The sequence below is a fragment of the Coturnix japonica genome, chromosome 4 (assembly GCF_001577835.2).
Source record: "Coturnix japonica isolate 7356 chromosome 4, Coturnix japonica 2.1, whole genome shotgun sequence".
NCBI lineage: Eukaryota > Metazoa > Chordata > Aves > Galliformes > Phasianidae > Coturnix > Coturnix japonica.
The window spans coordinates 18,741,129-18,867,132 of record NC_029519.1 but is presented as its reverse complement, the minus strand read 5'-3'; the positions used below and the strand labels follow the sequence as shown (position 1 = coordinate 18,867,132).

Below are 126,004 nucleotides of genomic sequence, written 5' to 3'. Positions count from 1 at the left end.
ACATTATGAACAAAAGACCTTGCAAATGAGTAAACAAGCTTGGTAGCTACTTGCACCAGACATAAACACACACGAGGTGCCTGGCTCCTACATGTGACCAAGGGGTTGTTGTGTGGGTATAAAAGGTTGTGAGCACCTACAATAAACGTCTTTGTTCTGCACCAGCAAGGGAGCCCATGTCTATCTCACCACACAGTGCCTTAAAACAAAAGCTTTTCACACAGTCATGTACTCATTGAAAGACCAGCAAAGTCTCTCTTTAGAGCTATTAAGGCTCATTTTCTACATTCAAGATAGTCTTTTGGAAAATCCAGAAAGACTGTCACACCCAGTCTTGGGCAAAAGTTTTAATAAGTAATAAATAAAAATACCTGTTTGTATGCAACCACACTCACGTTTTTCAGTGAAACTGTTTAACTGTGTAATTAATTGGCTGAACACGCTTTATGCCAAGTTCTTTCATGGATTATACGGTCATTTAATAATTGAGATGCAAGTCAGTGGGAAGAAGGATTAGTCTGTCAGCTTTAAAGTGCTTAGAATGAGTGTTTGTTCATGCACAAATGGTAGACGTAAATGACTTGTGAGGAGTTAATGCATGAATAATAATTGTTATCAACATGCTACAGGCATGAACTGTGTGCCTCGTGAATAACTACTGCACCTATGTGTGCACAAATCAGTGGAAGAATTGAAAAGAATCTTGAACAGGAAGACAGGTATTATTGAAATGTCATTCAACACTGCTGTGTATTTTCTGCAACACAAACACTTTCTACGGACACTTACTGCATACAGTGTGCTACACAGGATTAAGTATCCGTCTTTATTTTCTCTGCATATAATATCAAAAGAAAGAAGAAGCATATACCTGAGAATGCAAGCCCAGGCAATTACAGCTAGTAGGAGTTTTAAGTGTGACTTAGGATTCCTCCTGGCTGACTATGCTGGGAAGATGTTTGTGAGGAAGAAACTGAGCATCCCACAGTATAACATGTAAATTTGCTTTTCACCAAGCACAGTGCGTGCACACTGCCTAAATCACACTCCTGATGTGCTTTACCATATTACTCTAAACTTAAATTCTTCTTGATTTGCACTCAGTCTGAACAGCTGTCAGCTACCTGCTAAACATATGGTGCTAATGACCCTCAGGGTAAATTTCTTACAATCCACAAGATGCTGACTTGCAGTCTCTGTAACAGTTCTAGCACACTGTCACTGTCTTACAAGGAACTATGTCTAGCTGAGGCTTCAGTTCCAAACAGGACTCGAGCCCCAAAATTCATCATGTATATACTACCTAAAGCAAATGGATAGTTTTTGTTTCCATTCTGTTTCAGCAGAATCTCAGTATAAAGAACATAGTTTGATTCTTTGTCTAAAAAACTTGTATTCTCTATGTCTGTGCTATAGTCAGTCGTAACTTAGGATATGTTTCCTCATCCAGATTCAGGAATTCGTGGAAGGTACACATGATAATAAACACAGTTTATAAGTGAATGTCTGTGCTTTCACACTTAACACCAGTGTGAAGTATTCATATTGATTAAAGAACCTCCCTTAGTAGATCTTCAAAGATGCAGTTAAATGTACTCTGAAATTAAATATCTGCTTTTTTTTTTTTTTCCCCCTTTATTTTTTTCCAGAAAACTTAGAGAGCTGATGATACCAGATTGCCAGGTTGCTGGACAAGTAGCAAAGCTAAGACTATAATGTTAGAGGCTCTGCTATTCATCCATCAGGAGAAGTCCTGAGTACATTCTGCAAGAACAGTTCGCTGAGGCACCAGTGCAGGTATATGACACAATATTTAAAGAGATATCTTTCAAGAAGATAGAAAGTTGGAGAAAATTAGGGGTTGGAGAAATCACCATTGCATTAAACCTCTATACTGATCGTGCTTCTGAGAGATCTGAATACAATTAAATACACAAGAAAGGTCATGTCATCTTAGTTTGAAAAACAAATTTCAGAGCATTGATTATGAATATTGGTACCAAGCTATTACACTGCATTTTATTACTCTACATTGTTCTACCAATGATTAGTAATTTCCAAAATGGATACTTCTAAAGATATCTTACCCAGAAATCTCTGGAGAAATCCACTCATCCTCCAATGACACCTTTTTATAGAAGCAAGTATTTTATACATTACATCCCAAATATGCACTGTAAATGCTGTAAATGATACACCTCACAGCAAAATTAATTCCCATTAAAAATAAAGTTCAAGGAGCTGTGGCGAAAGCTCTTGTACTTCTATTTGTATGGCTAACAATACAAGTTGTGAAAGTCTGTATTTCTGCTCTGTAACAGATTTCATCCTTTCCAGTCTGTACAGAAACTGTTACTACCCCAACACCAAACTCATTTTTCTTAATGGGCTCAATCCACTGTCAGTGAAATCAATGAAGTGCATTTTTCATCAGTCTTAATGGGATCTGGACAGGGGCCTATGTTTCTAAATAAAGCTGAATACTGCTCAGATTCTGTATTCAGTTATACTCATGTGAACTGGAAATCAGCCAGTTGTCAATTTCTTTTTTCTTTCTTTCATTTTCTTTTGTGTTTTGCAGTAGAAAAAAAATCTTACTTCATTAGGGTGAAAAGGGTAGAATAGCAAGATTACAGGGATGAAAGTTGCAGTCCTCTTTTCAAGTGATGTTACACTTGATCTATATGCCATAGCTCAAAAGGAACTTTATAAATTATCCCAAGTTCGGCATCTTGAATAATTTACAGCAGCCTTAGGCTTGGTGTGACTTAAATTCAGCTGCCCAGATATTAGAAGAGACTTCTCTGTTACTGACTATTGACTAAGTATAACAACATTCAAACTATACATCTTACGTGGCACCTATGTCGGCAGCAGGGAATGTGAAGTAAAGCTATCACATCTGTTCTATTCACCCCTTACCCTCAGGGATTTCCCTTCATTTATTTGCTTTGGCAAAGTAAAGACATTTTCGCAGTCTCTGGCATCTTTATATATCTGAAGATATAACACAATCCCTGATTTTGACATACAGGTGGATTATGACAATGTCTTCTACAGCAGACAGCTTTAAAAGCAAGAATGACAATATGTTTAATTTTCAAATAATGGCAGTTTTCTATGCAACTCTTTACACATACAAATGACAGGAAAAAATATCTATATATGAAAAAAATGTGATTGAGAACACATTGCCAGTCACCTCACTCCAGCTACCTCCAAAAATTGCAAAAAGGCCTGGTGAAATTTCTTTTCTTCTTTATTCTCTGCCAAAATTGCTTCTCATCTTTTGCAAACGTTTAGTCCTCCCATATTGCATCTAGAAAGTCTGACAGTAGGTTTCCTTGCTTTATGAAATTTACTCAATAAGATTAAATTGTTAGCAATAGAGTGATAAAGTGTAGTTTCATTAACTCTCCTCCATCCTTTGCGTTCTTCATTGAAAAATGATGGCTGTCATAAAAAATTTTAGTGTCTCACAGGAAAATTACGGCATTTATGCACTCCATATTGTTAACTCTTTCCAATATATGCAGATACAATGATCACTTTTGACTGTCTCCTGCATAATGTGCAGCTTACAAAATAGGAAAAGATTTTAAAGAAATGACTAGCTTACATGAAAGAGGATATAACAGAAATTGCATTTAAGGTGAAAACTGGTGTAGGAGATGGGAAAAAGAGAGGAGGAAGCCTCCCAGGCTGGCAGGGACTGATTAATCCTGTAATCCTTCCACTCAGCAGAGAGAAATACGTTTTACTACCCTTAAGACCCCTATTTCCCATAGCAGATTCTCTCTGTATTGTTCTGCATTTATCCATTAAAGTGTTCACAAAGCACAATATGCTAAGGACCTTTTTATTTTTTCTTTTTTTATTTTTTTTCCAAACAGGGCTAAACAAAGTAAGATAACAATTAGCCCCTGAAGTATTCCCTTGCTGCACTGTTCCCTGCTCCTGAGCTCACGGGGAACTGCTGTTGGTTTCCATGGAAGTTGTAATCATTGGTGGAGCAGTCAGAAATAGCAGACACAGAGGAAATGACCTTTTCTTCACCACTTTCCGCAGCTTTAGTCCTTTCTACGTGCACAGGCACCCATCTGGTTACAGGCTCATAGCCATGCCCGCCCTAAACTCCATTTGGCCCCACTCACTGCCAGTACCCAGCACTGCTACGTGCCCCTGGCACTGCCCAGAGAGGGGCTTCATTCTAATCTGCCTGGTTCCAGAAGATCAGGTTCCGAAATTTTGGCAGCAAACACAACCTCATTTTAATTATTTGAAGAGGGAGCTGCACTAGGGACTCTGCTGCAACGCTTACTGCTGAATTAGAGAGGTGAGAGCATGTTTGACAAAGCTCCTGGTTTTCAGTTGAGTTTCAAAGGATTGTAATAATAAAAATAAGTGCCAGAAACATCAGTATGAAAAAAATCAGTCTCTTTTCCCCCTCGGGTATTAATCACTATTTAGATAAACCCTGAGCAATAAAGAATTCATACCTTTCCCAGTAAAAGAATGAGAAAAAGTTTGGACAAAAGTATGTTCTAGAAACACTTCCTGAAATATCTGACTACAGGGCTGCAGGCTGAGAAAGATCTTTTCCGGCAGTTGTCACAATGGTGATAAGTTATGTCACTGACATACAGAATGGGAGTTTACCAGTTCAAGTTACTGAACTGTCTAACTTCTGTCTTGCATAGAATATAAGGAGAAACTAGGTTCCATTGAGAAATAAGTCATATTCAGGCAAAAAGCATTACTGCTTGGACTGTCATCCAGGCTGCTAGATTTTCCCACTTGCAAGATCTGTTTTTCATCAGCTAACTGAATTCTGTGTATTCTATGTATTAATCTATGTATTTGAGGCATTAAGCTTACCCCTTCTTCCTATTCAAAACAACAATTTTTACTTCTTTTTGTTTTCCACAGGAAAAAAAAGTGATGAATGATCCAAGACCCCACAAGTAACAAAGCTTTACCATACGGAAATTGTATCTCATGCTAGTGATTTCTAGTCTGTAACATTTTCACTGCCACGTGATTTAGCTACACACTTTCCCTGTTTTGTAAGGTAAAAATGGCCTTGAAAAAATGACAGCGATGGGCATATCCATTATGAAACCTAATTTCATGTATCATTACTTATTCTCTTTATTCAAAAGCTCATACAATCAAGAGAACAGCTTCAGGTGATAGGAAAATTTGAAGTATCTGTTTTCCCTATATTTTACTGACTATCTTTAACTGAGATCACATCACTAGTACTTTTTTTAAAGAAATCAGTGCTTAAATTCTACTGGGATGTGTTCTTTTTTAGCAAAAAATAGTAACAAAATCACTCCAGTTATGCATGCGTTTTAGAAATCTTCATTGGCATAAACCTTAGGTTTTAATTTATAGTGGAGAGAAGTATAATCTGTGATTTCTGTTACTCTGGAGGCTGGCTGACTTTGTGCTAAATAGTAGTTGTGTACAAAGCAGTCCACTCTAGTATTATTATTGGTGTTGGAGCTGGTGCCAAGCATGATCTTCAGTCTGAACTGAAGTGTTGTGAGGGACTTCAAGGAAATTCTGCCAGGAGCCTTTTATAAGCAAGTTGCAAAGGTACATCATGAAAGGAAAAAGGCGTGAGAAAAACAAAAACACTGGCAAAATTCACATTACTATCGACTAAAATCACATGTACTCTTGATAACCGTGCACATACTCTACATTTCCCTGCTTTTACTACTGAATTCCTGCAGCACTATGTTTATAAAAGTCTTTATTATTTACTTTCAGGTTGTAAAAGAAGAAAGGATTAAAAAAAAAACATCAAAAAGCAAAAGAAATCACCCAGCCATGTTTTCCCCTGCAGAAGAAACACCAACCACGTAAAGCCTCATGAAAGTTCATCATAAAAGCTAAGAAAAAAACCCAAAATCAACAAGGATTACTCGAAAATGTAATTGCTTAGCCTGTCCAGAACTGCCAGCAGCAGTTTCCTCTTCAGGCAATTGACTTACCCAACCCTTCAGAAATTTCCTGGTCCACAAGATTTTTCGGAAGCTTTGTGGAAAAAGAAAGAACAACAAAAAAGCATTGGGTTTAGTCAGTTTCCTTAAGACTGAATCACTTCACAAGAACTCAGACTAAACAACTGTAAACGTTACTAAAAGTGAATTGGTTTATCCCTGAAGAGTAATAAAAACAGACAACCAGACAGGAAAACTTGTTGGAAACAACCTCTTAGATTTTCAACCCAAGGGAAGATTCAGATATCAGCTGAATATGTTTCTATTAGTAGAAATGGCACTGCAGAACTTTTATTTTTTTCCTACTTATAGATTTCTTGTAAGTTTTCAGAGATCCTCAGTGGTATAAAATCTTTCAAGGATTCCTTTTCTAAATTGAATACTATATTTACAATTGTGATAATTTAGATTTTTAAGTGTTTTTGTGACTAGAAGTATAAATTGTGTTTTTTAAAAGGGTTTTTAAATTAACACACAAAAGAGAGGGAAGGTATTCTGTGAGACTACACTGACTCTACATTTACTGCTCTGAGTATGTGCCCATCCTCAGGGCTGACCCTGCTGTTGCTATTTACATTAACGAGCTCAGATAGACTTTAGCACTGAAGGACTATGTGTCTCCAGGGCTGGATCGCATACCTATTTATAGGAAGTAATTAATATTTGAAGGGAAGATGAAACTTAACAAGTAACTATCCAAAGAGTTGCATAGGATTAGATGAGAAAGGTGGGCTCCCATCACAGCAACGTTTATAACTGGTCAGCCTGTAATCTATTTTGGAACTTTAGAGCACACAGTACAAATCACATCCATAGTATCAGACCTAAGTCATATGAGACTAATTTTATGAGGTTCAATAGAGAGGTCTATAGGGAATAAGACACATGAATTACCTTCCATTTAAAATGTTAGATTAGTTTCAGACATTCTCCAATAAGTGATTGTAAACTAGTAGTTTATATTTCAAGAACTCTGAGATTCTTCTTAGTTTTCAAGCCTGTAAACACAAAAACAACTGAAATGTCCCTTTGTAGCCCAGAATGTCTAAAAGAGCATTATTTTCACCTAGCAGAGACTTAAAGACCTTCAAGCATGGAAGACACCTCCACAGTGCTGCGTAACAGGAAAATAACAGAAAGTAACAGAAAAGGCCCTGTCCTACAGCACTCAAAGCCCAATAAACACCAAGGATCATTTTCAGTTTTATTATTTTAGCAAGTTTTTAGGAATATTGCAGATGAGCAAATAGCTTTCCTTCATAAAGAGCCGAGGGAGATGATACACACATTTCTTCTCTGGAGGGTTAGCCATGTGGCAGCTGACAGAAAGCACTATTAGGTGTGGCCTTAGCTTTGTGCTTAGACATAATAGACATAAACACATGCAGAAACATTTGCTTTCAACTGTGTGCTCCCAAGTGGTTTTTGTTGTTTTCTTCATTACTGCCATTTGCTACCTCCTATATTATTGAAAAGATGTTAGGTTGTATTTATGCAAATAAAATTATAATAAATGAGGTAATATCCTGCCAGCAGCTTGTGAACATAACTAAAGCTAAACTTGTATATTTAAATTAAAAGTGCCTTATTCTGATTCAAGTCTGTCAAGTTCAACCTGTTAAATGTGTCTGTAGGACTTTAAAATATATCAGTTTGGAGAGACAAGTCTGGTGCTATATTATATGTAGGATTTTCATTTTAACAAATATTTGACATTGTGGTTTGAAAAACACAAATTTCATGCTGGCATTTTGCATGACAGACTTAGCTAATCTCTCCTTCTGACTTCTCATTCTTCTCCCCAGAGCTGCAGAGCCATCAGCAGATGATGGTTGGTTGAGCTGTAGTAGGTGCTGCTCCTTAAAAAGCATTTTGAATAAATTTTGTTTTTCTTTAAACTTCAAGGTCTTTTCTTGCTTCTCGTGCTTTAAAAGCCTATTGCAGACTTCCTGTCTACCTGCCACAGGCATTTGATTATAGCTTTTCCACCCATCTGAAGTATAATGAAATTCCTGCTCTGAGAGTAGCCGGTTGTGAAACGAAGGAAGAAAACAAGCTATTGTTCAGCCTGGAAGTGGCTGGGGCCAAGAACAACAAAGATTCCTCTGCTGCCATTTCTGTCACCTACATTCACGCTCTTTCCTATTCCACTTTGCAATCATATTTGGAATGCAGGTCTCCAAAACACATAAATAGAGATAAAATTGGAGGGCCAGCACTGACAGACGGAGGTCAGGGAAAGCTCTCTTGGCAGACAAGGCAGAATGGGAACAAATAAGAGTAAACAGATTACATAACAACAGTTTTTCCTAAAGTCATTATAGCAACACAAGGAAGAACCGAGACATTTAGTCAGTCAGCCTTTCTATAAACAAATAGGTAGTTTAATTTTAGATGCTATTTCTTCCCGTGGTTCAGTTTTAGGTGGCTCTCACACAGACCACCTGAGAAAGACGGTTTCTCTCAGTCCCTCTTTTATTTTTTCCTGGCTCAAAGTTCACTTTGCGAGGCCTTTTTGGTGATAAGACTCTAACTGACAACTATCTAACTGACAGTTACCTATGGGGGTGAGTGATGGGTGTCACCGTGCCACAGTACCTCTGCTTATGATTGTAAAGATAAGCAGAAGCAGGACAAGCAGTCCTTTTCAGGGGTGCGGCTTGGAGGAGCTGACCACTGCAAAAGGCGATAATGTTTGAGCATGGCAAGCAAGGTGCCACTCCCTGCTGGTTTATCTGTTGGGTCAGGTATGTCACATTGAGAGAAAAGAAGAACTGAGAAATGGGGGATAAAGGGCCCTCACTAAACTAAGGACTTTGGAGAAGAACTCCCAAAGAAAAGAAACCTTTGGTGGAGGAATTTTCTGAGGGGAAAAAACCTCTTAGGAAGAATGCTCCCCCCACCCCCCTGGCCCTACTTGATGTGAAGCTTCCTGGCCTCTTCCCATCCCCTGCAGTGTTTGGATAAGTTCCTGAGATCAGTGCACATAATACGAACCTTGCTGGATCCACAGTGGTGACTCTCTCTGTTGTTTTCTTCAAAGACTCCTTGCTTTTATTTCCTATCTTTTCTGACACCTGTCTTCCTATCCCCATTCCCCTAATCGACTAGGATTTGTAATAAACTGGTCAGGCTAACATTTGACCTGTTGTGTCTTAATCTTGCTGTTGGGTATACATATATTAAAAGAACCTCCTCTCCCTCCTATAAATTAGAGAAAGACACCTTCTCCTCAGGAAGAAGAGTTCAAGGAACATTTCTGAATGCAAGAAGAGTGAAAGAGTAAAAAAAAAAGTTCACTTAATCCTGTAAAGTAGTCTGGTTTGAAATAGTGAGCTATGAGCAAGAGGAGGACCAGGACTTTCTTTTTAATAGTGATGTACTGAACAAGGCTAGTACCAGAGCCAGATAAGCTATGTCCCATATAACTCTTAATTCACCAGGAAATGTATATTTTGTAGTCTTATATTTTTCTATTACAGACTCAAAAATCTGAGGATTTGAATTACATAAGCTGGAAGCGTGCAGTAAAACACTACAACTTGTATAAAATATCTTCACATACAGTAGAACAAATTCAGGAGTAGAAGCTGAGGAGCCACTATCCTTCTCCCTGTATGCAGAACAAGCCTATTTCTACTGAGGCATTTTCATCTCACAGGCCTAGCATTAGAAATAAAAGACTTTGTACTGATAACATCCTTCTCCTTTTTCCTACTGTTTAGCGGCATCACAAAGGCAGAAAAAAATAAATGTATTTGAGAGAAAAATAGTTTGGTTTCTTCAAATAACAAAGTAAGATTATCTGTTGCATCACAAGCATATGCATTATTCCTTTACTTGATTTCTGGAATAGCCCCCTTGGGGCAACTAAAATCAAGACACTAAAACTTACATCTGAACCCAACACTTAAGGGTCAGTAGGCAGCTTGTCTCCATGTATGGCACCCAGATGAAATCGTCCCCAGAAGCATTCCCCATACATAGGTTAAGTTATCCCCTAATACAATACAACTTTTTACCAGACACGGCTAGAAAATAATAGACAGATTGCAAATCCAGCTACACAAAAACATTAGGAAAGGCATCTGGGAACTCACTTATAAACTTATGCTCAAGTTCACTAAATTACGTAAAGACTGCCACTGTGTCTCAGTACAATTGGTTTTCAGGCACAATTCCATCATGTCCAAAAGAGAAGTAAATGCATTTTCTGGGCATTTTACCATCTTGAGGCAAGAAGGTAAAAAAAAAATATATATATCTGCCTATCACATCTATTAGTACTTTCTTTTTACATGTTGATACCATTAGCATGTTTCATATGACCTCATGCTTTATCCAAGGGGTCAACACATAGCTGCAATTATATTTTATGGCTCCTCTGGATACACAGTGATTTCCTTATTGATTCTTTTGGTGAAATTAACACACATACAGACAGAATTTAAGAACACTGTAGTTGGGTACGTAACCATGGATGGAAAGGAAGGAAGTCAGGAGATATTTTTAACACATGCTGAATTGTTGCAAGTGCAGTACTCCAACTGTAGTCACGCTTGACTTGGAGCATAGCAGATTAGAAGTCACACTGCTGGATATTGGTCCAAGCAATTAATACCTTCAAACAAAGGATCATGTTGTATTAGTTTCCAGGATAAGTTTTTCTAGGCAACTCTAAGGAGGCTTACATTTAAGTTTACATTTAAGTTGAATAACTGAGTGTATTTGAAGTTTACCCACATAAGTAAAAAACTATGCAAATTGATGCAGGCTGGAAACCGGGAGGAGTAACCTTTATTCCTCTCCAGCATTTATACCACATTTATCCGCCACGATTACAGTATCTCTTCCTTTAGATTTTTTCCAGGTTAACAAATTATGTTTTCATCCAAAGTGCAGAAGTAGAATAAGGTACAAAGAATATGCTAACAACAGATTTGTAATCCCAGTTTTGTCTGAAAGAGTGATAAAATTGGACCCATTGAGTTTGAAGATGTATTCTCATGTATAATAAGAGTAAAAAAAAAACAAAACCCAACACATCTAGTTTTCTATGTTAATCTGGCTGGCACTACATGCAAATCTGAGAAAAAATAACTACATTATCCTTTGATCTGTATCTTCCAGCTAATTTAGCTGCATCACCACACTTACCAACAGTCTAAACTTGGAGATGTTATTGTGTTATGCTCTACTGGTGTTGCCTTATCCAGGAATACCACCTGACCCAAGTTTTTATGGGATCCATTGGTAGAATTAATGGGAAAATTCCCATATTAGTATTGCATGCAAAGCTACTGACAGAGCACTTCACTGCCAGATTTTGATTCAGGTGTCCAGTTTTGCAGGATCCTCAGCATGTCAGAGCCATTCTTGCTGAGAGTGTCGCCCTTTAGTTCATTTACTAGAATCTTCCTGAGCTAGAAATATGAGCTCAACCATAAACAGTGCTTTGTTCTCAATGTAGGACAAATATATTTTACTGTAAATTGGTCATATAAGCAAGTCATTTATATTTTACACATAGAAAACGTTGACTATATATGCAATTCAAACTTTCCAGGTGTTTCCAATTTCAAAATGCTAAAGAAACATGCATCTAAGTCAAGATTTTTCTTGTAATATAGATGCGTTGTCTTAGTGCTTCTGTCCAAAATGAATTCATGATTCTTAGGAAACCTATGATGGATAAAGGCAGATTTTGCTACTTTGAATCAGCCATGGGTTTTTTAAAGTGTGAAGTACCAGAGCTACAGACTGAGTATGGTTTCAGAAAAGACCTAACTTAGAAAGATGTTGCATTAGTAACAACCAAATAAAATTAGGCATTTTTAAAAGCCTTTAATACTTATTTTATTCTCAGTCTTTCTCCTCCTTCTGTTTAGTATTTAATTCTGAACAGGCCTGCAGGTAATTGTTGTAGATCAAGATACAATTAATGGTAATACTTCTCTTAATATATCTCTAAAGACAGAGTATCAGATTCCTTTTAAATGTGAGAGGGCCTTTTTCCCGAAGGGGAGCAGAAAGTTGGGCCAGTTTGTATTAGTTACAATTCCATTCTGGCAAGTTCAACCATTTCACTCTGGATGTCTCTTTCTAGCCCAAGTAATAAAGACATGTCTGGAAATCCAATTACCATCTCTTGTCTGAAATTTTTAAAGGACTATACTAAGAGAGAGAGAGAGAGAGAGAGAGAGAGAGAGAGAGAGACTCGGAAAGCATATTTAAGAGGTCTTGTTTTTAGAAGTTATTCTTGTATCATTACCATTTAGAGTTCATATTTTAAGTGATGTAATTACCAGTGTAAATACACTACATTCTAGAACTGCTAAGCCAGTTACTGACTTAGCTTTTCTTCTGGCTGAAGCACCAGAGAAAAAATTTACAGGTTTTCTGCACCTCTTCCTGCATTTCTTTGCATCTCAGACTGAATGAGAGTAGAAGCATTCTGTGTCTACCTAGAGGGAAGCAAAAGGCTGCTCTATATTAGCATATTAGTTTTGGCCATACATCTTAGGGAGAATAAAATCAAAAGGGATATATGAGAGTGAAGGTGTGTGACAAGAACAGGTGTGGAAATCCAGGTTTTTGAAAATAGATCTGGAAGGTCAGTTTCAAATCACAGGAGGAAAAAATAAGTTCTTGCTCAGTCAAAACAAAGAGGCACATTTTAAACACAGTATTTACAGTAACAGCTTCATGTGTGACCTCAACAAAAGATCACTGGATAAATAAATTTAAAGAAATGCACTGTGCACAGAAAGTATGGGAAAAAACAAATGAAGGAAAAATCATTCCACAGATAGTAAATTTTACTACATTGAACATTTTTAAGAGCAAAAGTACACAAAAATGGTAGTAGGACTGATATTACATGACTACAAAACCAGAGAATAAGAGAGCTAGGACTCTAATCCCCCCTGTGGCACAAGTGGTAGAAGTGCCGCTCTGCTACACAGGAGGCTCGAATCCAGGGGGGTTGGACTCGATGATCTCTAAGGTCCCTTCCAACCCGCATGATACTATGATGATACTAAGAAGTAGTAGGTGGTCTAACAGTAACATGGTATATGCCCATGAGCTAATAGTATTTCCAGAGTTAGCCTAGTCAGAAGTGTCAAATGGATCTTCCCATGAAGCCTGAAACATCGTTTATTTTCCACCTCTAAGTCTACACGTTGCATTTCTATGGGGATTTTTTTTTTTAAGAGTCATCTTTTATTAGAAAACAGTGAAAAAAAATCAGTCCCTCTCTAATTGCAAGTTACTTTTGAGATCTTCTTTTGACTCAGTGTGAGTAAGACTAGGAATTTCCAGTGCTTTTTTGTCTTTGATTTCCTTACAGTGATCTACAACCAGAAATTCCAGGAAGGTTCCCTATTGGAAACTATGCTTGCGGTGTTTGAAACGCCCTGTGTGGTGAGCCAGCTGGACTCCCTTCGCTTTTGGTTCCTGGACTTGAAGGGCACGTGCAGGTTCAGACTTTCAGAATGGCTGCTCATGGAGGGAGTTTGTGGCATCATCACATTTCTCCTCCTAGAGAGTCTACCTATTGCTGAGAAACTGGACCATATGCAGAACTACTACAGCTGAAAACAAAGGTATACCTACCTACTTGATTTACCAGAGAGGTAAATACAGTTTTACTAAGAAGTTAGGTAAATTACTTCATTTTTGTGAGAAAACACCAATAACAAAACTTAAGTACCCTACTCACATTTGCATCTCTCCTCTAAATACAGGATAAAATAAGATTTGGTCACTCAAATTTGCCCAGTTTCCTTCAACTCCCCCTAAAACACCTTTTCAGTGGAGCACAAGCAGCGAGTTGATGCTTAGGAAGATGAGTTCATTATTGGCTTGGCCTGTTAAGAATGACTGTATCAAGCAGTAGTTATGACACTCCTTTTTCAGACTTCTGGAAAATCCAGCTTTGCTCCCTATTAAATTGTGAGAACATTAGGAGCAACAATTTTTTCTCCTTCTGTATTTGTTCAACTATGCATGATTTTAACATAAAACTGTTAATGTAGAGATGTTAATTATCTATAGCTCATTTAACAATTCTAAGATATAGCTGTAACCAATCTGATCACATCCAGCCCATAACTACAACATAATCAGGTAAGCGACGAATAGTGGGAAAGATAATTATTTGCCCTACGCTGTCTCATGGGTATGTGCTTCAATCACGTTGTTTTCTGAGATTGCTTAAGGAAAATGTTTATTTTCCTAATGCCTTCAGCTACATGTTAGCAAAACTTGCTGATGAAGTTGGGGGAAATTACTAGGAAAGGACAGAATAACTTATTATGTCTGAAGAATAACTGTGAGGCTTAGAAAAATAATTATGAAAGGAAAAAAATAAGAAACTCAGAAAAAGGCATTAATAGGAATTTCTGCTATGAGTCTTTTAGGATGAGGTGCATTAGGGGATCTAAATAGTGGCACAGAGGACTAGCTTCTTACAAGGTTAAAAACCAAAATTAACATTTTAAGCAGTGACAGAAAAGCATTAATAAAAGAAGCAAAAGATTTATCTGGAATACTGTAGTTAACATTCCAGAAAATTAATACTAAAATATATCAGGGAGGTCTTGATAATGCAGGAAGCCTCTTCCAGGTATACATTTCTATGGCTCTTGGCAAACTTTACTGAATAACTTAATTATTTAATAAAAGCCTGTCCAGAAAAACAAGGCCAAATGGATTTAGCCTTCAGACTGAAGTTAGAGAGCAGGCAACACTGATGTTAAAATAACTCTATTTTTCTTACACACCTATTAAGAAAAAAAAAGTTGTTTTCTGAGTTTTGTAAACGTAGTTAAGCTAATTAAATACTAGCCTATCTGGATGATGAATCAAGCATGCTTTGCTCTGTCTCCATCTGATATCACGACTCATGATTGAGGGACATTACAACTGAAGTAAACAATAACAGCTAGCTTTAAACTAGGTACTAGCAGTACTTAAACTTACAATTGTTTCCTTTAATGAGTTCTAAAGGTACTCAAGGTGCCCAGGTCACAGCTTCTGTCTGTTACCATTCTGGACTAAGCATATTGCTGTCTCACAAAAGAACAAGCAAAAGACTAAATGCTTCTCCTGAAAACCCCTCACAAGGAGCCCAGTTTGAAAAATAGTGTCAGTCATTAGAAGCAGTGAAATTGCTTTTAGTAAGTTTTTTGTGATGCCAAGCAAAACTTCATTAAGAACATCAAAAATCATACATAGGAAAAAGTTGAATCACCTGATTGGTCCTGGTATTCCTAGTTATAGAATGCTCCTCCTCAGGAAGTAACCTTCATCCAGGAGAGATTCTCTTGTTGGAGGTTAGCCCCTAAATGAGCCCAGTGAGGGAGTAGACCCACAGACAGTGAGAGAAGCACAGGTGAAATGCTTGCACCTGTGTTTCCTGGGCCAATCAACAGTTCAGGCCCTGACATAACAGTTCATTCACAGATGGTTTTAGGGGATTCTTGGTCTACATCTACACCTGCGATATGGGGGGTGGAGGGGAGAGAGAAGAAAGATGAAATGAAATGGAATATTATTTACTTGTTAGGGCAGTGAAGAGAGGAAATGGAGTTGGGAAATTCTAGTTTGATATTCATTCTCCTCTAATTTGTAGCAGGAAATATGCAGTCCTAGTAAGAATGTGGGTTTAGTATTCCCTTGTCCATACTAAGAAATGAGAACTAGACTGATGGAGCCGGAGCTTCCTTCTTCTCATCCGGTGAGACTGGGATTTGTTACTTAATGTTGTTGTCACTTTAGAAGGCAGTGTAGAGAATGTTCTCATCCTCATAGCCTGTCCAATGGGGAGACGTGATCAGGACACCATCACCTTGAGAAGACATTTAAACTCAGTTTTTCTGTTTACTTAGTACTCAGGCCACAATGTTGGCAGCAGCAGGAGCTTCCTATGGTGCCGGCAAGTCAGAAGTAATCCCTTGTGCTCATCCTGTGTGTGATTCATATCACAGAAGGACATTTGAAGTACAAGGGATGGGCCTAATATACTGAGACAAAGAGCCTGAAAGTTGAGTATTATGGTGTCTGCTTCCTTGAGCCCTTAGATAAAAAACATAGTAGGATAATCTCCTGAATGATTGGTAGATTCATGAATCTTTTGACCTTTCTGCAATTTTCCAGACATCCTTTTGGAAACTTTCCAGTCATTGGAATGTCTTTGTACCCCAAAATACCACAAAGGATTAAGGTGACTGAGAAATCCCCTCTGCAAAGTGAGAGTTTATTTTTAGAAAAACCTTCAGATGTCAGCTTTAATAAGTACATGATGTCTGATCTCCACAGTCACATCAGGATGAAATTTGCAAAGATCTGCTCATCAAGCCAAGTATTTTTAGGAGATTCATAATGAGTTGAGTACTGCAGCAGTTAGGAGCAAAGGCTCCCCTGAATGATGTGTGAGAGGAACTACTACCTAAAATTTGGATTCCTAATAGTACATATTCTCTGAAGAAAATTGCTGTAGGTAAATCCACAAAGACAGGTAGGATTTTCTTTCTGGGAATATCAGATATGCTTGTTTAGAGTTGAAAGTATTTCCACAAAAATAAAGTCTTCCTAGGGGCTAAACTCTCTTTGTTTATCCACATATACATACAAATGCTCAGTGGAAGAGCATTTACCTATACTTTCTACTTAGTGCATCAGTAATTGTGGCCTTCACATACCACACATAAGCCCAGCTCTACCATGTTTCTCAGCCTAAGTTTTGATCTATGCTTCCTACTATGTAGCTTGAATTACCAGGTAAGGCTTTTTGGGGGATTGTATCTGATCATAAAGATATTCTTGAGAGGTACATTCAAATCCTAGTCTAAAGGGCTTTGTAAGTATTGTGAGAAAGGGAGACACTGATTTTTTTGAACTGTCAACTCATTCTTGGAGTCCAAACCTGGAAGATTCACAGCCCCACAGCTTGTCATGCTGCAAAAGTTGGGATTCCACTGAGTTTGTAGGACACAGAGGTGATTCATTATAATAAGCCTGTTTATAGGTGTTGCAGTTGTCCCTCCAGTCACTCTCTTGCTTTATAATTCTTAGTTAAGAAGCCTCGGTCTTCCAATTCACAGATAATCAATGTAGTTTAATATTATCCTAATTTGAAGGCCAATGTGATTCCAAGTAATTAAAATTTCCTAGTTTGTGGGACATGACATCTCTTCACTGAATATTATATTGCTTGTGAATGTGCATGGGGATACACTGTCCTCATTTCAAAGCTGTAAATAAAATAGTTCTAGCTTTAGTAACGTTAGTGAAAGCAAAGTTCTCTACCTTCAGCGGTAAAATTTAAAATGGCATCATTTACTGTCATTCCTCTGAGTTCTGAACAAATGTGCTGAATCACAAAGCTGAGCATTTACTGTAAGATGCTGTTCTTTCCTGCAGCTCCAAGGTTCTGAACAGACCTGCCTTCCGTTCTTTGTTGATGTTACATTTCAGGCTTTTAATCAAAATGCTATTTGTACTACATCATACACTCAAATTTCTGTGAGGCATTTTAAATCAACACTGTTACTTTTAGCAGCTAAGTGTGTAATCTCCTTAAAAAAAGAAAAAAAAAAAAAAAAGCCCAATTAGCTTGTCAGGCTCTATCTGCCATAAACAGTGCTGAACAGTTTCAATTAACAGACAGAAATATAATCAACTCCATTCTCTATTTATTCTCTGGAGCCAAACTGACACATCTCTTCTTAGTTGGATCACTCCAGTCACTCTTTAAAAAGTAAGCAGGGATTTACTGATAAGAACTTCAATTTGCCATAGGACACAATGTGACAACGAATATGCTATATCCCCTATATCCTACTCCCATTAAAATGGAGCTATAATCACTTGCTTTCCCCAGTTTTCCAAAACTCTTCTATTAGTCCGAGCTCTACCAAAAATTAACACAAGTATTCATACACCCTTGAGACAAGTTTCTTGGGTTGGGTGCAGCTCATTGAGACGTGCTTCTTTAGGTGGTTATTTTTAGCAGCTTCTGCTAAATAGCTTCCTCTGTTGCTGTTGGAATAGAAAGTATTTTTCATCATAAGATGGGATGGGTATTAGCATTTTCCATAACAGCAGAAGCATTTATTTTTCTGCTGGTGTGAATATCAGGAGATTTCAGTAAGCTAGAATATAAGCATTTGGAAGCATGATTTAGACAACAGTAAACTAAACTCACATTGAATGGACAGAATGTATGATCTTAATATTCTTTTAACAGAGTGCTATATAGGAAAGCCCAAACAAATACAACCACTAGAGCAGAAACTCTTCCCTGTTCAATTGTGTCAGTGGAAAATGGTTGCTCGCTCATGCAAAGTGCTGTGTTGATTTAATTCTGTCATTCACAGAATTTTAGATAACATCTTAGCATGGCACTTCAAATTTACATGTTGAAGAAGTCTGTTAACTCCCAATAAAATGGTGCCATGTACCATGTGGGATTGCAGGCTGCTCAACAGTTGCTTTATCTCTGTAATCTTCAATCTGAGGATCCATGGGAATGCAATGTAGAGAGGCACACAATTGGATGTCAGTTGAGTTGGATATGAACTGAACTGGACCCAATGGCATTCAAGCTATGTGATAGAACTGATACATCCATGAGGCAGAATGCAGTACTGCAAATATCAACAAGCTCACATCCTAAAAGTAGCATGGTTATGGTAGCACAACTTTGCATACAAATTGGTAGCCTTTGGTTGATCTCTGTAGTGATATTCTGGGCTGAAATTTTTCAGTTCTGCTTCCATTTTTGTAGCTATTCCAGCAGCTCTTAGTGAATGTATGTCAGATGTAATTCAGCAGTTATTACATTTCACTCACTTCACTTTCTGTCCCTGATATCAAAGATGAGTGACTATGGAAAAGAAAATGTGTTGCTGGGTGGTTAGTTTCCTTCTGAGTGTTGCAACCTCCTGTGCATTGATATAAACAAGTTCACATCTGCAAAATGAGCTGGGAATGTTTATTGCATTTGCCCTTACCTGACAGATCTTGAAGCTTATTAACTTTCAAAATATTATATAATTTATTATACTGCTTACTGTCTGTATATGGTGTCATTGCAAGTTAGAACCTGAGTTAATAACCTTGAAAATCAAAATGATATTATTTAACAGCAGAAAACATCATTCTTTGAGTAGATTTACATAAAATAAGTTATAATATTGCCCTGAGTTATTAGCACACTTTGTCCTAAAAGAGGAAGAAGAAATAACAGCTAGGCATTAGATAAAAAACTACAAATCAGAGCTAACATCTTTAGAAAAAGAAATAGAAGAGATTGCTAAAATGTGTTCAGAACTTTCCATTGTTTCAATGTGAAGTAGCCATTCTCAGTGCCATAACATGCACATAAGAATATACAGCAGCTCTGGCTTCAGTCTGACTACTGTATTAGCAGATTTGAATGTCTATGCAACGAATAACATTTTTTTTTTTTTTTCATCTATTCAATTAACATTAAGCTCTCTAAATTACCCAAAGTAATATATTAATCTCAACTAAGATTCCAGATGTTAAAAGTACATTTACAATTACCAGGTTCTTGTTGTATATGGATGTTTGACTGACCACAGTTTGCAGGAAGAAAGAGAATGATGACTGAATTGTCTTCTTTCACACAGTGGCTAGAGAAGGCCTAATTTGAATGAATTGTTTTCACAATCAAATCTCCCTTAAGGTGAGAATCTATCCCTGCTGGAAGCATGAATATTGTCAGTGACGCTAAAAATAGTAGAAGAGACTGAGCATGACCTTAAAATAGATATTACTTGTCTACAAAGTCAACAATGAATTCTCTGTTCATCAACTAAATTCTGTAGAACATTGGGACAAAAGGGACAGATAGGCTACTGCTGTCATCTGCTATATTTACCATGGTAAAATTTCTATTGCTTTCATAAGATTTAAGACACTGGTGGAAAATACAGTACTGTGATCACTTTTGAAAAATACGTGAAACGTGGCAAATAGGTTTACATGACAAAATATATGTTTTATAGGGAGCAGTAAGCATATAACTATGCAGTTAATAAGAAGACTGAAAAAAAATAGGAATGCAAGTATCCTGAAGACTGAGGAAGATGTTAATTTGACAAGAAAATAAGGCAGTAACTTAGCTCCTGTAGCTTTACCCAGCTCTCAGAATGGTCATCCTGTTTTACTAGGCTTTACTTGGTCACCACCAGGTGTGACTCTGAAACAAGAGCTTTCATTATTTTCTTCATCAGAAAGGATCAAAATCTATTCATTATGCTATAAACAAAACAGTTGGAGAGAATGCAGGGATCCCACTGTTGAACTGTCTTTTCCATTGATTTCTAATTAGATGAGAGACTGTGCACTCTTTCTTAGCTTTGTTTTTGATTTTTAATGAATATAATGGAATTAACATTACTCAGTTCAGTGGTTCTCAGGATTGAGCAGATATGTGCTGAGCAACAGAGGATTGATTCTTATTTGCTTTATTTAGGCATGAACAGGCTTATTGATCCTATGCGTGTAATAGGACTCCTTGTGTAAAAGTATGTTTAGGCTCTAATCCAATAGTGTGGTACAGAAACACAGAATCCCAGCATGGCTGAGGCTGGTAAGGCCTACCAGGTCCATCAGGCCCAGCACTGTCTGCAGCAGGGCCACCCAGATAAGCTGCCCAGGCCCATGTCTGGGTGGCTTTGGGAGATCTCAAAGGAGTGGACTCAACAGCCTCTTTGGGCAGCCTACGCTAGGGCTTTGTCACTTTAATGGCACAGAAGTGCTGCCTGGTGTTCAGAGGAAGTCACGTTCCAGTTTGTTCTGACTGCCATCTGTCCTGGCACTGGGTATCACTGAAAGGAGCCCAGCTCTGGCCTCTTTGCTCCCTCCCTTCAGGTATATGTATGCATGGGTGAGATCTCCCTGAGCTGTCCTATTTCCAGGCTGAACAGCTTTCTCAGCCTATCAAGTAAAGAGTATATGCAAGTGTTAACAAGACTTTGCAAAAGAATGAATAACTTATTTTTTCTTCTACCAAATAAACAACATGCATGATATTGCTTTTCTTGAATACTTCCATGGTGCATTAAAGTGTCTTGGCTTCTTGTGTAAATCATCTTTTCTTCCCTATCCACCTGCTCTCTTGGTTGTAAATTATCTAATCTTCCTCTTTTGAGCACATTAACTTCAAAGTGTGGCAAAGGAAACCAGGCTCACTACACTTATGATAACCATCTCTCTTAGGCAGGGCATATACTGAATTTCGGCTTTCTCTGATCATTTCATGCAGAAGATGTTGCAGTCCTCCATCTTACATCTGCTGATGAGTTTATCAAGAGCTGTAATTCAAGCTCTAACTGAAGAAGTTCCAAATTGCTAACTCCTGGAATTTGGAAAGAGTACTTTACTTATAGTTTTTCATAAACATAAAACAACACCACAAACAGAGACAAGAATGCTGAAGTAGATGAACACGTGCCCCACAGCAACACAAATCTTTTGCTTGATTTCTTTTTCTCAGACTCCTAATTGTCCACAACCCAGAACCTTTTCTTCTTTTTTAAATAGAAGCCAGCCTGTGACCAATGACCATACACTGATTGTATCCCTCAGCAGCACGTATAAACTGTTCCCGAAGGAGTCTGATGTCATAGGAGGAAAAACTTTTTCTCTCATAGAGTGGTCAGGCACTGGAATGGCTGCTCAGGAAGGTGGTGGAGTCGCCGTCCCTGTCAGTGTTCAAGAGGAGTCTGGATGAGGAGCTACGAGAGATGGTTTAGTGGCTTGTGGTAGCAATGGTAATGGGAGGACAGTTGGACTAGATGATCTTGTAGGTCCTTTCCAACCTTGTGATTCTATGATGATGATTCTGTGATGATGCCATAAAACAGTTGAGAAAAGATCCCCTCTCACCCACAAGATCCCCTTCCCTCACAAGATGTGATTTTGTTGTACAATTAAGAGAGCTTGCAGGTTCCCTTTGCCTCCAATGCATGTTGCTTCTGCCTATGTCAGATATTTGTGCTTAAGCTCTGAGATTTAACTACACAACATAATATTGTGTGAGACTTGTTACAGCTTACTGAATGAATCAGAGCTATAGTTGCTTAAGTCTCTGGATGAAAAAGCTCTTTCAGCTCAGATATACTTTGCCTTTCAACACTTATCTTCGGCATCAGACATGAGAAGTGACTGAGTGGGTTACTGGAGAACAGACTTGTTTTTAAGGCCTTCCACATATCTCTTCTAAAGAACAGCAGTGGAATTTTGTACATTTGGATTCTGTATGCCCTTCAGCAATGTACAGTCTGCTATGACTTCACAACTATGTGAAGCCCCTGGACCACCCAATTTCTGCTTAGCACCCCCTCAGCATAGCTATATCAAAAATCTGTTTAACATCTTTAAGGAACCACACAAGCACAAAGATGATATATGTAGGTAGATCATCAACTTTTCTCCACTGAATAGTATAATCCCAACATATACGTAGTCTGCCTGAAGACAGGAATAATTTGTAACTTATAACACCTGAGATACACGTTTATTTCACTATTTTTGAGAGAAATTCTCAACTTATGACACAAAGGTATGAAATAAAAAAGATTGTTGAGGAGGAAAAGCCCTCTCTCCTCATCTGAAGTTGTGGAAAAACTTGAATTAAATCAAAGCTTGAACACTATTTTTTTCTGGTTACTTTCTAAATGAAGCCTTTAAAACTAAGCAGTGTGGTTAACTGTACATTCAATTGACAGTTCACTAAATGCTAATCTGATCACTGTGATGCTGTTCTTCAAAAAGATATTCCCTAAACATCATGGCCTTCACTGGCCACTCATAAACCAGTTTAATGTAGGTGCTGTCTTGTTCCAAAGCCCAAAGGTCCCATACCAGGACAATGTGAAATGGATAAACATAACGTATTACTAACCTTGTTATATTGCTAGGATAATACACAGCAAAAGAAATGCAGAGTTTAATATAAAAGATGCCGTTCTCAAACTCTGAATAGGAGAAATGCAATAATCCAGCTGGGTGGAACCTGTCATCAGAGCTGCAGAAGAAGGCAGTGTAGCCTTCTTGAGTTGAACTGTTAATTCTGTCTTTAGTTCACTAATAATATAAAAGCTTGCCAGATCAGTAAGGAGGAAAAGCACTGTAGGATGCAAAACTACTTGGGACCCTTCTTTGAGAAAGAGGAGTTTTTGTTTGGTTGGTATGTTTGCAGAAAACGCCTGTAAATCTGGTAATTGCATTACTTGACTTCATGCACCAGAGGTGCCTCGAGTGAGAGGGACAGACTCTGACTCTAGTTAATGAAGACAGACGAGCTCAATAAAGACTGACACAGAGCATGATTCAGATAAGCTTATGTGCTCTGAATCACACTTGCAAAGAAGCTGTCATCTTTCTCATGGGACTTAGTTGCAGACTTATTTTTTCTTTTAACAGTCTAGGTGAGTTTCAGTGAAGCAATAGGCAAACTATGTCTTCTCTGAACAGCTTTGTCCAATTTATGCTGAAACAGTAGTCATGTTTTCGTCTGATTTTGGCGGACAAGCCAACAAACAAAAATACTGCCACTGCGTTTGAAAGGTGCATTAAAGGAGTCTGAAAGACAAGATGCCTGATGAAGCATCCCATGCAAAAAAAATGAAGAGCAAACTTAATCAAACTAATTTGGATATCATATTGACCCCAAGCAGCACCAGAAAAGTAAGTTGGACTACTTAGCATCAGAGCATGGTTTGAATGTGACTTTTGCAATTGTCACTCTTAAGGCATGGGATTTTCTGAGGGAGCCATAGCATTACTACAGCATCTTCAGAAGTAAAACAAAAGGTAAACGTTTCCAATTTTAATTTCTGCAATCAAAATGAGACCATCTGAGCAGTAAGCATCTGAATTGCAAACTTAAGTGCTTTAACTGAGTTCTCTATTAGGAAGGAAATAAAGGCCTACAGAATGGAATTACATTTCTCAATTCTTTGGATGAACCAGAAGCTATGATTCCTGCTTTTATCTCCACTTTTAGAGGCTACTGACATCACAAAGAAATCACATTACTAGTAAAAAAATAAAATAAAATAAACCTTCAGAGGACTCAAAATTCAAGTGAACCAAGTTACTTGTGTGTTCACTGTTCTGCATCTGGAAATGGGTTAATATTCAGACTACATAATTGTATTCTGCCTTTACACTAAATATTGTCTTGCTCTATAAGCGACTGAGGGTTGGGCAAAACAGATCAGCTGAGAGAAACAAATTGCACCTGAAAATTTACTGGAACTCATAGCAGAAAATTATACTGATGTGAAAAATGCCCACATTCTCACTAGAATTTATTTTCATGACAGAAAAAGAAGCAGATGTTATTTAAATTTGATGGTTTAAAATCCACTCATTTTTTAACGTTTTGAATGTTTATATGAATACAATCAAATTTCTTTCTCCTTTTTCTTTTTTTCCCCTCTTTGTCTCAGAGTTACAGCTAAGCAGAAACAACTAAGCAAACAGAAATCTCAGTAACAAGAGACTTTCATTTTTTGATGACCATCAAAATAAGTAGAGTATAATCCTTTCTGCTTTCTTCTGTTTTGATGTATTGACCAGATACAAATATGCAGTCATACAAACATTTCTCTCAAAATTAGCATTATTACTTTATTTGGTGATTCATTACAATCTGCAAATCCAATAGTAAAAAATAAAAAATAAAAATAAACTAGGCATAATGTTAAAGCATTTTACAAGCAAAATATTTTACTGTTTTCTTTTCAATTTGAATAGGGTGGGATAAGTGTATTGGTTAGAGATATAAAGTACAGAAGAAACATAACCATAGTTGATCTAACTGTACTGAAGAATGTTACAATCCTGTGAGTGAACAGGATTTAAATGGCGATAAATGTCAATGGAAAACCATACACTTCAACATTGACAAGGCTGCCTTCCCATGACAATGATGCATCATGAAGGCTTTAAGCCACTGAACTTACATTGTAGATCATCCTACTTTAAAGAAACTAAAGACTTAAGCCACAATGCAACTATCTATGCTCATCTCTTTTCTACTGGAACAAAGGCTAGAATGGAGAGAGGGAATTTTTAACATCAGCTTCTGAAACCACTGTAGTACTGTCCTTTTTTTGTATATTCAGTATCATGGAGCTAGCAAAGCTTTGAGCTTTTTATTATTACTGTGCTTGCAGGTCTAAAAAAAAACAACAACAAAAAGCAAACAAAAAACAAACAAAAAACTTTTTCACTGTGTAGCAACAAAGTAAAAATATAGTGCTCCTATCCCATTGTAATCTCTTCTATGTTCCTCCAGCTGTACAAATCCGTCTTTAAAGTTTCATAAAACTAAAAAATAGTTGATCTAGATTGTAATAAAAAAGAATATTAAATACCTTTGGTAAAAATAGATATATTTAACAAGTTTAGAAAAGCAAATAGTTATATTGTCAAAGGGAGAGTATAAAAATGTACACAATAAAAATAACAAACAAACAAGAAATCACCGGCCATAGTAGTAAGAATAAAGGCATTGTTCTTTTCAACATTTTCTTCCTTAGCTCATGTTATTGTCCAGTCTTCTTTCTAAAAGGCAGGAGCTTTACTAGAGCATATGGAAAAATCCAGTCTTTCCTACCAGCATTAGACAAATTAAGTTTAATTCAGAACAAGACAGTCTGTTATAAACCAAATTTATAAAACCGAGAATGCTTTGAGTACATAGGAGTAGTTGAACACAGAAAGAAAGGTTTCGGATGTTTTCAGCCAGAGGCCAGGTGTTCTGGAACTGTAGAAATGAAACAGCCAGCAGGATCAAGTCTCCGTGATGTGAGCCTCCTAACTTTACTTTAACTCCTAAATTACAAATCCATGTATTGTCAAGAAAATTGTGGGGGACAAAAAAATACATGTATTTTAAATCCCTCATTGATGCCTTTCTCCCATCCTTTCACTGGGCCTCCAAACAGAGCTGTCATACATCACATAATCCCAGTTTTGCTTCTCTTTTTAGAGCTCACTGTAAATCTTGAAGATGGAAGTTCCCCAAAGCAAACAACTGAGATTACAGAAGGAGATAATGCACAAGCCCCATAATAGAATCAGCAAGGATTGAACGTGCTTCAAAGAAAACAGCACAATTAAATCATGTTTATCCTTCAGTATTCCCTTTGCATACACAGTCACACTCCTCGTGGTGTTCCAAGGGTACATCTGTCAGTGATTTATGCAGTCCCCGGACACCAGTCCTTGGCTTCAGCTGAAGAACCTGAAGGAGAAGTCAAGAATCAACACAACAGCAAGTACTTTATCACACACCTAGACTATGAGCTAGACTGCACTGGAAACACACTGGATAGCAGGAAGCCTATTAAAAGAAATAGGATTTTCCCAACTGAATTTCTTCATTTATTCCACCCACTAATTTTTACTTTGGCTTTTACATCAAGCCCTTCTCAAAAGTTATTAAAACATATATAGTTAAATCAATTTAATTACTGGGTAATTCTACAATAAATAGTTATTGTTACAAGTTCATAACAATAGAAATGGGACAGATATTTATCTCTTCCTTCGCGGAGCATGTATCTACAACTGGAGAAAGCTGAACAAGGAGGTATGGTTGTCATGTGCCCAAACTGCTCTAGTAAAATAAATGCTTCAGAAATGAATCAGCAGTTCCAAAGAAAAGTATTTTAACAAGGAAGATAATTAGTTTTGCTGTTTTTTTTTTTTTAATGTGATATCTCATTAAAAATGGTTTATATATATATATATATATATATATATATAAGTACTTACTTATATATATACTTTTATATATATATAAGTTACTGTAAGTGCATGATGTGCAATATTAATATGTATATTGGTAGATTCCTATAGTAAAAAGAAACTCTTACATTGGCTTTCAGTACTTCCAAACATGAAAATGTAGAAAAGAGCTTACCTCATGGTACTTTTTGGTGACTTTTGTTGGTATACATTGACATTCGTTGCAGTTCTGATGACAACAGGCACAATTCCCACCACAACGCTTAACCAGAAGACACAGTGGCCAGAAAATGGTGTCAGTTCGCTTCAGCTCCTCCCTCAGTGACACGGAAAAGTTGCGAGGAGTACAGCTATACAGCCGCACTTCCTCCTTTAGCAAGTTGAGATCAACCACTGCAAAGAGACAAACAGACTGGTGCTTTTCTGATTTATAATCCAACTGTGATGATGGTAATCCAGCTTGAACAATGCAGAACCCTTGAAAAAAGCTCGGTTTTGTGCAAGTGGTACAGGTTCAGCCCACAGGGCAGCCTGTTCCATTGTTCTTCTTTACTGTGAAGAAGTTTTTTCTCTTATTTATGTGGAACCTCCTGTGTTCCAGCTTGTACCCACTGCCCCTTGTCCTATCATTGGATGTCACTGAGAAGACCTGGCTCCATCCCCCTTTGGTGAAAAGCAATTTAATTTCATTTCTTTCAGAAAAGCCAGACTATTGTTCTGGGATATTTTGTCTACACTGCTTCTCTCCAAATCTACCAGCATTAAGGAATATCAGCATCATCCAGTTCACAAACATATTCCAACTGGTTAGTATTATTTTATCTTTCTGAATGAAAAGAGTAACTGAAACCCTGTGGTAATATGGCTTTTGGGATTGTTGAAATAGAAGTCTCAAAGTAGCACAGAACTTCAAGCTAACTATTTTTGAGATAACTCAAGAATAAACCAGGAGTAAAAATCAGATTATTAACATTACCTCATAAATCTTTTATATTTACTTTATATTTACTTCTAGTAGTTTGTAAATAAAAAACTATAAAATAAAGCTGAAATATGTTCCTGATCTGAATTGTTCACTAGAGAAATACCTTTCCCCCACCCCCCACCCCCTACATATTATGTAAGGAGTCTCCAGAGATCACCAAGGAGATCTTGGTCTACCAAGGCAAGATATTGCCTCTCAACTCTACTGAAATGTGTAGGAAATTAAGAGAATTTAGAAGATTCACTTGCCAAGCAGAAATGCTCAGAAAAAGATTTGGGGCAGCAACTTCATTCTGCTCTTCTTAAAATATTTCCTTCGCAGGCCATATCCATACACTGGCATCCCTAAGTCAGGCCTTACTGTTGTGAAGGGGCAGTTAAACACACTGAAGCATTTCTTTGCTTACACTAACAGTGAATGCCAAGTTGGGGCACTTCATTCTTTTACTATCAGGTTAACATAGGGTCCAAATAAACAATCTGATTTTAAAAGTCAGGAGTGTGTAATAACTCCAATAAAGTTACTGACAGGATGCCAGCCTGCCTCCCACACTGTATGCACATTCCTTGGAGACTGTTGAGAAGGGAGCAGAGGAATAGAGACAAATGTTACTGGGAAGAGATTCACTGTGAGAAATTAAAAGTTATTTAAGATCTTCTGATCAGCTAATAGCTCTAGGCTGCGTCTTTAAGAGGGTGGATGTGTCTACCTGCATTAATCGAAGACTGGAAAGGAATCTAATACTTCTTTCTCATGCTACATTTTCAAACATACAAGAACTGAATTGTCAAAATGAAAATAAAATGCCTAAAATGCAAGAGAAATAGCAGTTCTGCTCATGTTTTCTACTGGAAGATTTCCAGAGAGACTGAAATTTGGTACAGTTTGGCTTGTTACAGTGAACTTGAAGACACTAATGTGTCATAGAATCATAGAATCACAAGGTTGGAAAGGACCTACAAGATCATCTAGTCCAACCGTCATCCCTTTACCCTACCTACAGAAAACCACTAAATCATAATGTGTCCTAACACAGCAGGATGGCCCTTAACCACGAGAAACTGAAAGCAGAAATTTGGCACATTTTTTAAATTTTATTTATTTATTTTTTTCTCCCCAGCAAAACCACTGACCCTCAGGAGAGAGATGCCTGTGTGGCATTCAGCTTCCCTGATAACTTCTGCCTACTTGCAACAGCAAAGGAATGCAGCCATTTCCTGGTACTACCTGAAGTTAAAGGATAGAGAAAAGAGTTATGTGCTAACAAGAGCAGTAAGCATATTGAACATTTTACCAGAGAATCTGAATGAATGAGCTGAATCTTTCAGACGTGCTGGCTCAAATTTTAAAAAGATTCTATGCAAGAACTCATTCAGCCCTTGGCCAAAAAATTTTAGTATGCTTTGCTATAATAACAGGGTCCTGGAGAGATGAAAAAGCTATGTTTGGTTTCCATGCTTTACAATGTATAAAGGTATACTGCTATTATACCTTGCAGTGAACCCTTGCCCTACCTTATGTAATTCAATTTCATTAAAAGGTCTGTGGCAAATTTATCTAGTGCTTATACAATCACTTCTTTGAAGTGTGTGAATGAAGCTGTTATTTTTTCAAAGAGTATCTGTCTGTCCAAAATTTATTTTAACGCACTGTGGGCATGAAGCTAGATGAGAGAATGTATATATTCCCTTAAAAGTGTTTACTTAACCACAATAAAAGGTTATGTGGATTTCCCAAGTGCACTTTGTTACAGTACCTGTTATAATGTGAACATTTAAACACTCTTTCAACTTGGCTGCCACTCATATATCATGTTTGACACAACAGTAAAAGTTCTTTTGTTTAGCCCTAGATCAGGAGGAATGGAAGGTTCTGTAGTAGCACATGAATGCAAAACACTAAAATAAAAATAAGGGAAAAGGGGGAAAAAAGGAGAAAAAACACAAATACAGGTATCTCTACAGTAAAACCTATTTCTAAAGTGCACCTTTGTTAGTACATACATCTGAAGTATTCTGTGTTCACATCTATCTGAAAATATACTCTACAGTTGACACTGCAACAGTCTTGCATCTTCTGGGGCTGGTATTGAGAACTACAGAGAATGTCTTTCCCTCAGCTTTTTTTCCAGTTGGATCTCAATCTCAAAATCAATGAAATAAATTAGATTCTTGTTGAGACAATTGTGTTCAGGCACAATTAGGATCAGAATGGTTTCAGTTTCTAAGTCAGGGCTTTTACAAAACTGGTTCCCATGCAATTTTAGAGCTGTAAACAAGGAGTACAGGAAAAAAAAAAAAAACCAACAAAAAACCCACCAAAAATCAAGGAAAAAAAAATTCACACCTTTTACACTTGAAAACTATCTACTAAATAGTATGGCTGGATTATGAGTGTTCTTAAGCAGCCTTCTGAATATGACCTGATGATTATACAAAAATTTATGTGGGAAGTGATGAGATCTTTTTTTTTTTTTTTTTTTTTTGCACAGCAATATCTATTTTATTTATATTATAAAAGAATTTAGGACTGTATTTAGACATCAAAGCCTCTGAACTTGGTCTTTCCTTTTTTCCTGGTTAGTTTTTGGAAGCATTTTATCCAGAAAAAAAAAAGAAAATCAGAGACAGAAGTTCTGTGGAATTTAGGTTGTTTAAATGTGGTTTTTTTTCATACAAATTATTAAGTAAAAGTAGAGGACAGTACTCTTCACAAACTAACATACACTTTTAATTAGATTTATAATTTATCTAGATGTAAACAGATGTTTCCTTACGAAAGTAGAACAGCAATTTAGTTTTTACACTGGAATACTGCAAAACCAAGATTTACCTAATTATGGAATCTGAGAGTTTGAGGGGGAAAAAGAAACAATAGAATAAAACAAACAAACAAACTAAACATTTTGGGGTCTGCATATTCCCAAACATTTCTTAAGTAGATTTTTAAGTACATCAAACCTTTCATTAAATGGAGTGACATCAAGGGAAAAAAAAACATTTGCTTTCCATATCTATTGAATAGACTTAGCAGTTAATGTTGTGTCATCTCATCTGGACACATTTTCTTGTCCAAGCTATTACATTACACACCCAGTAATGCAGTCTCAGGGTGGTCTCTTTAAGATGAATGTGGCAATACTGTTATATGTTTATTCAATGGAAAAAAATCTATTTCAGCATCTAATTAGAAGTCTTTAAAAGATTTACTGTCATCGTTTCTTTCAAAGATATATCTTGCAGATAGTAACTTTTTTCTACATAGATGTTATCTAGCACATGCATTTTAGTTTATGTAAGGTTTCACAAATTACATTTTGTTTTTCTCCCACTTACTCTATGCTTATGGCATATATTTGGCAAATACTGAGACTCTTTAATTAGGCAGGTCATTAGACAAGTGCTAAATGACTATCCAAAAGGCATGGTTTCCTGCTGGAAGCTTTTAAGGAGAATTCTTTCTCTTTGACTCTTGATTTAATTGCTGTGTGCCAATCTATAGTAACAGAAGTAAGGTTGAAGGGTTGGTTTTTAGGCTCTGATCCAAAAATCAGCCATCAAAAACTTAAATATGAGTTATGAAAAATTCCATCTCCTCCCTTTTCTTACTGATCAGATGATAATCTAGCTTAAATTCACGGACTATTCAGTTACTCTTGTAGGTCACATTTTCATGCTGTGTGATGGGCAAGGAAGGAAATATTTGCTATCCCTCCACATGAAATCTGTAGACATGAAATAGTGGGCAGCATCTAGACAATATGTTGAGAAAAAACTCATGAATGCCAAATTTAGATGGAAGAAAATGCTTCTCACTGCTGAATGAAAAGCAGCTCCACAAATCTTAAAATGCATAGCCTATCTTACATCTAATTAATGACACTGAGAACTCCATCTTTAAATCAGATGTGGACTTAGGAATTTCATGAAGTATTATGGGAGAGATATTTAGCTAACTGCACTCAGTTCACACAGTGTAGATACTGGAACAATTCTAAAGAAGTAAACCTGTGATACAGTAACTGTATCTATAAAAAATAGAAAGTTTTTGCCTTTCTTAGGGAAAAAAAAAAAAAAAAAAAAGGAATTCAGAGAGGTAGGTTATGCAACTCAGCCAGGACACCCTGCCACTCTGAAAAGGCAGAGCTCTCAACTCCCTAGAGTAAGGTACCTTACCTGCTGCAAGTACTTTTCCCTTTGTTAGTTTATACTGCTAAATTCCTTTCATTTCTGAGTTCAGTTATTGTTCTTTTCTAGAAAATATAACTGTGAAGCCAGATAATAACAATTATCTCGAACTCCTGTCACGGTGAAGAATGCTCTTAGTCACTTTTTATTGTCAAGAAAACACACCTGCAGAAAGCTGCAAGGCCAAACAAAAGAGAAATTTACCTCTTGATTTTCTCCCATGAATATATGCCTTTCCAAGAAGTTGCCATGTTGGCCTGTACAAGTCTTCCAAATCCAGCTGCCACCGATCTGGTTCAAGGTACCGGATAAGTTCTTCCACAGTACTAAATCCAGCAACAGCATTGTTTAATACATCTAATGGCAAAGCTGATGGGGGTAGCGATGATGGGCTAGGTGCTTCTGTGTGGTGCTGCAATCAAAGCCAAGAGAAGAGTGCTAGTCAGAGGTTTAATGGATCTGCTTTGATGAAGTGTTGTACTTTATAAGTTACATAGCTGGGGAAAGTTTATATATAGCTAGTTTGTTTCCAGTGCACAATAAGACAAATGACAAGAGTCAAAAAGTATCTAATTATTCTCCAGCCATAAGTGTAAACAATTTTCCAGGAGACAGCTTTCCCATTTCTTACATTCATTGCCTCAAAGACAGCAGTTAATATACCTGTTCTTTGAAGAAATTCACTAAGTGATGGACAAGATTTTAGAAACAGAAAGAATAACTTGCAAATACAGCCCCATTATGGGCAATTACTGTAACCTTACAGACATCTGAAGAAACACACATTTTACACGTTGTCTTTCCTGTGAAACAGCCACAGTCCTTTTGTTCCCAGTTTCCAATGTAAAATTTGAACATACCGTACTACAAATATAGTAAATATTCATGTTCACATCTATAAACAAACAAACAAACAAAAAAAAAGCACCAGCATTGTTTTATACTGTGCTAAAAATTAATTATATTTCTAGCTACATAGTAATAACATCTGGCATGAAACTCAGCACTGAAAAAAATCACTATACTTTCCTGCAGCACAAAACTTACTCCAAAACTTGCATTTACTGGTTCAGGGCTATCAGTAGAAGGCAGTTCAGACAAATTGAGACTTCTCATTTTGTTCTCACTAAAATCTGTTTAAAAATTCTGCACTGATTTGTAATTTCAAAAGACTAAAAAAATGGGAAGAAGGGAAATCTAGGCAGGAAGCTCTGCAATACCATCATAGGTTTCTTTAGGTTTTTATATACACACACATCACTTGAAATACTAAGTTCACAGCACTACACTAAGGAAATTTTCTAGGCCATATAAGAATAAAGACTGGAACCTGAGTAGAGGACAGGAAGGACAAGAAAACAGGAAGCTAAGTGCATAATGTCACTTATATCATTGCATTCAAGTGTCGTGCATGTAAGATTTAAGGAACATATATTCAATATAAGCACGCTCCAACTTTAGAGAAGACTGTCCAGAGAGGCCAGTACATCAACTAACATGTTTGTAGTCAGTATTGTGCAGCAGAGAAATGGGGTAAGATCTATATTAGTTTATGTCATTATTATATTGTTGCTATATGCATACATACACATACATACAGCAGACTTAGTGTCAAAATGGCACTCTCAGTACTGCAGTGTGAAAGGTAAACATAATTTCATTTTTTCCAAACGTAATGTCAGATCAATTGTATTTCTTTATCTTTACAAAATGAATACAGAAATAGACCAATCAGAAATGTCCAGCTAGGCAGAAAAAATAAAATAAAATAAAATAAAATAAAATAAAATAAAATAAAATAAAATAATACTTGCAACACTACACACTACATAAAAATTTTCTAAGAGGCATATATGCATAGCTGTATTTCATACAAATACTTGTTTTCCCTTCTATGCTCTCAATTCTATTAAACACATATTTTTGCCTTCAACTATATCTGTGGTTGGAAGGGCAGAAAAAATGGAAGCATGCACCGTGCTCTTCCTATTTTTTATTTGCTTCAAGAGTTTGTCTCTTTCCATCTTCTAGAACTGCAGTCACTAGAGTGACTTGGGCTGCTCTTTAATGGGGAACCTTGTAAAGACAACACAAAACATAAATCTAATGTACTAGTATTACTAACTTTACTGTATTTTCACTTTGCTTTTCTTGCTCCATTTCCAATAGAGTGAGTGAAGTAGCTACTTCTCATTCTGGATGAATGTGGATTTCAGAAAGTTAAAGCATTTCTTTCCCTCCTCTCTCCAATGCCCATAATAAAAATAATAACATGCTGACCCATCTATTAGGTTAAGATAATAAAGCAACAGATTCTGGTCTGTAATTTAAATATTTGCTCTTAGCAAAACATACTACTCAGCAAGTTTCAAAATAGTGATGTGACACTGTAATTCAGATGGTTAAAAAAAATTACTAAAATTTTCTTCCTGTTTTTAATCATAATGATGTATTTGTTAACTTTCCTGGTTTGAAGGTGGAGGAGTTTGCTAAGGGAAAAAATAAACTAAGCCTCAAATGGTGGAAGTAATGCCAGATTCTGCTTGTTTCTAACAGAAGAAAGTACTTCAGTTTTCCGCTTCTATTGAGATCTTTAGTTTCCAGGTAAAATAGATGGACTCCAGATAAAAATCTGTTTGTCTAGAAACTACTTTCACATTTCACAACCTTGAACATGCACACTTAGCAATACATACATTGGAATTCATTGATTAGTGCTGTTTTGGATTCAGTAGGTATTTGCCTACTGAATCCAAATATAATGTTATGAAGAAACAGTGAATCATTGTGCTCAACAGTAGCACAATTAAAGTTGTCATCACTTTCTCATCACTCTCATAGCAAACCAAACCTGAAGAAAAGTAACCAAAACAGCTAAATTACACAACTTTTTGAATAAAGTAGTTAAAATCAAGATTAAATATGTATTTTCCAATAATCTCTTAGTCAATTTAAATTGCATAGTTAACTTACATCAAAGATTATAGATAATCAATATCATAAAGCTACATGTTGTAATTCATATTTATAATAATTTCTATGAAATCTCAAATCAATAAACGTAAACAAAAATGTCAATTAAAATTATACTCTACATTACTCTTCCTCGTTAATAAGTGTTACTTAATTTGTAAGTTATACCTTTTGGATGGAGAAGAGCAGGAAACTGGTACCCCTTCCTCTGACTAAAATAATCTGTTGGAATTTTATCAATATAAATATAATAAAATATAAATTTTATTCAGATTTCCCAAACTTTTCCTCTGTTCCATGCATCCTCGGTTAATACCGATGTTTTAGGCTTGAGCCTTTTTATGCACAAGGATGTATAATTTCCATTAAGACAGATATTAAAATTACCTCAACAAATTCCATATGTCAGTGTGACTCTTCTACTCTACACTCTATCTATGGCTTTTAATCTTGTGTCCAGGGAACAACTTCAATTTAATAAGAATAAAGATGCTTAAAAACAAGATAGAACTAAATAGTTCTACCTTTAGTGTTACTAAAACTGATTCAGGATGAAAACCAGAGCAGAAAAAAGAATTTCTGCTGCCCTGAAGAACAGCCAAGAATGACAAGTGTTGGATCAAACAGAAGTTTCAGGAGGTCTTTTTATACCATATTTCTGTGTTTGTACTTGACTCTGTCAAAACAAATACCTTCTAGAAATTCTCAGAGGTGTTTACGAGCATTAAAGACAGGCAAATAGATCAAATTTAGGCTACAGTTTTACTTATGAGCTTGGAAAAAAAGAAGAAAATAATACAAAAGCTTCACAGACTTATCCAGCCCTGAAGGTTACACATAACAATAGTACTCAAGAAGAAATCTAGGAAGTAAAATACATGTTAGTGTTCTCAGAACAGTAGTGGTGCCCAGCTGGAATAATCAAAGCTGCCCCACCTAGCCTCTTTCTCAAAGGGAAAAGGGTATGACACATACATGGGACAATGAAAGTGCCCATTGGTGAAGCAGTAAATCTGAATAAAAACTACAACACATGAATATGAAATTACCTATTTTAAGATAACACCTAAGGACAATGTAGTGCGTAGTCTAACTTGAAGATGTCATTTCTTGCTCTGACACACACTTCCGCTATGATCCTGAGAATTTAACTTAGGCCACAGCTTCCTGGTGTAAAACTTCTGGCAGAAGCATCTCCTTGTTTTGTCAGTGTGACTGTTTATGCAGCTGCATCATAAACAAGAGCTAACCTTTCTAAAAGAGAAATTGCTCCTCTCCATTCTTCTTTAAACCCATGTTTGTTCACAGCATAGACCTCCAACAGCCAAACCATCCCAACCAAAAGTAGAGTGGCCAATAAGAAAAACATTCTCAGATTCACTCTGGCACCAGGAACTTCATACCAGGAAATGTCAAATGTGTAAAATAAGCATAATGTCAACTCCTTGATGTCATAAGCTCTAGGAGAGAATGAATACAATAAACAATAGATTAATGTTTATTAATGAAGAATACATAAGTATGAAGAGTAAAACTTTGAATATGAGACAGTATTTTGTCTTCTGATGCTTTCCATCTGTTGTTCTCTTGCACAGAACCTAAACCAAAGATCAACTACTCAGAACAAAACAGCATTTCCCTACCAACTACACAAGATAAACTCCTAAGCACATCTGTAATCTAAGCAAAGCTTTTCTTTTGCTCCTGCCTCTTAGGTACCAACTATCAAGGTACTGACACTACCCCCTCCCAGTTAAAGGAGAAGAAAGATGTAATATTCCTAGTGTGCTGCTGCCAACAGTGATGAATTCCACAATTAATAATACAATCGCTGAGTTAAGACTGGAACAACAAAAACCAGTGAGTCAAATACCTGGCGTGACAGCACATTTACAAATGTCTTGAAGAAACCATTGCCAAGATGTTTTTGAGTGAAAACTCATTCATCAGCTGGCACAGTTTGGAGAAACTATTAAATATCAGTGTGGTTTCATTGGGCAAGAGGACACTTATGCAACCACAAATCAATCAATCAATCAAAGGGGACTCCCCTCCTCCACGAATCAATAAAGATCAGAAATTGAAAGCAATTTGAAAGATTTTTTCTAATTAGATATTCATATAGCTTTACTACTATTATTATTAAATAGCAGATTTAGAAGTATGCTGTTGAAATTAAAAGCACATGTACATTATTGTAACACAATGAAGAAAGCTTATTTTGTACCTTCAGGTAGCCCTCCTATTAGCCTCATTAGAAACTAGGAGGAAGAGTAGATATGCAGCTCAGAGTTTACCCTGAGGACATAGAAGCTTCTTGGCATAACAATAGCTTTTTCTTTTATCCCACAAACAGATGCAATAATGACTCTTAAAAGCCTCAACAAATCATTAGCTACCTACAAGCACCAATTTACTTATGCACATGTATGTAGTATAAAATGCTAATCCATCTGTGAAAGCCTGTAACCTCCAATGACTCACACTCTCTGTGCTGTATATGGGAACAAGCCTGTGCCACTGCTACATAAAATGGTAGTCCTCTTCAAGAGAGAGATATGTTAGAAGGAAGCAAAGTTCCTCTATGGGCAACCACCAAGGCAGATAAACTAGATTTTAGGATCTGTTTCTCCTGCCTCTGGCAATGAAATGGAAAAGAAGGAGCAAAGACAGATAACACATTTAGGCTGCCAAAGCCATAAGGCTTTGGAATAAGGCAAGCACATTTCCTTGCAAGTGACAGAGATGTAAGCCAGGAAGGCCAGCACTGTTCCCATCTACTGCAGAAACTTGCTTCTGTTGCTGAAGTTCCTATCACAGCAGCAAGGATGATATAATAGGCTTCAGTGGCACTGAAGTAAAATCATGCACGTTTTCCAGCTATCCTTGCTGCTGGGATGCAACTTCTGCCAGTCAAGTGACTATTTTTCATGGAGCCTCCAGCTCTCTGCTTTTTGCCTACTCCCTGATTTTTCTTATCTAAGTCTCCCTTCATACGCATCCAGGGCTTTCCTTTTGTCTCACCAGTGACCTTATTGCTTAGTATCCATGTCCTTGCAGTAACATATCTTGAAGCCAAGAGACAGTTTTCTAAACTCTAAATCTTTTAATTTTTAGAGACCCTTCCCATAATTGTGCATAATTTCCCCAACGGGAGAAAGGTCACAAGGGAATGTGAATGCATTGCTTCCTTTCTGTCTTTGCCTGTCACAGATATTAATAAGGGATTAATGACACGTAAGAGTAGTGTTGGGAGCAGCCTAACATTTCCTCAGGCTATCTTACAGTGTTGAGACAAATATATCCAGAAATATTCTAAATATTCCCCCAACTAGAGTTTCCGTGCAGTTCACAGAATTCTAATTGTACTGGAAACAACTGGGAGATGCTCTCAAGGAAATTGGCAGCAAGAAAATTGCACAGGATGTCACTAATCATCAGATTTCTTCCTGCAAATCACAGTCTTTTGCCTGAAGCCTGTGCACCGTCACACCTGTTGAAATATACTGGTGAGAATTACTCATCTGAAGCCAGAACTGACACCCACCTAGAACAGCTTGATGAATTCTCAGATGATGACATTTAAAGCAATAATTTCTGGAGCCATTTTCAAATAAACTCCAAAAAGTTAGTGACCTATAATGACATATATACATTTGCATGTTTATATATGTATGAAAATACATTTTGCTTTTTCTCGTGATCCTATTTGTCAGCAATAATCCATAGTATTCATTTAGAAAATTAGAAGGTGGTGAAAAGAAAACTAATGCTCACAGTACTGTACTGACAATAAGGTCTTCCATACACTACGCTTCATTTGAAAGCAAACATTTAGAACTGCCATGAACTGGGCCTGACAGTATAGACAAGTTATGAAAAATACTTCTGTGGCAAAGGAAGTTCCAAAGTAAAATCAATAAGACAGTTTTCAATTGCAGTCCATCCATTAAAAACATTCTTTTTGTTGCTGTTTTCAAATTATTTTAGGTACTGAGACTAATTTTATGAAAACAATCTTTGGTTTAGATTCCTATGAAGTATGTTTGTGGAATATCTAATAATACCTAAACCATAACTTCATCCAAAACCATAATCTTTAATGAGCACTACCTTCTTGTTTCTAAATCTCTCTTCTAAATAAGACTTTAAATGAAATGCGTAGTAAGCTCTCCACACTCCATGTAAGTGCCAAAAGAAAACATAAATCTACCTTCTGTACCCTAGTAACTACTAGGTAATATTTTCATTTCTGAACTTCCAAGAGGCTTGTGTTTTAACACTCTCAAACCAAACGTGCAGCACATTTAAAATGAACTAGATACACGCTTACCTCTGTAAGTGCAAATAGGACTAAAACTTAAGAGCTAAAATTTAGTTGATCATTTTTGTTCTTTTATTATTTGAAAACACAATAATAAATAAAAACAAACAAACCTGAGTCTAATTCAGACAATGGGCAATACAGATATATCTATCCACATTATAAAGAGTAATAATGCTGGATGTGGGAGAAGCCACAGAGTCTGGCATCACAGGACTGGATAGTCATTCCTGTATCTCTGTGATAGGCTGTGCCCTGAAGTATTGGTATACTGAAGTCATGCATAGCTCCTTCCAGATCCTGATCAAGTGTGATTTATGTTTCTGTCATATTAAAAATGAATGGACTCCATAGAATCACAGAATCACCAAGGTTGGAAAAGATCTCTAAGAGTATCAAATTCAGCTGTCCACCTGCCAGCAATGTCCTTTAGTACAACAAGATTCTGAGATACACACTGTATGCATTCATTTTTTAAGCTGTAAATACATGGTCATAACCTGATTATAATATCCTCTAGGGAACATGAAGAGGTGAATAGGCTATAAGTACAAAATACCTGCAGAAAACAACTGAAAATAGATTGTGTATAAGCAAAACAAAGTCCCACAGGAATTTATTGAAGTATTCTAACGACAGCCCCACAAAATCTTTGTTTGGAGAAAGACCTGCAACACACCTGCTGCTTGCAGGATGGGGATAAGTCTCTAAATCTAATAACAATTTCTTTATATTCATAGAACATTTTAAAATTTGTCGTTTCATATCTGTCATCTTTCACTGTTTCAAAATTCATCAGTAGTAGTCCCATATGCAAGTCCAGTGTAGAATTCTACTGATTGCTTGTTGTGTTTTCCAACAAATTCACTGTCTTCTCATTTTGTTTCACTGAGGATCTCAAGTAGAACTCTCCAGAGACCTTTCCAAAACTACTTTGTTGCTTTGTGGCTTTAATCTACTATCACCTTTTATATTTCAAATAGAAGCTTGAGTGATAACTGGCTTTTCTTTTGTGTTCAAGTAGTGATTAAGACAGCTGGATATTTTATGACTCTTTATAGGAGTAATAACACTTCACAGAAGAGTATTATTTCATAGCCATACAAAGATACTTGAGTACACGCAAGAGTAGAGAGCCAGATAAGAAGAGTTTTTCAACTCTTGAATAAATAAACCCTTTGTAAACCACTGGTACCCTTATAATAAATCCTTATAATAACCGTAACAATAAACACTCGGTATATTTTTGTTCATTACATATTATTTTCTGGAATGTTCTATTTTGATGAATGCCATCTTAGACTTGCAATTCCTTCCTACAAGAGAAGTCTTGTAAATGATATTACATATCAAATACTGAGAGATTCTTATGAGTACTAGGATCTCACTATGAGTAAATTCTTTTTTCATAGTTCAGACCGAAAGTCAAATGCAGTGCACAGAGAGCCTTGGCTTCAATACTTAGCTGAATTTTATTGTATCTGCTGTAGACCAAAATGTGGAAAAGCTAACACTTCAGTTAAGAGAAGATTTGCAAGAGAACAATCCAAATTATGCTTAAAATGTGAATTTATCCTCTAAATGGAGGAGCATAATTGCTGGACAAGCAGTAATATAAGAGCCTCAGTCTATAAACGAGTCAGTGCAAAAGAACAATTACAAGACTTCAGTGTACATTTAGACATAGCATAAGGAATATTAGCTGAAATCATACTGTAAATTGGGTTACCATAATTATTAGTGACCTTATTTACATACACACACAAAATTCATTCAGGAAACATGCTTGCATCAGTAACATTTAAATACTTTAAAAAATAATAGAAAAACAGACAATGTTTGGAGTCAGGTAATGAAGTGCTCTAAGTTCCCTCTAGATATTGGAAATGGATAGCTGTTACAAAAATGTTTACTTTTCCCACTAATAAGTTCATAGGTAAGTTCATCAAACATTAAACACTAGGAATGACTGTTTATCACAACTGGAAAGTATATTTGTCAAGGGCAATGAAAATGTCTTCTACAGCATATGCCATTTTAAGGTGCTCCCTTGGAATACATGCTGAATTGCAATCCACAACAGGTTTCTGTTCATTTCATATCACAACAAAAGGAGCACACCCCACGTTCCTGTGCAGCAGATATTGCAAATTATAGCTTGTCCTGCCTCAAGGGTAAAAAGTCTTTGAATAAAACATCACTCTGAGAGAAAAAACCTCAGCTCTGTCCTCGTGTACCCATTCCTTAGCATCATCAAACATGCTAGAGCTTTTCTACATTAAGATTTGTGAAGAAGTTATTTCTATACATTTGCTTTGAATATAATATACACATCATAAGCTAGTAACCACTTATCCACAGGCAAAAGTTATGACTGCATTGCCCACAAAGAGATTCTCACCCTGACTGAAAAAGCCAGACTTCTGTTATGTGTGCTAGCTTCTGCTGTCCTGTAGTGTTAGCCATGATGTTCTAATATGCTCTTAATGTCCAGCTGGATTTCTCTCACCTTTGCATTTTCTGTTGTCTTTATCTCTTAATTCCCATCTCATGTGACCTCAATATACTTTCAAAGATATATATATATGATAAATGATATATATATATGATAAATAATGCACAATAGGATAGTATATGAGATTATACAAGAATTAAAAGGCAAAATGAGTGGGAAAATTATGCGTACTGTAAGAAATTTAGGAAACACATATTCCAAATCTACTTGCATGTAAAATTAAAGAGTTAAAAATAGTTCAAAATCATAAGCACTCCAGTAGAGATACAGGAGACGAAAAACTGAATGGGAAGCAATGTCATCCTGTTCTGAAAAAAGGCAAATCTCAGGTGGATGTACTCAGACCATAGTGCTAGGCTACTGAGCTGCTAGAAAGATATCAGGTGAAGTGCTTAGTTCTTATCTCCAGAACTTTTAAGATATAGGCAGAGAACGCTCCAAGAAAAAAGCAAGAAGAGAAAGAAAATGCAAACTATGATAAGACTGAGCAATAGGTTTTTTTAGCCTAGACTGACAGGAGATGCAATAGCATGTAATAGAGCATCAGATGATCAGCTGTTCCTCAGTCCATCAATCACAAGGAAAAAAAATGCATACTATGTTAAGCAGTGCAACAGATGATTAAGGTCTGTGAAATCTTTGTCCCTGAACTTCAGGAACAGCACAATTATCTGGCAAGAATAAACCCTATTTAATCCTGCCTTGCAGTGGGACAATGGCTCAGAAATATCCTAGCAAATTCCTTTTTAACTCTGTACTTTTGCATTTGAATTACACAGAAGTTATCTGGCTACCTCACAGCTTCTAGAAAACATGTAAGATTATGCTGAATTCTGGAAATGAATATTAAATCATTTTGCCGTGTTGACTTGGTATAACACAAACTCTTCACCAACTAAGCTCTAATAGACTTTTTCCCCTCAGCGACTATTTCTCCATTTGTATGTTAACCCTATCTAACCCTTAAGATTTATTATATTATTATTGTAATAAGACATAATAACGGAATGACTGTATACATAAATGTAGAATATCCTGAAAATATATAGTTTCCTTTGCAGGTTAGTCCAGAAGCCCTTATTCATACGAGAATATGGAAATTAACAAAACTACTTCCTATTTTGGAGTTTAGTTTAGTTACTTTCTCTTGAAAAAAACTAGGCAGTCAGATGTTACAACCAGGACTTCAGAGGAACAGGTTTTTGACAAAGGCTGCTCATTCAGGAGCAGCAGAAGTTCCTTTGGCAGTATCATTTACAATTATGTTGAAGCACTGAAATAGCATGCAATACAATCCACTTAACAAGATGTTTTTACCATCAGCCATAAAATAGAAGTGGACACATTTCTACCATACCCCACTTTTTCAATCTCTATGGCTGCTACTGAAAACGCAGCCTTCAAAGACGGTTTGAAAGCAGAGCATTCATTCTATTTCAAGTAGTCTCCCATAAAATTCTGTGTTGCTTACAGCATGAACAAATCTATCAAATAAGAATAGGTAGCATTTTAAGACACTACATGCAACTGCCTCAGTTTGCATCTCGATATTATTTAGAAAATAATAATCATGACAGCAAATAGTCTAACTATTTTTAGTACAATGCATTAATATACTCCTCCTTTGCACACACAATTCTTTCTCATCCCTTTCCTTTATAAGTATAAACAAAGAAGGAAAAGAAAACTGCCAAATAATAAGTCCACAGTATGAACAAATCCACAGTGTTTTATGGCAAGGTCTGATTCTTCTGAAGACTGCTAGTAAATCAAGTAACTTTCATAGAAGCCTGTCAGGGTTGGTTATAGCACTGTCACTGTCCACAGCTGTGGTCAAATGATCTCTAGAAAGAAAGTGAGCTCCAAAGACTGCAAAGGAGACCAAACTTCCAATCTACATATGTCATTCAAATACTTGACAAAACAGTTTCATGAATAAGACAAAGAAGATAAATAAAGTGATAGTAAAATAATATTATTTAAGAAATAAGCACTTATCACTCAGTATACATCTCAGTGCATATCACAATTGCTCTGGGCACTTACCACAGTTGCTACAATATGCTGCAGAAGAGGAGAAACGAGACATTTTGCAAGGAAATTAGGAAGACTCACTGAAGATATTTGTGAGGCTACTGCAGGTGGGATTTCTTCCCCATGACCTGCACAGTGAACTCCATTAGACAACTTGTTTGTATAGATAACAGAAACCAGTTCTGAAAGCTTGCAATAGCAATTGGTATTGATTCAATTGTTCCAAAAGTAATGCCTCTATTTATTTACATGTCAACTAGAACAGATACAAAGAACACAACACTACTACTTCACAGCACAAATTCTCAGCTATTTTCTTACACTGTTTTTCAACACAGGCACCACCATGGGCTATGTATTTTCATCAGCCATGAACAATAGCTCGCATACTGCACTTGTAAAAATGTACTTGTAAAAAACAGCCAACTGTTGCTGTCGCCTCAACTGAAAGGAACCGCCACTTCCTCACTATGCTCAGATTCACTTCTTGGTCTCCATAAATGTTCAGAAAGCATTGATGAATGTCAGTGAGTGCCATTTTTTCCTCATGGATGAATTCAGTGATACACCCACTGCCTCATGTACATTTCCACGTCAGGCACCATTGTCAGACTGCCCCTCTGCTGCCATCACACAGCACCAGCATGTAATGGAATACTGGCAGGAAGGTTCAGCCTCTATGGACATACCACCAACATCTGTCTCTGACACTGTGGGCCAACATAATAAAATAGGAGGCATTACTTTCTTGTAAGAGGTACTGCAGAAACCATCCTTAAAAAGCAATGCCAATAAGTCAACTAAATTGACTACAATGACAGCTGAAGAAAGAGTCAATTAGCTATTTTTTATTAAATCCCATCTCTTTTTATAAGGAGTTATAAAGGTAAGGAACCTAATTGCCAAGGTGACATTATTAGAATGCTCTTTGCTTTCTTCAATTATATACTACTTAATTTGAAACTGCTTTGCATTTTTATATGCAGAGTCCCACTAAACAAAAGTGAGGATTAGCATGAATTATAATTAATAAATGAACATGTCAGCATAAGCCATTTGGGGAATGGGCTGGAAGAATTATCATTTAAAATACATCAGCATAAACAACATAGTTTGACTGAATTCATATAGATAAAAAATTCCCTCTGTAAAATTAAGTTCTATTTTAAGAGCACATTTTGCTGTTGAAAGTTGTATCGTCTGCTCAAACAATATCAATGTGAACTATCTTAGCAGCTATTTTGTATTGTAAAAGATTTCTGAGGAAAACAAAAATACATACTGACTCTTTTATTATTATTATTCCCTACTATAAAGTACTCTCCTATAGAAAATTGATCCAATAGGATTTTTAGAGATAAATACTGATTGTGATCTTAGTACAGCAGTTTCAGTGCTAACTTTAACACAATTCCCAACAAATTTACATTTGTGCTGGTAATCTATACTTCATTGTCACCCCTCAGGTAAATTGACTACAGTTTTCACTTCCCACATCAGCAGCAAGCTGATATCCTTTCCTGCAGCAGAAAATATCAGTGAAAGCTACAAAATATCAGTACAAGCTACATTCCTACTGCAAGGAAGGAATGGCCCATTATGTACCATGTTCTATCTTGACTAAAGTCTGCAAGAAACTCAAAGGAGGATATAGAATACCCATGATGAAAAGTTCACTTGTTGTGCATGTACTTGATAGACTTGTTCTTGAACTTTGTGAGTTCTCTAGTTGATCGACTAGGGCAGTGCTTTTTGTAAGTGTTTGATCAAAGGAGCAACAGTGTGGAGTCCTTCAAAAGAAAACATACTTTCGTATCACTAGGAAATTGGATTTAAAGAAAACTGAAGAATAGAAAGTCATTGTTTTTCTTAGAACCATGTTGTTAAAGTGAGTTGCCTCTGGTTTCAGATTTCTGTGGTATCACTTTACCATTTTGCCACTCCTCCAAGCATTAACCATGAAATTTAGACCAGCTTCTAACTATAAATTATCCACTGGCCTTTTTGTATGGTCAACAACCGCAATCTCAGAAAATAATCACAAAAGACTCTTCAAGTGCACTGATCACCTAAATGAAAATATGAAAAAAAAGTCACTATTTACTAACAATGTTACACACAACCACTATGGTTTACTTCCTCCTCTTCTGTTTGACCTAAATTCTAAACAAACATATAAATAAATCCTTACCTACACAGTGATATGGATAAGTAGCTTACAAAAGTAACTGCTGAATTTACTTTGCTATTCCCTCGTGACATTGCTTCAAAGGTATTCTTATGATTTTAAATTAAGTGGGATTAGAATGCTGCTTTGCAGTACACACTCAGTTTGATTTACTGCAGCAGAGCAGAGGATTGACTAAAGATTGCTCTGACTCCATACAGTGGGCTGTGAGCTCAAGTTCACCCATATCCCACATCTGTAACCTATCAGGCATACCTGGTCCTCTCTATCACATCATAGATGTGTTGCTTTGCCCCTTAAGCTCTCCTACTTTTTGATGTGCTTTGTTAGCAAAGCAATAAGTTACTTCCAAACAATGTGCCATCTTTCATTTATCTAAAAATTTAGCTTTAGAAGTAATTCAACTTTTTGTTCTTAATGAAACATAATTGAAAAGCCATCTGACACTTTTTCATTTGTCTTTGTATGATAGATTTTGCCATATGTCTAGTTCTCTGTGAAATGTTTCATACCAGCTGAGTGTTGGTGTAAAAGTATTTTTATGAATCCTAATTCTACCCCTATGTTGCATCAAGAGATGTACTGCTATTTTGAATTGCTATAGGGTGTTGGGTTTTTCCGCACATGAAAGCTGCCCGTAACTATTTTAATCAGAAAAGCAAATTTTAAAAGTAAATACAGTATTTAAAGGGACATATATTGACAGAGTGCAAACAGGAAGAGAACAACAACAGAATTTTCTTTGACTAAAATACATGAATTCCAAGCCAAAAAGGCATTATGCAGATGACTCATGAACGGTAATTATTTTATTATTAACTTTTGATTGCCTGGTATACCTCACACTGAAAAGCCGAAATACAAATACGCACATGCAAATCAGAAGAGTGCAGAAGATTAGAATGATTTTTAAAAGCTAAGCAAGAGCAACCCTATTAACAGCTTGTATATTAAAAGCCTACATTTATGAGGCTAATTGCCCTTACAGTTAGCATGTTAAAAATGCTGTGGCATTTGTTCCTTTGTTCCTGTCTTCCAAAGATGTAAAGACGATGTCTGAATGAAACTCTCAGATGTCTTACTCTCCTCACCTACCTAATCATCTTGGTTTTGACAGCTAGCAGAAAGTTCAAGAATTTCAGGTCGCACAGAATTAGCATGAAACAACTTCAGAGGTTTTGAAATTTCAAAAATAGAGTTGGTTTTTTTTTCTTCTTTTTTTTTTTTTTTACATTCACATAGCATAAACAATCTTTTCAGTAGAGAACCACGCTGAAATGTAATGGTAACATCCCATTGCCAGATTTAGACAATTACTTTTGACACAAAAATATTTGAAATAAACCTACTGAAACAATACATTTTCAAATTCAATTCTAGGGAACTGTTTTTACTATGTCAACTATTCACCAAATCATGAGTATAACAACTTCTGCAAGAACCTCTTTAGGGTAGGATCTGTCTGTCTTGTTAGAAGATGATCACATTGTTAAAAGGGTATTTGTCACGCTATTTGAAGAACGGTTTGAACAGATCTCCCAAGAAACTTTTAAGCTAAGAGCTACCAAAAGATATCAGGGCTACACACTAGACAGTAAAGCTTAAAGGTGATTTAAGTGTGTACAGCAGTACACAGAAATTCCCCTCACCATCTATCAGATAATTTGAGAACCATTGTACATGATGTCAGGGAGGAGTATAATGGAGGGATACTTAGGCAGAAGAAAGAGAAGGGTTATTAGAAAGTAACAATTTCACAATGTCTTTAGGGTTACGTGCAACACTTCTCCTAAAGGCTGCACCACCTGCTTTCACACATTCACTTTTCATGTGCCTTTAAGCCAGGTCTTTCATGCACTAAATTGTTCCCTTCAATTTGAAACCCAGTAGTTTAGTTCTCCTCATAAAAAGAGATTTTTAGCAATTTTTTTCCTACAATTTATTGCCCAGTTCAAAAACAGAATGAAATGAATACTCAAGCAGCCTGAGCTTCTGGAGCTGTCTTGCCAAGCAGAAACTGTTCCCTTTCTCATGCACAAGGTTTTTATTTGTCTTCATTTTTTTAAGCAATTAATGTGTACTGGCTACCAGTAGTCAGCACAGAAGGAACTCTGTTAATTCTTTCTCCACCATCCTAATCAGAGATAATTGAAAGGCCAGATTTATCTGCTTTGTCTTTTTGTAGATTTTCCCATGAAAACAAAACCAGAACCATTTCAACAAAAATCCTGGCTTATTCAGCCAAACCTTTCATCATCATCATTAAAACAGTTTTGAGCTCTTATGAGAAGCTAACAAATGACAGCTCATAATCCCCATCTGTAACACCAGAGGCCAGGTACTGTAAAGACAAGACAGGTGCAAATTTTGGTATTCCCATAGTGCTTATTATCTATCCCTCTTTAGAAACAAAAGGATTTCTCTTAACACTACCACCAATACCCTACATTAATCTTTCCTCAAGCAAACTCTTACCCTGAAGCTACTACAGTGTTATTACTCTGCCAAGACTTTTTTTTCCTAAATTTAAAAAGCTGCTTCCACTGGTCTATGGTGTTAGGCTGTGTTGTCAGTCATCTACAGAAGCTGCTCCAGTATTTCATTCTTTTTCTTGTGATTCTGCTGCTCCTAAGGGCCCTTTCAGGTCTGGAACATACGTAAAAAAAAGTGGACAGAGAGACTGCACCAAGTAACTCTTCATTATTCTGTCCTCAAATTTTTCCTTTCATTCCTGTTTTCATCTTTCCATAACTCGAACTGTGTTAACAAAACTTAGCAGAGTACACACCACTAGCAAGCATGTCAGCCAAAACATCTCAGTATTTGAGCCAGCACTCATAGTAAAGAACTTCCCCCGATATCTAACCTAAATACTCCCTCCTTCAACCTATAACCATTACTCCTTGTCCTGCTGTTACCTACCCTTGTAAAGAGTTGACTCCTCTCCTGTTTATAGGCTTTCTTTAGGTACTGAAAGGCTGCAATTAGGCCATCTCGCAGCCTTCTCGTCTCCAGGCTGAAAACAAGCTCAGGCTCCTCAGCCTGACTCCATAGGGGAGGTGCTCCAGCCCTCACATCTGCTTGCCTTCTTCTTAGTGCTCCCTAATCATCCATTTTATGACCACCACTGGTAACAGATTTCTGGGATAGAGAACCTTTGGTTTAAGACATCCCAACAGTTAAGAAATGGTGAAAGGTGTAGGAACTTATCCTTACACCTAACTCTGTCAAATAGCACATTTTCAAATTCACATCGCTGCATACATAATGCATTAAATGCTTGTTTCTATTACTGTTGACTGATAAAAAATCATTTTCCTTTCATCATAGTTCCATGGATAACAGTCATTCTCTTTTTTGTACACTCTGTAGTTTTTTTGATTTTTAAGAATTAACCCTGAAGCATGTCCCACCTATCTATGGATTTGTGGGTAATCTTTCATATTCTATGTAAAAAAAATTAACAGGAATTTCTCTTCAGTCCTCAGCTTAGATCTAATGCAAAATGAAATCCCCATGGGAAAACTTAGTCTAAAAACCTCTCTGACTTGCCACACATCATTCTTTGCCACAGACAAAAACTGAATCATGGGATTTACATGCTTGAGTATCTTTAGGAGTCTGTTTATTTATTTGAGCTTAGGATTCACTATACATAGCAGAAACTCTGAACACAGAGTTTATGCTTAAGAGTCTTTCTGAATATATAAAGGATTTTCACAGTCCTCTTTCTTTTCATGTAGCCATTTAAAGCACTACCTAACACCTATATACTTTCCTGCTATTTCATACAACCTTTGCTCTGGCTCAAAAAACCTTAAAATCATACTGTTTCTTTTCCAAATACTTTTGATTACTTCTTGAGATACCATCTTTCTTCACCTTTGTTCAGGAGATCAACAATATCATTTGTTATGATTCTGCATGGGTTTTCAGTTATTGCTGCCAAAATTAGGCCTCTTGGTCTTTGGTCCTGATGTAACACATACACAGCTGACATCTTTAAAATGGATGAAAGGGAAAGCCAGGTAAGACCTTTCCTTTCTCTCGTTAGTATACATTTTTCTACAACTATTTACATTTTATCAGCATTTTCTCATTAAACATTCTCAATTTTAAAAGAGTCCACAAACAAAACTAACATACTCAGCCCTAAAAAATAAAAAAATTAGCCAATTCAGAAGAAATAAAGTAACAATTATGGTGTGCCTCCGGTGGCGCAGTGGTTAAAGACGCCACTTTGCAACACCAGAGGCCCTGGGTTCGAATCCCCTGTGGTGCAAGTGGTAGAAGTGCCGCTCTGCTACACAGAGGCTTGAATCCTGGGGGGTTGGACTCGATGATCTCTAAGGTCCCTTCCAACCCGCACAAAACTATGAAACTATGAAACTATGAAATTATTAGATGGCCTGAAACAGATTACTTGAGAAATATCAGTCCTTGTTCCCGAAGTTAACAGCAAATTAACAGTTCCTTACAGTTACCAGCAAGAGTATTACTGGCATCATCTCTCCATCCAAAGATCATAATCTCTTTTGGATTGAAACCCAGGTAACCACACAGGTACTGCACCAAAATCACAAAATACCTCCCAAGTTACTTTTAAACCAGATCTGTCTTTTAAGACTCCTTTTAGATTTTGCTATTCATCTTCATTTGCAGAAAACAGGGTTAAGTCTGCTCTTAGCAAAGATTTCTGGCATGATATTCCATGACAAATGACATGCTGCCATATGCCAAAAAAGAAGGGGAATATAGTCACCCCCAGCTTCGACTTAACTGGAGCTGCTTTGTTTTGAGTGCCCTGAATAATTAATAACTACTTTGGCAATCAGTCATGCATTCCTTAATGGCACCTCAGGCATCAAGTATCCCATTCACCCGCTCCCCCAAGTAACAATAGGCTTTATTACATCAAGTGTTCTATGCCAAACTTGTAACTGACATAATTTAAACTAAACAAGTCGCTAGAAAGACTGAAGCCCAAAAACATATCGTAGGAGTTCATGAGGTTTTCCCCAGTTGCATATGGCTATTATATGGATTAGACCAGTAACTGGGGGCAAGTGAGAAGGAGGGGAAAAGAAATGAAATATGGGTTGTTTTCCACAGTATATTTCTAGGTGCTTTTGGATTATAAAATGATTCTAAATACATGACTTTTAATAAACACATAGCTGAACAGTCAAAATGCAGAACAACCACTAAACAGCCCTTAGTGAATAAAACAACCCATCAGTAAGCACTGACTAAGTGACAGGGTATAGCATTAAAAGAGGGCCTATGAATAACAATTTTGCTGAAAGTAGCAGGAGAATTCCGAAATAACACAAGCTAAACTTTCTTAGCAAAAATAAACTTTTTCAACACTTCTTGGCACTTTACAGCATTCCAAATAACTTGCAACAAAAGAATATAGTTTTAAAAAAAAAAAGTTAAACTAAAATTAGAGAACTTTTAAAGATACACAATTTAAAATGGAAGAAAATCAAATAATTAAAATGCAGTTATCTGGATCCTCAAGAAAAACTGTGTGTTTCAGCAAACTTTCTGCTTGTATACAGCACACCCACAGCTTTCAAGCAGTGCCTTGTAATCCTGTGTTAAATGTTTCTGTAAAGCTATGTGAGACTGAATGCCATTGGAACTGCTGGTAGTACTTTTGAGTGGCAAAATCCTAGATGTAAGGTAATGAGATCAATAGCCATTCTCCCTCTACCTATTAATCACAGGAAAAGTTAGCCTGAAATATAACATACAAAGTTAAAAATTATATATATAATAAATTACAGGAGGTTTAAACAAAGCTATTTCTCTTGCTCTTTAAAAGACCTGAAAATGTGTCCAGTGCCTCTCTCTGTGTGTGGCCTCCAAATACAGAAACAAGCTTGCACTGTTTTATTTCAGTTTTGCTTCATTTCTCCCGAAACAATCTCTCATTGCTAGTCTACCAGCCATCTCCCCATCCCCCTTTTCTTAGAAAATGAAAAAAAAAAAACCACAAAAAAACCACAAAAAATAACTGTTTAGAACCAATTCATAAAAGTGAATCACTAAGCAAAACAGTGATGTTTGTTTTTGCAAGAATCATTTAAAAATTACTCTCATTCCTGTAGCTGACATCTTTCACGTGAATGGGGGAAGCTGTACATTTTAAATTATCTTGCAGTGTAGGATCCTATAGCACTATGTTATGCACAAATGAATAAAGAGAGAAAGAAAGAGAGAGACATCAGTTTTTTATTGCTTGAAAACCAGAAGCAGGTCTAATCCTGCAGCTTATCGATAAGGATTGCATTTACAGTATATACAGTTTATTATGCAATCTGAAATGTGAAATTGCATTTTCCATGGTTTATAAAAATATGTTTGTTTTTCTTAAAAAAAAAAAGTCTCTCCATTAGAAATTTGGAAAGTAATTCTCACAAACCTTTGAACAGTTGTTATACCATGCTAGCTCTGCATTCCTGTGACATGATGGGGACTGCTCTTTCCTCTTACATACGTGATAGATAAAGTAGCTTGTTTTCTGTAACAGTTTGTATGCATACTTCTTAGGAGTATAAACTTCATTAATGGAGGAAAAGAAGGACTAAAATAAGGCATAATACAAGGTAGGGAGTTTCTGTTTTTGTCTACTTAATAAATGTGCATGGATAGTGATAAAAAATATTCTGAAAATTAACAATTACTTTTGCAATTGTTAATAATTTAAAGGTTTTCCCGGTCCAGCATCACATGAATATAATTATATGTATATTCTGGCAGTTTTATGTGCATTTGTTTAAACCATTCCAGAAAAAAATTTGATCAAACATAAGTAAAATAAACGTGTAGCAGGTAGGAGGTAATACTGGAGCAACTGCAATGAAATCTCGCATCAGCTCACACAACATCTATTTAGGGATTTTCTTTTACTATTTTCTGAAAGTAAACATTACCTTCTGCCCTATATATATATATTTATATATATAAAGTGTATAAAAAGTATAAACCTGGACAGATTCTGAGATGGTTTGGAGACTGACTGACATGTTATTTGATGTCAAAATTCATTCATCTAACTTACAAAAGAGTCAAACAGACTTGCCCTTAATCATTTTAGAAATATTACTTAGTCCCAAATATTTACAAATACTGAGAGGCATACAACAGGAAACAGCATGTGTATATACAGTACTGTACTTAAATGACTTCACTACCAGTGTACTAAACATATGAGACAGGAGATGAGGTGTTATCAAAAGTTGCACAGAATTATTCTTCAGTTCTCAATAAATGAAGTTTTATGAAGGCGTACAACAGGCAAAAATGGAAAAAGAAGTAAGCCAGACGCATCGAGTGAAGTGCATGACAGTGGGCTTACAACATGGATTCTTTTGATCAGTTTTTTATTGAGCTTGCAGATGTTTTACAATAACCAAATACCACAAACCACAAGATGACTGAGGAGATTCACGAACTGAATTATAAAGGTTGCAACAAAAATATTCCTTACTCTCTTTAAATATGGAATATCTCTTCTAGAACAAGTCAACTCCTGTTCCACTCAATCCTGAATTTCAGAACATTATCTCATCCCTAAAAACTTATAAACGTTGTTTTGCTAGCACAAATCTTTCACTTGTTGAAGAAAAGTAATAGAAATCTGTTGGTGGTGAAAGCAGCCATACTTCAGACAACAATTAGTGTTCAGTACCTGTGAGTTACAAGTATTAAACAACATTAAGAGAAGTCTAAAGTACATTTTCCAGGAAAAATGCAGTGAAAATGGGGAATCACACATAATTTGCTTTGTCACTATAATAAAACAGTTCAGAATATTAAGAACTTCTTCTTTTATTTTTTTTTTTGAACTAGATACAATCATCCAGCTCTGTATGGAGTAGCTGACTAAGAAGAGTATAAATTTCTTCAGTTTCACTTGTGACTACACAATGCTCTTGTCACACAGCTGATTCTTATGCTGAATTTGTCCATCTCAAAGGATGAAAAAGTGGCTTTTTCAGCACAGTAATAGGAATGCAAACATTTTGTTTGAGTTTCCATATAAACAACTGAGCCATCGACTTCCCAGTCCAAAGCAATCCAAGGTCAACCACAAAAACACTCAGCTAAAGAGCAAAACGTACAATTCTGGCAGACAAATTATTCACTATTATTATTACTAAGAAATAAACAGTAATTAACCCTAAACTATGCAAAGATTCTTTTGAGCTACCACTTCAAAGATGTTATTTTTCTGAAATGTTCCTGAAACATGTTACTTACTGGCACAAGAAGTGTATAATGGATGCAGAATCCAGGTTGAGAAGGAAAATATTCATCAGACACAAATCTTATTCTGATCTGGTTTCCTTTGGAGATTTGTCTGCTTGGCACACTACTGGAACCACACCAGCGCCCCAAAACAGTGCCATCACTAGGTTCTTCAACTTCTACAAAGTCATACCTGAAAAAGAAAGAAAATTACATGTTTATTTACTGATAAATTTCTACAAACATCCTATCTTAATCCATGAACTGAATTTTAATTATATTTTTATTATTTTTAAATGCTAAAAGTATACTACCAATGTTAGCTCTTTTTAAAAAAGTCTCCAACATGCTACTGGCTTAAAAACATAATAAAATCATACAGTGAGGTTAAAGAAATAAGAGCAGAGTTAACGTTTCGAATAGGCCACGAGTATGGTTTAGTCTGTTCCTTTTATGGGGAACAATTACAATATGCAGGATGGGGCAAAAAGAAGTCAGACAAAAAAACTGAAATTACTTATGTGTGGCACAGTAATATTATTGGAAACATACTGCATGTTGCCAGTGAAAGTTCAGAGGCTTTTGGTAATGAAATCTTGCCCCCTTGTAATACCAACGATGAGTAAGCTCTGGAAGGTTAAGGTGGTTTAGGGAAACTTGGAAGCACATTTGAAGCTTATGCGTATCCCAGTGAGACACTTGTTAAGCAAAAACATAAATGCACCATGTGTCAGAAAGAATCTGATATGTCGGTAATACTGACAGGAGATATATGAGTTGGGAGCTTTGAAAGAACAGAACATAAAAGGTTTGATTTAGTTTCATTGGTTTTTAACGTGTGGTCTGGGTATCCATAGGGATCTGTGAACAACTTCAAATAGGTCCATGAAAGGTAACTAAGAAAACGCCCGTCAGTTGTCACCCATAAGCTTTAATATACTACACAAAGGTCCTTGCTTCCACTGGAGAATGTTTAGGGGGTTCTCAAGTCATAAAAACATTGAAAACCACTGCTCTAGAAGGCATGTCTGGTTTTAATATTTTAACCTGTTTCATGTCAGTTCCCCGGCTGCCTACTGACAGAATAAACAGTAGGAATTTCTGTCGCTTTTCCCCTGCTGCAGAGCTTGAAAATCTGTGAGCAGTAATGCTCCTGGGCTCAGAAAGGTAGGAGTACAACCCTTGGGCCCCAGCTGGCCAGCCGCTGCTCTGCTACATGACCACAGCACCTCTGTTCTCGTAAGCCCAGCCTGAACACACCTCTAGGAAAGTTGCAACATTTTGGACAGTGTTCTGCTCTCTTACATCTCTAAGTTGTAAACTAAATGTATTTCTCATAGAAACCTAAGTTGGTAAATATTACTGAATCCTTTTCAAGGGTACAGACAGTCCCACTAGCTCTGATGGCAGCAAATAACCATATTTTAAAAAGGAAAACTCAATCTCACTCTGCCAAGAAAAATTTAACGCGAAAATTATTACCTCAAACATTTTCTACAGGAGTTTTTTCTCAATTTTTTTTTTCAGTAAATCTAATCTTTATAATGACTCCCAGTTCCCTAGTTAGACAGCAGGTAATAAATTCTGGTGTTACATGTTTGTGCAAGACTGACTTGCACATTTATTATCTCCATTTAAAGGACCAGTATTTTTTCCACTTAATTAGGAATGAACGCAATGAATATGCTCATTAACTGTGTTCAAAATGCATTACTGCCACATCCCACAGCTTTAAATCTTTGCTGAACTTATGATACTAATTACTTCATCACCATATTTTTTCCAGCGAAACACTAATTCCTTTAACTGATTCAAAACAGTTTTAACTTTGTGATCAGGTTTAAAACATATTACAAAGATAATATGTACATTAATTGCAGCAAGACTTTGAAACTGACCATATTTACTAAATTGATTTTGAGAACTGAATTTTATCATAGGAGTGCTGCTCAGAAAGTAATGCTCTTATTTTATTCTGCTGGCTCGCAACATCAGAGTCGGGTGTTGGTGGTACAGCAGGAGGGGCTGAATGTTCCCACCAATATTCCATTATATGTTGTTGCCATGTGACAGATGGCAGCAGAGGGGCAGTCTGACATGGAAGTGTGTATGAAGCAAAGGTGTGGCACTAAATTCCTCCATGTGAATAAAATGGCACCCACTGATATTTACAACACTTGCTGAATGTGGATGTGGAAACAGTGAGGTGGGGTGTGTAGTGTGTTTCGACAGTGATTGGATTACAGAATTTCCAATTTCTATTTTTTACATCTCCAGTTAGATAATTATCTGTTTTTCTGATTTGTAAAGAGTCAATAATTTAATCATTATTTTAAAGAATTCATATGTTCGTAGGGGGTCAAATATAGTACAGGCATTAGTGCTTCTAGCATAACTTACATGGCACTTTCTATTGCATCTTTGTTCTCACTGTACCACTGATGTAAAAGTGAAACAAATTTCACATCAACCAAAGAAAGCCCCTCACACATTTCCTGGGCATGATGACTGAAGACAGAACTTGCTGCAAAACACAACAAAGCAAACTGGTTCAGATGCTTTAGCCCTCCACTGCACACTTCTGAGGCTTCTTGTCATAGGGCTGAAAACTGGCTGGGATAGTATCACAGCCACCTAGTTTCCCAGCAAGAGAAGCTTTTACTTGAAAAGCAAGAAAACTTGGATAAATAAACAAGAATTGAGAAACAGAAAGTTTTTTTCTATTCGCAATGGATTTAAAAAAGAAAAAGGTTAAAATGCTCATTTAACCAAATAATCCTTTTTGTGCAATGTACAAACAGAAAAAAAAAATCCTCTGTGGCACAGTGACTAAATAAATGCTCATACATATCTGCATTCAGTACTTCATGCAAATGCTACCAGACATTCTGACTAATAGGTAGTCTCCTTTCTTATCGAGAGACAAAATTTGTATTTGCCTTTAGTCAACGATTCCCATTGCACCTTGCCATATATAACCTGCAGAATATGTATTCCACTTCCCTATGGCTAGGTGCCCAGGACTCTGAATTGAAATAACAACCTGACCAAAGGCAATTTATTTGAAAAGGACAAAGAGGTAATGTAAGGGACTCAGAACTTCAATACTTTTCAAACCAGGAATCGTATTCTCTAAGGGAATGTGTTTTCCTCTCCTTTTTTTTTTTTTTTTTTTTTTTTTCCTGTGGTTTGCGCCATTTGCTAAATATTTTCTGACAGGGTGTTTACCTTGGCTTACAGTTTTGAGAAGCCTTGTGGCTTCCCTCTCCCTTCAGAATCCCACAAATGTATCAATGAATGTAAGGAGTAGAAATCCACATGGTAAAATATTTTGACATATTGGTGACGCTGGATCTTTCCATTTGATATTGATGCATGCTGGACAAAAAGCTAGCACACTCACCATGAGAAAAGTGAAATACACTCTTCCTTCCCTCCTTTGATGAGCACTGACTGCATTTTTTTAAAACCATTAAGTGATGTGAAGTTGACAGCAACACCTGACATTTTTTCCCTGTGGGATGCTGCAGTATTTCTATTCCATTATCTTGAAAAGCATTAGGAATCTCAAGGTTTTCCCTATGGTGGGACAGCACACAAAAATACCTACCTCAGACTCGGACCTAAAGCATCAAAGGTCTTCTGCCAGTTCACTAGACAAAATGTTACTGAATAGAATGTTGATGTTTTATATTTGGGCAGCTTCATTTTGGAAACAACAGAAGTTACTAAGAACTGTCATAGAATCATCATAGAATCACCAAGGTTGGAAAAGACCCACATGATCATCCAGTCCAACCATTCACCGATTACCAATAGTTCTCACTAAACCACGTCTCTCAACACAATGTCCAAACAACGTCATCCTGAAAGTATCATGGTCTTTTCACTAAACAGAATTCCAAAAGGAAAGTTTTCTCTCCATCTTCAGCCAATATTTAAAATCATTATCATTTTTACTTCTGAAATATTTGAAGTTCCCATGGAATAAAACTTTAGTTTCCATCATTCAAGATAAACTATATTGTTCTACATACAGAAGTGTTAAGTCACGGGCAATACCTCAAGTACTCTTCATCTCTTTGATCACTTAAATCTCAGCTGCAATTAATCACACTGTTCTTTGTGAAATAAATACCATATTTAGAAAGGAAAGAGAGGCCAAACATTTAGCTTGAAGACGTTTTCTTTCAAAGTTTGTGTTCCTCACTTGTAACAAATTTTGGAAGCTTTCCTCTATCAACAGAAATCTCCAGCAACAGTTCAATGAGGAAATTCACATTTATTTGGGTGGATAAGGAAATACTGGAGCACAAAAGAGACACTCAAATCCATGGCATCTGATGGCAGAAACAGTCTTTTTAAGTATCCTTGTTATTGCCCATAGGCCAAAGCATTGTGCAGCCTCCAGCAAAAATCACAGGATGAGACATGGAGAATGCAAAGTTCACAATGGAGAGAAAATAGAAGGATCTCAAGTAGAAAAACAGCATAGAAGGTCAGTGACAGTCTGAGCCAGAGAAATAAAAGTGGATTTCAGGCAAAGTACAAACCTCCTACTGCAGCAATACTGCTGTAGAAAGAAGAGCACACACTGCACCACTGATTCAACAGGAGGAGAAATTTTTTTTTTTTGTCACCTGTACTGCCACTGCCATGAATACTAAAGGAAATCTTCCTCTGATGCAGAGGAGTTTCGTGTGAAATTAAAATCAAAATGCTAAAAGAAATCAAATAGTAGGTAATTATGAAATTGCAGGTACATGCACACTATTTTTCAAGTTGTGTAAGATGAAATCTTAGTTTTGGTAACTTTTCTCATCTAGAGTTGCCAAGCAGTACAACTGTAACAGAAGTTTGCAAGCTTCAGAATAGCTATTTAATTCCTTCACCTGTCAAATGCATTCATCTATCTCATAATATTTAGTATTTGTTGCCAGTAAACTATATTCACCCGCACCTCAGACTGGGAAAACGCGGCCCATCAGTAAAGTCCAGCACTAACAAGTAGATAAAATGTTCCTGAAATCACAGAACTTGAACACTGCGCATCCATACAACTTTGCTGTTAGTAACTCAACCTGCCACCAAAGGTAAGGAAAAAAAGCCCTCCGATGAGATAGAAAGTAAAGTTTGCTGGAAAAAAAGGAAGGGAAAGGGGACCTTGGCTGAAGTCTTAACCCTGAGGACAGCACCAACAAATAATCAGCAGTGGGATTTTTTTAAACTAAAAGAGGAAAGATTTCAATTAGATGTTAGGAAGAAATTCTTTACTCAGACTGTGGTGAGGAACTGAACAGGTTGTCCAGAGAAACCATGGAGATGGAGATGCCTGGATATGTTCAAGACCAGACTGGATGGGTCCCAGCCAACCTGATCTAGTGGGAGGTGTCCTTGCCCACCTCAAGGTCTTTCCAGTCCAAGCCATTCTATGATACATTATGTGATTCTATAAATCTTCAATAAAACTAAATTAATTTGACATGAACAGAAACTTATAACTGGGGGCTACTTCGAATGTCAGTAAAGATGAATTATTAGAAGAAACATCCTTTCAAAGACTACCAGATAGAAAATTAAAAATATTTTATATATTCCCTTTTGATAGTGCCTTTAAAAAGGGAAGTCTGCAAAAAAATCAAAGGCACCTGGAGTCAATTGTTTCCAGTTGCTGAGGTGCGTGGCACTGGCAGTTTCCCTGAGCATCTTTGGGAAAACTTATCAGAGCCATCAAAGAAGAGAGCAGATGAGCCAACAGTTAAGGAATGAGTAGTTCCACTTAGCAGCTTATGATTTCTGTTATGCTTGATGTTTTAATGTAAAAAGAGAAAGTGTTGAAACAGGAACAATTTGAGGCAAAATGAATTTCCATAGCTGTAACTGTATCTGCTGATCCTACACATACTGTGTTTTAACAGTCACTGTTACAGAATAGCATACCCAGAAATAACTGATATAAATAAAGTGATGAGGTCAGTTTTTCATACTCAGAAATTGATGTTTAATTATACACAGACATCACGTCCAGCAATAAACTTCACTTTTGGCCAATACAGCAAATGAGTATATTATATAAAACAACAAGTATCTTTCCATGTCTACATTTTTCATGAAATAAAGATACTCAGAGTATAAACAGAGAACATTTCTAACTTCCATTCCCCAAATATGGATTGTAGTTTCTGTGCCAACCTACACTGAATACATCTATTTTAGAATATGCAGTGCTGTGCATTAGGAGCTGCCTTATGGAAACACATATTCATTCACAAATGTTATATGGTTGCCATGGCTCTCTCTATTTCATCTTTCCTCATACTGGTTAATAACACCCTGAGGCTTCTAACAGAACTGCACAATTCCTTCTGTACTTCTATCTTGCTATTTAGGATACATTTAAAAAAAAAAAAAAAGTAAAAAAAAAAGTTTAATCCTTAGACTGTAGTTTCCTTCCCCTTCACTCACTGTAAGCCACTTTGATAATGACTATGCAACACTGCACATGAAAGGAGAAAATGAGGCATTTTAAACCCCTAAATGCTACTCATCAAACAGCCAACCACTTTTCAGGTAAAGGAAAAGATTCAGTATGGTTATCTGATTTGGAGGAAATACCTGTTGTATAACTGTTCTGGTGTCTAGCAGAAAACACGTTTCCATTTTCTATGGACCTCCTGAAAACCTGAGGGATCAGCTGAGGCAGCTACATCTCATGTAGTAGCTTAGCTTTTGTCTCTTGAAAACAAAGCAGTATATTAAAGAAAAAAAGATAATTCATATGTATTAATATTAAAGAAATATTATTAATATTAAAGAAAAAAAGATCATTCATCCCTCATTTCAGTGATAATTCATAAGTGAAGTACTGCTGAACACACTTCCTTTCCCTCACGAGCAGTACATTGGCACACAAACACAATGTGAAAATATATAATGGTTACTGGCATTTATGTGCACTGGTGAACAAGTATCTCCAGCTTAAGCATGTGGATACTGCAGACCATGAAGATAACTTCTGCCTCATGGGGGAGAAGGAGCACTAACTTTTCCACAAGAATGGGAATTTTCAAACTAGATGCAGTGGCAGATCCTCTACAAGCTCTAAACCAAAATAATTCTATATTCCGACAGCAACCTGATAATTATTTAAGTATATGTTAAATTTGTCACACAGATAAAATGTGTAAATAAGTGTTTTCATGAATAAAGCAACCACAGAACACAGATCTAGATAGCCTGTGCCATTAACCTAATTTACACAAGTATCATTTCTAATGAGACCTTTTTCTTAATCACTTGAATAACAATCTTAGGATACAGAAAGATATATGATGATCATGCAGATAAAAAAAGTAGAGTTATGTAGGGAAAAAGACCCCTTTGTTAAGATTAATTGTTAGCTTTCTGAAGCATTTCTGATGCTACCTATACTCATGCTGTTGACCATAGTCAGTGCACCTCCTTCAGCTTCTCTGAATCCATAACTAAGTTTTTATTGCTGTTTTTAAAGTTGCATTTTAAATATTTAAATATTTAGCCTAGTATCCCAAATGGTAGTTTTTCCTGTAGGCACAATCTCTTATATTCTGAAAAGTGGCTATGGATTGAGTCAATGATGTGAAAACTACCGGTTAAGCAACTTCTCAGTGATTTCCTCAAGTAAATTTTAGAACACAGCAACAACATTCCCAAAGGGTATTTTAAGCACATGAAAACCCTCCCTTGATGCATCATCATGCACCTGGTCAAGTCTCTCCTCTTCATTCTTCCTCCTTACTGAAGAGAGGGACTCTACCCAGGCTTATTTAAATGAAAACACTTCTTTCTTTTGTTTAGTGATACAACTACATATGGTTTCTTTCTTCAGTAGCACACAGAATTTACCAAGCCAGCACAGCCCATTTATCACCAAATCCAATATCCTGCTGCAGGACAGGCTAATAACTGCTACTTGATCAGAAAGTGAAAAATCCCTGTAATGTTACTGAGGAATTGGAAAACAGTGCATGAGGCAGAAAAATGTGTTCCCAACCCTAGCAGGAGATCAGTTTACACCTAAGGCATGCAAGGAGTTTCCTCTCACTTCAGTTTACCTAGTTATAAATTAATGGACGTAAAATTATGCAGACCTATTTTTAATCCAGACACAGCATACCAATCGGAGGCCAGTATGAAACAGAACTTCCTAATAATTGCTGCTTGCTTGTTTTATTGTCAGAAAGAGAAAAATATCTATTTATTTTACATTATTATCACCCTGGAATACTCATACATTACCATCTATCTTTTTACAGGATAAGTAATCCTGCTTTTTCCAGTCTTTCTTCTAATTGCACCTTTCCAGATATCCCGATAACCCAAAAATCAGACCACAAGATTGAAAGCATTGTTCAGATGCTTCCTGAACTCTGGCAGCCTGGGAATATGGCCACTGCCTGTCAGCAGCCATGAGGTCTCCTGTCAGCCTGCCTCTCCTCTGAACAAACCAAGTGACTCATGAATCTCACCCTCAAGATCCTTCACCATCTTCATGGCTCTAAGCAGGGGAAAGCTACTTGTAAAATTGACAGCAAGCCTCCTGACATAACTGTACTTAGCCCTTCAGTATCCAGAAAAAACAACAGGGAGGGAGTGCCTGCTGTGTGTAAATGAACACTAAGAGAGCATACACAGAAACTACAGGTTCCACTGATGGGTCTGCCTTTAGTGCTGGCATTTCTCTGGACATCAGGTACATGAGAGATGCATGCTGACAAGTGCAGTGGCTGCACGGTGAGCCTACACACCTCAGCTCAGGTGGCCATAGCTCACAGCATGCACTGGTGCCCCCTACCCCAGTCCTCATTTACTCCTACATTTTAACAAGCACTTGGGAAGAAGCAGAGAACTCCATTAGCAGTAGCTGTTCCCAAATTATCCCAGAGACAAGAAAGACCTAGCCGTGCCACACTCATTTTCAGAATGAAAACTAGGGTAACATGAAACGATTTTAGAAGCAACAAGCTAGTATTAGGATTATTTACAAAAATATTTTGATACTACAGACACAGTTTACTTCATTCAAACAGCTTGCTTGAGATTGAGAGGACCAAGAAGGAATATTAAGGAGTCTAAAATGTTTTCTAAATCAATTGGTGATAGTCTCTGGTGTGAATAAAGAGTAAGGGATTATGACAACTACCCACTCAGCAGCAATCACTCTCCTACCATTCATCAGAGCTGTGAAAATTGATTTTAAATTACCCTTGAAATAGGATCTATTATCGCATCCACTGGTAATAGCAGATATTAAAAATGAATGCTGGATTTACTTTAAAGGAGGAAAAATGTTGGTAGGCAAGATTTCCACAACAGTCCCTAAGTTTGAGTAGCATGTGCTCCTCATCACTCTGCAGGCTTTGCTATCCTCTATTCAGACCATGGAAGCACCTTGCTCCATTTTCCTGTCTTGTGTTGAACTTTGATTTGTTTACAGAGTACAATTTCGCAGCTATAAACCATTTAAACAGAATGGAGTTTAGTCTTTTTAGAAGCTTAAGAAAAGTGTTAAAGAGTAGTCTTGGCAACAACTCTACTACTGAAGTTTTATCTTCTTTTACTGCAATATCTGCTTTGTCACATTTACAAACTTATTATCAAATAAGTGGTATTAAACAACTTTTAATACACAGTAGAGAACCTAAACTGAATGCTTATATTTAGAAGCCAAATTCAGAATACAAATTGGGTAATATTTTTGTCTTCTGCCATGAAGTTAATTATGATCCTCTCCTTTTCACAAAACCATCTACTTTGAGCATACACTGGTAATTGCACCGCAGAGTTTAATCACAGCAGGAGCTTAGAAGAGGTTTAACTCTAGACTATGAAAGGCTGAGCTTCCACTGACTGCAGCCTCTCCTGGACACAGGACATGCCTCTGCCAGAACCAACTGCTGACAGCAGTTAAAGAGCAGGATAGGACCAGCTCAAGGATGAGTTACAGTACAAATCAACATTTGGGAATCAAAGAGATGAATTTTCTGAAATCATGGAATATTCAAAAGAAACATCTTTCTAAAGTAAATAAATAAATAGAAGGAACACCATAGTTGTACAATTAGGAATGGAGATAAATTTTCCTAGTATTTAATTTCAGAAGTGAGCCTAAACCAGACTGATGGAAAAAGATACAGTTACTGATGGAGAAAAATGCTCTGTTTTTCTTCAAAACATAAAGTCATAGAATCATAGAATAGTTTGTGTTGGAAGGACCCTTTAAGATCACCTAGTTTCAACCCTCTGCTGTAGGTAGGGACGCCTCCATCTAGACCACGTTGCTCACAGCCCTATCCAGCCTGGCCTTTAATGCCTCCATCAGAAGTGTTCAAGACTGCCAGGCAGCAAGGAAAGCTCATCAAATGTCAAGAAATTATGTTTCTTTCTGAATTTTTGATAGCATGTTCTTAGTACATGCAATAATATTGTCTCTATAACACACAGGAGGCAAAAGAAAAACAACTATATGAATGGGTTTTTTCCTCTGCAGGCTGCAGTACAGAAAGATCCTAAATCTGCTCTTTCCTGCACATGCTCTGTTGATGCAGTAAGGTGCTACTGTGACACAGGCCAAACAGAAGTGAAATATCTATCATCTTTTTACTTAAACACCATGCAGCTGCAGCTGTGCATCTGTATTTAACTCCACATGTTAGATGGAGAGTTTTGTAGTAATTAAAAGAAAGGAAGGTCCATATGCTCCATTAGGTCTTATATTACATGAAAAGCTCCCTTTAGAAAATCATGTAACAAAATGTTTGGCCTTTGTATTCTGCTTGCCATAACTCACTACCAGATAGCACGCATTTGACATAATTTATGTCAAAGAAACAGCTATGCAAATATTTTCCTTCTTCAAAGATACTGAATACAGACAGTGTCTCTACGTTTCTCCTTAATATACTTGTTTCAGCCTTGTCAAACTGAGCTGAAACTTCAAGATTTTTAATTCTTGTCAACACTTTGCTAATGATACTTTCATTAGGAACATAGGACTGTTTAAGCAGTTTGGATATGGTTTCCTGGAGCCAAAGAACTTTGATGTTCCCTGAATGGAAGGGAACAGCTTGGGCACAGTTCAATCAAAAGATCTGAAGTGAAGAAGAATAGCACACAGAAACATTAGGGAAAAGAGAGCTGCCTGTGCCTCTGTATCTTAAAGCATCATTCTAAGTACCCCTGGAGGAAGAACATTCCTAGAATTAAAACTTAAATATTTAGTTTAATGTGAGGACGGTCAAAAACAGTCACTGTACTACTCACAGGTTTTATCCAAATGCTTCACTTACATAACTGCAACAACAGATTCACATATGCAGCTGCTAAAAGCTTCACATAAAAACAAAGAAAAGCCTATACAACAGACTACAGTTCATACTTCACATCACCAGAGGACTGAAGAGACTTGTAAATGAATGTAGCCTTCCTAAAATGAAGATGAGTGTCAAGTGCCACAGAGTATTCAACATTCATTCAGTTCCACATTCCACTTGTGTATTTTAATCCATATAATTTTATCTACAGTAATTGCACTTTGGATTCATAGCACATTTCTGTGATTTAGTATATATAATAAAATTCAAACAAATTGAAATCATCTGATAATTAGAACAAACAGCTGCCACCACCACCAAAATGAACAACTATAGCAATTCAGTGCACAGCAAGAGAGTGAGTTTGGCACACTTTACTATTATAGGAAAGACTTATTATTTATTGCTGCAGTGTATGACCAGCTCAAAACATCAGACTGCTTATCATTGGCAACTGTAACACCTGTTCTTCAATGAAGAAAGCTAAGTCTGTATCTTCATGATTGGAGGAGTTTATCATAAAACTTTGTTACTGAATATTTTCAAAGACTGTGTGGGGAAAAATATCAGATGTCTCTTTTAAAAACAAGCAAAAACAAACAAAAAAACTTCCTCATAGTTAAATTTTTTCAAAGGGAAAAAAGCCAACAACTGTTCTTTACCCTGGATGAGTATTTTAAATTAATTAATTAAAATTAATTAAAATTATGGAAGTTATTATGCTTCCAGTTAAGACTGGGTTCTGATGGCATGAGCATAGAATTTGCTGTAATGTAAGTAATTTGTTAGTACATTTTCTGAGTTGAACTGCAGGTAAAAATGGAATGGAAAAGAGCTGTGCAGGATAATGAGATTCAGATTCAGGAAACTATTTAAAAGGGAGGCTAAACTGGTACCTTCAGTACCAGTTAAAATCCTTCTGGACAAGAAGTGAAGTGTCAGAACTGACTCTGGAGAAATCCAAATATGGCCAAGCCAGCCAGATGTTGGCTTCTAGTAACAGATGCAGACAAATTGATCCTTGGAATAGAACATCTCTCCTATGAGGACTGGCTGAGAGAGCTGGGGCTGTTCAGCCTGGGAAAGAGAAGGCTGCGAGGTCACCTGATTGCAGCCTGTCAGTATCCAAAGGGGAGCTACAGGAAAGAAGGGAATACACTCCTTTGCAGGGTCTGTGGTGAGAAAAAAAGGGTTGAGTTTCAAGCTCAAAGTGGGGAGATTTAGGTCAGATATAAGGAAAAAAAAGTTATTTACAGTGAGGATGGGGAGGTACTGGAACAGGTTTCTAAGTGATATGGTTGATGCCCTGTCTCTGGAGACTTTCAAGGCCAGGTTGGATCAGGGCAGCCTGATGGAGCTGTGGTATCCCTGTTCCTCACAGGAGTGTTGGACTAGATGGCCTTCAGAGGTTCCTTCCAACTCTAAGTTTTCTATGATTCTATATTTTATTCTGTTCTTTGTCATATAAATTTGGTCTTGAGAAACTATCGATTACTTTTCCAACAACAATATGGATTTGTGACCTTCAAGATGGCAGAAACAGAACAGAGTCATAAATAGAATGGAGGCAACAAAAGCCCTCAGCTTTTTTACAGAAAGGAGAAAGAAGATGAAATCATTTTAGTAAGAACAAGACCTAAGAAACACGACATTACTTGTACAGAGATTATTATGATAATAATTTAACTGGCCTGTGTAGAATTGCTTTACGCAGCTAAACTCTGCAAAAGTTAAATGCTTTCATTTCCTTAACTTGTCAACTGTTTGTACTCACTTCACATAAAAAAGATACATATTCCCTTCCTTTACTTACATTGTTACTGAAGTTAAACCATATAGGAACATTTTCTTTGTCAAAAACAACAACATTTCTTTTTCAGAGGGTTGTATCTTCAAAGTTAAAAAGACTAATGTGTCCTCAAAAGTGCACATACCAGGATTTGCAAACATCCAGCTGCCTGGTATACATGCACAAATATGAGCATGATAAGATTATGAGTGGGTGAAGATTATGAGTGGCTTAATACTGCTTTTTAATTTGACTAGCGCTTTTGTATTCATCTCCTTGTTTACTTAAAATAAATGTACTCCCACTAAAATACTATTCGAGTCACAAGATTAAAAATATTTTAACTTATCTTACTTTTTGCTTTGCAAGTGGATGAATGAGTCACCCTACCTGGATTTTCTTTCACTTCACTTCACTCTGCCACATGCAAAGAAAAGAAAAAGCAAGCTAAGTTTTCATTTAAAAAGGGAGTGCACTCATCTGAGCAAACATATGCTTTATTATATTTGACATGGCCTTGACAATTACTCTCCTCAGAATTACAAAGAAGATATCTGCCCATCTGTTACGATCCATGACTCCCAAAATAAGAATAAGCTCAAAAGTAACCTCTAAGAAACCCAAACTTGAAAAAAAATAATAAATTAATAATAATAAAATAGATATGAAATATACAAACAAATGAAGATTAATTAATTAGAAAAACTGAAAGCAAGTAGCAAACATACAGAGTAGTAAAAAAAAAATAAAATCTAAAACAGAGGGAAAAAATAAAGCAAAAAAAAAACCTACTTGGAAAGGAAAAACTGGTGTGAAATACCTCCCCAGGAACACATCAAAGCAGGATATGACATTCAAATGATATTTCAAGCATGAAATGCTTTCCTAGCACTGCAAAAGAAAATCAGTAGCTAATACATTAGAGATGTGCTTTTATAAATATATTGATATGCAGGTGAAACATTTTTGCAAAACCTGAGCAATACTCTTGTTCCATCCCCCAAATCTTCTTTATGATATTTTGTAAGTTAAAGCAAAAGTAACTTACTTGCAAATGTCATCTTCTGGGTCCTCAAGCCCAAATCTTTCATCAAAGGTAAGCTGTATCCACACATTTTCATCTACTGCTACTAATCTCCACACTAGCACAGTATTGCGTGGGTATGTGTGTGGGAACTTGGGGCTGTGAATACTTCCATTAGAAGTCACAGTTATTATCTTCTCATGCTGAGGATCCTGCACTCCTGTAGTAAAGAGAGAAAACAAACACATCAATACTGTATTTCTTCCCCTCTTCCTAAAGTGTATAACATACATAGAAAAAGTCCCTTTGTTCTGTTTGCTTTTTAATTCATTTTGTCAGGAAAATCTATTCAGTAAAAGCAGATTAAGAGATAAAGTTTGGTTTGCAAAAACAACAAAATTAATCAAACCCAAGCTCCAACTGTTGGTCAGAAAACAACACATGTTCAAGTGGAGGTAAGAGAAATGTGACTGTATGGTTCCTTCAACTCCGACACATAAATGCAAGACTGGAGCCCTCACAGAAGTCCAGCAGCCAAATCATGCAGGCTGCTGATGGCTCCAGTTCATTGTTACTGGGAAGTGCAGAGAAATCACTTGAAGGTACAAGGGCAGGGCTGCTCACACCACACACCTACCACACAAAAGGGCTGGTATAAATTTGCCTCTCATTAGAAGAGACTTCTACATTTACTGGGTCCAGTGACAAGGATTATGATGGCTGCAACCATGCTGAGGGATGTACTGGCACAACATTAGCCTGACACAGGAGTGTGTCAGGGATAAGCTATTTGGAAGTATACAAGTATATGAAATAAGACATTTACTGACAATTTCCTACAGAGGGCATCCCTCAGAATTCTTCAGCTTTTTTAGACTACAAGATACATGTAAAAATAAATGTTTTATGTGGCAGTAAATGAACTCAGAAGAAATACACTGACTACATTTGACTTTAAAGCACACAGAAGCACTAAAACAGTTTCTTTGGTGATGAATTCACAAGTGTGAGGAATTGCCAAAAGGAAAGGACTCCTTTGGTGATTGGCCACCGTGACTGTCAGGGACACAACTCTCTTCACAATAACTCAAACAACCTCATTGCCAAGTGCCCAGCATTCCCAGGAATTCATATTCAGCAGCTGGAATCAGTCTGTATGGAAGACTGAGCTGCAAACAGGAGGCACGGATCTAAGTTGAATATTTTTCAACATCATGACAGAAAATGATGAGATCTCTAAATGACAAAATTTAATTCCATAAGCACATCAAAGGAAAAAAAAAATAAAAATCTTCATGCTATAGCACAAGACTTCTACTATCTTTGACCTTTTCTAAAAATCTGTATATAGTCAAGTTTGACGCTGCACTCAGTAAACCGTAGCAATCCTCAGTTACCTAATTAATAACCCTAGTAACTAAATACATGTATAGTTTTGTACTGGGGAGTAATTCACTTTATTTTCTTTTTGGCAATTAGTTTTGTCAGTTAGTTACTTCATTTTTGTTTGTTATATAAGCAGCATGGTGATGAAAATACATTTGAAACTATGTAAAAAGTCTGTGCTTCAGTCTACAATGAAAACATGCACTGTAATCGTACCTTATTATAGTAACATATAAAGGCTGACAGCTAAATGAATGTAGTGCAAGAAAAGAAAGCTATACAAACAGCATTGCAATTTCAAAGGAATTAATCTATACTTAACTGTAATTTAAAGCCTGACAGATTTTTGCCTTCTATTCTGATGGACCCATGCCTTCTACTTGTGGTATGAAAATGGAAACTTTTCCTTTACATGAATTGCTGCTTACATAAACCTGAAGGAGCATGGTTTTGCCAGTATTCACACACAGTTACAGAGGACTGACAGCCTTGCAGATGCACAAGGGAGAACAGCAAGCAGTAATAAGAAGAAAAGCACAAAAGATGTACAAGAGATTCTTAATTTAGATGCTTCCCTAGGTGCTGATTTTTTTGTTAGCTAAGTCACAAGCATTTTTTTTTTTTATTTTATTTTTTTTATAGTGCATAGCATGCCAGGAGAGAGCTCCGTATTAAATGCAGCAGCCAACAATAATAGAAGTGACTTTCCCAGAGATTAGTATGCCAGAGTGCTATTTCTTTAGTATGCAAAGGAACATTGTTTAATTGATGACACTATATTCAGTGATACTTTTTGTCTTGAAAAAGCACATATAGGATTACAAATCATGTTATATTTCACCACGTATTTCTTTTTTTTATATCATCAGGACAATGACAACCACTTCAGCGCAATTAAGGTCTGTAAGTAGTCCAGACATATCAAATGAGAAGCCACTAAAGAGAGGCAAAGGAACAAAAAGGCATACTGTAAATTAGTGAACAGGACTTGAAGCATCCCCAGTATCTCCAGCTCCTCTGTTTGCAAAGGAAAAATGTCTCTTACACAGCATTGTTCCAAGAACATATCAAATTCTCATACATATCACTTGCTCCATTTCAAATATTTGCTCTCACACAGTGGAATTTCTTTTGCAAAAGAATTATTTTGTATGACCACAAAGGAAAGTAATTGCTGTCACTGGAGAATGAGGCTTGTTATTTGTCTTCAGATAAGCTGCAATATACGTTTTCACTCATTCTACATAAATAAATGGTACCACCACACTGCAAAAAACAAGTGTTCTCCTATTGAGCTCATGCATGTTCTGAGTATTTTGAGTAACCTGTGTGAAGAGCACAGACACCTGAATGTAACTAAGTTGAGACTACAGTTTCTGGTTCTTTTCTGGAATTACTTTACAATTTCTGGCTTTATTTTAGGATTAAGTCAATTCTGGTTACACTTAAGAAGGAGTAACAAGTTCATCCAGACTTACAGTGGTCAGCTGTGTAAAGCTGACCAAAGCTATACATATCAGTCCTCACTGCTCTGACCTGTTTGCCTTGATATTAACATCTCATTGATCATAATTTTTCATACAGCACAGATCAACTCAGAAGCATCATTCCAGAAGAGGGCTGAGGCAGGTGAGGCACTAGCTTAGCCTGAGCGCAGCACCACTGCATGAGCGAAGTGGGACAGACAGGGGCTTCTGAAAATAGCTTCTTCAAAAAGAGAGCAGAGATCACCTGAAGGAGAAGGTTCTAGAAATGAGGCACACTAGATGGAGAAAACACCTAAGCTGACCCAGAGATGTGGCATGGTTACACTTATTGGGGAAAGACTGTATGAGCATCACAGGGCCCGACACTGAAGAATGAGTTGCCATAGTAGTCTTTGATGCGGTGCAAGATGCTATCACCAGATTTACATACCAGTGTAGACAGCCTGCACATGAAAATTACAAGATTCCAGACATTCTGAATGCATGGCAGTGCCTAACCCCTTCATTGCAATGGTAACACAGATGAAAAACCACGGTATCACCAAGAGATCAGCAGATGCCACTGTAAACTGAAATTAAACCCACCAACAAGACAAGCTCATTCCTGTCTACTTCAAAGTAGGCCTCTTCCCCCATGGGCACAATACATTTCACAAAGATCAGTGCTGACACTTCTAAAATATAGCAAATACCTCTTCCAAGTACATTGTAATCACTACATTTTGGTGGGGGTCACGGGTAAAACTTGGACAAATCGGATACAGTTCTGGAGCACCAAGGAGTGGAGAAACAGCCTTGGCCCCTGGGTGCTACTCTGAAGGCAAGTTTCCTTCAGAGGTGTAGCACTGGTAATACCAATTTTTAAAGTGCTTTTGTTAATCTTACACTGATTTCACATAATAATTTCTTCTGTAAATAGGGCAAGATCAGAGTTCTACCACTCATGGATTGCTCATAGATAATCTTGTTTATTTCATTCTGAAGCCTTCAATTATGAGAAACAACTTCTAGGCTTTCAGTAAGAGCTATATAAGGCTATCAATGCTTCAAAAACAATGCCAGGTTCAAATAAAGAAAATTCAACTCTAAATATTTACAGATTAAGATTAGAGCTCTTTCTGATATACAGTAATGCAGTATGTGCAAGTCCTCTGCCTTAAAACTCAGCAACAAAAGATGATTATTTGTTCATTACCATAGAACTTCAAAGGGATGCATTCTTTTATTATCATTATTTGCAAGGATTTCCTGCAACAATCCCATGCAATTTCTACAACCCTCCGCACTATGTACAGAAACAGACTTTGTAAAAGAAGCCCTTTGAAATGTAACATAATATGGTATTTTTTCCAAACTTCTGAAAAGCAGCAAACCTACTTTCAGAAGTAATAACTAAAGGAATATGAGAATACTTCTTTCTATCCTCTGTCTCTGGTTCACTTGCCTCCAGGCACTTCATAGCTATTATCTGAATGTAGCAGCAAAATTTAACTCTTTTTCCAGGTACAAAGGAAAAACTGGAAAATAGTCTGTTACTGGCAAAAAACAGAAGGCAAATAACCCAGCTTGATATTGTTCACATGTAAAGTGGGTATTGGTGCAAAAACATCCAAAATCATACAAATGCTGCTCTGAAAAGATCTGTGGGACCTCCAGTCCAAGCTCTTGGTTGTGTTATTATTCCTGTTTGCACCACAGCAGGTCACACATATGAGGACTGGCATTTTCTTGTCAACTCCCAAACTTGCACGGATGGAAACTCCATGGTGTCTTTGGCTAACTTGCTCCAGTGGCATATTAAACTCCAATGTAAGATGTTTTTCCTCATGTTCAACCTGAACCTCTCTAGCTGAAATCCTAAGCAGGCTGTTTGGTTGGCTGGTTTTTCGGAGGACAGGGTTGATTTGTCTTTTTTTTCCCCCTCACATGTAGGTTGGCCACCAGGTCATGCTTGTAGCTGCTCTTAAGCATCTGTAGCCTGCTGCCAGACTGCCCCTTATGGCGCTTTCAACTGCCCATAAACAAAGCCATCTTCGCTGCCGTCCACTCATGTACCACTAGATACCAAGTCTTAGAGCCTGGTAGTCAAGCTGACTTCAACCTATCCAGCAAGCAGTCTGTTGTTCCAAACTGTCATGCTTCAAGTACCACAAGAAATGCTTTTGAAGCATGAGGGCTTGTTTTCATTGTACCTTTTCAAGTAGTGAGCAAAGAAAAACTTCACACAGGCTTGATGTATCTACTAAGATAGCTTTGAGTAGTACGGCTTGTGGTTTTCTGGGTTAAATTTCTAAAACCCATCATGCCTTTAGTGGAGGTTTGATTCTGAATTGCTTCTATGCTTTGATATCTTTGAAATCTTAGTGTGATTCTTCAGATATTACTAAGAAATAACCTGAAAGAAAAGTTTACAAACCCATAACATGCAATATACATAAATAAGCTGTCAACTGTCACATGATAAATTCACCTTCTAACAAGAAATCTGCTGATTTAAACAAGTACAGGAATGTGTACAGGACTGTATTTGTTTCACTATTGCCCCTACTATTATTACATCTTAAAATCCTACAGTTTCTCCCATTTCATTGCCTTAAGCACTGAATATCATATATGATTTAACTGCTGGTTAAAGGTCTTTCTCCTGTAGCTATGTAAGGAGTTCACAGAGACAAGATGAGCAGAGAAGAGCAAGGTTTCAAATAGATCTTCAGGAACCTAGAGTTTTGGCAGCTGGCCATGAGGGAAGGACAAAAGAGAAGGGGAGGGAAAGAAAGATATCATTGGAGAACAGAACATAGAACTGTAGTAACAGACTCAGTAAGGTTTCTGTCATGGTTTTGTGGAAACAGTAAACCAGAAAACAGTTGTCCAACCAGACATGCTTACACCTACTCGGAGATTACAGTTTTTTATTTACTTCAAAGGGACAAAAATTACATCTTAAAGTGTTTGGGAATTTGAGTGGATAAGACAATATTTTCAAAATAAGTAATCTTTTAAATTGTTCTGCTACTCAAAAATGTGACATGGGTTTGTTGATGTTACTTTTACAGGAAACTGACGTAAAGTTTGAAATAGGTATCTAAATTCATAATTAGAACCAAGCAAACACCAACAGAAATTATTACTAAAATAGTACCTCTGTGATAACAACATAGAATGTTTTTGCAAGTGTGAAAAACATTGCACGTAAGTGCTTGAACACAGCACTCAGTATTGTCTCCAATTTTATTAAGACAGGACTTAAAAACTACATCCAAAATTAGATTTGTCAGTATTGGAAACTGCACACGTGAACAAAAATTATCAGTTCATCCTGAATAACTGTACAGCCTAAGCAAGGTAGGAAAAAACACAAAAGCAGTAGTATTATCCCAATTTCCTAAACTGTGCATGGCATAGAGTGGCTACAAGTTCAATAAGATAACTTCAGCAAAACTGTGAAATTAATCTGGATTTCTTTTTATGTCAGTTAAAAGCATTAGTTTCAAAACCAGATCTTAAAACTTCCTTGCATATCTCATTTTTTAGTCCTAGATATCGTTCCCACCCCTGCCCTCCACCTCCCCTTTAAGATCCACGTGATTCATGTCCTTTACAAAAAATTCCTTAATCTGACCCATTCAAAAATTTCACTTCTTGATCTCAATTTAGACATTGTTGAAAAGCGAGGCTTAATTTTATTATGCCCCTTTTCTTTATGGTTCCTTCAGTTTATACTGCATGGCACTTGTTAAAAGCAGACACTAGTAAACATTTGGGAAAAAGATTATCCATGGCCCATGTGGAATTCAGCCTGAATAAATAGACTCTATGGATACGGTATGTGTTAAGTAGCTACATCTCATTTTCAGTTTTATTCAGAATGAAAAAATATAGTCCTGTCTTCATCATGCTATTGGAGGTAAAAAAAAAAAAGATACTACCCTGATCTTTATAAATATCAGTCCTGAAATATTTTGCTTTGTTTTTTCCATTGTTTTGGTATTTGTGTGGATTTTCCTTTTAATTCTTTATTATAGTAATAGTGATTCAAATATTTAAAAAGGTCACCAGTATATTTCAAGCTCTGAAAATAAGCTGTTTTTCTAATTGATTTAGAAAATTATTACTGCTTAGCTATATGAAAATGCAACTCTCAAGGATGGTTAAGATTTTTATTAAATAATTACCATGATCAGCGCACATAAAGGAAACAAAACAAACCCAAAGATTTAAGGGATTTGCTCACTGCAATTGAAGGTGTGACTATTATCACATCTACAGCTAGTTTTAACTACAGAACAAGACTAACTATAACAGTGAATCCAACGTGCATTCAATTCACTGTCAAAAAATGCAAAGGGTCCTATGCAAACTTAAAAAGCTTGTGCCAAACTTTTGATATAGAAATAACATTGCTACTGGAAAGTCTACAAGCCAGATTAAAGCTACTTCAGGCTTGCACTGTATATACAAAAAACATAGCTCTGGCATATCCTTATGTCAGAAAGGCAAGAGAAACAAAGAAAGTACTATAACAAAATTATTTTTGATTTTGATATTTTCAGAACCGGATTACACTATAGTCCCAAATTCAAGGACACAAACCGTTACATCTTTAATATATGTTAAAGTAAAAAAGATGTTAGCTGGTACTTACCTGCTAAAACAAATTTTCTGGACGAATATAACATCTTCATTTGAATTCAATTTACTTTCCACAAGATGATTGGGCAGAAAGTGGTTATGCGGTATCAATACTGATCTATAGGTATGTATATAAAACAGCTGTCACTGAATTTGAAGAATTTTAAGCAGACAGAACTCAGCATAACAACCAAATCTGAAACACTTGTTTCTAGTATCTTCTAATGAGAAATTAAATCCTGTCACAACCAGAAGAATACTTGTCCAGAAAAGGATATGAAAGTCTAGAAGCAATTCAGAAACAAAGCACTAGCACAGCTACAAAATCCACTGCAGGGTGAAAAATAAAAGGTTTTGTAGAGTATAAAATGGCCACATAGAGCAGTAACACTTCTTTACAACTCCTTCATTACCACGTGTTTCTGATTCTGCTGGTTATTGAAATGATGTGCATGAATGTCAATTTATAGACAGCCCATAATGACAAGCAATGAATATTTAAAATAACTGATAAGAATTCTGGTAAAACAGGACAAAATTTCTAGGAAAAAGTGTCATAGATAGCCATGAAAGAACTATGTCCCATGGCATGGGCAATACAACAGCCTGCTTTGAGCAAAATCACTGCCAAAAGACCCTGTTGTTAATCTAGAAGAGCAGGTGCTTTTGAAGAAGACTGACAGCAGGGTCACAACTCACTTCATTAAGAAGATTATGTACACCATGATATAGAAATCCATTGGTATCCCTAGCACATCCATAGTTCCACTTATTCCATGTAAGCCTTATTTATTCCCATATAATTTATTATTCCAGAAATGAAGCTTAAGCTTGTATTTCTGGGTCACCTGACATCTCTTTCTGCCTACCATTAATACCAGAATTCTTCCAGAATGCCTATGTGGGATACTCTGAAAAAGCTGCACACTGTAAAATGAAAAGTGAAATCTAAATATAATATACATAGAGAATGCTTAAAATCAATTTGAAATCTGTTAAATCAATGTTTATCGAAATTTTCAGTCAAACTGATCTTTCTTCCTTATTTTAAAGTGTCTTATCTGTAGTCTATTCTTTGAAGATATCACACAACTAAAAAAGCAGCTTCTTGAAACTGAAGGCTTTATGCTAAGATTTTTATATGCCACAGGTAAAGCATAATCTGCATATCAAAGCTTCGCTGCTGTCAAGAAATACAAAGTACTGGATACCAAATGTTGACTGTCTCTGCTCCAAAGCTGAATATGAGAGCAAGGATTTCTGAGTGAAAAAATCAGCTAGGTATGATTTTTCTTCTTATTATTTAAATACAGAAAATTAATATTTTGAAAATATAAGTACAATGAAGGGTCTTTATCTTCTGCAAAGCAGTCAGCTGAAATAATGTCCTTGGTAATCTGCCTTGATTACTGGAGAATTTACTGTTTGAAGACTCCTACCTCACTGAGCTGGCTTTAGGAAAGTGACTTGATTTTGTTTCTTGCTGTTTGGAACTTAATTTAGCACAATTTGTTTACATGGTGACTAACTGACATCTTGGGTACTACAGGCCTGTCAGCCTGACCTCGTTGGCAGGAAAGATTATAGAGCAGATAGTTTTGAGTAAGATCACACGGTGTGTAAGCAACAACTTTGGGATCAGGTCCAGACCCCGTGGGTTCATGAAAGGCAGGTCCTGATTGACAAATCTCATCTCCTTCAATGATTGAGTGACCCACCTGCTAGATAAGAGAAAGGCTGTTGACGTAGTCTACCTAGACTTCAGCAAAGCCTTTGACACTGTGTCCCACAGTACTCTCCTGGTGAAGATGGCAGCCCGTGTCTTGGACAGATACACTTCTCACTGGGTAAGACATGGCTGGAGGGCTGGACCCAGAGAGTGGTAGTAAATGAAGTCACATCCAGCTGATTGGACCAGCTGTGAGTGGTGCTCCCCAGGTCAGTACTGGGTCCTGTCCTGCTTTGTATCTTTATCAGTGACCTGGATGAGGGGATTGAGAGAACCCTCGGTAAGTTTGCAGATGATAGTAAGATAGGAGGAAGTGTTAATCTGTCTGGGCATAAGAATATCTGATAGAGGGATGTGGGCAGGCTAGATTGCTAGGCTGAAGCTTATGGGATGAAGTCCAACAAGACCAAGTGCTGGGTCCTGCACTTTGACCACGACCCCAGCAATAATACAGGCTTGGAGCAGATTGGCTGAAAGACTGTGTGGAAGAAATGAATCTGGCGTTGTTGGTCAATACTCAGCTAAGCATGAGCTTAAAGTGTACGCAGATGGCCAAAAAGGCCAATGGTATCCTATCAGAAATAGCATTATGAGCAAGAGCAGGAATGTGATCATCCTGTATCCAGAACTGGTGAAGCTGCACCTCAAGTACTGTGTTCAGTTTTGGGCTCATCAATTGGATGTTAAGAAAAATCTTTTCTCTGAAAGAGTGGTCAAGCACTGGACCCAGCTGCCCAGTGGGGTGGTTGAGTCATCATCCCTGGAATCGTTCAAGAAAAGTTTAGATGTTGTATTAAGGGACAAATAAGCCTTTCAGGTGATGCATCACATGAAATAAGAAAGGCTGAAGTACTAGGGATGATGAAGGTGATTTCACTTTAAAATAGGACTCTTCTTTCAAACTTATGAAACATAGACTTGCTAACAGAAATACTTTCACTTGGCGATAACTTTAAGACTGATTTCAGCTCCCATTTCCACCAAGGCATTATTTAAGGAGGTAAATATCTGCTTATAAAGGATAATTAGACTAAGTCTTTATGGACTGCATCCTGCACTAAGATACACATGTTAGCACATAAACAAATAACCCATTTTTAATATATTATTATTCAAATCTACAAAAGTGGAAGAAATCCATACATACAGAACTTTTACCTAAACTATTTAACATTCTTGAAAGAAGAATATAAAGGAATCTGAGTTGACTGTTGCACAGACAGACCACATGCATTCATATACAGGAATTTACTGGAGAACTGATGAACAACTCTAAGTTCTTACATCAATTAATATTTGTTACTGCAGAGTTCAGCAGAGGTAACTCTAATCTGCAAAGTTTTCATGGATTTTACAAGGTTTATAGCATTTACAAACTTACAAGTATTTTTCATTCTGTGATAGACAAAAAAAAAAAAAAAAAAAGACTTCTAGCACAGGACCTCATCCTAGTCTTTTCAGGTCTTGTGGCCTAACTATTGCTAGGTGCTCTTCCAAGAGTAATTTCATATCTACTTGTAAGATACAAGGAATTCATAGCACAAGTGACAAAGTAATTAAGAAGGACAACAACAACACATTATTACCTCATTTTGAAATTGGCCAAATCTGATGTAGTCTAAAAAGATCGTATGTTCTCAGCTCATGCAAAAGCAGATTGTCTCTGGAAGAATTCTCTCACAATGGAACATGGAACACGAGGAAAGAAACTGCTTCTGTTACCTTTGGAGACGAGCTAAAGATCTAAAGCTAATAAAAATGAAAATCTTCCTGCTTATTTTGTGATACTGATGTTAACCATATCAAATAGAAAAGGCATAAATGAAATAAAAAATGCTAAGTCATGCTTAAAGGAATCATCATCAGCTTCTGTGTGAACCAAAAAGCCACTGACCTCTGTCTGCAACCATCCAATCATTTATCCACTGAATAGTTCAGCCTTCTTCCTTTGTCTACAGATGCTTTCATGCCATCACAGGAGGCCACCAGATCGGTGAGATACAATATGCTCTTGATGAAGCTGTGCTATCTCAGATCACCTCCTTATATCATCTGTACCTTAATATAGCTTCCAGGAGGATCTGCTCTGCTTCTCAGGTAGAGAGGTGGATGTTCAGGCAGATGAGCTTCATAACATTTCCTTTCTCCCTTTCTTAATGTGAGTGATGTTTCCCTTTTTCCAGTCACTGGGGATTTTGCCTGACAGCCATGACTTATCAAATACAATAGCTTGGCAATCACGACAGTCAGTTCGTTCAGGACCTGGAATGTGTGTCCTCTGGCCCCATAGACTTGCACATATTCAGTCTCAAACTCAGAGGTGGTCTCAGACTTTCTCTTCTTGCTGAGTACCTCAGCCTTCTGCTTCTATCTGTTGAAGCCAGTTCTCCCTTCTCGTTTATTGCCTCTGACAGAGCCTTTCGCCTGTCTCTCCTGACCAACATACCTGTAGAATCCCTTCTTGCTATTTCTCATATCCCCTGCCAAGCCTAGTTCCATAAATGAAGGTATCCTAGGATATTTCAGACATTTACTGTATTGTTGGGAGATTTTCCACAAGGACTGAAAGTTTCCACAAGGTTCTGTGTTTGCACTTTGTCCAGAGTTGCTTATTATCCTTTCTACTTCTAGAGACTAGTCTAGGAAAATGTTAAGCAAAAGCTGAATTGAGACAAAGTAACCTTTGTAAAGTAAAAATAGTATAAATTAATAAAGGGTCTGAAAGCACAGTTTTTCTCTCTTTATTTTGGCAGCTTTTCATATACAACTCCCTCCAACCCCCAACAGTTGGAAAACTGGGTTCCATTCCATTTGCAAGTACATCCTGCAGACGGCAGTAAGGCTGCTTTATCCATTTACAGAATCACTTGCTTTCCTTGCAATTGCTGTTAAAATTCACACTGATAACAAAAACACTCACCCACTCTCAGACACATGCACTAGTCCCCCAGCCACTAATCCTTGGTACAGGACCAGATCCCTAGTCATCACTAGGAGCAAGAAGCCAGCAAATCTGGCAAATTCTTGCAGCTCAGCCCCAAGTCATTCTGCAAAATATTCCCAGATTGAGTCATTTCATCTTAATCATTAGGATTTCCTGTTCTTATAATTCCTTTCCCAGTAGTTCTATTGGAAAATAAAGCCTCAGAAATATCAAGTAATCCCAATACTTATCAGCACTTCACAATTAAATAGCCCAGGGACTTGTTAAATTCATCTTTTATAGCCTTCTTACAGTTACTGTAAGAAGAGGAGAGAAAAACCCACTTCCTTCTGTGATAAACTTCATTTTAATAGTATTTATTCATATTGCGGTTTCAAGTCAAAACAGTTCTATCTCCATGTTACAAATCAGGAGTCAGAATAAAAGGTTTACAGTCATTGTGTAAATGAATGAAAAAAACCTAGTGATGAATACTTGCTGAGCCTATCTACTCACAGAGATAAATCCTGAAAGCTGATGAGAGGCACTGTCTTTTCCTAACAAAGCATCTAATTATCTCTTCGGTGGGCTCAAATTACCAACTGCTCTGGGCTAAAAGACCAGTCTTAGATTGTTCACATAAATTCAGATCTATAAAAGGTGTAAGATACTGTGGTTAAGTCAAATCAAAATATTAAACTTAAAAATTTAGTGATGTGCAAAACTAAACACCACCCATAAAACTGTTCTTCCATGTATACTAAAAAATAGTTCAGCACAAAATTTGCATCTTATAATCAGAATACCTTTTTTTTTTTTTTTTTCCAGTTTAGGGAAAGGGAAAGGAAAAAAGGGGGACTGAGGCAAGAGGGAAGCAAAGTTGTTGCAATCTTTTATTACTATCATTAGAAAAACAAAATCCAAGACCTATCTCACTATTAATACCTGAAAGTCTAAATTAGCTATAGTCATTTGATGATGCAATCTACAAGAACCTTTCTCATCTGCTCTTGCACTTTTTTATTCCATTTACATTACAGCTGATAAAGTGGAAACAACCCAAACATAAAACAGCTGCAAACGTGCTTCCAGGCATCCAGTGCTTCTATTAACAGAGAATATGCTTATACTGTCAATGTATGTAAGTTCAGTTCACTAAGAAATAAAAAGTCAGCTGCTACTCCTTATTAACAAGTCAAAAAGAATCCCCAGCCAAACACTGTTCTTAACTGAAATTTGAGTACCAGTTGGTATCCAGTTGTTCATTTAATGACAAAAATGTACTATTTAGTGCATCATTTCGATGGCTTTTCCTATGAGTTTCATGTTTCACTGCATTTTTTCCATTTTTATCCCTGCATAACAGCACTACCTAAGAGCTGATCAACTCTAAGCCTCTTCACTTACCTAAGCCTGTAATACCATTTAGCAGTTTATAGAAAAAAAAAAATACCATGCAAATATCAGACTCAAGAATCAGAAGTATTAAACATCAAAGTTCGTACACATGTTAAATAAGAACATGTAATATTTGACAATTTACATCTAGATAGTAAAAAAATTATTCAGATTCTTCCATCCACCCACAGACACCAAGTGTTAAGTGACACTTTAACAGTCATACTTTTACTGCTATGAAAGAGAAAAAAAGGAACAAAATACATTTATGATTAAATAATTTCATCTTGAAAGCCACTATGGAGTCCTCTTAGCTTCCTACAAATTTGCTAGATTATTAGCCATCACATTTGTTCCCGAGATTAGAGTCCTTGGGATGAAGGCAGAGGAAGCCATCAGCAGAAACATTTCTACTATTTATGTGGAAAACCCCAGATTCACTCATTTTAGAGTAGAAGTCAAAGACCATTTACCTTCAACAAAGGTACAAGGTTTGTACAACTCTCTTCATTTGCATATCTTATCCCCTCTATTTTCCAAAATAATAACAACCAAAACAAAGAAAAAACAATCCTGTGTTGCTTTCCCTTCTTTTAGCGGAACCATTTAGCTACTTTCACCTCTATAGCAAGATAAAAATCTGGACAACAGCAGAATATAGATCAAAAAAACTTCACCTATCATTGACAACTCCAAATTACGGCTCATAATAACACTCCAAAGTTTATTCATTATGTCTTCATTTCAGAAAGTTTTTTTTTTTTTTTTTACATTTCCCCAACAAATTCACTTTTCCTTTACCTGTGTAACAACTGTTACATCCAATGAGTCTGAAAACACAGAAACAAAAAAGTTTGAGAGTTGTAGTAATAACAGCACAACTGTCTCATGCTATCAGGATAGATATTTATCACTCATGAATACGAGTGTTTAATAAGTCCAGATACTTCTTTTTCTTTTAATTTCTGGGCTTTTCTGCACCAAGTAAGGAGCTGTGGATGAAAGAAGAAAGATTTTGGTACCAAGTGAAGCCTACAGAAGGGACAGGGTAGTGTGTGCATGTAGCTAAGAAGCTGACAACTAAACTGAAAAACTTACTCTTGCAGCTGTCTCCATTCTCTTACTAGAGCTGCACAAGCTATGAAAAGTTCACATCATAATTAACTACGTTTTCACTTTTCCTCTATAAAAGACACAATCACTTTTACGCTGATGCTTGTATTATACATAATTACTGCTCTGATGATCAAATAAAATAAGTGATAATCATAACAGCGTTTATAGTGTTAACTAATGCATCACTAGTGGCAAATTATTCACTGTAGATGTTTCTTACAACAAATATCATTTCTCTTTTGTTTGCTTTATTATCTGATAAAGAGATCTTTTTAAAATACTTCCTAGCAGGCAAGCTCTCAAACTTCAGAGATTAATTATTGGATACTTTTCCCCTATTATGCATTGCTGCTGTTTCTCCTCCCTGACAGTGGTAACTTAGCAGGACTAACATCCTGCTGTTAGCTTTTTTTTTTTTCCTGACAGATTACATGTAAATACCCATAATTTTTGATAGCTGTATATGTAAACACACTTTAAATAAATGTGTATAAAATATCTGAGAGCTTACCCAATCTAAATACTATCCCAGTATTTATTCTCACTATTTGTGAGGTCTCCAATTTCTGTAATCACTCTTGCAAATTACAACTCCCAAAATAATCTAGATGTCACACAAGGAGAGAGCTTCTGCCACTTCTCTCGGGTCTGCTCTCAGAATAATGTGTTATTCATGAGCAAGACTACCAGGCTGTGCTCTTCAGAAGTATCAGAGCAGCTGAATTAGCATTTTTGAAGTAAATAAAAACAATAAAATCTTCATAGAAAAACATTCTTGAGACTACATCTGTCCTAATTCCAGCATAAGCCTAACATAAATAAATAAAAACCTGTGTTTGTGTGGCTCACAAATGGAAAGAGTCATTTTTTGTTTCATAGAATCCAACTTATAGTCAGGGAAGTTATGAGCACACTTGCCATCTGTACTCGAACCCTAATGGCACAACTGAATTGACTGTATATGGACAGAGATGGTCTCAAAAAGATTTGGATTACAAAAGAGATAAAAAGTAACAGATGTGCTCATCAGCAGGCAGACTGGCATTCACTCCACAGCAGGTGAAGCTTCCAAGATTAAGCAGACTGGAGCAACTCATCTGAGCTTGCAAGTCACAAAAAAACAGATTCATAAGAACCCTAAATATGAACAGGGGAAAAAAAAAAAAAAAAAAAGTAAATTAAGAAAATAAGATGTCTGTCTCTAATAATGAATGATAAAGCTACCACTCTGAATAGAGTCTCAGCCGACCCCCAGTTCCCATAGATGCCCCTGCTGTAGGTAACAGAGCTCCTACAGGAACTCCAAGCCTGTCTGAATGAAGAGGGATACACAACTATGCCAACCTGGGACTGGGACTCTTGCTTTACCTATGCTGCTCACAGAGTTTTAAGCATTGCAGCACCCACAGAAACCCAATGTGACTAAAGGAAGAAAATCAGACCACTTTGATTGTGGTCCTCCTCACAGGAGAGCAGTGCCCAAAGGTGGCAAAAGAAACACTAGCCCAGATAAGCAGCCAGACCACAGCTCCTGCTCTCAGGGAAGCTGCTCAAATAGAGCTAAGCATCAGGCACTTCTACTAGAAAAGCTTTCTTCCTGGAAACACAGTTATGTGGAAAAATCCTGGGAAAGCCTCCTTAGGCTCAGAACTGATCTGTTTACAAATGCCACACAAGTCCGTTAAGCAGGGGGAGGGGAATTACGAGCATCTCATCTTCCTAAGTAAAAATTACTAAAGTCAATAAAAGATTTTTACTACTCTTATTTTTTAAAACATATGCTCCAATGATTTGTAAAACCATAACTTACTATGCATAAGACCGAGGTCAAGGAAGAAGAAAAAAAATTCATCTTTATGTATTTGTGTAGCCTCCATCAGAGTGGTAAGCACATCTGAGCTTTATCCTATTTTACTAGTTCTGAAAGGATTTACTTTATTATTATTTAAGATAGAAATAATGAAATAGTGTTTCCAATAGAAAGACAGAATCTTGGAAGAAGCCCAGTTTTCTTCCACTCTGCTTCATTAGGTCACGTCATTCTCAGATCAGCAAAACTGCCAAATACTTCTAAAGCATGCTTCAGGAGTGCCAGGTGGCATTATTCAGAAAGTCTTACAGGTCTATAGGATAGGCAGCATAAAAAGATGTTATTTTCCATATGAAGTCCTACTTCTGACTAATGGAATGTTTCCTTCACAAAAAGTCTATGTGTGCAGTGGTCACAAGGCAGACTCGTTTTTGTTTAATAGGCCTCCAGTCTTCAAATGAAATCAACATGTAAGTTAGGTGGCAGAACAGTTAAAAATCAATGTATTCTCCTACTTAATATTTCTCAAGGATTTAATACATCCTTACATATTCTTACCAATTCCAGCTCTGCAAAATTCAAGTTTTAGGCTCACTGAATTTAGTGTCAATTAAGATTCTAGTCCTGGATGTGAACACTTTATTCTACCTGCAATATACAAGAATAATTTTGAGAACAAGCAGCAAAAATTTTACAAAAGATTCTCCACAGATACTGTCTAGAGAAGAACAGAGTATCAGAGTTTAACGACAGAATTCAAACACCATAGGAATGTGCATGTTGCAGGCGTCAGGGCAAAACAGAATGGATGCTAACACCCTACATAACAGAAGTACATTTATAATTGCTCTCTTCCCAGTACAAAAGGGATTAACATAAAACCCACCTTGATGTAACTGGGAGTGAGCTGGCAGAATGAATGCCAGATGTAAAAGTTGCAGTGTTTGATTTTAAATTGCCTTCTCAAATGATCTGGTCAACAGCTCAGGAAAAAAAACAACAAACAGCTAATAATGATGTTGGCTACTATTATTGCTAAGGATGATGATATCATGCTGTATATCTTTGAGAATGAGTGTGTAATTCACAGAACTAGACTTTGAGTGTGCCTAATTTCTGAAAGTGATTAATTAGCACTTGATGTTTCATAAATCCATTATTCAAAGGGAGGGCAAGAGGAATGGTGATCACCACCAGCCTGGCTACAAAAGAGTTCCTCTTCTTTCTGCATCAAGTGGAGTGAAAAGTTTTAGTTATAACATTCAAGTTATTATTTCCCCATTGCCAAAAAAATGGGGGTGAGCTTCTTTCAATGTTCCTAATTCTATTTCACTTAGTTTTGGGGACAGGTATTTATAGAACAACATAAGCTAACAGCCCTGATCAGAATTAGCCAGCTATCTGGACAACATGAAATTCTCCTCTAACACATGGTCTCCAGGAGGCCACACAAAAAGAGCTGCCATCTCCAAAAGCTGCCACTTGTACATGGAACAGATTGCTCTCAACAGCAGTCAAATGTCAGAATCTTTAGAAGCAAATCAGCCATATAACGTCTCCTGTGTAAGATGATTATAATGTGACCAAAACACAGTAAAAAAAAAAAAACAAAAAAAAACCACTTGGGCCTAAAATATCCGACATTACTAAAAATGTTTCTCTTATATAAACAACCAACAATGCCTTTGAAAGTTACTGAAGTAAATTAAGATGAAGGCATGCAGCAGCTGGAGAAAGTCTGGCATTTAGTAGGGGATTCTCACTTGCAGGTCTTATTTTGCTAAATCCAGCATGAGCAAAGGTCAGTGCAAGAAGTTTTTGTTCTTTGAAGATTACTCTGTGCTCTTAATTTTCATTATTCTGAAATAAGATAACAATGTTGCAACACCTTGGTATGTTAATAGCAACTTTAATAGTTAGTCATGTGGACTGTAAATTTACAAAATCCCTCAAAATAAACAAACAAAAAACCACATCAGTGAGGCACATCTCTCCCTGCAAAACAGCCCATTATTTACAGCTCTGAAAGCACTTATTCATGAGCTTAATGTTAAAAACTGCACTCACTACCACAACGACCAATGAAATCATGCAAGTAAATTTATACCTACAAAAGCTTGCACATAAATGAGTAAATTGTCTTGAATATGCTTTTGTTTCAACAGAACCTTTGTAGAAACAACCTTTACTTTTTGATACTTTCAGACAACATTTATAAAGGAGTGTCTTGGGTCAGAAATGGTTCCCTTAAGGGTTAATAACTGGTAAAAATTAGAAAATGAAGGGTAGGTATTTTTATTATTACAACCATTTAAATTAAGAAAGAAAACAAGAAACAGTGTTGGGACCACTGTTGCCAGTGCATTAGTGATTCCAAAAAGCAGGATAGAAGGGGAAGAGCAAAAAATGTTAATTGGAACAGTCAATTCTAAAAGAACAAAGCAGAAAACTATAAAAGAACAAAGTAAAAATCCAAGAACAAAAAAAGATACAAGAAGCTGAGAAAAGAGTTCACAATTCCAACTGATGAAACTACATCTGAAATAAGTACTAAGGCATAGTCAGGAGCAAAGCACTGGTATCACTATGGAGACCATTTGAAAATATCAGGTCAAACTTAAGCTGTGACCAGAAACACAAGAAGCAAACAAGGAATGTTGTGCCAAAACCAAAAATTGAAATAAGGCAGCTAGGAGGATCCACTGAACTGCTGTCTGCGCCAGTCCATCTCCCAGGAAACCAACAGAGATGGTCCTAACAGAAACTGTTCACAGATATAAGACGACAGCAACTTAGAGAAGAAGCCATATCCTAAGGCCACACTGCTCTTGAGCAATGTCTTCTCTGACAAAATATGGGTTTTAAAAACAAGCAGACAGCAGCCCAGTTCATTTGCTTGGGCTGTGGCAAGACTCTCAACACACGCCAATACAGAAAACCACAGCACTTCTCCTTGTGGTCAAGACGAGGAGATGCTGAATGAGCAGATAACAAGGAACATGAAAAACTGACTGGGCTTTCAGGCTCAAAAGGTAGAGGCCAGTGAAGAAATTCTTTTCAAGGCTGATAGTGATATAATATTTTCACCAATAACCTAAGCAGTGCAGCCTGAATAAGTCCAAAGACAAAAAGGAAAGCAGAAGTGTGGATATGCTGGAGGGCACAGCTGCCAGCCAGAGAGGCCTCAGCAAGTTACAGGGGCAAGCAAAGGGAAATGCAGGTCCTGAAAAACCCAGCCCGCAACATTAAAGCAAGTTTAAGGGGAAAGCACCTTAACTTTGAACTTTAGAGTGCTCTGTTTTCATCCATGTAACACAATACCTTGTAGAAACCTTGGTTCAAGCTTTAACAAAACAGAAGTCACAAATCCTACATTTACAGGCTATGCCATGACAAAAATCAGTGGAGTAGAACAATGTAGTTAACTCTGAAAATTAAGGTCAAACAACAGCAATAAGCTATAATTACTACTGACGTATGGGAAATGTATGTTTATATATTCTTGATGCACACTAGCAACTACCAAGATTAGGACTGATTTTATTTTGCCCAGCTCCCTCCCCAAACCTTGGGAAGGGGGAAAACTTGACTTTCATGTTTTAACAGGAAACCAGAAAACACTCTATATACAGTCATTAGCAACTATAGCTGTTCTTCAGATAAGAAAAACAGGCACTTATAATATGCAAATGACAGTTAAACACCATTTTCTGCATTAACAGGATTATCCTTAAATAGTGGGATCTGCAGTTTTGCACAAACAGGATTTGCAACAGGACCGAATACTGACAGAATCTGAAAATGATGAATCATAGGAAGACAACTCTGAAGACCACAAATACAAGACAGCCATTCTGATTTCAGGTTATGTTGTCTCATGAAGCAACATGCATTAGTCATGCAAGATGGTCTATAAAGTTCTACTAAATAGTAATGAAATTGCTAAAAAAGTACCACTGAAATGCATTGGCTTTGAAATGAACATATCTGCCTATATGGAACTGCATACAAAAGAAGAATGAGAAAACATATCCCTAGAATTTCTCCTTCATTAACTCAGTAACGCATACTGGAATTTTAAACACGTTTTACTATGTATGTTCAAGCATAAAATGAGCAGAAGCCCTGTGACTATATTCCACAGAACATTTAATAGACATTAACACTTTGATTCAGTGCTCTGATTGGTTCTACCAACTGACTCCCTTACCAGGCTTAAAAAAACTATTCAGAAAACTTTCTAAAAGGCATCATTTCAGAATGCAGCACCTTCACTTGAAATAATAGATTTACTGAAAGCTGCAAGAAGTTAAATGTTTCTTGTACTTACCATGTCCCAGAGCATGCTGCTCAAAACTAATGTAGGTACATTGATCACTTGACATAAACACTTGAAACTGGGACAAAGACAACTAGTTCCCCCCCTTAGTGCAAATTCATACACTTGCTGTAGAAATATTTGAATGAAATGAAAGGATGGATATATTGGTTCCACCAGCTCAGAGATTTCTACCTTCATAATGGCTGGTTATGTAGATAAACATTCAGTACAACTGCTGAAGAACCCAATGCACCTAACCTGCCCTTTATGCTTTCTCTTTAGCAAATTTTCCTGCTTATTCTCCAGATGGCTTTCACATTTAACTGGATCTTAGTACCAAAAGCAATGATTGCATGTAAAAATATCTGAAAGAAAACTATTTCTTTCTCAACTCACAAGGTGTGCAGCTTCTTGAGCTGAAATGGAAAAGAAAGTCAGCCTGCATGAGTTATCATCCTCCTATATTCAAATTTCTGTTGAGAAATTGGAAGGCGACAAAGCAGGCATGAACTGACTCATTATTTTAGTTAGTTGCTACCAACAACTAAAGTTTATGGGCAAATCCAGTCAAATATCCACTAAACTCAGCTTCAAGAAATGGATTATCCATTATTTTCCACCTTGTTCCATTTTATCTTACATCCTCCAGTCCCCTGTCATATCGAAGGTTATGCCTAACACCACAGACATTTCCCATGAGCAGTCATTACAGCATGACTCTCCAGTTAATTTCTCTTGGAATGATAAATTGTAAGGCTATTGTATGGTGCCACAAACTTTATGATTCTGTAGGCAGTGTTAAGAATAACAAATCAATCAATACCAATGTGACATAGCAAAGGTATGAAAATATACAAGAGGGCTGAAGAAAAATGGGCAATGAAAATACAAAATAATACAGATACTTGCTAATTCAGAGGAGTCAGTGGCAGCTGGGCAAAGTGCTCTAGACTAACCATACCAAATTAGCCACTGTGCACTGCCAACTAGAAACAGCTTCTCTCTTTGGGATCCTCCTGTCTCCAACGCTACGCCCAGTGAGCTGGCACTAGAGCAGATTTATAGAATCAAAACAAATGGGTATTATGTCTTCCTGATTCTTGTTTTCTTCGGATTATCTTCTGAAAGCTTTGTAATTGAGCCAAAGGTAATTTATAGCCGAAGTTAAACAAAATTAACAACAGGAAACGGCAAAGCATTTCATTTCTTTACAGAGTAGTACTCCAAAAGGTAGACAAAACAAACTGGCTTAGGGAGGCAGCTATAGTAAACTATGCTTCATTAAACACATGAAGCCTAATTCTGTTCAGTAAGCTTTTGTTAGATTTCTGCTTCCTTGAAATCATACTGGTCGTAGGAAAGAAAAAGGGACTTGACTTTAAAGGATTAAAGCAGGAAAGCATCTGTTGTTTCACAGACATTCAGTGCATCCATGCTGTTAGCAAAGGGCTGACAGTTCCCCAGGGCTGCAAAGCAAAGAGCTATTTAAGCTGTCCTGCAGTAGGATGGCTATAAGGGGTTCAATGAGCACAGCTTGGAACAAGCTTCTTCAAAACTATACTGTGATCATTCCTCCTGGAACCAGCACTGCAGAAAAAGCATTTCTACTAAACATACACCTATAAATGACTGAAGAAATGGACAAGCCAACAATTCCATGCAACAGCCCACACAAGCAGTTCATAAAGAATTTCATTCAATGTATGTGCATTTCAAACACAAACTTCACTTTCAGCTAATGCTAAACAGCATTTTAGGAGCTGACATACTGCTGGAAGCTCTCAAGGACCTTTCCTCCTTCATTTACTCAGCACAGCATCTTCAATTGCTACCTCAAAAATGAAACCTCCTAAACTAACATACTTCAAGTCACCTCACACTCCATTCCAGGAAGCCACTAAAGATATTCAGTTATGTCTGCATGCCTAACTAGACTGACAAGTGCACCTGCAGAAAAAAATTGACTTTTCTCCTTTCCAGGGCTGCACACACTAGTTTAGACACTTGTAAAGTTAGTGGAAAACATCCAAAATTCTGCAGACCAGGGCCAGACACATTGGCAGCCAAGAGGACAGCAGGGTTTGTGTCTTTCAGGTGCTCCTGTCTGAACAGGCAGAGTTCTTAATGGTACTCAGGGGCTACATTCAGGCCCACTGGCTTGTCCTGAACACACTGCAGCCCACCCCTTCCTTAACTGGCATTTAGTTGCCAGAACATGAAAAGGTCCTAAAAAGTAACTACAGACTCCAGGCTAAGAAGCATTTCTTTATCCTTCTTAAAAAAAAATAAAAATAAAAAATAAAGCACTTTATTTATAGCCTTTTATTTTCAGGCAGACTGCCACGGATTCATATTTATACTATTTTTTAACAAACTGTTTAAAATAAATTTTTTAATTCAAAACTTGTTAAAAACAAATTACACGGGCTTGCAATTTCTTCATTTTTTACTACTGCAGCACCAGGTGATTGGCAGCAATGTTAGGAATGCAGGTGTTTCAGAGTGCAGATGGAAGAAGGGGCCTTCAGACAGTTTGCCTCAAATCCACTCCAAGCTTTGAAGATAAGGGTATTTCAAACTGCCGCTGAAGGGGGGGAAGGGGATAGCAAACAATCTTAACTCTTCCCTTTCAAGAAGTGTTTGACTAATAAGGGTGACAGCCTCCTGTGTAAACTTGATGTTTGAGCCTGCGTTCAAAGTATTCTCGGGAATACACGAGCTCCTTTTATACAGGACAAAACAGGTCTACTCCAGGAGTTCCCCATACAGATCCCAGTATTAATTCTGCTCCAGAGACTACCTGTTAACACTGTTCAGGGTGCAAATAAAGCCCTCATAATCTTACTGAAGAGCTCTCAGATTCTCTTCCTCCACAAAAAAGAGCCCTCCTGCCCCTCAAAGCATTCAGTGCTGCTGAATATATACATCTTCTTTACAACCAGTAACAATGAGCATGTCGTTTCAAATGCATCAGTACACACACCCTAACCACAACCACCCATCCTCAGCCTGAGCTGCTGAAGCCTTTCCTCCCACCACGGGCAAAAACTACAACTGGGCTAACTCAGCTCCTTCTAATTAGAGGAGAAAACTGAGCTGCTGTCTAAATTTAACAGGGATGACTGGAGCTGAGAATCATACTTCTAGCCCCAAGAATGTTTGGGGCACAACCACATGCTCCAGCCAGAGCCCACAGCTCTTGGATCCATCAGGAACGTAGGAACAGGACCCACAGCCTTTCCTCTCTGCAAGGAGCTGCTGTGCAACAGCGCTCTTCTTATAAGCATTTTGAAAGCCTTGCAATAGAATACCATCTCTTCAGAAAGAAGATTCAAGAAACATGCATTGCTCCAGCCACCATATTCCACTGTACACATGAATCAGAGCATTTGAAGGGAAATGAAAGCTGAAAGGATAGTGTCAAGTATTGTCTTCCCCTCTATACCCTTCCCTTTCTAGACATTTATAGAGAAGAACTGGTGGAACATGGAAGGGGAAAAAAGGAAGAAGTTATGTTACAAGACATACAATTGGTGAAGAATACTGCATCTTATGTTTTTATAACCTATCTGAAGGCAGTTTTCAAATTCCTCAGGAATTGTGTGTGGGTGCAAGTTAAAACTTGTTTATTCCCCTTATATATTTAATCAGCATGATCTGTGATATGCAGGGTTCAATTCAACAGCTGTAGCCTCACTGCCACTGTATCACTTACTACATATCAGACAAAGAAAGCATTATACAAAAACCTGAATTTGTATTGCTGAATTTTGTGAGATAAGAAATTCAGAGAATATCTGCAAAACACTTAATTCTGACAGAAAAGCAAACCTGCTACAAAAAGGTTGCCTAGGTCATGTTCAGTAGCTGAAACATGGTTGTATTACAGATGAATAAAAGAACAGAAACATGGTACTGTCAGAAGGCTTGGAATTGTGAACACCATCACATGATGTTCTCAATACTATGCCTTTCAAACAGCTACTATCTAAGGACTTGTTGACCAATTGACCAATCCACTTGTAGTCCATTTTGTTGCCAGTCACTTGGTTTATTACTTTCATTTCATCTGTTTTGAAGAAACACTCCTCTAGGCCGCTATTTCTCCAGCAACAGCTGTATTGGCTACATTTCATTCACTGTATATTTAAGTGTTAGATTTAAATTTCAAAAGGTATTCTCAAATTCTATATATTCTAAAAAGGAGGAGCCATGCCCAAAACTCCAGGTTTTACCCTAACTGCACACAGCCATTACACATTTCCTAACTTAAAAGGTAGGAAGCAAGGTCGATTTCTTGAACTAAACTGCATCATAACTAAACTTAGTGAGCAGCTAAGGGGAAAATACAGTAAAGACAGATTGATTTTATACTTAGTAAATCTTCAGAGATGACAAAAGATTTTCTTTGAAGTTTGAGGAATGCAGGTGTCACTCCAGTTCTGACCTTGGTAACTTCAGCTTTGCTGTATGCGGCCATAGTTGTCTTAAAAGTCATCCTCAGCATATTTAAGCATTTTACTGATAAAAGGTAGGATAACCTGAAATTATTCAATTTGAATGGTTCACTGAACCCCTAATGACATCTAATCTCTTCCTCTCTTGAGAATTTGCATGCATTTTCCAAGATGCCCTTGAAACAGCTCTTCAAATGAGCCCAAAGCCTTCTTAAGTCTCAAAGACATTTGGAACAAGAGAATAAACAGATCCAACTTAAAGACAGGAAATAAATGTAATGAATAATCCCACTTAGCAAGTTAATGTAAAACCCACAAACCCCTGAGCTGTGAAAATGAAACCCGATGTGTAGTAAACATGTGAAGTTTGTGTCATTACTTTAAATACCTATGTCACAAAACATTCCCTCACAATAACACTTTCAAAGACACCGAGATTCTACTGTTCTATTCTATTATTATTTAAAAGGATTTTAGGTTGAAAACCTTGAGAATACTTTTGCTGACTGCAATGCCTAGAGTCACCACATTCTCTTAGTTCTAGTCACAAACTACCTTAACCTTGATTGTTAAACATCCCATTTAGAAACTTCACATCTGAAAAAATAGAGGAACATTGATTTGTGGAGAGATTTGAATTAATGTATGTGCTTTCACATGTAGTAGAAGCAAAAAACTAAATTACACATGGCTTAAAAGCAAAACTAAATGTCTGTACTCCACCAGTTAGCAGCTTATAAGACCACTAAATAAAGGCAATACATGCATTTTACTAATTGCCTTATGATACTGCTTCATAACATCCAAGCAGCTCTTACTTTAATGTTTTTGGAGAGGCAAATTAAGATAGGCATTCCTCAAGTAAGTAGAATACAGCTATTACCCAAGTTTATTTAGGTGCTAAAGTAATGAAATAGACACATCAGAATTTACTCTGAATGACCATGAACTTCACTGCACTTAAAAAGAAAGAAAGGGGGGGGAAAAAACCCCACAAAAATAGTTACTGTAAGCACATGCTTTTTAATAAAGTTTCCTACATGTGGAATCTTCACTAGAATACTAACACATTTCTTCTCTGAAAGCTACAGCTGGCTTAGCAGAAAGTAAGAGGACTTCATTATACTACAGATAATACACTCTAAATGTTAATACACACCTACCTTAGTGTGGTACACTGATGACACTACTTAATTCACTTAAAATTCATTTTTGAAGGACAGCATTTACAAAAGCTATAGAAAGTTAGTTTTATAAATTATTAGAAGTGTATATATTTGTGTGTACATACAAATGTGTGTATATAATATCAATAAATCAGTGTACAAATGTACATAATTTTTAAACTATTTCTTCTGGTTAGAAAAAGGGTCTAGGCCCTGCTTAACCAGATTTTAACATGCAGCAATTTGTCCTATCATTAAAAAATATATATTAATTTATTCAGAAGGCTAGAATTATTTATCAGAATAAGATGAATTGAGATTTCAAACACTCATGAAATCATTTCAGCTGCCTGGACTATGTCCCATTGTCATTAGTTCCTGGAATGCAAGACTTCACACACTGTGAATTCTAGGATAACTGCATTGAGTAGCAATGATTCCAGTGCACCTCACATTCAGTTTGCTGCTCACAGAGAAAGGTCAGACATCAATGAGCTCTCCTGGCTGCAGTTTTCTAATGAAAAAGGCAATGCCTGATCGCACTATTTTCTATGAAGATTTTATGTGATTTGTAATAAAACATGGATGAGCACCAACAACACAGTATTTTGCATTTTCCAGTTAACATTGAGTGATGTAAGTGTAAAGTAAACACAAAGCTGCAATTAGTGCTCTGGGAACCAAGGCCTCAACAGCATCTTTTACCAAATCTCTCAAAGCGATAGGCTAACAGATGCTCTACTTTCTCTCTTAATGGGTTTTAAATACCATTCTGATCTATGCTTAATAAGAAACACATATTTTAGATTTTTCCCACCCTGCTTCCTTTAGGAAGATAAAGGTTAAAACATCTGTCTTAGAACAGATGCCAAGCTCTTTGTAGGATATTGTGTTTTTGTAGCATAACTGTACGTATAAAAAAATATTACCTCATTCTGTATTTCTAAAATTAATGCAGAGGTAGAATGTGAAGTAATTCTGACAGGAATCTCAAGGGAAGCATAGAAACCAGCAATCTCTCAGATTACAGCCCTCCTCTCTTACTTGTAAGTCATTAAATGATTATCAGCTACTTCACGGAAAGCAACACTTGATAAGAGAAAGCTGATGTATGTCCTACCACTTCACACTGGAAATAAACACTCCATACAGTCCCTTGACAGTTTTCATCTTAAACAGCTCTTGGGATGGATGCATAACAAACAAATATACCACATTCACAGCTTTTACCAACTCCTTAACGTACTTTAAATTTGAAGTTCTGAACAGCACACACAGCAAAGGATGCGTCTTCAGAACAAACATACAAGACAGAACTACCTTGAAGTTTTCAAGGAGCTAGCGCACAAGTTTAGATAGCTGGCAGTTACCAGTTCTGTTTCTTCTTAACCAAAGGCAACTCTGAAGTACATTCACACGAGCAACTTCGAATTTCAATGAATGTATAGCAGTTAAAAATCAGTGGCAGTGGGAGAGGAAATCACTTTTAAAGGTCTGGCAAAGCCACAGAAACCTCATCATCTAGCATAGGAAATGAGTATCAAAAGTTCACCTCATCAGTCTTCTCCATCTCAGTACCGTCTGACTGGACGCAACACAGGCCTGTCTAATATCACATGAAATAAATTCAGCAAAGCAGTAAACGTTTACTGTTTTTCCTTGAGTCTACTCACACCTTCTGTACTTCCCATCTCTTCTCCCCTCTATCTTTTAACAGGAACTTGAGACAGAAAGAGTCTTTAAATATCAACACAAAAAGGTAAGCCTTCCAGAAGAAGTGTGAGTTGTTCACATCTGGGATCTATTCTTCAGTTAAAACATCAGCTTTGCAGGTGCATAATCTATCAGTGTTTTGCACAAAGAAAAAATAGTTAATGAACATTTCAGACTATGAAACTTTATCGGTGTTACTACTCTAACATGCACCTAATGGAACAAAGGCAGGTCTCATATATGCACTCTCGCTGCCACCATTTGAAGACCTAATCCCGCTTAGTGATGTCCATCTTAGTGGATCTAGTCACTGTTTTCAACTTGCTTCAAGAACTGAAGAATTCCAACACATGGGCTTATATCTCATTTTAACACAGTTAAGAAAATATACGTAGATCAGTTCACTTCATGCACGACTGCATGGTATTAGGCCTAAGCAACACTTAAAATGGTCACAATTTTCCCCCTATACACTTAAAATTCAGTTCTCACTGACAATGTTCCACCCAGAAACCTGGCAGAAGACATCATAACACTTACATAACACCAAATTTCTTCTCATGCAAACTGCAGATTCCACAGGAAGAAAAACAAACAAACAAAAAGCATCAACAGTTTAAATATATAGCAGTAAAGTGCCTACCAGAATAACAACTAGGGCTTTGAAAGGCAGCCTGTGGAGATGTTACTTTCTAAACAAAATTTCACACATGAATATATATATGTGTATGTATATATATATATATGTATATATATATATATATACACATACATACACACACAATTGCATAAAATACTATACAGCTTTGTTTTTTTTAAAAAAAAAATGTTGCTGCTTTTCCTATTTCAGTACGGGATACCTTCCAAATCCTTTTACATTATATAAAATGCTTCAGCCAAAAGACATTTCTGCAGTACAAATGAATGGTTTAAGCTAGTTGGACTTTGGAGCTATTCAAGACTAACACATGCATTCACTCTAATCCACTCTAAGGGAATCTTTTGCCATAATCCAAGATTAGGACCTGCAATTCAAACGCAATATGGAATAATCCAGAAATTTTCTAAAGACTCCACATTAGTACTAAGGCCTTATCCTTGGCCTGTGGTATTTGCTTTTGTGATTTCTTAGGTGATGCATACCTAAGCTACAGAAAGAAAAAAATTGTCAGCAGAGCAGAGGAATACACAAATCCCCCCATATTCAGAAGAATTCAATAAAAACCAAATCATAATCATCATAAAAATAATGTGAGCACTGGAAGACAGCAGTTAACCTCACAAGAAATATCACCAACACTTGTTACCTTGCAACCTTTGTTTCTGGCGACATAAAAAGTAGCTTCTTTACAAAATCACCAAGAAACAACTCCACAAGAGAATTTTACAAGAAAGGACGTTATTCAAGTTTACAGTATCAAGCAATGTGCTACACAAGCACATTTCCTCCATATACCATGTGTATTTAGCATAAAATGAAAGTAACTGCAGTACAAGTTGGTCTGCCTTAGACAAAGCTTAACAAATATGTTCCAGTGCCAAAACTTGATTTCCTGATGCTAAGAAAAACTAGTTTGTATTTGACATACTGAAGAAATTATAACTCATATTCTTAAGATACGAGTTATTCAAAAAACACGTATGCATATGCCATGTTTCAGAAGAACACACATATCAGTATTTATTGTTTTGCCTCACCTGAGAACACATTGTTATGTGCATCTTTTTTTTTCTGAATCTGCTACTTATTTCATTCTTCCATGCCTCCACAGAAGTAGAAAGAAACCAATAACCTTCTGTTTCCTCTCATTCCCACACTCTGTCTGACCAGCTCCTCCTCGCCATTTAAGCTTTTTCTTTATTTCCTTTCTCACCCTTCTATATCTGAAGGCATGGAAGCCACCCTCAACCACTGCAGTACCCCTTTTCTAGCATACCACTTTTCTTTAGAAATTTTTCAGCTTCACTTTGAGATTCAGAATCAAATCTCTAGTAAGCTACCTCACAAAATTCCTCAAGCAACAACCAGCTGTTGACTTCCCAGTGTACTATTTAGGATTCCGTTTTTGTTTAATACAAACCATCCCTCAGGGTTCTCTAAGAAAGAAATGTTTTCAAGAACTATTTTCTATGTCTTTGCTGCCTCCTCAGTAAAAGCCACATTTTCAGAGAGGCCCCATCACTGCACAAGATGTACCACTCACTGATTTGCCAGCTACTTAAATCTTTCTGTGAAGGACTGCTTAGGAAGTAAGCTGAGAATGATAGTACTGGCTTAGAACAATGGTTATTTATCTTTTCTATCTACTCATGGTGTGCAAATTTGTGTTTTGCTATATACAGAGAGTTAGACATTAGATAGGAGAGACACGATTTTTCAGGGCACCCAATTAAGCCTGAAACTTAGTGCAGTATATTGCAATAACAACATGATGATGTAGCAGATGTTCTGAGGTCACTAGGATAGTTTGGATGCTGTGAAAATATCCTCAGGCAGAACATATCAGGAGCACAACCACTGAACAGAGCAAAATCAGAACTGACCCATGCAGTAGGTGGCCACATTTCTGCTCTATGGATACCTCACACAGATGCAGTGCTGTGTTGGCTCTTAAGACCTCACTTCAGCCCTGACCCAGCCACAAAGCTACAAGAGCCAGCAAGTCCAAATAGTGCAACTGCTGCTACATGGCCAGAGCAACCGTAGCCATGCAGAGCAGCAGGTGAGAAAAGAAGTTATTCTTTAATTTCCTGGGAAAGTGGTCTCTCTATCTTTTCCACATTAAATCAGTATCCGCTCTAAATCCCAAGTAATGGAGTACATAATGCAATAGCAGCACTTTTCTGAAAGCTGAGATTAATGCAGACATAAAAATTTAAAACCTGTTAAAAAAATATTCTCAATAAACCTTGTCCTATTTCACTGGATTTCTGGGGGCCAGAGAGGGACCCCCACAAATAAGCACTACAGCTTCTCATATATACCCTTTCCCCAAAAGCTGATGAGATTCAGTGTTTGAATTGCATAGCTTTGAATAGAGAAACTTCAAGCTGATAAGTGCGTGACTAATTCATAAATTATTTAAATAGCATACACAGTATTATACAGACACTGCTCAGATTTCTAGCGCTAAGGATTGGTCCATGCTCTTTCAGTGAATTCTTGCTTTTACAGGGATAGACATTAATACTTGGTAACCAGTCTGGAATGGAATGGCTTACAACATTAAATTTCAAAAGCAATGCTAGTTTTGTGTGTGCTTACATATTTATGGGTCTACAAATTCGACCATATGCACAAATTTAAGATTCTGTTACCCAAAATATAAAGTAAATGTCAACTGTCACTTCACTACATTTGTTACTTCTGAAAGCTTTGCCTGGTTCCAAAGATGCACAAAGGCTTTTCTTCAAAGTAATCAGTCAAAACACACCAAGTTTAGCTGTTACAGCATTTTCCACAGAAATATATATATATATATACACACATACATATGTGCTTGTACATATGTATATATAAATACACATAGACATGGAGGAAAAAGAATTCTGAATGACTTCTTTGCTTATTGTGGTCTAAACCTGCAGGGTAAACATGATCCTGCAGCACGTAGCAGCATGAGTGCTCTTTTAGATAGATGGACTTAGCATAGAACCACGGTTTATCAGTTTAACTTGATCCTATAAGCTCCGAGTCAGCCATTTCATTGCTATTAACTCTGCCAGCCACATAGAACCCAGCTACACGCATGTATCTGTATGCCATGGATCAGAGGCTAAATGCCTCAACATATGTGCCCAGAAGGACTTTGTTCTTGCCTTCTAGGGGACAAGAAGGCTTGGCTGGGCAGCACTGTGCTGTCTTGTCTCCAAAGAACACTGCTCACAGGTGACAGGATTGACAGCCTGTCTCTGATGAGAAACTAAACGGCTTTTCAATTTTACATACTTTTAATCGCTCTGGTTTAACATTTCCTTGACTTAAAGCAAGAAAATTCTCCTTTTACAGTATTATGCAATGAGTTTATGTAATAGATGGCTTCTATGAGAATCTGGCTATAATGGCCTTCAAAAAGTTGCTTACAAGAAAATAAAAGCTCTCAAAGGCTTGTCATGCAATTAGAGTTTTGTGGTCACTGGAAATCTACATGTTCATCTACACTGCAATTCTTAACAGGACCATCACACTAACAGTACACTTTTCTACTTATAAAACAGACCAAACAAGACAAAGATATGAAAAGATTATCAGGAAATAAATAAATAAATAAATAATTTAAAAAGGAGAAAAACACATAGAAGCATTTAGAAATTGGGGATATTTACTGATTTCCAGTGGGTACATCAGCCTTACTAATAGCAGTAAGATATAAAATTTGTGACAGCTAATACTGGGATAATGCTGTGACAGTCAACACCAACCCTCAGCTGGTTATGTTTCTAACTTCACCCAGTCCACAAAACCTAACATTCTGAAAGCCCCAATTAACACAGTCTCAGTTTAGTTTCCTTCTATTTAGATAAGGCCAAAAAAGCTATTTTTGTGAAATGAAAACAGATCACCAGAAAAGCCATCGAGTTGCAGCTTCCAGCATGGCACTCTTTTACAAGCCTGTCCTCCAGCTGGTAAGAACATTAAAGCTGTTAAACTATGTTGTTTATCCACATTTACATTTAAGAGTTTACAACACTCACACATCATACTGCAGCATGCTCATACAACAGAAAACAAGTCCACATTTGCTGCTTTATCTCCTCTGCTACACTAGATGTCAAAATATGAGATTTCATTATTTAGCAACCATATTTGTAATACCTCTTAAAAAGGTCCTATGCATTTTACACAGTAAGGGGTGAATTTTTATTTCATATTCTTATATTAGAACCCAAGCTGTTAAAGATTTATTTTGTTTGCATACTTCTAGAAAACAAATCCATATAAAAGTCGTATTTCAAATTTGATGACTCACTAAGACAAATACTCAGGCATGACTATTTCTGCAATGTCTGGAGTTAAAAAAAACCAACAAACTTTAAGCGTTAAGTAATGCTTATATATGTATTACTTGTTGCACTGGAGAAATTGTCTGTTCTGTACTTCAGTTTTGTTCTTAATAAACACTGTAAAAAAAAGACTCCTGCGAGTCTCCCAGACAGTGGGCCACCGGTTCACAGTAGGCTTTATTCAAGCAAGAAACAGACATAGGCTGGAGTGAGGAAAACAAAGGTTGAACAAAGAAGTCAAGAGGCCAAAATGACTAAGACTGAGCAGAGTACAGCTACTTAAGTTTGTATTTACCAAGTGGAATACGACAACCAAAATGCAGCCCATCAGCAGCAATACTTCTATCACCTGATACCAAAATGTATCAGATCAGCAATCAGTGCATAGCTGTCCAACCTTATGACTTGCCTGGGCCACACTGAGGGAAGAGGAATCATCTTGGGCCGCATATATAATGACTGTCTATTATGTATTTTATAAATTATACAATATAGTGAATGTGGATAACAATAATAACTACTTATAATAACTATAATAACTTTTTTTGTATTAAAACTTTTTTAAAAAGGGGCAACAACACTGAAGCTGTGCTGGAATAAAAATATTACTAAAGAAGCAACCATTTATTTTTATAGTATTAGCAATGTTGAGTAAGTTATTATAACAATATTGTGAGCAAAAAAAAAACCCAACAAAACTCAAATCTACTTGATACATTTTTGTACTTCCTACACCATACTTGTCAAAAACTATTGACTGCAGAGACTGCAACTGTTGTGGTAATATTTTCTGTGCCAAAGTATGGATACCACAGATGTTGTGGTCACTTTTACCCTTCCAAGAGCTACATTTAAAAACTCCCATGCTGCATACCATGTATTTAAGTTATTATTAGAAGACAATACGCTAATAGTCTGTGCTCAAAAGTCTTATCAATTGGTTATTTTTTGGCAACTTCATATTTGGCCCAGTGAATCTGGGTGCCTCTTTTGCAGGGATAGCAGAGCATGGCTCCACTAGCCCATCTCCCTTTAATACTTATCAGTGCTTCTTCATGTTTCTACCTCTTCTTTTATCTGTATTAAGCCTCAGCTTCAGATCAGTTCTGCTGTCAGAGATGATTCCATACTCATCAAATGCCACTGCTGGAAGGGAGCTTAAATGCCAGCCTTTGCTTTTCTCCGGGAGCATTAAAACCCAAGTTGGAAATCCCTCTAGAAAAGGAGATATCTCCATCTTATCCCGTCTGAAAAAAAGAGTGTCTGAATATGACTGACAGCAAGAGGCACTGCCACTGGTTTGCAGAGAGCTTATGCATGTAAAGCAGACATACAGTAAAGCCCAATAGCCAGCTAAAGCCCGGGTGAGAAGGTCAGCAAAGGAGAAAGGTCACGTGCAAACGAAGCATCACCTCTGCTCAATATAAGTGAGGCATTTCTGGACATCCACAGGAGCATTGCTCTAGACAGTCAGTGAGTACTGCTACTACCAGAATCTCACCTTAAGCTATCTCATTTCCAGATCGTGAAGGTGATGCTGAGAAGTGACTGCAAATACTTAGTTCAGAATCACGGGGAAAACATCTGGGAAATCTAGACACTGAAACAGGTTTCCAAACCAATGGTAGCACAACAAAACCTCACCTTTGCTCACGCTTAGATCGTGCCCAATATAAACTTCCATATGGAAATAAAATGCTTCAATCAGTTACGACAACTTTGAATTACGTGAGTTCAAAACTATTCTTGCTTCATCACAATTCTAATGAATTTATAACCTTAGTGTAACTGCTCATGTTCAGGGCTATGTTAGACTAAGCATAAAATTGGCAATACAATCTGCTTCAGCTGAGTCTTAATTTATTAAAGCTAGTTTACTAGTACTGCCTTAGATTAAGAACAGTACTTCAATTTTCCTGTCCAAAAGCTTCAAAACCCTATTTTCATCTCACTTTTCTGCACCCTATCAAAAATAAATAGCCGGTTGGGAATTCAAGAGGTTGATTCCAAACAGACAAAACTGAAAGGATTTGTCATAGCAAAGAAAGCAAAAGCTTAACAGTTATGACCTTCAGAAGTACCAAGCGTGTTAGCAAAGATGAATTCTTTTGTATTGGAGGTGGAATGGCAAATATTTTCTGTTAATATGGAAGGCTTTGTATTACTTTCTCTTCACCCAACTGCAAGACTTCTGATAACTAATCATAATAACAATAGAAAGACTATTAAGACTATCCTAAAGCTATAATAAAAATTAGATCACATTGCTATTGGAAAGAACAACAAAGTAACATACATAGCCACCACAAAAATTGAATTAAGCTTTTTTGATGGTGCAGTTTCAAGACTCTGACAGCAAAGAATTATTCACCTCCTAATTTCAAGCAAAACAAAAAATCAGCAGCTACAGAATATAAAAACTAATGACCTACTGCTTTAAAGGTGAAGAGAACTGAATTGCTCCCACAATTACAGACATAACTGAATAGAGCAGGTTAGGTGTCAGTGGTATACGGGCTGGTATAGACATGGTAGAAAGAGCCCCCAGAATTTATAACAGGACTTTAAATTACAGAAAAGTTTTGTCTTTGGGGATTTTCATTGATAATTCCCTAGCAGCAGAGTTTTGTTCCTTTTATTTTTCATGTACAACAACATTTTTAGTTGTGGTGGAAACAGAGGATGCCATCTGGTCTATTGTTGGTCCAAGCAAGAAGAGGCCTTTAAGTAACCACATCCACATCTGTCTTGTTTGGAGCAATGTTGCAAGTAGACAGATCATAAACTGCCACACATTACAAGGTAAGAACAGGAGGGCTCTCCATTTCAGTAAAAATAGATGGGTGCAAATTACCTCCATTTGTGACTTGACTGTGCTAGAAGATCAACAATATGATACACGTTAGAGCATTTTGAAATAGAAGCACATAACAAACCTCTGCATTTTAAACACTACTTGCTAGATAAGAAGAAATAAATATGAGCCTACAGGATGCTCGACATTTTGACCCTGATCAAGAAAAGCACCTGATCAGCAGCTTAACTTTTAGCACAGAGAGCTTCTAGAGAGCTTCCAGGTGAGGATCAAAGTGCTCACTGCATCTTACACAGAAGACTCCCCCTATTTAGTGAGCCAGAGTTGCGATTCTACTCTGAAGCATTAATTGACTCCATGATGCTGTGTTAAGGACAGTGGATGAGTAAGTTTACTAGGCAATTACAGGAACCAATGAGAGATCAATGTGACCTTTCAGAAGTCCTCTGATCCAGCTTCCTGCCTTCAACAACAACATCATTAGATATCAGCAACAAAAATACAATGAGCTATCAAGAGAAATCACAATAGGTTAGGAGTGGAAAAGCAGTACAAAAGGAAACTAATCTGATATGCAAAGGGATAGGGAAAGAAAAAAGAAAAAAAAAAAAGAAAAAAGAGCAAAATAGTGTCCTAGTTTGTAGAGAAGGACTTGACAGAAGACGCATTCCAGTCTAAGGTTATGTATTTTAGTTAAAGATGCCTTTTTAGTGATATATACTTGCAGACACATGGCACACCTTGTGACTCAAGCAATAGTTTAGCACATTTAGTGACAACAATAATCAAGCTCCAGAAACACAGAAGATCCCCCTGAGGTCTGATTTTTTCTTTGTTTTAATCCTGCTCACTTCTTTCCACACTTAAATACTAGCTTTGCTTCTTGCCTCTGGCTGAAGAAAGTTGAGGATTATGCCACTAATTAACTGGTGGCTCTGGGACTTGTAGCCTAGCAGAGTAATGAAGAGCTAAATTGAGAAAGTGCCCTGGGAAGCCTATTATGTCAGTGATTCTCACTTCTTTGGAGAAGGAATTATTTTCTTGGCTTATCTTAAGGCCGGAGATCATCACATAGTTGTTTTCTCTCTAATAAAGCCTTCCCAGCCTCCACACATGTAAATTAGAAAAGAATGTGAGTTACCAGCTCCTCCACAAGCAAGATATGGCAAGCTGCAGGTGAGAGTTCACCTGGATGCAAACCAGCAATAGGATTGATTTGGCAAACTCACTCATCTTGGGTGTCATGTCATCATTCCTCCCACTGCCTGTTTTCTTCTGATCAATAAATCCCCAGTGTCATGCCACCTAAAGGAGTTAATTTCACTGCCAATCCTTTTTTTCTTTACAAAGAGAAAAGATGAAGTCCCACAAAACTGAAGTTTTGGGCCTGTGCAAGAACAACAAATACAAGTGCTACCTAACTCTTAAGTGTTTAACTACATATTTTCAAAGATTACATAAACACTGGGTAATGCAATAACATGACCTTGGAGAGAAAGCTCCCTCTATCATGAAACCATCTGCAAGGTAACCTCAGGAATTTAATTCTTGCCTGAAGCCCCACTTCAACTGACTGAATCAAAACACACACGCAGCAAATTTAGACTGCTGTGGTCTAAACTGAAGCATGCACCAATGCAGCACTTACAGGTTGATATAACCAATGAAGCATGAAACAGAGCTACCAGCCTGACAATAATAAACTGTGATTACAACAAAGTGAGATTTCCAAATGCTTAATCTCAAGTCATAACTGAATATTTAAAATGCATAAAAGCCCTAGAACTCAAAATATATTCTTGTCACTTGTGAAATACGTTGCTATTAAAATAACAGCAAACTGAACATTATATTTTGACCTAATGAAATGGAACAAAAACTGGAAAAAATTAAATGGCAAGTATCCCATCTTCCAGTGTAAGGCAGCTTTGGGAAACTGAGTGACAATTTGGAAATCTATCCCTTTTACTAGTCAGCAACTCATTACTCTTCCTCCCTCAGCCTTCCTTCTTTAAAAGTTTCACAGCTTTATCTGAGAGCAGCAAGTGTTTGATTTAAAGAAAAACTATTTGAAGCCTCGAGGGTAGCAGCCAGACTGGAGTACTACGTGCACCATAGCATCAGTACTAAAAATACTTTTAATAGCTAAAAAACATTTAAAATTCTATGGTAGTTGGAGAGTATTTCAAGTGCTTCAAATGACCCACTCCAGATTATTTGCAGTCTCTGAAGCTGCGATTCTCAAAAGTCATATGGTCAGTGGAAAAATGAAACCTTATGTGGACATACATTTTGTACTGCATACTACTTTCCCTTTATTATTGATAGTTATTATTGATCTAGTATGTTGATCTACTGTTGTCAGCTGACATTGCATCTTCAGGAAGAGTTCAAATCCCTAATAAGCTGTTATCAATTGGGTCTCTCCTGATAAACACTCTGAAAAGAAGAAATATGGTCCCTGGAGCTTGATCTAAGCATTCTTTTAAGTAAATAGCTGACTGAGGCTCCTGTGTTAGCAGGAGTACAGAGTGAAAAACCTGTTTATTTTTTTCTAAAATATATTTTCACTGTAAAAAAGAAAATATGACTTTTTGCCTTTAATTCCCCAAACTACCTTATTTAAACTCAGGTTTGCACAGTATTAACTACAAGTTTTGGAGCAGCATAGTTGGAAATGTGCAGTTCTCTGGCAGCTCACAGGCAGAGGGAAACACCCCTTCCCAACCATAAAAGGGCTGAGTGCATGTTCTCAAGCGGAAAATGTGCAGGACCTTATTTACAAATGTATAAATACATGCCATTCCTTTGCGCTCACAGGCACAGCTGAAAGTCAGCCAGAAAAGGAAGCACCAGCAACTCAATCTGAGATTTCCAGTACATTTCCCCTCGCATGGAATCACTTTGGCCTACATTTTCATAGAAGTCTGATTATTTTAGTGAATATAACCACATCACAGTCTTCAAATCAAGAAAAACATGGGAGAGGTTCACAAACATTTTTTCAGATAGCACAACAAACACCTATTTCTTTCTTTTCCTTCCCCAGCACTTGCAGCCCCTCCTAAGATAGATATGGCAGACTGAGGGGAAAGAAACCCAACTGCTCAGCCTTGGATTCAGAATCAACCATGGAACATCTCACATGGAACACCTACCCCTCCAAAAGGTTCCCAAAGACAGGACCTGCTGGCAGGCAGCCACTGACCCATCCTTGGTGATGCCCCCCACTAGAATCTGGGCTTGCCTGGCTGCAGGAGCTCTGCCAATAGCCTTGCCCAATGCTACTGCAGGCAAAGAGATGCATGTGTTAGGTTGTCCATGACTGTGGACTTCATTCCTCCTCTAGGGATCCATAAAATAACAAAAAAGTGCCCTCACAAAAGACAGCCTCTCAGCTGAATTGTGGGTTATCTTTAAACATAGAAGGCAATCCTGAAAAACATTTCTTGTAAGTCATCTCAAATAAAAACATGCTTATTATGTAACTTCCTGGTGTAAATTTAAAGCTGAGCTTTCAGTTCTACAGTCTAAACATAACCGTGCTATATCATGAAGTCCAGAACATCAGAATTACAAAAACAACAACACAGAAAACAAGTAGCAGCTGCTACCTAGTGCTTGTCACCTCTCCCTGATCTGGCTAATGGGGAATTATCTACTAAGTAGGTGTTATTTATTGTGCCCATAATGACCAGAACTTCAGAGCACAAGACATCAGATACACAGCTTTTCTTTTCAACATACTTATCTAACTGCAAATATTTTTGTTTTGGTTGCAATGAAAAACACACACCCTAAAGGCAGAATGACTTCCAAACACTGGTACCACAGATATAAGACAAGTAGGAAAGAGGATAAAGGAAAACAGTGGAAGAGAAGTACCTCCTTTGTGAGATGCAAATTCCACTACCTCTACCAAGGAACCCCCTATTCCTCCACTGGGAAGCTGAAATAGTCATCAACAATGATTTATTGGCCTTACAGTATTAAGACAAACATCTCTGGATCTTATGCAAAAGAAAATTTCCTACACCTATGCGTTAGCAAATGGGTCACAGTTTCCATGCCACTTCCAGGTTTCCTTTAGATAGTTGTGTTTTGCCAACAGCACTGAAAAGGGCTCTTCAGACAAATTCAGCCACTAGATCTGCTCCTTGAGCTGATAAGGTTGAAGAAAGTCTCTGTTGCTCTTACAAAAAGGCTTAATAGAAGAGTTGATTCTGGTCCTGATGGTATACTAGTCAAAGGAAAAAAAAAAGCCTACAGGAAGAAAAGTGAAGCCAAAACAAACAGACCACTACTTCACATAGCAGCCTAGTGCTTAAGAAAGAACACTAAAGAGCATTTGCTTCCCATTTTTACAGTCACCACCTGAATACCAACATCTCTTAACAACATTAACAATACTGTAATTGAAACAGAACATGGAAAGAGCTTGCTGAGTGAAATTTATGGCTCTGCACCTCTGTGGTTCCCAGCATTCTCAGGTCTGAGCACAGCACAAAGAACTTTCTGAACATCATTCCCATGTGCAGAGCTTCAGTGACAGGATTACACAACACATACCTGTTACAATTGGAAAGATTAACGTGGTGGAAGGGCGATAGGGGAGTGTAATAGCAAAGGGACTATATTATAAGAATATATAAGAATAATATATATATATATATATATATATATATATATATATATATATAGGAGCTACATGAACTATGTGCAAGTCTTACAGTCCCAACTTGTCCTAATTCCTACACAGTCCTTGATATGTCATTTTCCCCTGGGAGTCCATACTGCCTTACATTAGTAATCCATCATGGTTCTGGCAGGCAAATAGGCTCATGTTTTGCATGGCCTCTCAAAATCACCACTAATGCACCTCTGTAAGTAAAACACGATAAGGCTGCCAATTGATCTTGCCAAAGGCCACCCCAGTCCATATTAGATCATTAAACATTTTTTTCTGGGATACCAGCACTGAGCCTGATTGGGTGCCTGTGGGGCAGTTTTTCTGGTCTTAATAACTGGGAGTACCTCAGCTCCTTCTACCACACTAACATTATGCTTTGTTCTTAGGTGCTCTGTTTCATCCAAATTGGCTACCATCTGGGCAGCCTGTTGGACAATGGTCTCTGAGGTAACTAGGGGTTCCCGTATGGAAACTAAGGTTCCATAAAGGTGAGAAGGATCCTATTGTAAAATCTCTTCCCACACTGTTGAAAAAGCACCAGTTCACAATACCCAGGAGCACTGATAGCCTCACACCAACCATTTATGCTTTTTTCTGCAGCTGATGATTCCAGGGGTTACAGGACTGTTTACAAACAGAAGTTATTCAAGCTCCCCTTCCTGCTCATTACCCCATCCATCCATAAATACACATCTGATCGTTTCTGACAGAAATCTTCTTGACAGGTGCAAGGCACTGATCTCTCTCACCAAACTGACACTGTCTGGATCACACCCTTTTCCTTCCAGTCTCAGCTTATTTAAACAAAACATTATTTAAAAAAAAAAAAAAGAAGAAGAAAAAGAAAGTCTCCAAGTCTCACATCCATAAAGCACAACAAAAGAATGCTAGCAACAACAAGAAGCAGAAGTCATTAAAGCCACTGTTTTTTTTGTTTGTTTGTATGTTCAGTTTTTTTTTGTTTTTTTTTTTTTTAAAGAACCTTAAAATGGCTCCCCTTGAATTTATTTTTCTTCATTTTCCTTCTCCCAGACTCTTACCACAGGAATGCACTTGTTTTCCACAACTGCCTTTTTAACCAAACCACCCACTGACTTTTATGGTCATTTGCTACATCAAAACTAGGAGACAGCCTGCAATCCCAAATGAAATCAGGCTCAAAATGGCCCTTCTCTTGAGAGATCAGAAATGAAGAAAAATCTGTTCAAAGTTCTTGGTACTTTCACATAAGCAAATATAGCTTTAAAATATCCTCCTATTCATCTAGAAACTCTGATGTGCAGCAGCTATCAGTGCTCACTGCAAAAAAATCAAGTACTGAGACCAAAACTTTTCAAGTAAATAGTTTACCTTCTCATACAGCTTCCCTGCAGCCCTACAAATTGCAATTACTATCCACAAAGACTGCCTTCCCACGATTTATAAATATAGGCACTCAGCTTTAACCATGACACTTGAAAGGGGGCATAACACTGTGTTTCTGCTATTTTATAATTGTTCAGTGTTTTATTTTATTTTACAAAGTACACTTATAACACAAGGTCTCTGAGCTCTCATCCCTTGCAAATAATTAACAGTTAAAGGAAGGAAAGAAGCCTTGGTGAGAACCTTGTTCCTCCTCAGAACTATTTCAGGAAATTCTAATTTACTCTTTTTTCTCTTAAGTGCCAGGAATAACAAGAAGGCAAAACGTGGTTACACTGTATCTACTTTTTCATCAAGGTACCATTGTTTGTTGTCTCTTACTGCCCCAAGTGGCAAAATAAGCATGTGCCAAAGATGACCCACAATTTCCAGGGAGATAAATATTATTTTTCTGTTGTCATTCTTTTTTATTTTCCCCCCAGTACTTGAATCCTGTTTTTTAAAACTTATCATTTGCTCTAAACAATGAAAGCCATTGGTATGAAGCTGTCTCTTATACACATCTCTTAAAGACAAGCAGTCCAAAGGGCCACATCCAACATCAACAACAAAGGAAAAATGGAAATCGCTCATGTTGAGAATCTAACATGGATAAAAAGCCTAGGAATCTTCCTCTTTTTCTGTGCTTCATAAGACTTATAAACACATCACATGGAAGAAAGTCTCAGTATAACAGTAAGAGCCGGAAGTATTGGTTTCTCTCTACTTCCTGGATATGAACTCTTTGATTAACATCAAGTGAAAGAAAATGGCACAGGATTGATTTCTTCCTTTAAGAAAGAAATTTCCACTGAAGTTGATCATTACAGGCTAATAACTACAGTACCCATGACTTGCCAACATAAAGCAGCCTCAGGAGACCATTAGCAGCCTCAGGAGACCATTGGAAGCCTGTGTATTAAAAGTTCAGCAAGACCTATCCATTCAAACAGCAACAGTCACACAAACCCTACATTGTAAGTAACAGGGTCTCAAGTAGAGCTCTCAGCTTCCCATGCCATAGAAAAATAAGCTAAGCCAGTATTTTGTACTCTACATGAAAACTAGATTGTAGTCTTTGCTGTTTTCAGGTTAGTGTCCTAATAGTGAAAAGTTTCCCAACTCTCCTTCTCAGTACCCTTAAATGATACACTTAATCGGGTGATAGGTCTAATAGACCTGTAAAGTAAAAGTTATTCATGCACAGCATTATGAAAAAAAAACATTCAAGCACATTTGGTAATCATCATTTGGTCTTCTACTTGTAACAAAGGGGATAGATAGAAAGACAGGTTCTAACACAGCATGGCTATAAGGATAGCTAATATAAAGACATTAACAAAGATTATGGCAGATAGTCAAAGGTTATTAGCAAAGGAAAACTCACCAATGTCAATGCCTTGACCAGAAAGCTGAGGCAGTCTCCACTGGGGAGCAATCTCCAAGAGATGCTGTCTCAGTGGTGGTCAGCCCTTAAATGAGGTCTTAGAGGAGGTGGAGTCGAGCTCCACCCCTTCCAGGAGCACAGCTAGATTACTCTCACCTGTGCTCCCACAGCTGACCCAACACTTGCCTCAGCTGATTAATCAGAGGTTCAAGCTGTGATTTTCCATACAGTGGCCCACTGTAGGTTTTTTTTTCTCTCCAATATATAGCTTTCAACACAGATTTCTATTTCAAATCTGTCTCAATTTTCAGCATACACTGCTTCTCTGTGCTATAATGCATCCAACAATGCTCAGCTATCCTGTGAACTACAGAAGAGACTGTTTCTCCCTTTGCATAGTCAGAGGATTTTCACACTTTAATCAAACTACTTTTTAATTCCTTACCAACTGCAGTTTCACATCTGTCTACAAATATTTTACCACTCCAAAAGTAAATGGGGTAGAAGCCCTTCCACACAGCTTAGAAAAGGCACTGAAATTACTAGAAAAGAAAATAATGTTCAAGATGTATTATTAGCTTTTACCCTACAAATACTACTTTCCATAAATAAACATTATTGCATTTCAACTATTACTGGAATTTATTTATTTATTTTCAGATAAGAAAGCAGTTCACATCCTCTAAATGATTTTTTTTTATAGCTAGACAGTAACAACCACCACAGCAAATACAAATACAATTGCTGAAACTACTTAATTTCATGTTTTATGAATGTAATCAGACACCTGAAAAAGAAGTCACCTTGCTATATGTTTTCTTTTTCTTGGCTTTGATTAGTGACAGTGGCTTGATCCTGCAGATGTGCATCATATAATTTTCTCCTAGTAATGAGACTTAATTTCTTCTAAAATTCAGAGCAGTTCCTTATAGACTGAGGAAACTTCTTGGGTACTGTATTGGTGGTAACTATACAGGCATTAACAAGAATGGTAACTACAAGGATGGCAGTAGAAGTATAGAAGGTATAAGGAAAAAGGGGAACTCACCAGTGATGATGCTAGGAGCTGAGGTGATCCTCACTAGCAAGCGATCTCCAAAAGATGCTGCCTCAGTGAGGGTCAGCCCTTAAATGAGGTCTCAGAGGAGGTGGAGTCGAACTCCACCCCTCCCGGGAGCACAGCTACATAACTTTCACCTGTGCTCCCACAGCTGACCCCACACTTGCCTCAGCTGATTAATCAGTGGTTCATGCTGTGATTGCCAATCTCCCATACAGGTACATTAATGAAAAACTCCTCATTATATCTTTGTATCTTTGACACCTATACAAATTACTGTCATTAGACAAATATAGGGGAGTAGAGGTAGTCAATACACTGTTGGTAAGTATTTGTAGGTAAGTGAGCAGAAAGTACAATAAATTTCTATTGCATAGGATAGAGTGCACAGAGGATAAACAGCACTGTCAGTGATGCCTTCATATTAATGATTTGACTAAAATGGGGATGAAAGAAAATTAAATGCAATCATAAATATTAATTACTTTACAGAATCTTTGTAAGGTGAACTTCAAAGCAATGAATATTCTGAAAGCGAAGATGGAAAGGAGATAATGTAACTGAAAAATCAGTGTGACTAAACTTTGGCTAAAATCTTACACCAATGTCTTATTTGACACCTTATTGCCAACATAAGACTGTAGATACACACACACACATAAAGGTGCTCTGGCTTATAAGACCATCTATTTAAATAACAACAACAAAAGGTGTTGTCTTCTGAGATCCTATAGAGATGCAGGGGTGCAGTATCTTTGTATCTCTGTGGATCATAGTGGCCACATCCGAGCTACAAGTTGGGTATGGATCCACATATTCAACAACCTCTACTGCCTGGAATTAAATAGATGTAAGAACAACTGACATGCAGAATCATAGAATCACTCAGGTTGGAAAAGACCTTAAAGATCATTGAGTCCAACCATGACCCAACCATACTACCCTAACAACACTCCCCAAATCAAGTCCCTGAGCACCACATCCAAATGGTTTTTAAACACATCCGGGATGGTGACTCAACCACCTCCCTAGGAAGCATATTCTAGTGCTTAACAAGCCTTTCTGTAAAGAAGTGTTTCCTAAAATCCAACCTAAAGGATCCTTTCTTCCTTAATATAGGAAAACGAGAGTGAAATAGAAACACTATTTGTCATGTTACCTACCATCACTTGAACTTTGCCTACACATACATACAAGCCTACTATTTAGCCCATAAACAACTTCAGTTATTGTTTTGAGGATCTGTTTAATATATTAAACCACTTTTAATACAGTCAATAGTTTCAGATCCAATATTTTCACTGCTTGCCTAAGTCAACCAAAGCCAAAAAATGGTTGCTTTTTAAAACTACAAAGAATATATTTTCTTCCAAAATTCAGATGCTGAATATAAAGATTAATAAATACTTCCCAAAAGTGAAAAAAAAAGCTTAACAAGTCTATTTAACCCAAGAATATTGCCTCAATAAAAAGAACAAAACAAACAAACACTAAGCACCCACACACATAAAAATGTCAGAACAAACCACATACAAGTGCACATAACTATAAATTCAAGTAATTAAAGACCATCCATTAAGCAACTGCTGCTAGGAATGAATGCTTTGCTGTTGTCATTTTCCTTAAGAAAACTAAACATCTATTCTATGGTGAAATATTTTAAACAGTTTCTAATGATTCAGAAAAATAACAAGATAAGGGATTTTCTATGCTTGTTTAAAATACCAAGCGAGCAAAAATCAGCTTTATGCATGGGCATTATTCCAGCCCTGACCCAGTACTTTCAGTGGTAGCATTTTAGGCTCGAAGAGAAGCTAGAGATCCTGTGAAGCTATCAGTCAGCATTAGACATACCACAGCCACAGCATCAGTTTCTTTTTTCTAATGCAAAGAACTCAAACCAGGTCAAATTTTGGCAATATATAATTATGTAAAAAGCAGTTACACTGCAGAAACACAGCATAATTATTTCTCTTGGTATTATTACACAGCACTGTTAAGCTTGATTAGTGGGACAAATCAGTTCTATGATTCTTACTGATAAAGCAAGTGCAAGGTTTAAAAATATGTTTATATTTCTGCTTCACAACAACACAAAACTATCTTTCCAGCTACAAGCAGTAAGAGAATTTTGCAAAGCAGACAGATACTGAAGTAAGAGAGCTTTCTCTACTTTTATACTTCAGGGCATCAAAGTGTGCCATGCTCGAGGTACTAGGCAAGATTGCAAGTAACCAGAGTGCTTTCTCTCAAGAAGAAAATGAATTTAAAACCCCTATGCCAGCCATGGCTAAATTCATTTCCACATTGCTTCTTGAAGATATTGAAAATCTCTTATAAAGTAGCAATCTCCAGTTATTAGATACATAAACAAACAAAATTAAATAAAAGTGGCTGTTTCCAACATCTCATAAGAGTCATCATGTGGTCAGCAGATCAAGGGAGGTGATCTTGTCCCTCTACTCTGCACTGGTAAGATCTCACCTGGAGCCTTTGTCCAGACGTGGGCCTCCTAATAAATGAGTTGGGTGCCTTGGTAATAGAGGATAATGAAAAGGTGGGGATTCTGAATGCTTTTTTTGCTTCAGTTTTTAATGCTAAGACTAGCCTTCAGGAATCCAAGAACCTGGAGTTAAAAGAAAGACTCTGGGTAAATTAAGACTTTTCCTTTTTTCAAGGTGGATCTGGTCAGAGAGCATCTAGCCAAAATCAACACATACAAATCCATGGGCCCTGGTGGGATGCACCCACGTGTGCTGAGAGAACTGGCAGAGGTGACTGCTGAAGTGTTCTCTGTCATCTTTACAAAGTCTTGGTAAGTAGGAAATGCACCTGAAGATTGGAGGATATCCAGTGCTACTCTTAACTTCAAAAAGAGCAAGTAGGAGGATCTGGGAAGCTACAGGCCAGTCAGCCTCACCTCCATCCATGGAAAGGTGACAGAACAGCTTGTTCTAGATGCCATCTCCAAGAAATTGGAAAAGAATAAGGTTGTCATTAGTAGTCAGTGTACGTTCACCAGGAGGAGGTCACGCTCTACCAACCTGGTAGCCTTCTATGATGCCATAACTGGCTGGGTGGATGGGAGTAGAGCAGTGGATGTTGTGTAGCTTCATCACATTTGTGAAGGGATCAGAGGTTGAGAACAACACAATCAAAAGAGCTGAAAATAAATTTACTGAAAGTTATTTTGTATTTTAAGAATACATGTGCATTATAAAACACACATGAGCAGATTCTTACAAAACAGCCAAAGGCTACTAGCTATCAAGCCTTCTAAACATGGACAGATTATATTATCTGGTAACAGATATGACTGATTTTAATACTTGGGGAGAAACTTCACAAATGGTTGGCCAGAGGGATGACAAGGATACATTTGTTCTATTAGATGGTTTTTAAAATATATGTGAAACCCAAGAGAGGTTGGAATGAAAGTATCCAGTAAAGAGATGAATCAGGAAGACAGTCAGTCAGGGAGTCAGTGGACTTTCCCATAACTATCAAACATGGGATGAAAACAAAAGTTAGAATGGCAATGTATGATGCTGAAAACTACCTTCTTCCTTTTTCCCCTCCGAAGGGAAATATCTGAAGGAGACAGAAGGAATATGTACACTTACCACAGAGAATAAAAGGCTAATTTTGTGGATGAGACTTATGCTAGAAAAAAAGAGTACAACTATTGGTGTAAGTTAAAGACTAGGCAGTAAAATGCTAATGAAAAAAATCATGATTTAAAAAATAAAAAAATTAAAAAAATTCCTTGCAATCTTGCTGCAAAACAAAGAAAAGAACATCCAGCAAGAATCCTGAATAATTTTAAAAAGTAGCCTTTAGGTAAGGTCAGATACAACTATTTCATCTCCTTGGACAGAAATCAGGTTTATTTTGAAGTCATTGCTTGTTAGCTCTCAGTTACAAGGCTTTACTTCACTTTCAGGTCTACCATAATAATGAGCAAAAGACATATTTACAGGTATGAATCTCCTGGCATAACATCAGACACCTTACATAGTAAGACACTTGAAGCCTTGAGATATTTTTTAGAGGCAGTCTATTGTAATGTTTTTGAAATACAAAGTGCCAATAACATGAACACGAGTGTTTTACAATCTACATTGCACAATGAAACATTCATCTGATTTACCTTGTAAAGAACTATATAAATACAAAATTTCCAAGTAAGTTATTTTTACAGCCACATTATTTTGGACTGTACACATATATAAGTAGCCTCACACATGTACAACTAATTGCAACCAATGCCAAACTTTTGCAAGGTTGTTTTCATTCTAAAATTACTTTCACATTTTAGTCCATGAAGAGTTGTGAGGGGTAACTGAAGTTACACTGGCAATAGCAGAGCAGAGCAGCCACTTCTCACGACAAAGAGGGCACCTACAGTAGCAGACACCAACATTTCTTCACCAAACATGACAAAGTTCTCCCTATGTAAATTTACATTTACACTGAAGCATATAAATAATTCCAGATAACATTTGATTATGAAAAAAACAAAAAACAACAACAAAACAAACAAACAAAAACTACTTATCCTCTTTTGCATTCTACTTTCTGAAAGAATAATGAAATGAGTCAAAGTTCTTCAGTTGATGTGATACAGGTATGACTTCCACTTGCTTAAATTTGGTCCAACATAAGTTTCCGTAATAGACTTTTAACTTGGATCAAAGTTGCGGCTGTTCCGTACAAACCTATTTATATGAATAGAACACACAGCCAAAACGGTTGCTTTGTAATTAGTTCAGGCATGTTGAAATCCAGAAGGGAAACTGTTTTAATTTATTTTCCCCTGGAACACTACAAAGTTCCAGTACAGCTTTACAGTGTAACCACGCGTATCAAGAAAGAGCCTTCATTTACCTAGAAAAGGAACAAATTATACTATTGAATTGTTCTTCTATTTCTCTGTTCCATTCTGAATGCACTGAAACATTTGAAAATACTGTTCCCTAGACTCTGTCATCTATAGTGACAAAGACATTTTGGCAGAAAAAGAAAGTCTTGTTGAGGGCAAAATTCAGTCAATATGACTGTAAAACTTAATCCACACCTTCAAATTTGGACTGAATATCCATCACTTAAACATCTTGTAAATGACCCAATTTGTTTACACGACCCTGTAGATTTTTATGACTTTTCCATAAAGAAGTTATTGCATCCATTCCTTTTATTTTGTTTGAGTGCATTTGAATAAGCCCCAGAACCACAAGCGAGTGAAACAGACGCTCTGCAGATGGAAGTGGCCTCATATAATTCACCACTACCTGTAGAAGAGTCAAAACAACACTTTCAGTTCGGAATTACCTTCACACACAGCAGAAGAATTTCCTGTACCATATATCTTCTTAAAATGTTTAACATTGTATAATATGAGTTCTGGTTTCCCGTCCATCAGAGGAAGAACACAAAGCCACTTGGACTTGTGCTTCCCATTGCCTTCAATGAACATGAAGGCACTCAGATGGTTATGCAGTGAGGTACACAAAGGAGAACAAATAATAATGATAGTAATAATAAATAATCCAAACTTATCAGCTGATCTATCTGCTACCACGCCCTGGTTCATCCAACAAAGCTCCACAAATAGTGGTTTAATAAAAGACTGGACAACTGCTTTTTCTGGAAAAGACCATAGCCAAAGATTCAAACCAGCAATATTATTCATTTCACAAAGTAGAAGCTCTTCCAGTAAAGTCATTTCCCCTACTTAATGTGCTTTAAAGAAGCTATACTTAAAAAGCAGCAGAGAGATTAAAAGAACTAGACTGATCTGGGTGGTATGGCAAGAGTGTCTCCAACTACTATTTATTTATTTTTTTTACTCTTCAAATATAACATTACCTGTTATTTTACACCTGGACTTCTCTTTAACAGAAATCCAGGGCTTTGCTGATAAATGCCAAACCAAATAATTGTTTAAATATGTAAAAGAGCAAAAACTACAAAAGTGGCACCACACATGTGCCTTTCCCTGCCTGGGCCTAGTCTGATGCAAGTGCTGAAAGCCCTTCCTCACTTTCCCTCAGCTGATCCAAAGTACTGTAGACAAATTACAGTAACAGCTACTCAACTAAAAGTACTGCTTACCTACAAAATGGAGCACTACAGGAACTCAAACCAATAAAGCTGTATGTCCAACAGGAAGGTTTGCAGCATGCACCCCAGGGAGCACAGCCTGATGCCCAGTTCCTACTTAGCCCACACTCAGTCCTATTTGGCCATGCATTGTGCTGTGTGTGAAGTACTAACTATGCCTCAAAGTGGAGCTATGTCTGGAAACTAACACAATAATCAACTTAAATTTGAGAAGTAATTTCAGTCTTTTAGGATGTGGGGGAGAAACTGAACACAGAGATGTCTCTTTGACTTAAAAGAATCTCCTTAAAACATCTGAATTAATGATTGTATCTTAAATGAGTTTACTGTGAAAAGACAGGTAAAGCCAATAAATAATTTATGAGGATTAATTCTCTAAGATGTGTTGCCGCTTTAACAAAATACAAGGTAAGTTGTTACTGGTTACTACTCCCTTCCAACTCTACTCACCAGTAACCAAGTTAAACTTGAACACTTTCCTATTCCATGAGCAAAGCTTTTCCTGCTTGTAATAGACATAAGTGGATAATTCATATTCTCATATCCCAGCTCCAAACACTTGCATATGAAAATGTTCAACCTGGAAAAGAGATTCTCCGTAGAGACCTGAGAGCAGCCTTTCAGTATCTGAAGGAAGGCTATGTGAAGGAAGGGGACAGATTCCTCAGCAGGGTCTGTTGTTGTTGACAAGGGGAAACTGTTTCAAATTAAAAGTGAGGAGATTTAGATTAGACATAAGGAAAAGAGGTTTCTTAAGGGTAGCGAAGCAATAGAACAGGTCACCCAGAGAGGCAGTGACTGCTCCATCCCCGGAGACATCCAGCATCAGGCTGCATGGGGCTCTGAGCAACTTGATCTAGCTGTGGGTGTCCCTATTCACTGCAGGGGGGTTGGACTAGATGGCCTTTAAAGTCCTTTACAACTCAAAAGATTCTACGATTCTATGACTAGAGAACAAGTGGCACACAACATGCTAAAAGATTTTTGAATCTTTAAGATTGGAAAATATCACTAGGATTATCTACTCCAACTACCCATCACCATTAAAACTAGTACATAATTGCCACATCTATCCTCTTGAAAACCTCCTGAGACAGTGACTCCACTACTTCCCCAGGCAGCCTGTCCGAATGCCTTACCACTCTCTGAGAAAAAGAAATAATCCTCTTGCATTGCATTTTATTGCAGTGTTGAAGAACTTCTCTAATTTGTCATAATCACAAGTCAAAAGAGGATGTGGGGTACTTCTTCACTTCCCAGGAAAAGAGCTTTTAAGTGTTTCAAAACAAGTGTTGGATTAAACAGAAATGTATTAATCTTAGGACAAATTGCATCACTATTGTGTTTCCTTTTAGATGACATGTTCATATTTTGTTCTTCCTTTTCTTCGCAAAACAAATGAAATTTCTGCCACCCAGCAGTAGTCAGACTGTACCAGCAGTTGTTAATTCAGCTAGACTCAGCAGAAGCAGCATTGCTTCCTACTGCTTTGAAGTAGGCTCTTTTGTCAGAGATAATCTTGCAGTCAAATTTCTGCACTTAACAAAAGCACTGACATTCTCACCTCCAATAATTGGATGAGCTGCATTGCTCAGACATCCAACATACTCCTTAAAGAGTTGCAAGCCCAAGTTAAAAGATCTTCAGCACAAACTTCATATTGTGATTCTCTCCCTATCCATGGATTAGTTGCAAGCCCCTTTAAAGATCCATAAACAGGGAAATCCTCTAGATGATTATGATGGGACACATCATAATAATTAGGCACTACCTAAGCAGGAAGACTGAAGCCATTTCTGTCCTTTTGACACTTAGCTGAATTTCACCTGCACCCACCAAGACTAAGATAAAAAAACTCTTGAACTCCAGTTTGTCATCTAAACAAAAATGACATAACCCTGCCCTTTCCAAAAGAGTTAAGATATACATTATGAAGTGATCCATGATCAGATCTTTAAAAATAAGGGTTTATATTCAAAAGCATAAAAAAGAAATCACTTAAAGGAAATTAAGAGCTATCGAAAGATTGGCACATTACCTATGCTGCAGGAATGACTGGAGTCTAATGAAGACTATGGTTTTCTAGAATTTGCATCAGCAACTTTATTCATCACTACTCATTGATCTTTCCTTCTCCTCCATTCAGCATTGCTGAGGCCAAATCTGCAGTACTATGTACTGGGGGTGCCAGAATTGGACAAGAAAGACCTGGGCATACTGAAGAGCATCCAGTGGAAGGCCACCAAGATAATAGAGGGCTTAGAGTACCCATTCTCTGAGGAGAGGCTGTAAGAATTGGGGATGCTCAGCCTGGAGAAGAAGGGGCTCTGGGATCTCATCCATGTGTACAGATACCAAAAAAGAAGATGCAACAACAACAGAAACAGGTTCTTTTCAGCACAAACTGCCAAATTTTGTATTTAAACATTAGGAAGCATATCTGCACACAGGCTGCCCAAAGAGGCTGTGGAGTCACTTACTTGGAGATCCCCCAAAACCACCTGGGTGTGGGCAGCTTGCTCTGGGTGGCCCCTGTTGCAGCTGAGGTTGGGCCTGATGGATCTAGTGGGCTCTTCCAACCTAAGACCCCCTGGGATTCTCAATACTGAAGGCAGGAAAATTAGTATTTCTAACTAATTGGTACTGGTTTACTGCTACCTGACCTCAGGTCCTCAGCCTTATGAAATCATTCATTACTACTTTCTAAATGTACATATCACATTACTCATACAGTTCACTGCTTACAGCACCCGATTTTACATTATATAAGGGTGTCTTCACAGAAAATTTCTTATAGAAATTGTAACATCTGACTTCTGCAGCTTAGTAAGATTACCATAAACACCATATCTTCCCTAGAACAGCCAAGGAAGAATAATTTAGTTTCTCCTACCACCTCATGTTGCAATTAAATCCAATCTAAACTAACAGTATCACATAAGCAAACACACTCAGGCCACTAAAGTTAAGTCATTCTCATTAGATACTCCACCAAAAGCTCCCTCAGACAGCATTGAAACTACAGAAACAAGCTTTAGATAGCATTACAGAAAAAGAGTAGAGAAAACCTTAATGAGAAGTTTAATGAGACAGAACAATAACAGAAAGAAGAAATAAGTAAACCATCCAACTAATCAAATTCAGAATGCAAGAGATTGAGTTTTGTTCCCCCAAAGGAAACCGGGATACCTTTTTTTTGACTCCTTGTTACAGTATGGAAAGAATGGTAAGAAATGCATCAGACAGCCATAAGAGAACTGACAAAGCCATCTATGCCTGAACATCCATTCAAGCATGATCTATTTTTCAGCATAACAATGTACTGTTGAAATGAAATCTATGTAAATAGATGGGAGCCATCACTACACACAACACTTACTACTACTTCCATCTCCAGAAAAATGGTTGTGTAAACGTCTTTGATCCTTCAGATGAGTATTTACTTAGTTGAGTTGTAAATGAAAACACAGAAGACACAATTCCCCCTTCCTCAACCTCCAAAGAAAATCACAAACTCCTTCAATGTTAAGCAGAGTTAACAATAAATAAATAAATAAATAATCTTTTCTTAAAGAAAATTTGATTGTCACAGAGGTCCAACAAAAAATGAGGTAGTTGTAAGTCATTTCAAATGGAGCTGTACCAGCCTTGCAAGGCCCATCACACTGAACTCCTAGGAGGTAATAGCCAAAGGTTGTGTTCTAAGAATACCTAACTTCCAATTACAAAGAAATACTTTCCCTAGGAAAATACCACCTAAAATGGCATGCTACGCAAATAGGAGTACTAATGTATTCTTTCATTCCACAAATAAACCCAATTGAGTCAAACTGCAATTCTGACATTAATGGTCATTTAGCTACTAAAAAAACCAAACAAACAAACAAAAAACACAAACAAACAAAAAAACCCCCTCCACTTATTGAAAAGAATGTCCATAAGCAACTGCTTACCTTCTGTAACCTAAGTAGTCCCACTGATTTAATAGCTGGTCATAGAGATATTTAGTATCACCTTGAGCCAGCGGCTACATCATCCACAAGTAGAGTTGAGAAACATTGTAATCCATGTAAGCCTCAGAACTACTTGGCCGCGCAGCAGTTTTACAAGTAGAGGACAGAGTTTTTATCTGTTGACTGTGAGTGGAAAAGCTGCCTCTCTGCTGACCAACGATTATTTGGCACACGAACAGCAATATCTCATTCTTCAACTCCAGGCAGCTTTAACCTGCCTCTAGCTAAAAGCTATACAATCTTTAGGTTGCAGTAGAGTGTAAAAATTGCTCTAATTAAACCAAGTAAGAACTGGTTTGACCAGTGTTGCTGATCCCCCAAATAATTAAAATCAGGGAACAAAAATCAGCAGTTAGTACTTAGTTGCACTTAAACTTGTACTCATTTATGAGAAAAGTTTTGTAATTGAACAACAAGAGAGTACATTTCAAGTAAACAAGAACCTGGATTGTTTTTAGTGTACACTACCAGAGAATACAGTTCCACAGCACTTAAGTCTCCTGGATTCGTATTTACTATAAGAGGCACTGACTGTACCTCACAGCATGCCAAATCGCACTGCAAACCAGTTGAAGCCTGACCCAAGGCAGCTGCACTTCGACTGCATGTGAAGAGAATCCAGCTTATGCTGTCATGTATACTTATGCACACTTGCACAAGTTCTGTTTGCACTACCCACCTCTCACACCTCTCTGTTGGATCCCTTCCACTGTACTGTGCCCAGCATTACCAAGCACTCCTATGGAAGACAGACCCCACAGCAGGTTTTGGGCTAACAAAGTTGAAGCAGAAAAATGGCATCTGGGCATCCTGCTGCAGTCACACGGACTGAACAGACCACAGCATAGAAGTACCAGATTTTAGTCTGTTAATGCCAAGCTCCGTTTCTCACAAAGTGGTGCCCTAAATTCCCCAGATGTCAGGTAAGCCAGGAAGGGGCAGAGGGAGCAATTTCTCCTCTCACACAGAGCAGATAATTTCCTGTACTGTGCACAGAGTCTGATTGGTTTCCTGTCAGAGCAGTGAGTCCTGGGGTCTTTTGATCACTTTCCTCCAGCCCTCCACAACTGCTCTGATTAGAGATTGATCCCCGCGCTGTGCTTTGATCAGCAGTGCTGGCAGCCCGCAGGTGCCATACATCATCACATTAGCGGGCCACAGCAGTGTGCATCTCTCATGCTGTGCTCGCCAGCACTTTATGGATCCTGCCAGCACACAGAATGCTTGCTGAGCCCCTCAGCTTTTATTTCTATTAGAGAGATAACGTAGAATTCTTTTATCAGGGGAGTCCCAAGTTCAAAGCTGACAAAACTACATTAGTCTTAAAACTGCATTTTTGCCCTATTTCATTACAACATGCAGGAGTTTGAAAGCTCCCAGCTTCTCCTTTTGTGCTGCTCTGTGCCCAGGCATAGAGCTCGTTCCAGCTGACATGCAAAGGACTTCCCCCCTCCCCTTTTTCCCTTCTTACGTTAAGCACCACGGTTTCTGTAAGCACATGCTAATGGCCCAAACTTCAGATACTGTGCACCAAGCGTGGTTTCATGCAGTACACAACGCATCAGCTTGCAAAATACTCTTTTAAAATGACTTTGCAACAGCAGATCAAGAGGAAAGGCGCTTAGAAATCTGAATAATGTAAATCATATGGAGTTCAGAGGCTAAGCAAATTACACACCCCGGAGCCGCCCTCGCTGAATGAAAGGAGCCTTTCTCCAGCCCCGCACAGCCCCGGCCCAGGGGGACTCCCGTCTGAGAGTTCTCCAAACACTTCAGGTACACATGAAAGTTGGAAGTAATTCCCGCTTCCTCCGCGGGATCAGCCCTCTTCCAGCCCTCCCTGCGCACCCCTCACCCACGCACGGCCCCGGCTCTCCCCGGCCCCTCGGCGGCCCCTCTGTGCGGGGGGCTCCGCGCCCGCCCCGCCGTTACCGTTTTGCTCCTTAGCGCCGGGGAAGGAGAACTTGCTGCTGAGGTCGGACTCCGCGGCGGCCCCATGCCTCCGGCCGGCCAGGGCGGATGTCAGCAGGAGCAGCCCGAGGAGGAGCATTGGGCCGGCGGGGCGAGGGGCTGCGGCGGAGCAGGCGCTGGCGGAGCGGTACCGAGGCCCGGGCGTCTATCAGCGCCGCCAGGGGAGCAGGCAGCACTGAGCCTGCTCTGGCAGCGGAGAATTGCAGGGTAGTTTCCACATAATCCCATCCAAAACTTTTTCCTAGAGCCCTTGTCTGCGTCTTCAGCTTTTTTTTTTTTTTGGTTTTTTTTTTTTTTTTTTAAAAAAAAAAAAAAAAAAAAAAAAAAAAAGGATCAAAGCAGGATCTGGACCCAGACCAGCTTCTCGAGGACTAAACAATCCGGGCCGTGCTGGGATTGTTGCTGCAGGGGCCGCCGGGGGCGGGCGGGCGGCCGGTGCCGCGGAGCAGCGCGCACCTGTCAGCCAGCCGGCCGGCTGCCCGCGGCGGGGCGGGACGGCCGCGCACCGCTCCGCACCGACGCCTTCCGCCAGCCGCGGCTCTCGGAGCGCCCCGCCAGGGCAAGCAGCCGGCAGAGCCGAGCGGCGCGGCCACGGGAGTCTCCGCCGGGCGCCCGTCCTCTCGCCGGAGCCGCGCAGCGGCCCCTCCGCGACTCTTTCCCAAAGCGCCTTTCCCAAGAGCCCTCTCCTTAAACTCCTCCCTTCTGTCTCCCCCCGCTTTAAACTCGCCCGCGTCCTCCTCGCTTCCTACCTTCGCCCGCCCCCGACCCACAGCCGGGGCAGCCCGTTACGGCGCAGGGGAAGGACGAGCCCCCGGTCGGCAGTGGGACTGCGGCGCCCCGCGGCGGCCCCCGCCGCTGCCCAGCTCTGCTGCCGGCACAACAGGTGCCGCGGTGGGGCTCGGGCTGAGCACGGGGAGCGGGGAGGCCTCGGGCCCAGCGAGCTCTTGAGCTCTG

At 37.5% G+C, this 126,004-nt stretch overlaps 1 protein-coding gene across 1 annotated transcript; it reads right to left on the bottom strand.

The window, feature by feature from the left end:
• Positions 1-24,663: 24,663 nt before the first annotated feature.
• On the bottom strand, positions 24,664-125,499 carry PDGFC (platelet derived growth factor C). Its single transcript, XM_015860984.2, has 6 exons — positions 125,012-125,499; positions 68,470-68,665; positions 54,294-54,474; positions 32,193-32,400; positions 26,992-27,209; positions 24,664-26,310 (listed from the first exon to the last, which is right to left on the bottom strand). The coding sequence occupies exons 1-6, from the start codon at positions 125,127-125,129 to the stop codon at positions 26,194-26,196; spliced, it is 1,038 nt and encodes a 345-aa protein (XP_015716470.1). The 5' UTR covers positions 125,130-125,499; the 3' UTR covers positions 24,664-26,193.
• Positions 125,500-126,004: the final 505 nt, after the last annotated feature.

Bases quoted from the DNA above. Each gene is read 5' to 3' on its own strand.
- PDGFC (XM_015860984.2), bottom strand. From the start codon at position 125,129: ATGCTCCTCCTCGGGCTGCTCCTGCTGACATCCGCCCTGGCCGGCCGG. The intron at 32,401-54,293 runs GTAAGTAACATG...CTTTGATTGCAG, and splicing joins ATTATACACTTCTTGTGCCA to CACCACACAGAAGCACCTAG. The intron at 27,210-32,192 runs GTAAATTTCTCT...GTCTCTTTGCAG, and splicing joins TCATGGGAGAAAATCAAGAG to TGGTTGATCTCAACTTGCTA.